The sequence below is a fragment of the Bactrocera latifrons genome, unplaced genomic scaffold, assembly GCF_001853355.1.
Source record: "Bactrocera latifrons isolate USDA-ARS-PBARC rearing strain unplaced genomic scaffold, ASM185335v1 scaffold_122, whole genome shotgun sequence".
Lineage (NCBI taxonomy): Eukaryota > Metazoa > Arthropoda > Insecta > Diptera > Tephritidae > Bactrocera > Bactrocera latifrons.
Window position 1 is genome coordinate 847,840 of NW_017534653.1, and position 143,271 is coordinate 991,110.

At 36.3% G+C, this 143,271-nt stretch overlaps 14 protein-coding genes and 1 long non-coding RNA gene across 26 annotated transcripts; 9 read left to right on the forward strand and 6 right to left on the reverse strand.

Annotated features, from left to right (window-relative positions):
• The first annotated feature begins 737 nt into the window (after positions 1-737).
• Positions 738-1,187, forward strand: LOC108978462 (acyl-CoA-binding protein). Its single transcript, XM_018948766.1, has 2 exons — positions 738-818; positions 908-1,187. The coding sequence occupies exons 1-2, from the start codon at positions 810-812 to the stop codon at positions 1,061-1,063; spliced, it is 165 nt and encodes a 54-aa protein (XP_018804311.1). The 5' UTR covers positions 738-809; the 3' UTR covers positions 1,064-1,187.
• Positions 1,188-10,672: 9,485 nt separating this feature from the next.
• Positions 10,673-11,224, forward strand: LOC108978459 (acyl-CoA-binding protein-like). The gene is made up of 2 exons (XM_018948762.1): positions 10,673-10,767; positions 10,835-11,224. Exons 1-2 carry the CDS (start codon positions 10,759-10,761, stop codon positions 11,078-11,080), a joined length of 255 nt encoding a protein of 84 aa, XP_018804307.1. The 5' UTR covers positions 10,673-10,758; the 3' UTR covers positions 11,081-11,224.
• Positions 11,225-13,213: 1,989 nt separating this feature from the next.
• LOC108978452 (acyl-CoA-binding protein homolog) lies at positions 13,214-20,205 on the forward strand. Its single transcript, XM_018948752.1, has 3 exons — positions 13,214-13,270; positions 19,763-19,803; positions 19,869-20,205. Exons 2-3 carry the CDS (start codon positions 19,789-19,791, stop codon positions 20,115-20,117), a joined length of 264 nt encoding a protein of 87 aa, XP_018804297.1. The 5' UTR covers positions 13,214-13,270; positions 19,763-19,788; the 3' UTR covers positions 20,118-20,205.
• Positions 20,206-24,560: 4,355 nt separating this feature from the next.
• On the forward strand, positions 24,561-47,082 carry LOC108978472 (protein melted). Of its 7 annotated transcripts, none has more exons than XM_018948790.1 (16): positions 24,561-24,688; positions 26,848-27,510; positions 35,995-36,385; positions 36,495-36,746; positions 39,204-39,378; positions 39,444-39,607; positions 39,691-39,900; positions 39,971-40,134; positions 40,201-40,565; positions 40,621-41,256; positions 43,332-43,444; positions 43,525-43,777; positions 44,267-44,418; positions 46,214-46,342; positions 46,444-46,725; positions 46,804-47,082. In XM_018948790.1, exons 3-16 carry the CDS (start codon positions 36,116-36,118, stop codon positions 47,059-47,061), a joined length of 3,423 nt encoding a protein of 1,140 aa, XP_018804335.1. In that variant the 5' UTR covers positions 24,561-24,688; positions 26,848-27,510; positions 35,995-36,115; the 3' UTR covers positions 47,062-47,082. The 7 variants fall into 7 exon arrangements, with proteins under 7 accessions (XP_018804335.1, XP_018804334.1, XP_018804330.1 ...); XM_018948789.1 differs by having other exon boundaries at positions 40,627-41,256; positions 44,249-44,418; XM_018948785.1 differs by having other exon boundaries at positions 24,562-25,712; positions 26,939-27,510; positions 44,249-44,418.
• A 3,971-nt stretch (positions 47,083-51,053) lies between these two features.
• On the reverse strand, positions 51,054-52,871 carry LOC108978461 (glycerol kinase-like). The gene is made up of 2 exons (XM_018948764.1): positions 52,267-52,871; positions 51,054-52,204 (listed from the first exon to the last, which is right to left on the reverse strand). The coding sequence occupies exons 1-2, from the start codon at positions 52,496-52,498 to the stop codon at positions 51,099-51,101; spliced, it is 1,338 nt and encodes a 445-aa protein (XP_018804309.1). The 5' UTR covers positions 52,499-52,871; the 3' UTR covers positions 51,054-51,098.
• A 5,641-nt stretch (positions 52,872-58,512) lies between these two features.
• On the reverse strand, positions 58,513-76,144 carry LOC108978476 (glycerol kinase-like). 2 transcript variants are annotated; one of them, XM_018948796.1, is made up of 3 exons: positions 75,657-76,144; positions 60,188-60,878; positions 58,513-60,129 (listed from the first exon to the last, which is right to left on the reverse strand). In XM_018948796.1, the coding sequence occupies exons 2-3, from the start codon at positions 60,801-60,803 to the stop codon at positions 59,030-59,032; spliced, it is 1,716 nt and encodes a 571-aa protein (XP_018804341.1). In that variant the 5' UTR covers positions 60,804-60,878; positions 75,657-76,144; the 3' UTR covers positions 58,513-59,029. The 2 variants fall into 2 exon arrangements, with proteins under 2 accessions (XP_018804341.1, XP_018804340.1); XM_018948795.1 differs by lacking the exon at positions 75,657-76,144 and adding an exon at positions 66,923-67,220.
• Positions 76,145-76,673: 529 nt separating this feature from the next.
• On the forward strand, positions 76,674-82,332 carry LOC108978475 (calcium homeostasis endoplasmic reticulum protein). Its single transcript, XM_018948794.1, has 13 exons — positions 76,674-76,826; positions 76,979-77,149; positions 77,244-77,584; positions 78,550-78,712; positions 78,916-78,988; positions 79,452-79,526; positions 79,772-79,848; positions 79,934-80,132; positions 80,233-81,315; positions 81,401-81,568; positions 81,661-81,894; positions 81,965-82,136; positions 82,196-82,332. Exons 1-13 carry the CDS (start codon positions 76,799-76,801, stop codon positions 82,292-82,294), a joined length of 2,883 nt encoding a protein of 960 aa, XP_018804339.1. The 5' UTR covers positions 76,674-76,798; the 3' UTR covers positions 82,295-82,332.
• Positions 82,333-83,105: 773 nt separating this feature from the next.
• Positions 83,106-84,477, reverse strand: LOC108978458 (probable malonyl-CoA-acyl carrier protein transacylase, mitochondrial). Its single transcript, XM_018948761.1, has 2 exons — positions 83,425-84,477; positions 83,106-83,364 (listed from the first exon to the last, which is right to left on the reverse strand). The coding sequence occupies exons 1-2, from the start codon at positions 84,436-84,438 to the stop codon at positions 83,197-83,199; spliced, it is 1,182 nt and encodes a 393-aa protein (XP_018804306.1). The 5' UTR covers positions 84,439-84,477; the 3' UTR covers positions 83,106-83,196.
• Positions 84,478-85,131: 654 nt separating this feature from the next.
• Positions 85,132-87,731, forward strand: LOC108978454. The gene is made up of 8 exons (XM_018948755.1): positions 85,132-85,499; positions 85,561-85,685; positions 85,764-85,895; positions 85,980-86,134; positions 86,234-86,593; positions 86,647-86,736; positions 86,799-86,953; positions 87,008-87,731. The coding sequence occupies exons 1-8, from the start codon at positions 85,420-85,422 to the stop codon at positions 87,618-87,620; spliced, it is 1,710 nt and encodes a 569-aa protein (XP_018804300.1). The 5' UTR covers positions 85,132-85,419; the 3' UTR covers positions 87,621-87,731.
• Positions 87,712-88,390, reverse strand: LOC108978455. Its single transcript, XR_001994114.1, has 2 exons — positions 88,004-88,390; positions 87,712-87,942 (listed from the first exon to the last, which is right to left on the reverse strand). It is a non-coding gene; the product is annotated as an uncharacterized LOC108978455 (long non-coding RNA).
• A 131-nt stretch (positions 88,391-88,521) lies between these two features.
• LOC108978453 (ankyrin-3) lies at positions 88,522-91,603 on the forward strand. Of its 2 annotated transcripts, none has more exons than XM_018948754.1 (7): positions 88,522-88,661; positions 88,781-89,138; positions 89,213-89,632; positions 89,687-89,921; positions 90,037-90,190; positions 90,261-90,543; positions 90,605-91,603. In XM_018948754.1, exons 2-7 carry the CDS (start codon positions 88,974-88,976, stop codon positions 91,445-91,447), a joined length of 2,100 nt encoding a protein of 699 aa, XP_018804299.1. In that variant the 5' UTR covers positions 88,522-88,661; positions 88,781-88,973; the 3' UTR covers positions 91,448-91,603. The 2 variants fall into 2 exon arrangements, with proteins under 2 accessions (XP_018804299.1, XP_018804298.1); XM_018948753.1 differs by having other exon boundaries at positions 88,522-88,647.
• Positions 91,604-93,695: 2,092 nt separating this feature from the next.
• On the forward strand, positions 93,696-112,197 carry LOC108978469 (dynein heavy chain 12, axonemal). The gene is made up of 14 exons (XM_018948779.1): positions 93,696-95,770; positions 97,455-97,635; positions 97,704-100,370; positions 100,427-100,741; positions 100,806-101,048; positions 101,288-101,512; positions 102,865-103,029; positions 104,065-108,541; positions 108,599-108,760; positions 108,987-109,144; positions 109,214-109,959; positions 110,025-110,174; positions 110,227-110,365; positions 112,003-112,197. Exons 1-14 carry the CDS (start codon positions 93,711-93,713, stop codon positions 112,195-112,197), a joined length of 11,883 nt encoding a protein of 3,960 aa, XP_018804324.1. The 5' UTR covers positions 93,696-93,710.
• An 84-nt stretch (positions 112,198-112,281) lies between these two features.
• Positions 112,282-116,135, reverse strand: LOC108978470 (DDB1- and CUL4-associated factor 8). The gene is made up of 9 exons (XM_018948780.1): positions 115,745-116,135; positions 115,503-115,673; positions 114,708-115,176; positions 114,562-114,648; positions 113,529-114,491; positions 113,308-113,450; positions 113,099-113,243; positions 112,877-112,969; positions 112,282-112,811 (listed from the first exon to the last, which is right to left on the reverse strand). The coding sequence occupies exons 2-9, from the start codon at positions 115,670-115,672 to the stop codon at positions 112,566-112,568; spliced, it is 2,316 nt and encodes a 771-aa protein (XP_018804325.1). The 5' UTR covers position 115,673; positions 115,745-116,135; the 3' UTR covers positions 112,282-112,565.
• Positions 116,136-118,659: 2,524 nt separating this feature from the next.
• Positions 118,660-126,628, forward strand: LOC108978467 (probable chitinase 2). Of its 3 annotated transcripts, none has more exons than XM_018948775.1 (5): positions 118,660-118,852; positions 124,633-124,723; positions 124,844-125,008; positions 125,082-125,587; positions 125,662-126,627. In XM_018948775.1, exons 2-5 carry the CDS (start codon positions 124,633-124,635, stop codon positions 126,349-126,351), a joined length of 1,452 nt encoding a protein of 483 aa, XP_018804320.1. In that variant the 5' UTR covers positions 118,660-118,852; the 3' UTR covers positions 126,352-126,627. The 3 variants fall into 3 exon arrangements, with proteins under 3 accessions (XP_018804320.1, XP_018804321.1, XP_018804318.1); XM_018948776.1 differs by lacking the exon at positions 118,660-118,852 and adding an exon at positions 119,501-119,771 and having other exon boundaries at positions 125,662-126,628; XM_018948773.1 differs by lacking the exon at positions 118,660-118,852 and adding an exon at positions 122,569-122,604 and having other exon boundaries at positions 125,662-126,628.
• Positions 126,629-130,509: 3,881 nt separating this feature from the next.
• LOC108978468 lies at positions 130,510-140,532 on the reverse strand. Of its 2 annotated transcripts, none has more exons than XM_018948778.1 (8): positions 140,082-140,532; positions 139,007-140,015; positions 138,742-138,947; positions 135,992-136,164; positions 135,865-135,927; positions 134,250-134,433; positions 134,026-134,170; positions 130,510-133,965 (listed from the first exon to the last, which is right to left on the reverse strand). In XM_018948778.1, the coding sequence occupies exons 2-8, from the start codon at positions 139,933-139,935 to the stop codon at positions 131,733-131,735; spliced, it is 3,933 nt and encodes a 1,310-aa protein (XP_018804323.1). In that variant the 5' UTR covers positions 139,936-140,015; positions 140,082-140,532; the 3' UTR covers positions 130,510-131,732. The 2 variants fall into 2 exon arrangements, with proteins under 2 accessions (XP_018804323.1, XP_018804322.1); XM_018948777.1 differs by having other exon boundaries at positions 134,026-134,173.
• Positions 140,533-143,271: the final 2,739 nt, after the last annotated feature.

Sequence of the window (143,271 nt, forward strand, 5' to 3'; positions counted from 1 at the left end):
CCCTCGACGAACAAAGACTAAATTCTACAAGTCACTTATCATTTCCGTCCTGCTATATGGTGCAGAGACATGGACTATGACAACAGCAACGGCGAATACCGATGGAACGATGATGAGCTGTATGATCAGCTGCGCTGGGCAAGTCACGTCGTCCGAAACACCCCAGCTCTGAGAGTATTCGATGCAGTACCTGCCGGCGGAAACAGAGGAGGAGGAAGATCTCCACTCCATTGGAGAGTCAGGTAGAATAGCACCTGGCTACACTTGAAATCCCCAATTGGCGCCAAGCAGCAAAAAGGAAGAGCAACTAGCGCGCTGTTGTGAACTCGGCTATAATCTCGTAAGGGGCGGAAATAATAAATTATGGGTTACCTCAAATTTAATGAATATCTCACTAAACTCTCTGTTATGGCGTTACTCTGAACGGGGTTTTTGTGCTCCTCCAATTTTTCCTCATTTCACAGACGAAAACACTTAAGAAGTCCAAATCTCGCTTGCAACAACCGATGATTTATTATATTAAAAAGATAACATGGGTGATAATTGAAGTCACAAAGCCAGAAAAAGCAAATCCAAAAGCGTATTAGTATTTATATTATATATATGTACGTAATTCAAACAACCTGGCAGATAAAGCAATCACGCAATAAATATACTGCATTGATTAGGAAAAAATTCTGATTATTCGCACAATATTTGCAATAGTATTTTTGTAAAAACATTTGTTATACATATAAGTATGAGCCAAGTAGAGCATTCACCTCACTACTTAACTGTCTTAAGCAAAGAAAACATTAATTTGTAACAACATGGTCACGGTATATTTACTTCATTTCATTTAATTTTCAATATTTCAGAAGTTCAGAGTTGGTGAAATGGCTGAGATATTTTTATTTTTATCTTGCAGTTTGAGGAAATCATTGAGAAAGCCCGCAACTTCACCAAGAAACCCACACAGGAAGAGTTCTTGGAATTTTACGGCTATTATAAGCAGGCTACAGTTGGTGATTGCAATACCGACGAGCCAGAGGATCCAGTCCGTAAAGCCTTGTGGAACTCTTGAAAGGAGAAGGCCGGTTTGTCCGTCGAAGATGCGAAAGCTCACTATATAGAAGTATACAAGAAATACGCACCCAAATATGAATAAATTTATTTTTTAATTAAAAGCTAACCGCTTTCTTTATTTATTTTTAACCTTTAATAACCTTGTTAATAAAAAATAGTATTGTGGCATAAGAATACGATATGCCCAAAGCAGTTGACGAAAGATATAATTAACTCAATCAAAATATAAAAAAGCGTTCATGGTTAACATATAGGATATGGAATTATCCCAGTAATAACAACTAACGTATGGCTAATTTCGGAATTAGCCGAATATTTTCTATTTTCGCAATTTTAAAGGAAAAATTACAGGGATTGTAGTATACAAGGTGTAGATGAAACTTTATTTTAAAGAAAGTTGCATAAAAAACAGCGTTCATTATTCCTGGAAATTAAAATATTTGCTCCTTTCTTCATGTTCCAGATATTTATATTTAATTTGTTGGCTAAGTTTAATATATTTGATATATGATATTAGAAATAACAAGTGTAGACCGTGGTCTTTTCGTTCCTATTCGGCGCTATATTGGTGAAGCTAGAAGGGAAATAGTGGCCGAACGTTTAGCAGATATATTAGCACTTGGGCAGAAAGTGTAAACTGATGCGCGATTTCTCGGTTTCTCATTTTTACGATATTTCTTAATTGGCGGGAAGGATAGAAAAAGAACTAAACGTCGTATGAAATCTTCTATTTAAACTAAAAAACTAATTAAAGTCAAGTTTGAACATATTTTTAAACAACATAAAGTACAAATTTTTTGGTCAAAAACCACTTTATTTCAATTTTTAAAAAATTTGTAGAATTTCAATGTGGAATTTAACTAGAAGATAAATTATTAAAAAATATGAATCTTTTTGAATTTATTATCATCAAGCAGCGTATATTAAATAAGAGATCTGACATAAAACTTTTTCAAGCGCGACTTGAGTCCAATATTAATCTCAACATGGAGATTAACTCAACAAGAGATTTAGATGATGCTGTGGAAATATTTGCCAACAAAATACACGAAGCCGCCTTTTTAGCGTCAACGAACAGTTGTAAAAAACCTTGTCGAACACAAAGAAATAGGCAACCATATTCTGATGAAGTCTCTGAATTGGTTAAATACAAGAGGCGACTTCGAAGGATTTGGCACAACAGCAGGAATCCAAATGACAAAACAGCCCTTAACAAAGCAATCAAGGAGCTTAAAACTAAGTTGGCTGAACTTAAAGAAGAATCGATAGGAGAATACCTCAAAAATGTTGATCCAAACAAGGACGGGGACTATAGTATATGGAAGGCCACCAAATACCTAAAACGGCCCACCGTAAGACACGTTCCGGTAAAAGATGCCAACACAAACAAAGCTCATGCTTTTGCCAACCATCTTAAAGCTTCATTTGAGCCATTTAACTTCAACAGTACCAGCCAACGCCGGGACGTTGAAGAATACATCGATAGTCCATGCCCAATGGATAAACCTCTAACAAGCGTAAGACTCTCAGAAGTTCAGTCAGAAATTTCGCGGATAAAAAATTCAAAGTCTCCGGGTCACGACAATATCGACGCATGGACAATCAAAAATCTTCCCAAGAAATGCCTGTTATTTTTAGTGTTGCTTTTTAACTGTAGCTTCAGGCTGAGTCATTTCCCTACGCAGGGAAATGTGCTGAAATAACTATGATACCAAAGCCAAACAAGCCGGAAAATGAGTTATCTTCAAATAGACCAAAAAGCCTGCTGACAATATTCTCGAAAATACTCGAAAGAATATTTCTTCGAAGATTACTGCCAGAGCTGTAAAGGCAATCGATCATCCCAGATCATCAATTTGGATTCAGACAAATGCAAGGTACACCGGAACAATGCCATCGTATTGTGAAATCTATACTTTGTAGCCTGGAAGAGAAGAAGTATTGTTGTGCGATTTTCCTAGACATTCAGCAGGCATTTGACAGAGTGTGGCACTCAGGCCTACTGTACAAAATTAAAAAGATACTWCCTACCCCGCTCTATCTCTTCCTCAGATCCTATCTGAGTTTCAGGCATTTCTACGTTAAAATTCAAGATGAAATCTCGGACATACACGAGATAAAAGCTGGAKTCCCCCAAGGTAGTGTTCTGGGACCAACGCTCTACACAGTTTTTACCRCAGACATGCCAATACTAGAAGACGATAAATTAATAGTTGCCACCTACGCAGACGACACTGCTATACTTTCATCCTCCTACTCGGCTAGTGAAGCTGCTGAAACCGCACAAGCACAGCTAGATCAATTGCAATCCTGGCTTAGAAACTGGAGCATCTCTGTAAACGAATCAAAATCTGCTCAAATCACCTTCACATTGAGAAAAGAAGAGTGCCCCAGCGTAAATCTTAATAGAGTCATAATTCCTACATCCAATAGTGTAAGATACCTCGGATTACATTTAGATAAAAGACTTACTTGGCGTGAACATATCAGAGCCAAGAGAACACAGCTCAAAATTAAAACAAGAAAAATCTATTGGTTGCTTGGCCCCAAGTCTAAACTTAGTCTGTGTTAAAGCCTGTGTGGTCTTATGGCATTCAAATTTGGGGTACTGCAAATAAATCCAATATAAATATTATTCAAAGATACCAGTCAAAAACTCTTTGACTGATTGCTAACGCTCCGTAATATATCAAAAATATCCATCTCCATAAGGATCTGAACACATCTACGGTGATTGACGAAATAAAAAGATACAGCTCTAAATACATCACAAGACTAAATTTCCATCCCAACACACACGCCATAAACTTATTAGACAACAGTGAAGACACACGAAAGACTGCATCCTCTAGACCTGCCCTTTAGATCGTAAGATGCAAAAATAATCATACGATACATTACTGATCACCCTTACTTTAAACCAAATTGCACTTAATGCATCAATGTGAATTATATCGTTCAATTGCATTTACTTATTGTTTTACGACAGATTGTAAATAAAGATATGCAATATAAAAAAAAAAAAAAAAATTATTTTCGAGTTAAATTGCGACCCGCATCCTGCCTGTCGTCCGACAAATGCACATGCAAGATTCTGTAGAGCAATTGCTTCTCAAAGGCTGAATATAAAAGATTTCGTATTCAAAAAAAATTATTTCGTTCCCTTCCAAAAAAGTCCTCGAAAAAATCGATTTTTGGGGCCTAATTGATTGATTAAATTCGTCGAAGATTTACTCATCAAGAGTACATAGATGAACTTAATTAACTTTTGACCTAATCCCTGTTAGTATGTTAAGAATTAGATAATTTGTTATCGAGGTCATCCAATAGCTCGTGCTGTTTTTACGTGTTGGTCTATAGGGAGAAAGGTGTCAGATGTTGGTCATGCGGGGACTCATTGTACGGTAGACATATGTTTCATATGTCAAGGACAGAATAAAGCTGAGCAAGGTTGACTCCAAGTACGCCATTCACTGTTAGGGAATCGGTGAAGGTGTTAATGACTCCACTGTCAGACGGTCAGTGCATGAATTAATTATTCTGATCGGATCTAGTTTAAGGTTATAGGATCAAAGAACAGTGTTTATCGACAATATGGTGAATTCAATCGAGGTCATGGATTAACCCAAGACGTATACTAACTATACCACTAAACAACTCATAACAGTAAAATTTGAGAAATGCAAAACCATCCATTTTCTAGCTGTCTTTCAGGAAATCAGAAAACCCAACCGCCGAAGACGGATCACTCTCCACCACGATAATGCGAGCTCTTAAAAATCGATTGAAGCAATTTCACTTTTCAGCACTCAAACTTTGAATTTAATGAGTCATCCCTCGTATAGTCTTGACTTGGAAGTTAGAAATAATTATATTATATACTAGGACGGAAGTATAATGACCTTTAAGTTTCATTAACCCTTTTTTTTTTAAAGAAGATTCTTTCATATAAGATAACATATATTAAGAATATGGGCTCTGCGGAATATAATGATCTAATTTTATCCATTCTTTGGGTGCACGACACATGATTACCAGAAAATGTCTTTATATATGTTTCAGTGATATATCTCACATACAGTCCGCTAATTTTGGTAAAAAAAAAGCGTAACACACATTCGATATATAGGAGGATTGATAAGTTATTGTCCGAATTTGTCTATTTTTATATGTGTGAGTTATGCGCTCAAACTCTTTGTGCAGAGCACAATATCTTTATTAGTGCTTAATTTATTTCCTGTGGGGTGAAAGAATTAGATGGACTTCAAAAGTGTATTTTATGTGTGATGTACCGAATTCGATTAAAACTGGTCCAGGATTTCCTGAGTTATAGGATTTCAGCCAAAGGCAGGAAGTGCTCAATTTTTACACTAACTCCTTTGAAGTCACTTCGTACCATCTTACTGTTGACATTTTATGCTTCTTTATTTAGTGAGTACTAAACTACACACATTGTAGTTTTCAATACAACCTTTACATAGGGAGTGGGCGTGGTTACTACTAATTTCACCCATGATTATCACCGTCTTTGAAGGTACCGAAATTGTTCCTAATGAGCAATTAAGGAAGAAGTACTTCTACTACTTTTAAACATTTTTCAAACTAAAGATGCTGCCCTCTACTGTTCCAGTACCAAATAACTTTATAGGTTTTGCAACACCAACCTTTCGTTTATGCCAAAGATACTGGTACGATATCTCAATGTTTGCTCATGTTATCACTTGCACAGACAGTCGATTATTCAGCTTTTTTGAACTTGGCACAGTCTCTCAAAATTAGTATATAGAAAAAATCGGCCCGCTCTAATCTATGGCATATAGTAGGTATAAAATAATTGTTTCTGGTAATCCAATGAAGATTAAAACTCCTTCTATGTTTAAACTTCTATAAAATGTATTTGTGTACATATATTTCAAGTTTATAAATTACATGTAATGTATTAATGTAAAAACTATTAAATTCGTTCATGTCTGAAACTAGAAATATTAGATTATTGTACTATAAAAAACTATAACCTGCGGAAGTGAGTTAGCGTGATTGATAAGCGAACACCGACAAAATTTCTAGCTATTTTGCCCAGCTGCATGAATAAACTCTATCGATTAATCAAATCTAAATTCTTATCAGCGATTGATAAGCCAATTTTTAACAATATGGAATTGACCTACGGAAATTTATTGTACCGGCGGGAAATGCATAGTTCTTGCACCATTAATCTTGCAACACTAATCTGAATTATGATATTCAATAAAGTATAAAAATAGCAAGTAGGGAAACAGTGAGGTCGGGTGCAAACCAACAATAAGTATTCGCGCAATTTGTAGGAACTGATACTCTGTAAAACCTTACTTTATATAAATTCAATATATGCATTACTGGACGATTACTTTTGATTTTTTTTGGCTATCTCTCAATTAGACACTGACTTTCCAGCACACAATTACTAATCATACAATCATGGCCAGTTTAAGGATCCCCTTATACTCTTCAAAACATTTCTGTCACTCGGTTTAATTATTACTTTATACACAAATTGTTGTATTTCAATCATTTAAGTCTTGCAATAGACCCGCGAAAGAATATCGACCTCTTAGCCGATTTTAAAGCCGACTTCAACAGCACGAAAAGGAATTGCATCTACTATGTCCGAACTTGGTTTCCGCACAAAGCTAATAGGGCTGTCTAAGCTGACGTTGAGTAGCACCAAAAGCTCCGTCAGTCCATTCGAGATTTCAGGCAAGGAGAAAATAATACACACTATTATAAATAAAAAAGGTACAATCTTTTAAAGAGTGTACAGCTGCCGGCGTACAAACAAACACTCGTTGCATTCACGACTTGGGCCCCACGTCACTGTTGACAGTCTTAACTTCGAAGTCGTAGATAATTTCGTTTATCTTGGAACCAGCCAACAACTCCAACAACTATATGCGCCTTGAAATCGAACACAAAATCCCTATTGCCAACAGATACTACTTTTAACTCAGTAAACAATTAAAAAGTAAAGACCTCTCTCGACGAACAAAGACCAAATTCTGCAAGTTCCTCATCATTCATGGCCGATAGCAATATCTGATGAGTTGGCCGTAGAGTATTCGGCTCCGCTGTCTATGTCATGTTGTCCGGATGGGAAAGAATACTCCAGCCATTGAAGAACTCAGGTAGAGAAGGACCTGGCTGCACTTGCGAATTGGCAGTAAATATTAAAAAGAATAAACGAAACACAACCGAGTAAGCGGTATCTACGCCAGTAATGAAGAAGAACATTATTCGAAATAATGTTATGGTAATTTTGGATAATAATTTTACGATTTCACTCGCCCTGACTTCTTACTAATTGTGAATTCGATCCATAAACAGTTTCGTTTGACTTTAGTCTCTCCTTACTAATCAGTTGATGCATTCGATTTTCTCTAATATTTTAGGCTTCCTGCACCAACTTTACATATTATTATATAACAAGCCTAAGAGTTTAGAGAAAAAAATGTTAACTCCGTGAAATGGGATGTTAACCACGCGCACTCCTACTAATATTCTCCTATAACTAGACATAAAAAGTCAGAAGCTTTGAATTTTAGAGTAACTTTCAATTGGTATAAATTTTGAACAATGGGCCTGGTTCCCCTTAGTTTTAGGTAAAATGCCGTACTTCAACTGTTCAACGAATTTGAATAAAATTTGATGAGTAACATATGGAAAACTTAGTGTATAACGGCTTTTATATCAAAAACGTAGACCAAACAAATAAGAAAAAACAAATGTAAGTCTCCATACTTGAACTTGATCCGTTTGTAGGTATGTGGTATGCCATTTTAGTCCAATTTCAACATTGCCTATGGCTGACCGGTCAATTTGTGACATATCTTATTAAAATTCACAGGTCATATTCTCCTCATATAAATTATTTTAAGTTAATGTGAATCTTGATCTAGAAAATCGTTAAAAATGCAGCAGAAGCATTTTGGGAAAAATCACAAAGTGATTCACTGAAAGTCGTGAAGTCATCGAAAACTTCAAAAAAGTCACCTATTCACCTCTATTAATGACAATAAGACCGAAAAGGAAAAAAATGTCCAAAAGTCGTCCCGTTGACAATAGAGATTTAGCAGTAGATCTCAATATCTCGTACAGATCGGTTCCACTTATTTGCATCAATGACTTCCGTATGACGCTTGTCAATGCTAAATTCGTACCAAAGACTCGTGCCCTTTGCAAAACCGACGTCGAGTAGAGGTCACAAAAGAGATGTTTAACAATATAGTAAAAACCAATTTAGCGAATGGAACTTCAAAAATGAGTCGAAATCGAAAAAATTGTTGTATCGCCTCAAATCAATACGATGAGCTATTTATACGAAATTGAAATTGAATTAAAATGTATAATTAATTATTAAAAGTATGTATTAAAATTCTTGAGAATCTTATTTTTCTGGCAACAAAATTTGATCCGCAGTTATACCTAATTTTGAGATTTAAAATAATCCTGTTGACATTATGTCATTATTACTTATGTCAACTAAAAATAATCGATATATAGAGTTTATATACTTTATAGTATTTATGTAAATGATCATGATGAAAAGACAAGTAGAATTTGTCCGTCCGACCGTCCATGCGTAAAAATATTACTTCATACTAGAGTTAAGACTAACATATATAAAAATAAATATATAAAAATGTTTTTGCTCCGCCCATTTTAATTCGGCATGAGAGGGTTAATGAGGAGCGCTTATGATTTAAAAAATATTTAATAAGTGGGCGTGGCCCTCCTCTTGATGACTTAATATATAAATTTCTCTCAAACCATTCAAAGCCTCTTGACACTTCTTACCACAAAGTGTTAAACTCTAACTTAAAGTGCAATAAATCAATAACTAAATGCGTCATATACATATATTAAATATTACTTTCGGGATGATATAAGAGGGCTTTATGGGAGTCAGTTTAGGAGAAATTACATATCTCTGGATCTACTCCACCAATTTCAACCAAATTCGATAGAAATCTTATTATCTTTACATTCTCATGTCACAGTGTGAAAAAGGATGAATTAGGTATAAAGTTCCCATATAACATAATTTTAAATTCCATTTTACTTTACAGTACATTTGGTCAAAATGTGTGATGTACGAGGTGACCAAGCCGCAAGAGTATAAAATGTTCGGTTACAAGCGAACTTAGCCCTTCTTTAGTTGTTTCATATAATGTTTTACAAATATTAAAAATAATTCCCTCTAATCTTTTACTTCCTTTGGAACATCAAGGAAATTTCTAAGATCTCTTTGCAACTGAAACCAAAACAAGAAAAATCGTTAACTTCGGTTGCACCGAAGCTAAATACCCTTCACAGGTGCATTTCTGTTAGTAACTATGTGTTCAGTTTGTATGGAAGCTATGTATTAGCTATAGTAATCCGTTCTGAACAATTTTTTTGGAGATTATATTGTTACATTAAGCAGTAATCCATGCCAAATTTCATGACGATACGACGTCAAATGCGAAACTTTTCTATACAAGCCCTTGATTCCGATCGTTCAGCTTCTATGGCAGCTATATGCTATAGTGAGCCGATCTGAACAATTTCTTTTGATATTACACATTTCTATAAACAATAACTCATAACCAAGATGAAGATATATTGTCAAATGAGAAAGTTTCCCATGCAAGCATTTGATTCCGATCATTCAGTTTGTATGGCAGCTATATACTATAGTTAACCGATCTGAACAATTTCTTCGGAGATTACATTGTTGCCTTAGAAAATAATCTATACCGAATTTTGTGAAAATACATTGTCAAATCTGAAATCCATACAAGAACTTGATTCCGATCGTTCAGTTTGTATGGCAGCTATAATATAATGGTCCGATATCGGCAGTTCCGACAAATGAGCAGCTTCTTGAAAAGAAAATGACGTTTGCAAAATTTCAAAACGATATCTTAAAAACGGAGGGACTAGTTCGTGTATATACAGACARACGGACATGGCTAAATCGACTCAGCTCGACATACTGATCATTTATATATATACTTTATATGGTCTCCGACCCTTCCTTCTGGGTGTTACAAACTTCGTGACAAACTTAATATACCCCGTTCAGAGTATAATAAATCAATAGCATAGTGCAGACGAGCGGTAAATAGTTAAATATTACGAAAAACTAAGCGTCAGTGTAAAATTGTAACGCATCAAGCTGTAGAAATTTTTTGCTGACGCCTAATTGTATGCAACACATGAATGTGTGTTCATCATGATATTGTATTATTTATCTGATTGTATATAAAGAAAGCACGTCAGTATTTTAACGCTGTGCAGGGTAGTGATTTACCACACCGCTTAAAACTGGTAGGATTTCATATCAGCCGAAATTCCTTCCCTGCTAGATTAAGAGTTAACACCAAACTCTTAGAAATTTCTTTACCATAAAATAGTATTGACTTTCTCAACGTCAACTAATCAATTTCCATAGATTTTGCCGCAGACTGTCATATAATATATCTTCATTTTATGCTTATTCATTGTTATTTTATTTATTTCTAGTTTAAACAAATAGCGTAATCTAGCGATTAGTAGCATTAACTAAGAAAGCTGTGATATATTCGTAATTTTCGGAGTATAAAAATGCTCGCGAGACTAGTTTGGAGTTAGTTGATTTCTACAACAGTTACGTGAACAACAAACAGTAGCTACAAAATGGTGTCTGTAAGTGGACGCACATAACTCTAAATATGTTTGAAGTGTTTTCTTATAAAATGTTTCTCCACTTTAGTTCGCAGAAGCAACCGAAAAAGCAAAGAACTTCTCAAAGAAGCCCACTGACGCCGAATTCTTGGAATTCTACGGTCTCTTCAAGCAGGCTACTGTTGGTGATGTGAACATTGAGAAGCCAGGCGCTTTGGACTTGAAGAGGAAAGCCATGTGGGACGCATGGAACTCACGCAAGGGGCTGTCAAAGGCTGCCGCCGAGGAGGCCTACGTCCAGGTCTACGAGAAATACGCACCCATTTACGCTTAAACTTTTCGTATATTATAGTTAAATTTCACTCTTCCAAAGACTATTCATATTAATTTATAAATATTGTTAAATTTGATTATCATGTTATGTGTTTAATTGTGAATAAATTTCATGTAAAATAAAAAGTTGCAAATTATTATATTAGTGAAAGCTATTTTAAGCGTTATATAGGAAGTTCTAGCGTTGTAACTGCAATTATATTAACAGCATCAAAACGAGTTGAGCATGAGTAACTAAAAATCAGCAAAAGTTTCACTTCCTTTTCTCAGCTGAAATTTGTATCAAATTTTGAAAACATTTCCAGGTAAGTTTTTCCTAACCAATCAGGTTTTCTTCAAAGCTCTAATTCTTTATCAGTTACCGTATAAGTGAAGCTACAAATATACTCTCTTAATTTCTGCCTTGCGGAGTTTGGCGAAATTTTCTTTCAGATGTACAAAACTCTTTTGAGATTTGGGTACAGCCAATTCGGCAATTTGTAAGATGGGTTTGTTAGCCGTAGACAAGTTTGGGTACTGGGTAGGATATTTGTTTTCAAATATCTCCCTTCCGCTTTTTTGCTCTTTATTCAATGCTCTATAAAAAGTGTTATAGTGATCGGATTTAGTTCAAATATGCGTCGTTTCGTTCATAATACACCCCTCGTAGAAGTCCCCCTCCATATTAACGAAGAACTCGGACAGCCAATTTTCACCGTGGACAGGAACAGTCTGCTGTCTGGACAATATGGTGGATGTGATAAAACCGCCCATTCGAGCTGCCGTAGCTTCTGACGAGTCATCAACGAAGTGTGTAGTCTGGCGTTGTCCTGATGAAACACTACACCCTTCATGTTCGCCAATTCTGAACGCTTTTGATTGATCGGCTGCTTCAAGCGGTCCAGTTGTTCGGAGTAGACCACCAAATACACAGCAAAACCTTCCTGGTGGTCAATCCCGGCTTGGCTTGTTTGGGGCGATTCACCGGCCTTCGATCACGACAGTATTCGCTTGATATTGACGTCGCCAGTCACCATCCGCTTAAAAAAATGGATCAAGGTTACAGGCGTTAAATTGGTCGAGAAGGTTTTTTTGCTTCAAATCATGCGGCACCCAAACATCAAGCTTATTTGTGTATCCAGCCTTCTGGTCACAGGTCTTCCGCCACTCTGAATCGTCGAAACCATTAATCGGCAGTTCGAAATGATAGAGTACCAGTACCATCCCCAAAACATCATTAATCTCACGAAACGTTTCTCTAGCAGATTTGCGGACGGAAACCTTTAAAATAGCGCCAGTTTCGGCTTTAATACACTCTATGCTTTCACGTGTATAACTGTTGAACGCAATATATACATAGGTTATGTCAAGACCTTTCAAAGATAATACATAGCCGCGAAATTCAAAAGACAAGAGGGTATAACAAAATAAACAAAAAGCATGACAAAGCAAATCCGTATTTATAACTAATACCTTTTAGTATGTGGCACGATAATAGTTAATAGATAAAACCGGTTCGAAACTACCCCGACTTCCATATCCTGCGTATAATGACTTTTGCTTCTCTAACAAATCGTATGCCGAATATGTCGGTGAATATATGTACTATATAAGTTATACTATATAGGATGTATGTACACACATATATAGTATATAAAACTGCTTAGAGGTCGATTCTTTGCTTGACGTTTTACATCTTAAGATATGTAAACTGTTCGGATACACCCGATTTGTGTTTTATGTAGTTTGTTAATATGTGCGCATTGCCACGGGCTACTTGAACTTTATGAACTATTTACCACCTTAGCACTTCAACTCCACTAAATGCATTAGAAAAATAGATTAAACTGAAAATGTTTATTGCACGAAACGCTGACATCCATACAAATGTATAAAAGTATTTACAAATACAACTAAATAGTTGGGTATAATTGTGTGAGCTACCTGCCGGCAAAACAAACGTAATCGTCGAAAAATTCACCAGATCAAGCGATCAAAAGCTCAAAATGAATCGTAAACTACGTAAACACATGCCTACTCTACCATTGGCGCACGTAACTGATTATGTGGCCCCCAAAAGCGAGCTTTCGAGTGCGTCAATCGTGAAGCTTTCAGCGCAGCTGATCGCGCCAACCAATTGTTGTTAAATTCAACGAATGCTTGCGCTTCGAATTCAGACTGCAATTCGCCATTCCCGTGGAACGTTGATCGTGTAAGTTTGTTGCAATTAAGTTATAATAAATACAATTGTACTTTTCCGAAATCATACGAGCATAAGAGTCAACGGCGCAAAAGATACGCTGAGAACTCTTGATTCCAGTGCAGGTGTGACTTCTGGGTTTGTTTGCTTGTACGGTCGCAATCTTGCGGATGCAATGAAGTGGTTTAAATTGTATTAGTTAAATATATACACAGACGTAAATTAAGTAGTGTGACTAATAACTATTTTTCTGGACTTTTATGAGAGGTTTCATTTACAAATACAATATGTGCAACAGTCGAAATTCAACGCACCTTAAATGAATTGACTAATTCTAACATGTACCGCAGCTATTTTGTATTCGAACGTTTAGTAAATATTTAAATTTGAGCGCTTCGTCTACTTGCTAATGCGCTCAGCGATGGTTTATTTTAAAGGCACGAACCTTCGAACCCAAACTTCACGCGACATTTTAATGTGGTTTGCTGTGCACAAGTACGAATTTATATGTGTATGTGTGATTGTAAAATATTTGTGCTTAATAAGCTTGCTTATCCGTGTTTACCTCCTCTAATTATTCCTGTTTCACATGAACTATGTACTCTGTACTCACGTTCGTTTTCTGCATAGGTTTCAAATGCGCACGAGTCTACGATTCAACTCAATTAACACAATTAAAATAAAAATTAATGTAAAAATAAAAATTAATTTCTAATTTTGACAAGTCTGCATTGTAATGAAAGTATCCAATTAAACAATTATAATCGCAGAAATAAAGTTTACATTATTGAAATTTTAGCTTCAATTTTAACTTAAATTTTGAAAAAATTGAAACTGAAACTTTAACTGAAATACAATTTTAATAATTTGTAAAATGCTTATGTTTCAAACTTCCAACATTTCAACTGAAGCTGTTGGTAATGCATATGCATGTAGCTGTGTCTTAATCTTGTTTACCGATTTAATTATTTAAGTGCGAAAATGTTTAATTCCAGATATTATTTACGTGCAATTGCCGGGGCTACTATAAAGTCTCTAAATACTATTATGAAATAATAAAATGAAATATGTATGTGATAAAATCAGAAACTACGTAATGAAGTAAGCGCGGAATACTCCGACCTTGTTGATGACATTATCTTATAATAACTTTGTTCGGTTTATACTAAAGGTCATGCGACATTACTATTTTCAGGTCGCATAAAATTTATTTTAGTGAAAAATTTTTATACCTTGAAATTAATATACCCTAAATTTGCCATGAAGTTTGTAACACGCTGAACATCGGAGACCTTGTAAGACATATATTTATATAACCGAGCGGGTTGATATGCGGAAAATAGTCCTAGGATATTTCTGAATAACTTTGCCTAAGAGAATATGGATCAAAACCCGGTTTCAAGTCAAGATAAGATTTAATACATGGGTGCATTTTGAAATTATGTTGATCATTTGTCAATATCGGCCAGATCGGATTCTTCACGCATGGACTATTTCTTAAATCAACGTAACAATCTCTGATCATATTGTTTACAGCATATGTAGTTGTCATACAAAATGAATGATCAAATTCAAATTCTTGTATGGAAATATCTTTTTTTTTGCAGGTTATCATTTAATAGACAATTGTTTTGTTGAAGAAAATACAATGAAATTCGTCATAATTGGACATCCATCGTCACAGTGGTTTTGTCCGGCTATGGAAGCTGTTCACGTATGTGGGCATGGCAAAAACTTATAATAAATTTTTATGTGCAATAAAATTTACTTTTGTGGACTAACTAATACAGAGTACCGAGTAATCTTTCCTGATTCTATGAATGAGTTTCTACCCCAACATACATTTTGATTTTGATTTTAATTTTAGTTTTAATTTTGATTTTGTTTTTGGTTTTAATTTTGATTTTTATTTTAATTTTGATTTCCATTTTGTTTTTGATTTTTATTTTTATTTAATTTAAATTAATTTTATTTTATTTTCATTTCTTCAGATAATTTAATTTAACTTAACCAACCCTTTCGCAATTTCTGTCATAATATAAACCCAATACTCGTTCTTTTTACTTAGCCCCATTTTCTCTGGCATCATATACTGTTGTTTAGATTGTATTCGTTTGTTAAGGCTCTACAAATTGTTCAGATTTAATTGTTGCCAAGATATTACATATGCATATGTTATTTATGTTCTTTCTTCTTCAAACACTTGATCTATCATCAAGTACATATTACAAACTCCGAAAACCGGTGCCCTAAAAAAGGCGCTATTGTACCTATTGTTGCTTTAACGAAAGGTTTGGACAAACCCCGCTTAACAATGAATAACAAAACTTGCAAAATTGTTTTCCATTGGCTCCCAATCCATGCCGGCTGGAAGCAACTATTGCTTGTCATGTAGCCGTAATAAAAATTACAACAAATACAATAACGCAATAAGGCATTAGCACGCCGGTCAGAGTTTTGTTTTCAATTTAATTACACACGTTGCACAGTGTTTGGCTGCTAATGAAAAGTGGAACATCTTATTTTGTAACCGTGAAATTCGCTATAAAGCTTTTAAATTTCACTTCCGTATTGATGTTTGGTGAAAAAGTTATTTTAAATATGAAATTTATCAAATTTCCTATAATTATATGTTTCATGTAAAAATTTAAATTATTTTCTTGTTTGCTTTATATTTATATTATTCTCCTGGCGTGTATAGTACTATACTTTAATTATATTAAAACTCTTTATTTATGTGAAAGTCCAGTAATCATTGGATGCAAAAAATTCAAACTTCCGGCAATTAGTTACATATGAGTTCAAAATATGAAATGCTCAAAGGGGCATACTTCAACAATTAGAATCAGCAGCAAAAGTATTAAAAGCAGTTTTTCGTTTTATAAAACTCATTTAAAAGTGCTTATTAAAAACTTTACATATTAAAGCTTACTTTTTTTTTCATTACATTTCAATGAAGGCGCATCACATGATAAGAAAGCAAGAAAGTAGAAAGACCTGCATAAGACCGAAAATTTATTTCGGCTGCACTGAAGCTATAACACCCTGCACATATACATTTCTCTTTAGCATAAAACGATATACTATATAGTAAAGTATAGATCTCTGCCTTGATTTTTATCAGTCTCTGAGCTATGATGTCTCGTTCCGAACAATTTTCTCGAATATTGCAACATTGCCTTTAACAGCAATCTACGTCAAACTTCGAAAAGGTATCTTGTCAAATAAAAAATCTTTTCATACAAAGATTTGTTTTTGATCGGTCAGTTTATATGAGACCTATATAATATAGGTAGTAATCCGATATGGGCGCTTCCGAAAAATGAGCAGCTTATTGCGGAGAAAAGAACGTTTCATGTCGATGCCTCACAAACTGAGAAACTAGGCGGGCATTCAAAACTTATAACTTGTAACCGGAAATAATACATTTTGTTTAGCTGCATTATTTCCATTGTATTCAATTATTTTTTTCGCTATCGACACACAGTGCCACAAAAAACAACTATAAAGCGCGCTTTACAATTGGACATTTGAATGCCGCACATGAGTAATCAAATTGAATTACTACTTGGAGAAAGTTTTACCGTAACATATGGTTACAAACATTTACATAAACATATGTGTATGCGTGCCTATTTATGCTTACATATTTATGTTTTACTGTTGGTTTCAAGACAATAGACTTTGAATTAATGGGAATTGCAATGATTTAATAAAAGACAGTCTGTTACCTGCAGACGAAAGTGAAACTAAGAAATGAAGAGCTAACCAAAAGAAGCAAAATAATTTAATTTTTAGTGCAAACTCAGTTTTAAAATTTATGCAAATGCGTTCTTTGTAATGCTTATTTTATATAACCTTGAAATTTTCCAATAAATTTTTCGAAGAAAACCAAGAACCTGCACCTTGATTTAAATTTGAGATGTTCACTCGATTAAAAATTAATATATTGCGCTTCAAAAATCATGGTATGACGACCTGGCAGACCTGTTATAGGTCGAAAATTAATTACCTTCCAATTCACACAAAAGCAAAGCAAATATTATATTATATATTATATTATATGTTATATGTTTGAACAAAGACCTCCTCTGATACACTCATAAAATCCTTTTTTAGAGTATTTCTAATTATATATAAATTAACTTTCCACAAATACACTCATAAAATCCTTTTTTAGAGTATTTCTAATTATATATAAATTAACTTTCCACAAATGTCTTCCATTTAATCTGGTTTAACTTAAAATAATGTCAGAATGTCTGGAACTAAAAAAAGTTTGAAAACAATTTATTCACGAAATGGTAATTGACTGAAAAGAATAACACACTTTTGTACCACTTTTTCATAGTTTTACAGACATAGGTAAGTCTATCGAGAAAGACGCATATAAAATTTCAGTTCCGGTCGGAAAATATTGATATCTCCGAAAATAATTTGAATTTTAAAAATTTATCCATTAGACATACCTTGAATAGTTGAAGTTCTGAAAACGGTTCGTATAGTTTCGGCTGCCATTCTCCTCCTTGTTAGAGTTGGTAACCTTCATCACGTTCCAATCTTCCGTCGGCATTTTATCTCCGAAGAAGCCGCAGTGCATCCTCCTTACGATGTATCACTTAATCTTTCAAAGAACGCTACTAGCAAGTTCTTCTCTACCGCTTTCCATTTCTCCTCAGTGATCTGTCCAAAGGGGTTGCTTGATTCCCAAGGCTAGATGGCTCATATCTATCTTGCTCGCCATCGCTTTCGCTCTGGACGTTGAGCGTTTCTCTTGATCGAGTCTAACGTTGGGCCCTTTTTGTCAGCCGTTTCACTGGCACCGTTACTTGACTTTCATCGGATCGCTGCCTTTCCTTCCTCGATCGGGTTTGCGAAGCTCAGTCCGAGAATGTGAATATAATATGCTCGGGCTTTCTTCTTTTCTTGCAGTAGCCCAAGCCAATCCCTCCTCTTCGTTTTTCATCCTTCGAATTGGGTCTAAGTCTTTCCTTGACTTTCGCCGTTTTTTGTAGGTCGCTTTGCTTTCAAACCCTCCTTATTGGGTTTTGCCTTTCACCTAGTCTTTATCGCCGACATAGCACCTTTGGCATATCCCGGAGAGCGTAGCGTAGCGAAGCATATCCATTGTGTTTACGTTGCAAAGCGGATTTGGCAGTAGTACTGAAACTACTATGAACGGCTCGTTGCACCAGCCGGTGGAAGAAGCCACTTTTTCGACCGACGTTTCCGCTGATGTCCCAGCTCGTTTTTCATAATTTTGGTCTTCAATTTTAGTTTTATTTTTCGGAGAACCTCTACCCCTAGCGTCTTATACCTACCGCGAGGTGTCTCATTAGCAATGGCAGAAATATGTAGATATATAGTACACAATTCCTCTAGTTTTATAAGCAAAGCATTTTATCAGGAAGGAGAATATAACTAGAAACTAGCCCTGTTGCCAAAATGGTGGACTCGCTAGGAGGATAAAGCCAAAAGAATTTTCGCCGACCCAAATGAGATACACATAAAACACCTAGAATTCCATTAAATTTCTTGAAGGACAACTGGTTCAAACGTAAAAAAAGTTGTTTTACTGTCAAATATTTATGTAATATTTAATGTATACTTGTCTCACTAATGTGTATAACTGTCACAATCTCACTATAGATCACAAGGTCCTCATGTAATATCAGTTTGTACACACTTTCAATAGATTCCAGAGCAATGACTGAGTTTGGACGATCTTCACGAAATTCGTCGTATACGATTCCGATTGTACTCACCATACCTTCGATAAAGGACCTTTCATCGCCAAAAATTTATTTATGTTCATGTAAAAAATTCGCTCGAGAATGTTCGCAACTTTATTCTATTTTTTGGCCGAAATGAATATTTCAAGTTACTGTTAAGAACACACGTACAAATAGCGCTCATATGCCAAAACATTCTGATAATATGTTAAATTAAAAATGTCAAACTTTACAATAAAATCGTGAACGGCCAAATGTCCACACTAGAGTTGCTAAATCCCGAAACATAAAAGACTACCTACGTATGATCTTGACCTCCTTGTTTACTAGTATAAACTATAAACAGAATAAATGAAGTAAATAATGTATTGAATAGCAAGGCATAACCACGCTACGAAGTCGAGAGGAACATTCCAAGCCAATACTGTATGCAAATATACTATATACAAATATATATATATATATATATGTCCTTGTACACATACATACAAGTCTGGCCTTGAGAAGTTTACACGAAAGTGAATGAGTCGTTTCCCGTAAAAAAACAGGCTTCATTTGTAGGTCAAGCTTCATCACGGGCAAGGCTACAAACTGCTCTTGCTAGGTGTTAAGCCAAGTGTGTGTGTGCATGAACGGATTGTTGCTCCGCTACTATCATAATCCATATCATTCAATTTATTATTACCAATTCAAGGTGATATTTTAGCGATCCCTCCATTTATTCCATATAAAATATGCAATATTAATTATCTCTTATTTTTTCTTCTTTCAGCAAATTAATTTAAAGATTACCAAAAAATGTCGCTTGATGAGGTAATTACATAGTTTCATACATTTATTTTTGAAATATTAAAATTATATTGTTGTCTTTATTACAGAAATTCAATGCCGCTGCTGAAAAGGCAAAAGCCTTCACGAAACGTCCCACCGACGAGGAACTGCTGGAATTATATGCGCTCTTCAAACAGGCCACGGTCGGCGATAATAACACATCTAAGCCCGGTATGCTCGATCTAAAGGGCAAAGCCAAATGGGAGTTCTGGAATAAGCAGAAGGGTAAATCACAAGACGCCGCCAAGCAGGAATACATAGAATTTGTAGAGAAATTGTCAGCTTCTTATCTTTAATGTAGAGAGTCATACTTGTAAATATAAAATGGACAAGTGAAATTTAAATTTTTTTTTTTGGAAATATAAAATGAATGAACAGAAAATATTTTAATCGGGACTATTTTAATCCCTGTTGAAGTTTCTTGTAACCAGAAAAATATTCTTCAAACAATTTAACTTTACTGTAAGGAAAACATTATGAGCATTACGCACCCCTTCACTCAACTCGCAAGTTCTCATTGCCCTCGATGCCTTTGCCACCCAACACTCAGTAGTAGTGTACCCACTTTGTTCTGGCGCCACTCTGCACTGCTGCCTCGCTTTCCAAGCCGATATGTGACATGAGGTTAATGCGTTGATTCCTGCTTGGCTGTCCATACAGATGTCAACTCCGAAGTTGTCTGTTGAATCATTAGAGGCTAGATCCGCAGTAGCAAAAATCTCTATCTGAAATATACTGCAGTAATCTGACTGCTTAAAAGGGTGTCTTTTTCTGTACTCACCTGGAAAATTGTTTCCCAATTGATAATTGGAATCATGCAGTCGATGCTTGCCAGATCATCGTTACCATCGAGCTACTATATGTCTGAACATTCTATATGCCACCGCGCCGATTTTGCCGCGCAGCTTTCAGCGATTAAATAAAAGAAGTCGTCGGTGCACATGACGGTCGTGCACGATTATTATAAATATTTAGATTGCTCAAGAGTTAAAAATAAAACAATAGCTTTTATGTAAGGGTGCCACAAAACACACAAAAAAAACTTCATAGATAGAATTTCCATTTCCTAAACGCAACGAAGCCGATCCATTTCTAAAGCGGTTGTTACTGGTGATAAAAAGTAGGCCTTATATTTCGTGTTGACTAACAGGTTAACAGTCCGCTCTATATGGAATAATTTGAAACAAAAGACTTAAGCAGCAAACTTCAGTAACATCTGAGTGAAAAGAATTTCAACTTTACAAATTTAAATTTGTGAAATTGCAGCGATACAATTTTATAATTGCAAATTAGTAAAATCACAGTCAAGCATCCAGAATTAAGAAAGTATACGTTATGCTCAGGGCAAAAAGAGTTGAAACAAAAAATTCAATATTTTTAATTAATTTTCTGTATCATGACACACATATTTAACATTAGTTACATATATTTAAGATAACGTTTTGCTCGGTTATATAAGAAGAGAAATATTTGATAAAAAAAAAAAAAAAAAATATCGCCCCTAACCTCAAATTATGAACTCTTGATTCAATAGAAGTGTTAGAGAGATTATTATAAACATTTCTGTATCTATTTTTAATTAAATAATCAATACATTTAAGAATCAAAGTCTTTAAGAAACGGTCAGGAACAAGATTGAATGAAGATACCCGCTCATAGCTTTGACTTCACTTGCTGAGGTTAGATTTTCCAGTTTTAAATTTAGAATTTTTTGAGATTTGATACTTTCGGCCGAAGTACCTCTTCTGTAACCAATGCGAATAAGATAAATGTTAAGTATAATAATCAAAACTCGGTTAACATTTGTTTGAACATGGAATGCGTGCCCTTCTGCCTACTAGTTAAATGTTAAATTTTACCATCTAACAAAAGCATTGACACTGATTTGACAAATTGGAATCTTTTTTTCCTTTATTTATTCTTTTTAAAATACAGTTAGTGTATTTAGATATTTATCTTTTTTGATTAATTACTTTAAGGGAATATTTCCGATACTTATATTAATATATTTAATCGTAATTCTGCTATTTAAATCGAAAATTTAGTCGATTTGGAGTTACAATTACCAAACCGAGTACAATAATGCTTACATTTCTAATAAGTATTCGTATTAATTCAGTGCTTTCAAAACTCATCAACTGTTGGTTTCTCAACAAATGTTGCTAAACAAATCAACAGGTGAGACGAAAAATCCAGAACTGTGTGCAGTTTTATCGCTCGCTGGCCAACACATTTAGCTCGGTACTATAAAGTTCGCCCCTAAGAGACGACAATAAAACGAGCTGCAGGCATAATTCAAGGTACACCAAATGTTTATCTCTTTTCATGTACATCTATTGCAGAGTTTTCATGAATGAATGGCAAACGGCCAGCATGAATTCAATGTACATAGGTGCAGTGCCATAAACACACAGGAATGAATGAGAGTGTACCCACTCACATGGTATGCATGTGTTTGTGGGTACTAAGAGATAACAGGTATAATGAATGATATATCCAAATTGCCACCGGCGCTTATTGGTAATTGTACAAGAATACATATATAAAGGAACGCTGCTGCAATATGCTCTTTGATTCAGTGAGAGCGTGAGAGATTGCTGGTGAGTGAATGTTGCGTTTACTTATCAGACACCAGCTTTTTTCACATTTTATATGAGCATAAAAACCCTCGATGGAAAGTATCAACGTACGAAAGAGTCCATTAAAGAAAAATATTAATTTTTTCTGAAATCCTTCTGAATGTGAATTCAAAGCGATAGTCTTAACCTTGACTAGATAGAATTTAGCATTTGCAAGATGTGTAATATAATCACTTTCTAACTCTCTTCGAGCTATTTATAAGCATTTTGGATATGGCCCACATATTTAATAATATGTAATAAAGAAGTTTTCACTTGTTCTCTGATAGGTTTAACTAATGACTAGAGAAAATCCTTTAATTGTTTTTCATAATATTCTCTATCAAGATCTGTAAATTTTTGCCTGCGTTTGAACTAATCGTTGAAGCACTTTTGTCACTCTCATTGAGGTATTTCCAAAATATGCGTTCTGTACGCAACAACCCACTCTTCAGACGTCGTAAAGTTCAAGACTTTACCGTGGATTACTTATGAAATCAATGTATTCAAAGTTGTTTCAGTCAATATGTGAGAGTTTCGCAATGTCGGGATAAGTTTTCCTGATTTCTTGAAAGATTCCTGAAAAAAACGGTAATGTGCCACACAAAATTTACTGGTCTACATTACACTAGTGGTATGGTTATGACATCTTCAGTATTTCCAAGACTATACCATTTGATTATACGTGTTTTGAAGCAACGCTTTCATATTTTTTAACACTTCTCAAGCGATCGAAAAAATGTGTGGGATCTAACATGATTTTCTTCTTTGCAGTCAAATTTTTTTGGAATATTGAATGTATTCTGATGCTACTAATGTCTGTAATTTCAATCTCACGATGGTTCACACAACCATCCTGAAACAAGAGTTTGCGCACAGCATCAATAGTTTCCGGAACTACATTTGATTTTGAACGAGCTAGACGAAATTCATCTTGGAGTGACCTACAACTTCGATTGAACTCACTGGTCTTTGATAGAGCTTCATCGCCAAAAATTTAGTTAAGTTCATGGATACTTTGTCGCTGAGATAATCCACTCGGCTCGGGCTCGTGAGTCGATGTGATCCTTATTTGGAAACGTGGATCCAAGGGCCTTTATCCTGGGGCTGCAGACTGCTATGCGATCAAATACCAGGTGTTCTGGAGTTTCAGGCTTTCTGAAGCTGGGCCCATGTTATATAAGTGCTTCTTATATATACGGGAACTAGTCCCTCAGTTATTGAAATATGGATCTGAAAATTTGCTCATATCCTTTTTTCTCTAAGAAGCTGATCCTTTGTGAGAACCGGCGTTATCGAACTAATATAACATTTAGCTGTCATACAAACCTTTTCTACTTGACAGTATATTATCAATAAATTCGACATAGATTATTGCCCAAGACATGACTACAATATCCAAGGAAATTTTCCAGATCGGACTACCTTATGATATAGATGCCATGAAACTGAGGGATCAAAATAAGTTCTTGTATGGAAACCTCTTTATTTTGTAAGAGTTACTCTTGTTTTAATATTCATTAGAGTAGATATAAAAATCAAAATATGTCATCTCTGAGGCAACTGAGGTAGGGCAAATTTTTTTGGTATTCAAGTTCTACCGCTTCAACTATCTATCTTAAACTAATAGTGGTTTAAAATAGCAAGAGGATGAATGCACCTGACTGAAATATCCGAATTTTATCGCAAATATACTAAAATAAAATTCCAACAGGGTTGTATATTGTGAATAAACACATGTGTACATGTGTGTGTGTGTTTGGAAGTGAGAGGTACAAAACAAACTGGTAGCAAACGTTTGGCCCTGATCTCTATTTATCTGCTCCCACCTCTACATATACGCTGTCTCTTATACACATCTAGATGTGTATAAGAGACAGGTGTACATGTGTGTGTGTGTTTGGAAGTGAGAGGTACAAAACAAACTGGTAGCAAACGTTTGGCCCTGATCTCTATTTATCTGCTCCCACCTCTACATATACGAATGCATGCTACCATAAGAGTCCACCGCTTGCTTGACGCTGAGTATTTGTCAATTGTCGAGGCACGAGTGGTGGTTGAGCAGAGTGCCGACGACGACAATGACAAATGAACAAGTTAGTGAGGTGCGATCTGCGCTGAGCGGTCGGTTTCTGCCATTTACGATGCGGCGCTTCAAATCAGTCTACAAGTTGGCTTATTCGCGTTTGTTCGATCGTTGGGCGATAAGCGGATGTCTGCAAACAACCAGGCAGGCAGTGAAAACACAAGTAAGTTGTTGTTAGTGACCAAACAAGTGAGTGTGAGTGAGCAATAAAAAAGTTGTCGCCGCCGCCGGGCCAGAACCAGCCACCAGACAAAGGTGGTGAATAAAACAAGTGGGGAAAAGAGTAAATAAAACAACAACGATAACAAATGTGAAGTGAAACAAAACGCAAAACAACAAGTAAGCGAAGAATAATGAACTTGTTTGTATTGCTGATGCGTTACCAGCGCCGTCGATGGCTGGCTTGTTCTTGTTTTTAAGTATTTTGGCCACCATCATCAAAGTTGGCAGATAAATGCGCCGCAATTGAAAAAAAAAATACCTATAAGTACTATATATACCACAAGAGTTGCAGAAATTAAAGAATCTTAAGTTTAATAAAAAATACTACACAAAAAAGTGATAAAGAGCAAAATACGTGAGTGACTGAGCGAGTAAAGGCATTAAATTTTATGGCACTAGGTACTAAACCAGCAAGTAAAACACAAAAAAAGTTGTAAAAAAAAGAAACCAACTGAACAAAACTGGTACAACAGCGCTAACCGGACTGGGTGGTGCCGTGAAAAAAACCGCAAACGAATAACTACGCGCATATTTTAATCATTTCCTTATTATAACTTACGGCTTGTATCCTTTGTTGTTGTTTCATGTGTGGAATAACGATACAGCGGTGATATTTTTTGAGCAATTTAAAGAAGAGTGTTGTTGTTCATTTATGCACGTCTATCTTGTTGCTGATTTGTTACACAAATAATAACAAAAATTCGCAATATCAGCGCAAATGACAAAGTTGCCCCTGCAGCAAAACAAATGAAGTGCAACTGCAGTTATCGTTGCTTTTGTTGTGTACATGCGTTTAAGCTTGGGTGTGTGTGTTTTTCGTTTTCGTGCATTCTGTTGTACTGTGAGTGTTTTTGGCTAAAATAAAAATTTGTTTACGCTTTGAAATTCGAGCTAGCAGAAATGCGCTGAACACAAAATTATGCATTTTTATGGTGAAGATCGCAAAAAGCAGTGGAAGTGATAAGGTATAACGCTGTATAAAATATTTGTGATAACAGTTATAAATAAAATATATATATATCTAATAATATTTTTAATAAATATATAGATAAAAAAGCAAAACAAATACAAAAATGCAATGCAAAACAACGTATCATCAAAAAAATCGAAAATGAATTTCTTATTGGTTTCGATTCACTACAACATGTTACATATATGTACATATGTAGCATTAATTCTTTAGCTTGCGCTGTCAGTTGTAACCACCATATAACCTATATATAACCAATATATAACCATTTTATAACCAAAACTCAAATTTTATTTTCGTTTTATATTGTTTTGCCTTCGCCTATCAACTTTCGAAAAGTGATGTTACGTTATTTTATATTTAAGGTGATTATGTGTATCAATAATACAACATAAATAAACATTAATAAATATATACATACGCAATTTTAAATTAATATATATTTTAATAGAAACGTGCAAACATATACATATCTATGTATGGATATCAATGTATATAAGTTACCTACAGAAATGACAAATAAAACAAAATTTATCGTCGTCATCAACCGCGCACAACAGCTACAACAAACAGTCGTCATGCTCAAGATATAAATCGCCGCTTCCTAGTGTGTTAATACATACAAACATATGTTAAATGTGTGTTTTTCGTATATGTATGTGCGTGCTTATGTGTATATTTCCATATATCACGTTTGTGTGAGTAGGTGTACATACATATATACATGTATATGCATGCCTTGATAACTCAAATCAGATTTTGCTAAAAAAAACGTGAATATCGCACAGCAAAACAACAAAAAAAATCAATTGTTAATAAATAGTTGGCGAGAAGAGGTCACCGCATATACATACATATCTACATATTTATGCATATAAAGCATAAAAGTAAATATTTTTAAAGAAATGCATGTAAGTTTATAGCAATTGCTGCATAGTTTGGCATATACGCACTTAAAACCACATTTCTACATATAGTCACCTAAAATGCAAAACAACATATCATCAAAACAAAAAAATCGAACATTGCTGTCTTATATACCAATACATAACCAATATATAACCATTTTATAACCAAAACTCAAATTTTGTTTCAATATGAGTGGTTTCTATTATATCGTTTTTCCTTAGCCTGTAAACTTATGAAATGTGATGTTACGTTATTTTGCATTTCAAATGACGATATATACATACATGTGTGCCTATATAAGCGTAATTTCAGTACATACGTATCTACATGATCAACTATTTATCGACACGCTGCATTTACGTTGCAGCAATAAACCCCAACTCAACTAAAAACCAACTATTTAACTACCAATAACAGAAAACCAACAAATACAAGTAGAGCACTTGCGCATGTGCACGTATAACCAACGTTCGCGCAGACTAACAAGTGAACGCACATATTTATACAGCGTACAAACATTTGCCATACAAGCGCGCCACTATAGTGTCCGTCAAAAGTCAGCCAACCGGTCCGCAGCGCACAATCCAACGCATCAAATCTTAACTCGTTCCATTCAATCACCACTTCAAACCAACTAAACCAGCGTCCAACTGCTAACCTCACTAACCGCTACAAATCAGCATTTCCCTCACACAACACACACACACTTTATACAGCACTGCTGCTTTGACCACCAGTTCACTGATCGCACAGTGTACGCGCGTTCTGCAAAGCGAACGTTTGGCGGCCCAAACAGCTGTTGGCCTTTTTGAGGCAACCACCAACACGCTTCAGTCGCCAGCATGTAAGCAATAGCTTATGTGCTGGTGCTGCTTACATATGTGGTAAGTAACAAATTACCGTTATGCACTGTTGCATTGTCAAACAAAAACAAATGCACTCGTCCACAATGTACAATATTAATGTGCAATATATTTTGAAATGCAAATTCCATCAACTGCAACTATTGCACAAAAAAAAATTAAGAAAACTATAAAATATTATATTTTTAATTTGTGCAGAAATTTTATAATTTTAATATTTTGCTCTACATAAATCAGTCCAATTTGCCACTTAACACTTTGGCATTTTCACATAATCAGTTTAATTGAGCTTTTACTAATCACTGCCATCGAAGGTATACAAATTTGTTAATTCAACCAGCCGCTTCCTCACCTCATTTGTATATGTACGTACGTATTTATATAAATATGTGTACATATGTATGTTTATTGTATACAGGGTTGGTATCGCAACTACTTGCTTTAAACGCTTTTCTCATCCCACTCGCTCACTCAAATGTAGCTGCACACGCATACTCCTATTTGCACACAAACTCACAGACGCAATATGTGAGGTGACAGGTAAGCAAATTCTTTCAGGTGTCTGCATTACCACTGAATATTAGTAACTGCCGAATGTTGCGTTAGTATTGGTGAGATGTGTTTGCACTCTGCAGGAAAATTTTGCGTAAAACATGATATTTTATTTGTGTTGACTGTTTTACAAGATCGGTGTCGCTGGTGACAATTTCGATGCGAGAAACTTCAAATTTTATAAGGAATGTTTATTATCATTCGAAAGAATGCGGCTATGTCTTAGATGGTCCATCAGTTGACTTCAATTTTCGATGACTCATTCGATCATTTTGCTCCAAGACTTAAATCGAAGGAGAATTGTGAGAATATAAAAACTCTATCATATGCTCTCAGGAAAAAGTCCAACGGTGTGATATCACACGATCTTTGAGATCAATCGGTCGGTGAATTTATCTGCTCAACGAAGTCTTCTCTCAATAAATTATTTGATTGTGAGAAGTGACGTCATCTTGTTGAAACCAAATGTCGTCGAGATCATGAGCTTCAATTTTAGGTATCACTGGACACATTTGTGAAGAAATATGGACCAATGATTGCACTATCTCACAAACTACACCAAACCTTTTTTTCTGTATGAAATGACAGTTCCTGAATTTCTTCAGGTTGCTCTACGTCCCAAGTGTGACATATTTTTTTGTTTACATACCTTTTAAACCAGAAATGGGCCTCTTCGCTAAACAAAATTTAGCAATTCAAAATTAGCTAGAAATAGCTCTAACATCATATTCGCAGAATGACTGAAAAATGTTACGGTTACTAGACCTTTGATTACGTTAGGGCAGGTTTACCGAAACGCTTATGAAATCATCCTTACTTCAGATTGCCAATAGAAAAATGTTTATTGTTAATTTCTCAAAAATAACATTTTAAGTTGCGTTCACAAGAACAGCTACTTTACTTAACAAAGTATATTTTGCCTAAAGTGGATGTTTATACGTGTACTCAAACCGAGTTTCATTTAGGAAAGGAAGACGAGGTAAGACGCTCCGTCTCGGGGGCGCCATTAGTACTCTTTTTTCAAGGAGCTCACTGTTACTAAAAATACCGTTTAAAAACAATCACTTCAAAAATCATAGAATTTCCTACAGACTATATTTCCAGAAGAGTAAACAATACATGTTTTATATGTACATACATACATTTATGCATTTGTTGTACATGGTATATACAACGCTATTCTTAAATATTGGCATTGTCTGCCAGTAGAATGTCTCTCAACAGCCTTACTGCTTACTGTAACTTTTCGAATGAGATATTCTTTGACTACTCTAGTTACTCTTTTGTTCCAAAATTTTTGCTCGATAAAATTAATTATTATTGTTTATTTCTTATGTTGTTTTTATTTTTTCACTGAACCTATACAAGTATAACTCTCACATTTACCTGCCGTTTTTTCCGGAATCAGTTTGAATATATGCATAAGAGCACAAATGGAGCTATACATATTTGGGAATATGTGTGGAGTGACAGATTTATACACGCTTCGCTGCAATATTTAGCTTTGCATTTATTGTTACTGCCATATTTTGGTATTCTACACATTAAGAGCGAACTTTTACTTTCCGGCTCTGCTGTTTTATTTATTTATTTATTTATTATTATTTTTTTTTTTTTTGGTAATTTAATTTAGTTATTGTTTTGATTCTATTCTTAAATTCATAAATTATTCTCTGCCATCCGTTCCAGCCAATACTGGTATTGCTTTCACGATCTTGTGTTCACAAGCCGATTCATCTTCTTTTACTGCAGCGTTAAATTTAAATAATAAATGTGTTCCCACCAATTCGTCGCGTGTAAATCAGTATTAATTAAAACGTACTTATCTCTAAATTGAGTTTCTTCGATTTGTTACGCCAAACCGTTTATTAATTAATTCAACTTGTCATGGGAAAATCCACTCCTAAGCTTTAAAGTTTAAGACCTATGTATGTATGTGCCTTATCTACTTACATATAAGGTGTCACCAGAAAAATATTTTTCTTTGCAACTGTACTATACGTTCTGTGGAAAGCAGAAAAGGTGAAGCCTAAATGATTATAAAGTGACGGTGTATTTTAGAGTAATTTTTTTTTTTTTAATATTTTKAAGCATTTACATAAATGGGTTAAGTTTGGTTATACTGGCTGAATGTCATGCCATATATAACCCTATAGATGCTATGCCATGCCAGATGAAGATTCAGTTTAATACGAGCTGAAATTTACATTGTTCATGACTGGATATTTAATTCTGATATTTTTATCCAGTCCCTTGAACTATGAAGCTTCTAAACATCTAAGCCGAGTTATAAATAAGGCCGGATAGCAGTAGAAGAGGTATTTTTCAGCTTCTCTCTCATGCTTCTTGCCAGCACTTTCTACATGTATCATCGTTAATAATTCCGTTCAACCAAGTCCTTCGAAAATTGATTTGAACGCATGCAAAAGTTTATAGAAGTTTTAGTTCATTAATAAAGGATCTTCTTCTTCTTTATTTGCCCATTCGTATTCGAATATTGATGACATATAACATTTATCAACCGTAGATTAAAGGATCGCTATTCCCAAAATATAAAAGGCAACCTACATATAGGATTTACAAAGAAGTTTTGACAATATTATTAACCCATTAATATCCGTTATAATACAAGTTAACAGTGATTTTGAAATCGATGAAAAGGTGGTGTGTGTCGATTCTCTTTTTACGAGTCTTTTCCACGATTTGGCTAATAGTGAATATCTGGTCAATTGTAGATTTTCCAGGCCTGAAGCCACACTGATAAGGTTCAATTAGTTTGCTGACAGTGGGCTTTGATTTTTTACACAATACGCACGATAGAACCTTATATGCGATTTTAAGGAGGCTTATCCCACGGTAGTTGACGCAGATTGTGGGGTCTCCCTGTTTGTGGATTGGGCAAAGCACACTATATTCCAATCCTCGGGCATGATTTCATCCGACCATATTCTACAAAGAAGCTGATGCATGCTCCTTAACAGTTCTTCGCTGCCGCGTTTGAATAACTCGGCCGGCAATCCATCCGCCCCGCCGCTTTGTTGTTCTTCAGACGCGTAATTGCTATTCGAACTTCTTCATGGTCGGGCAAAGGAACGTCCGCTCTTACGCATGCTCAGTATGCTCTGGGCTCTCAACTGTCGGTATCTATATTATGCTGCACGTGTTATAGTCGATTATGACGCTAAGAGATAGATCTGTTTTCACTCCACTGCGATATAACACGCCTCATTATATTAGATATTCTTTTGCCTTTTTCGAAAACCAATGGTTTCGTTTGCAGCTATGCGTAGGGAGCTTGAAACGCCGTCCCACAGTTTCCTTATACCGGCTTTCTTAAAACCATATTGAAAGCCTTGTCACAATTGTTACGTTTACATATTCGGGTCGTATGATATTTTCCTCCTTTTACTATATTATAAATGGTCTGTGAATAAGAGACTTAGGGCCGCTTTCTCAATGTCTGATTAGCATACATCTGCCAGTTCAGTTCTGGTTAAAAAACGGCTGTTTATCGAAAAAATAAGTCTTGCTAAAATTAAGCACATTAATGTTAACCATAATTAATAGACCATATTTTTTAGTTTTTTCTGGAGCAGCATTTCGCAAAATAAATTTGTAAAAGTTAGCCAAAACGTTTCCAGCCGATAAAGCTAAAAAGCAGTTATAATTTTACAATTACAACTCTGTGTGAGCTGTTAGTTCATAACTGAAATTGCCGTTTGTATAAAATATTTATGTGCAGCTGTTGCTTGCCTCTCTTTCGCCGCAAGCGTGATTAGTAGCAACAAAAACAGCCATTTATTACTTGCAGCAAGGGTGTGCATGTGTGTTGCACATTAACATCTACGCAACAAATGTGCAACAAGACGGCCGACTGGCATGCCACTAAGCAGGAAGCATTGTTGCGTCTCCGCGTCTGGTTACGAAGCTGGTTTTCCCGCCTGTCCGATTACCAACCTGACTGACTCTCAATCGATCCGGTTATTTCTGCAATACGAACCCAGGCCGTTCGATTTGTTTGTATTATAAGATTGCAGACGTGAAAAAGAGTTTGTGTATATGTCCCTTGCATGTATGTTTCACGTTTAACTCCTTTGTATCGTATTACGTCGACTAATAAATTGAATGCATTTTGTTCATGAAGCGTTGATCGCCGAGTTCATACAGCGACTCTGGCACTGATATCGCCAATATTATGTAACTCTGTTTGCACTAACACACACGCAAACCCAATTTGCGAATTGCTTTATGAACATATGCCACTTTTAATTTAATAAGCAGATTTGAGGTTAAGTTAGGTGGTCCATAGTAAATTTCAGATTCTTTTTTATTCCTTTCTATTCCTATACCTATTTTAAAAAGGGAAGAGTGTTAATTCATGTAAAAAATAGGCATGTTTTTGTGAATTTCTTTGGGAGGACATAGTCGAGATCTCTATTAAAACAAATGGTCCATTAATATTAATGACATTCGATGAATTATGTAAAATTTTACGAATAAATATTCGAAATACAACACTGACAGTAATTATTCAAACGTGTCCCGATAAAAAAGAAACGGTTCCCCTCAATAATTGTGTGTATCATATGAAATCAAATAGGTTAGGTTAGATTGCTGATCAAAGACCGCACGTGGACTGCTATATTTAGTTCTTTGTGAAGCCATAGAAAAGAAGAACTCCTGCGTTCGATTTAATAAATTAGCTTAGTAGCAAAAACAAATTTGCACAGGAGTTCCGTTCCCGCCAGTTCGGTAAGTTGACTTCTCAAACTCATTACAATCACGAAGACAGTGTTAATTTTTTTCCGTCTCAACTTCATCCATACAAGTTCTGCAGATGACGACGGGCAAAAAGCTTTTGTGATAGCGCATGTACCGTTGGTGGCCCAGCACTGGCCAAGCGTCCGCGAATCCCACCTATCTAGTAGTAGAATACAAGAGAATACTCCGACCCACTCCCATTCTACCGATAGCGGTTCTAAGGTACTTTGCTAGCTTATTAGCTTTACAGTTTCCTGCGATTCCGCTGTGCCCTGGCACCTATACCAGCTTTATCACAAAGTTACTCGATGCTATTGATAGTGAGGTTGGGCACTTCGAGCCAACTTGACGAGCCGTGAACCCACTGTTAATGAGATAAGGGCTAGTCAGAAGTTGGAGTTGTTACAGAGGTCCTGTCAGTAAACCCCTCCACCAATCTTCTCCCCAAGCTTTGACTCATCCGTAAAGAAGCTCACTACCTCTCCAACACCTTTTTCCCATCCAAAACTCCCTCGCCGGTATATGGGCAGAGAAAGGGACGACAGAGTTTGGTTTGGCGACTCCATGATCCAAGTGATCCAGTATGAGATCAAAGTGTGTCAGGATATCCGAGTGCTCTTACACGTGTTCTTTAAGGAGTCCAGATTCTCTGAGTCTGATGGCGTTGAGTGTCATGGTTGGAGTGGACCTTAGTGCACCACACATGCTCTCATCAGAAAACTGAACAAACAAAAAGCGGATGGAAAACCCTAAACACATCATATTGCCCCTCTTTTTGAATCAATACTATGCAAATATTATTCGAACTTGCTTATAATAGATTATTATGGCAAAGATCATTTTTTTAGAATAATCCAATAATATACCTGATCGAAACTTGGATATACTTTTGTACCCCAAAATTGTATATTCAGTTTGAGTAAATTGAAGACATTAAACGTGAACCGCTAGGCGCATTGAAAGTTTTTTCGGGAACAACGTAGATTTTTAAGAATAAATAAAAAATTTGAGAATTTTGAAGAAAGTCTTACTATTTTTCGCTCACAGTAGTACTTTATGTAAAGGCCTAAACATCTTATGTACACATAACATTTCTCATTGTCACAGTCACCTCATTTATGTAATTCAGTATGTACTAACTAAAGCAAAGCAATTAAATCCACTTCCAGTATATGTTAATCCCTCAAGGTATTTTGCTAATCTAAAGCAAGTTGTAAGCACTGAAAAAAATTCGTGAGTGTATTCCAATTTATTTTATTTATTTAGCTTGCTATATTTCATTTTACGGATTCTTCATTCGTTTTATTTTTTCAATCTTTCGTTCACAATAAAGTGGAAACAATTTAGAAATAAACCAATCATCCCATTCATCGTTCTCGTTGAAGGTCCACACCTCAAATTGGAAGAGAAGTCTGGACAAATCAGACTTTCTCGAATGTTTAGCTATTCCTATCGATCTGTTATATTTTTCTAAGCCTTAATTTTTTTACTCTTGCAACATATTGGTACAGAGTTTAATAACTGTGTTCACTTAACGGTTGTACGTATCACCCAAAACTAAGCGTTAGAGATATAGGGTTATATATATATAAAACTGATCAGGATTACGAGAAAAGTCGAAATCTATATCTATCCGTCCGTCCGTGCAAACTGTAACTTGAGTAAAAAGATTGGTAAACATGTCCCTTGGAAAAAAGTAAGGCCGAGTTCGTAGATTGGAGTGCCACAACTTCTTAAAACACGATAAATCAATAACGAAATACGCCAGAGACATTAAATCTTAACCTCGAGATTGCATAGACAGCTTTATAAGCACCAGAGCTGAAATTGGACAATGGGCGTGGCACCGCTGAGTTTTTACCACAAAATCGGTGAATATATGAGACATATAATTGAAATTCAGGAATAATCTTTTCCTGACAATGATATATCTGTGTGTGATTTTTGAACTTCCGGATGACCGTATATATCGATATATCGGTTAACATGTGAGTTATCTCTATGAAAATGAGAGAGAGTGTTTTACTGAAATGGATAAAATTGCCCTAGCCCCGAATCCGCGTGACTTTACTCCATATGATTGGTGATTGTACTTTAATGACCTTTAGACAACATTTTATTAGTATGTCTGTGGCAAAACAAAAGCATGTAATATTGCCAAAAATAGGTAAAGTTGGTTTTCTGACATTTACAGAGCGATTTGTAAAACGTATCTTAAAGTAGGTTTCACTATGAAACATCAGGTTGTTATAAAAAAAAAACATGTACGACTATAGTTTAAATGAAGAGATTGTCATATACCTTATCTCATATTAAATCGACTTATCCAACTTTCTCTACTACCCCACCGACGGTAAAAAGACGTTAAGCGCCAGTAAGTTCACTAGAGCTTATCTAAACTTCATATCACTAGACCCAACGGAATACCAGAGCACATATAATTTTTTATTTTAATCAATTAACTTTTCAACATGTACCAGTTGTGGGGAACCCCCAATACTGGGTGCAGAAAGTACTATTTACACAAGAATTTCATTACCTCAGCGAAAAAAATTGCAAGTGTTGCAAATATCAACAAAGTGAAGAGAAGAAAATAAATTAAAGTAACAACAACAAATGTGTAGTTGAGGAGAACATCCATCGAATATGCTTATTCTTGAGTACCCATTTCGAACCTAATTAATTGAGGTATGTGGCAAGAGTGTGACGGGCGGCGGAGAGTGAGCTGTTGGCGGCCAGTTACAATATACCTTTCACCTGAAAAGCGAATGTGAACTTGCTTGTAGAAACGAAGTTAGATGGTTTACATATTGTTGTAACGTCACATTCGACCATTGCTGTTGTGCTGCAGAGGAGCCGTGAAATTGTGGACCTGTTGAACTCGAAGCAAAGTAATGACACAAATAACTATAAAGGCTTGAAGTTAGTGAATTGATATAGATTTCACACGCATTTGAAGAAAAAGAAGACACAAGCATTTGCAATATCGAAATTGTGCGCGAATGCAGAAACTCATTGAAAAACTATTTTCAGACGAAATCTATTTAAAATTCGTCTGTGGACATTAAAAAGTTCTGTGCAAGTGATTTTGTTGTTATTGTTTTTTTGTTTTTTTTTTTTTTTTTTTTTTTTTTTTTTTTTTTTTTTTTTTTTTTTTTTTGCTAAATGTATTATTCTTTTTTCCCATTGCAGTCCCATCGCAGAGGGGATTAAAGAGTGCTAAATGTGCTCATCGCCGTTTCGGTGATCGCTGCCTAATAATGTATAGACTGAACTAACTAAGGCCACCATACACTTACTTACATTCATACATATGCACATAAATAGGACTCTTGAAAGTTGTGTATATGCGCATGTATATGTTTGCGCACATGAGAGCAAACCATTACCATTTTCACAAGCATTGTGTTCATTTCAAAAGCAAAAAAGACACTTCTTGAATACGCAGACTCAAAAGGAAAAAAACTACAACAGAAAAATGCACGAGCTCTTCACAAAAGTACTCTCCAAACGTGATCTATCCCGTGCTGGCGATCTTTTTTCGGTACCAGATTCGGAAATCGTCAACGACATCAGCGAAGTGGTAAGCTACTAATAATATCAATTTACTAAGACTACATATATGCATATATTTATTTATGGTATTCGTAGAAACCTTATACAAAAACTACTTTCTTTTATATCCCAAAAAGCTTTCCGACATCAGTCCGATTATTTCACATCCGGACTACCTCAAAAACAATAATGATCAGTCAGTAGTGGAGATTTGTGTTACTCGTGTGCTCTCTTGCATACGCGAGACAAAGACTGCAGAACGTTATTGTGCCGCATTGGTTGATTTATTGAAGACATGCTTGTTGTGGAACCTCCAGCCGGCTGGAACGGCTAAAGAGGATCCACCACATGCCAAAATCGCCGCCGATATTATCTCGAGTATATTTTTGGTAAGTTAAAAGCATTATAACAAGCAAGCTGAAATTGTATTTTTTAAAGAAAAATATATTTTTACTACTATGAGCAAAAAATAGTAAGACTTTGTTTACAATTTTAGAATTTTTAATTTACTATTAAAAACTATGTCGTCCGCCCCAAAATAATCTACTTTGTTCCCAGTTGTTAAAGTATCTCCGGATTAGCCTTCAATGCGCGATTCACGTTTAATGTTTTCAATTTTCCAAAACGGTTTCCTCGTCGGTCGCCTGAGTTTTCCCTATAGCCAGAAGTCCTACGTAGCTAAATCACGCGAATACGGTTGTTGCGGCACGATATTGGATGAAAATATGTCGAAAAACTCACGAAAAATCAATGCAGTCTTCGACGGGAATTATCGTGGTACAAAATATTTCCAGCCTCTTTTTACGAATAGCTACGCGCAAACGACGCATAACACTCAAATAGTCCTTGGTAACAGTTTGGCCGGTCGAAAGGGAATCATAGTGCTCCACACCTCGATAATCCAAGAAAACTGTCAATATATGTTTGATTTTTGACCTACTTTGACGTGCTTTTTTCAGCTTCGGCTAACCTTTGCCACGATATTCAGCTGATAGATTGTCTGTTTCCGGATCGTAAGCATAGATCCAAGACTCTTCGCCAACAGTAATACGTTCCATGGTTTCTTGGTAGGAATAAAGCATTCTTTCACATACGTTAACGTGACGCTATTTTTTCCAAAAAATTTATTGATTTTAGAGCCAACCATATTTTTACTTTTCTTAAACGCAAATGATCCTTACGATATTCCAACGATGCCAGTAAGATCTTTGATTATTAATCCTTGATTCTCTGGCTCCGTTTTCTTTATTTTATTGACGTGTTGATCATCAGTTAATGTTGATAGCCGTCCTGGACGTGGTTCGTTGTCAACGCCCCCTCTACCCTCTTTGAATAATTTCTATCAATCAAGACACTTGCTCGCGAAAAAACATTATAACAACCTGAATGTTTCGGCACCTGAAATTTGATTCCTTTGTTGAATAATTTCACTCATCATAAAAATTACCGAATGTACTTTATGAACTTCGAAATACAATAATATACTAAACACTAATGATTATTTTGATTTGATATTTAGCACATCTTTCCAACTTGGAAAAACATATTTCGGCGAATGGGCTTTCGCGAAAAATTTAAATTAAAAAGAAATCATAGTAATGAAACCCATTGAAAACGAAAGATAAAATCACAATTAAAAGATGTAGTGTCATTAGGGACGTAGTTTAATTTTAAAGGGTTAAAAACGGTTGAACTCGATTTCCAACAAATATAGAAAAAAGTTATATAGCGCAGTTGTAGGTAACGAAAAGATCTAGAACTTTTGCGTCAACACCTTTTCCACATAACCTTCTTATGTCCCAAACACAATGTATTTTTTTAATAAAATATTAAGGGGTTTGCATGGGTTTCCTCGAGTAAAAAACAGCATATAAAAAATTAAATATTTATTTACAAAGAAATTCTGAAGTTTTTGGAAAAAAAATATTTTAAACTTGGGTATTGCGACGCCATTTCCGGTGACCGTCCGGAAAAAAAGTAGGCGCCAAACAATAATAATAAATTTCAGTGAAAATTTCGAGAATTTTTTTGTTTTCAAATAGTTGTAATCGAAAAAAAAATCCTTCATCCAAGTCTTTAAGTATTGTATCTCATAGACTTGTGCAAAACTTCATGAAGGTCGGTTGAGTAGTTCCTGAGAAATCATGCTAATTGACTTCAAAAACACAGATTCGAGGGAAACGCGTTAAAAGACGGCGCGCTTAGCCTAGCTAGCCTCGAGCGCACAAGTTCTGAATGCTTCATCTCTGAAACTATTACTCGGATCAACCTGAAAATTTAAGAAAATATAATAAGACAATAAAAAAAATCGATTTTTTGGAAAACGTAAACCTATGTAATCCCTTAAAGAAAAAACGTTATTTTGACTTAAAATCAAAAAAGCCTTATTTTTCAATCAAAAATTCTCACGTCAGTACATCAGATTTTGTTAAAGCCAGTAGCAGCTATCTTCTATGAAAACTCTAAGTGCTGACATTTCTGTTTTGATGGTAAAATGCACGAGAAGACCCCACGAAACTATTCTAACCTACTTTAGAATGATAGCTATTTCGATCTCCTTCATTTTACGGTTCTTTTACCGGGTTTTGAAGCAAGCGAAGCATAAATCAACGCTCAACAACCATAAAAAGGCAAATTTTAATAACAAATATCTCTTTCATTAAGTAGAAGTGATTACTAAATATGAATTAATAAAATGATTTTCTATTCTTATTTCATTTCGTTGTTGGTCACTAATAATACTACATTAAATAAATATTAAACAATAAAAAAATTGTTCTTCACTTAGAAATAATCCTTATAATAGAAACATTACTTTATTAATTTATCTCCTCACCGAGTTGCAGAACTATGACAAAAAGGAGCTGATGAAAATCTCGCTACCAGTCGCCGTGCAATTTCTGCCGAAAGGTAACCGTGAATTGTCCCGAAACTTGGCAAGTTATCTCTCCTTAGCAGCCATCGATTATGCCTACTTGCTAAGCCCACATGTAACTTCCATTATGGACTCCATTATGTCTGGTAAGTTATATCATACACTTCATTTAATACACTGTACAAAATATTATACTATGTAATCTTTATAGGTAATTTCGGTTTATTGCGCGTGCTTTCACAAATTTACGAAGTTTCGCCAGATGAAGTGTCGCCTCACGCACCAGTACTGATTGCGCTGCTGCCACAGTGTGACTCACAGGAAAAACTAGCTGTTTTGCAATTATATTTGCTTATTGCGCAAAAGACACCTGCGGTGAGTGAAAGAGAACCCCATTACCAGTAGGAAATTTGCAATATAAAATAAATTTCATTATATGCTTGTATAATTCTAATTAGGTACTTGAAAACTGCGTGCCACGTCTGTGCGAATTGTTGTACGACAACGAAACTGCCACAATAACAATGCAGATTTTACTGAAAATTTCAGAGCAGCGCCCGCTTTTGATAGTTGAACATTGCGAAAAAATCAAAGCGGCCAGCAAAGCAAATCCGAATACCGTTTCCTTGGCAGCTCAAATACTCGCTTCCGCCGGACGCACGAATAAGGTGATGATTAGACAGTAAATACCATAAATATTGTGAAAGTTAATAGTTTCCTACTTTTTCATGCTTAAAGGAACACGCCCAGTACGCACTTGATTTTGTGTTAGAACACTTGCCACATGCAGATCGCACATCACAAACGAATTTACTGCAGGAGGCCACCAAGCTATGCTCATCATTTCCCATATTGTTCACCGATAAGGTGCTCGCTTGTGTACGTCAAAAGAACGCACTAAGGTGAGCCAAACTAATATAAATTATATTAAGACAATCAAAAGCAATAAACGCAACTTCTTTTAACAGTCAGCAGAAACTCTCCACGTCCGACATTAATATGGATGTAAGCAATAAGACTTCAGGTGGCGTGACAATTGTGAATTTGAATAGCCCAACAGAGCCGCCACCGCCAACACCAACTGCAGCTGCAGCAGTGGTGGCCACAGTGCTGAATACAGTAGCCACGGCCAATCATAATAATGTGCCCAACACCTCAGCCACATCGATACCAATCACTGCCGATCCAGTCACCAGCCCAACAACCGTCTCGGTGGCGGCAACCACTGCCACCACAGGTCGCATGCACAAGAGCAAAAATAAGAGTCGCAGCAGCCCCAGCAGTCCAAAGGATGGCAGTCGCAAGGCTTTACTAAGCGCACATTTAAAAATTCGTAAGTTACAAAAAAGTCTAAGTGACACTTTGACTTACAAATCTCTTCTTTTTAGCAACAGCTCAACCAACTCAACCAACTGCCGTGAACACAAACACAACGTTTATACAACAGAGTCATAACGCTGCCGTGACAGGTGCACCGCCGCTTGTGCCACCCACTCCGCCACATACTGGTTATACGCGACGCGTCAAGCTGGGAGACTCGCGCAGCACTGGTCGTCTGCACCCGACTGGCAATACGCACCGCAGCATGACGCGTCTCAATGTCGCCGGTGGCTCGGTGGGCGGCCTGCACAAGAGTATGACGCGACTCAGCTCATCACAGCATATTAACCAAAATGGTGGTTCAAGCTCGAACAATGCAAATAATTCGCAATCTAGCGGCAATGTAGTGGTACAAACGCCTACAGGCGCCAGCACCACAACTGTAGGCGCTGGTGCGTTGCCCAAAACTCCGACCAGCCCCAGCAGTCCAGGATATGTGACACCTGTGCCACCGCTGAGTAACAATGTCATTATTACTGGTCACAATAAATGGGGTATTCCTTCGACACAGGTGACATCTGGTGGTGTCACAGTGACGACGTCACCCACTAAAGTCAGACCGCACTCACAGGGCCCTACTACATTGCTGAACTCAAGCACGGCGATGTTAAAATATAGTACTGATGCATTAAATCAGTCAATTGGTGAGTGAAAAATGTAGGATTTGGATAGAGAGAGCAACTGGGTGGCCAGTCATACATTTTTTGATATTCTATCTCTTTTTACACTATACAGCAATCTCAAGCTGAATTTTTTTTAGTAGATAGTTAGTAAATAATACTTAGTTAGTGTAGGATAGTCTGGTAAGCCAATAAACCACACCGGTTTTGGTTCTTTGAGATACCATATGAGGTTCATATGACAGGTCTACGATACTCCATTGTTTCCCTGGTGCTCGACTTTAGACATTTCCTTGCAGCCTTCTCGATCTGTCATCCCCATTCTGCGGTCGTATGTCGTTACTAGACACTGACCAGTTAATATACCCATCATGTTCATACAGTATTTTCTATCGAGTGCCAAGAAAAATTTTGTGTACTTCCGGTCGAGATCGTCGTATAGACAAAGCAGAGGTTTCCCAATGTTGATCACATTTTCGAATGTTAACCGCACAAGATTTTTGGCAATATCATCCTCTATTGCATTGCTCTCAATGCCTTTGTGGCCTGCCACCTAGTAGAAATGAAGTTTCCACTGCCATGCTGCTTCCCAAGACACTTCTGGCTTATAAGCGATACGAAGTTACTGTCTTGATCGCTACTTGGATGTCTACGTATGATGTTGACTCCGCAATTGCCCGCAAGTGCATTAGCAAAGACTGCACCTTGAAATATACTCCAGTAGTCCGGCAAATTAAAAAGTTGAATTATGCCTAACTATGATGGCCAGTATATTCCCGCACCAACTCTATCGTCCATCTTCGAGCCATCAATATAGATATTTAGAGTATTGCGCTTTACTAACATACCTTTACGCAGCCATCTTTCTCCATGTTTACATTCAACTTTATTTCCCAGTTGAAAAAAGATCATGTAGTCGGTGTTTAGCCAACCCCACTTATCCCCCGAGTTATGCCCGAATGTTCTAAATGTAAATTCTCCTGCAGCCAGTAGTCGTCCCGCCTATTTTGCTGCGCAGTTTTCTGCGAAGAATTCTATAGGTGGCAGGTTTAGTATAAGTTTAAGAGCAGCCGGTGGAGTTGTTCTTAAAGTTTTAGTAAATAATATACTCCATACTAAGATATTTAACGATAAGAAATCCAGTACAATCACTATGAGCATACAAATTAACTCAAATCTACTTAACCTAATGATTTCTACGAATTATTGTACAATTATTAAACGTTGGTTCTATCCAATGACAATCGATATACGGTTATAGTACTTGCAACCAGTAGCCATACGCAACCCATTAAACTTATGAAAACGAAACGTTAGGGTTTCAACGCGAAAATATCAACATAAATTATGGGCTCAGTATCCCAATGAAGGTTCGCGAACTCATATTAGCAATTCGCAATATCTTACAATAAGTCATCCACGTAACATTGACAGCGGATTCCTTTGTCAGTTAGCAAAACTAGTAGGTCGTTCACGACAAGACTCCATAACATGGGGGTTACCACTCTACCCTGAGGGTGCCTTGTAGTACCGAAACGAATCCTTCTGCTATTCTGGTAGCTGGTACAATTGATTGAGTCCATAGTAATAATCTAAGCGAAATGGTTTGTGTTCGACTTCGTGTAGACACTGGTCGTCCTGAATTGTTTCCGGAAAATGCGTCTGCAGAAGTGCCATAGCTCTTCTTCCGCGCTGGTCGTATACGTCCCATCGCATCTCTAGTACTGTCTCAGTCTTGCTTCTGGCCAGAGCCTTCTGCAGCCTTCTTACACAGAATCTCAAAAGCTTGGAGAGAGCACTTCTTTAAGAGACACCCAGGGAAATGTGGTCTCAATGGTGGAATTTTCAACATTTTTGTATCGATATTTCAGGAGATATTGTTCGAACATATACCTTTGATATAACATATTATATTTTTCAAATATATGATTGCTTGTATTAAAAAATATCGTAAAAATACCTTTTTTTTGTACCTCTGAAACCCACCTAACCCCTTAAGCTCGCTCTTCTCTCACTGATGCAACAAAAAAACCGCCACTAAAAATCCAGTTTAAACCATGGAATTGCAAAATGATCACAATAAAATTTCAATTCTGCAGGTTCAATTTCCATACCACAGAATGCAGTTTCAGTGCATCACGCCTCGCCAGCACTGCCTCAACAAAACAATGGCAATCAGAAGTCTGTGATGAAATTACCCGTAAATGGAAATGTAAGCACTCGAAACCTAGTACGCCACGACGTATGAGTTATACATGCTACCAACAAACTAACCAAAATTTTTTTGCGCAGAGTACACATGAAGTGATCGTCTCCGGACCCACAACCAATATGACACCACGGCGAAACAACAACAACACTAGTCGTACACTACTCAATGCAAACAATAGCTGTATTTTGGATCAACGTATGAGCACTTTTGAACCCTATCAGATAATGCGCGATCCGGTGCAGCAATTCTGCGAGAAACATTTCGGTTCAATTAAGTCGTACATGGACGATGTATCACAGTCGCTGCCGCCGCCAACGCGTTGCAGCATTGAAGGTTAGCATACGTGTGTTTATTATACATAATGCAGAGAAAAAACATCAAAACAGAGAGCAGAAGTCAAAAACCCAGGAACTAATTTTATAAATTAACCGCTAGTATGTAGCTCTGTGTCTCAATGTTACCTCAGTACTAAATAACAACAACAATATCATAATTTGTCATATTACACGTATGCGTTAAACTAATTGTATTTTCGTCAATTTTGGTCTACTCCTTTCTTAATTTCACTGCAAAATGCTTACTAATTCATTTGCGTTTTGATTTTTCCATTATACTTTAATTAATTCAAACTTTATCTCTTCATTCTCGTCTCGTTCCCGTTGTACTGCTGTTACATTTATCCTACATATGTATTTATATACCATACGTATATATGTATGTCTACTTGTCTGTCATCGTCGTCTGCCATCAAACTATCGCTGTATGCTTCCACTTCCCCCCACATCTGGTACTTACATCAAAAAGTTTCGAATGAATTTGCAGAGCGTCGCACGAAAAAGGTTGCCAAACTGCACTTCGCCTGTCAGATACGCGGCCCCCACTGTATGTACTCGAAGGCCTGCTTTACGATGCGCACGCGCAACCCCAAAACCTGGATACATTTAATGTTTTTGGATTTCCAAGTGCGACATTATGTAAGTAATTTATTTAAATATTTACTTGACAAACCATTTGTGGAAATATTTTTTATATATGAAGATGTTCATAACCTTAAATTGAAATAACATGGCAACTGAATTCATTTAGGCATGTTAATACTTGTGGTCATACGGATTCTCGATTCTTTAGTATGTGCCTTTTTAATGATTTCGCAAAAATTTGGTCCGAACTATAAGAAATAGTTTTTAGCTAGGGCTTAGTGGGCATGCGAAAGCTCGTTGCGAACACACCAGGATTAAATCGTTTTATAGCGGATTTAGATGTTTTTGCCCCTAGAACAGCTACTCCATTGATATTAAGACACTTTGTCAACGATATTATGTATACTACGAAGTTTGTAAGACCCAGAAGAAAACGTTGAAGACCCTATGGAATGTGTCTACATATATACATTGTAATCAGCCTGACAAGCAGAGCCGATTTAGCTATGTCCTCTGTCTGTATATATGGAAACTAGTCCCTCAGTTTTTGTGATATCGATCGGGTATTTTGCACACGTCCTTTTTTCTCCAAGAGCTGCTCATTTTTTCATACCGCAGATATCGGATCAATATAAACCAGTAAATCGGCATACAGTTTCCATGCCAATAAAACGCTTAAAATCAGGTCCTTGTATGAATACTTTTTTTATTTGACGAAATATATTGACGACATCAAAAGGAAACCTCTCATTCGAGATTGTTACGTACTTTTCATTGTTCAGATCGAACCGCAATATAATAATTCTGGCATAGAAACTGATTAATCAAAATTTAGTCCTTGTGTGGACAATTTTTTTAATTGTGAAGAGTATCTTAAAGGGTTTGTCCGCAAAGTAATAGGACTGATTTTCTACCACCGCGACTGTACTTCGGAGCGTGCGCGCACCGACTGGATTCGGTAGAGGGCGTTTCAAACTAACGAACAAGCGGCTGGTCAGTTGTCTCCTAACACCTGAAGAGTCACGACAAACATTTTCGCGCGAAGTCTTTCTATGATATGTTAGATCAGAGAAACGCGATTAAACTTGGTGTGTGCAACTCGGTATATCTGCGACAGAGACGTTTGATATGATCAGATGTTGCTTTAGCAAGAAGTGTATATTTCGGTGGCAGCAGGCTTTTGGAGGGCCGAGAAGAGGTCGCAGGTGAATGAGCAAATCCAAAGTGAAAATAATACTCATTGTCTTTTCTAACGTTAAAGGTATTGTCCACCATGAATATTTTCCACCTGGATAAACTGTCAACGTCAAGTTTTACGGTGGAAGTTGTCAAGAGACTCAAATGGGTTAATCGGGTCCGACAAGACATCGCAGCCGATTGGAACTTGCACTACGACAACGCCCCAGCTCACACCGCCTTTCTTGTGAGCAGCTACCTAACCAAGGCCGGCATCCCAACGCTTCCGTAACCGCCCTACAGCCCAGATGTAGATTGCTTCAATCATTTTTTTAGATCCACTCAGTCCTGTTACTTTCCGAATAGACCCTGTAGCTTCAGTGCAATCGAAGTTAACGTTCTTCCGTGTTTTCTTATATACAATATATCAAACAAAGGTCTACCATACAAAGACAGTTAATCCGTCGACCATCCACCTCATTTGAATCTGAAAAATTTCTACTTAGACATATTTTGCCTTTTTGAGTATTGTGTTTTATTTCTATATTTACATATATATATATATTTTTTTTTTTTCTTTTTTTTTTTTGAGAAACCTGTAGATATATTTAAGTTTTAAGCTTGAGACCTTTCGTCAATATTTAATATATTTTACTTAATATACCTCAACTAGGTGAAAGAAAAAACCGTTCTTAGTACTCGTGAGCCCGGTATCAGCAATTTGAAGAACATTTGGCAAATACTCAAGTGCGAGAACCGCAGTTTCACCGAATTGGTCACCAGCCAGTTTCCCAATGCAAAGGTTTGTATTTATCTTTACTAAATAGGTATATTAAAAATAATTACATATCTTTATTTTGCTAATATTTTTTCCGGAATACGAAAAATATTTTTTGATTGAAGGATCGTGAGATTCTCGTTAACGAATTACGCCACTCTGGCTTCTTGGATGTGTTCGAAGTCTCCAAGACGGACACGTCCAACCCAAATTGCAATGAATTAGAATACCAATGGGGTTGTCTGCTGTGTAATCATCCCGATAAAGCCGTTGGCTTTCTCAATGGTAGCAATCAGCCAATGATCGAGGGTCAGCTGAAGGAAAAGAAAGGCAAATGGCGTCTATTTCGACGTTGGCGCACAAGATATTTTACGCTCTCTGGCGCACATTTATCATGTAAAGGATCGGTAAGCTAAAGTGACTTCACCAAAAGTTTTTTTTTTTTATCTAACCAACAATTTTTCTTTAACCTGTAATCCTTACAGAGTGGCGGCGAAAGCATAGACGTAAATCAAATACGCTCCGTCAAGGTATCGCGCGGCGCTCGCAACATACCGAAAGCATTCGAAATATTCACCGCCGATCAGACATTAATACTCAAACCCAAGGACGGCAAAAATGCCGAGGAATGGGTGCAATGCCTAAGCATTGTGGTGGCGCATTCGCAGGCCCGTGATAATCCCACTGCGAAAACAAATAGTCTGCCCGCACGTGGCATGGGCAGCAGCAAGCCATCGTTTTAGTAAAACATACATTAATAATATATACATATAATCGGTGAACCAAGTAATGGNAAATTATACTATGCAAATTAACGAAAGTAAATTAAAAGAACACAAAGCTAAAAAAATATATGCACATATGTACATACATATTATATATATTTACAATAAGAAAATACAAGAAAATACAAAACTCCACTGAAAGAAAAAAGACGCTCAAAAAGAATTTAAGGACTACAAATGTGTAATACACATACATATACGTACATAATTCGTCTCCAATAAATTATATAATACAAATTACAGATTTTATATTTAATCGGCAACCTGACATACAAACATGTACATATGTATGTATACGTATGAACTGTGTATGAGTACTTAATTTTTGAATAATTATATGGCAACTACTTAAAAGGTTTTGTTTGTTTTAAATAATATATTAAGTAACTAAAATATTTATTATAAATAATTAATCGAATAAATGTTGATATACAATATTTTTTATACATAATAAATGCTATAATACATACATATCTAAATACGCCTCTGTAAATTGGAGAACTGAGCTTTACCTCCCAGCGGCTATAGTCTACATTTTAAAAATTAATTTTGTCGTCTTCAAAATTGTTCCTATTAGATATTATGCACTCGAAACACTCTGCAGGCACCCTTCTTCAATTTACATTAGTTTATGCGTTCTGATATGCGTTTCTTTAAATAAAGAGCGATCCCTTTTGGCATTCCCTACATAGTTAAAAAAAAAGCACAAAAGCTTCAAACTTAATTTGGAATATTTATTATCATTCGAAATATCATTTCTTGACACTTAGTTTTAGTGAAGACCAGCTCTTTCAAATGTTGGCGGCGCCTACATCTAAATGGTCTATCCGTGGAGTATAATTTTCGATGAAATGTTCGAACACATTTCGACTGGTAACTGGCAAATGACGCGCGTGATGTTTTGCTCCAAGGCCTAAATCGAAGCGCGCATTGACTTAAGGCTTTACATTTATCTACTGGAAAAAGTCTAACGGTGTGATTTCACATGATCTTGGTGGCCAATCGACCGGCCCAAAACGTGAAATTATCTGCTCACCGAAATGTTCTCACAATAAATCCATTGATTGACACGATTTATTACATATGAACCGATGATTCCACCGAGCAACATACCACACAAATCATTGTTTTTTCTGGATGAAATGACAGCATTTGATTCTCTTCAGGTTGTTCTTTGTCCCAAATACGACAGTTTTGCTTCTTTACATACCCATTGAGTTATAAATGGGCCTTATCGCTAAACAAAATTTAGCTCGTCGGATCTTTTTGGAACTTTTCAAGAGCCCATAGAGAGAAGTGATGCCGCTTGAGAAGATCGAGCGACTTAATTGTTTGCTCAAGCTGTATTTTCTACGCTTTCAATTTAAGGTCTCGATGTAAAATACGCCAAGTTGTTCCATATGTCAGTTCGAGTTGCTGCGAACGATATCGAATCGGCTCTCCACTTTCTTCGTGTACACTCTCAGCTACGTCTGCTATATTTTCTTCACTGCGTACTGGACGTGATCTATTCGGTCGAATATTCTCCAGTAATGAGTCTTGGGTCTCAAGATGGGTTTAGATTAGTAGACCGATTATGTTGACCATAAGTTGAGCGAAGTGCGCGAAACACCTTCTTAACAGAACGTGAATTTCGCTAATAAAGTTTAACGATTTATAAACGTTGCCATGATGAATGCCAAACAATACTACACAAAAATAATATGACTTGACTTGATACGGTCAAAAAACAGGTCACTGAAACCAGTACCTCTACTTGGAGCACCCTATATATCTATATATATTAAAGGTGTTATAAGCAATCATTAAGCGAACTATTACACTTTTCAATATGTTTCCAAGTTAAGGGGGGTAAGGTTTTTCATGGTAAAAAAAATTTTTTTTTTGCGAATTTATTTAGATATGGATTGAGTAGCTTTATTCGGACCTTTTGTACATTATTGAGCATACCCGTCCTTAACGCAGTTTTGATATAATTCATTAATATTTCTTATCAAATTGATGAAAATAAGTGAGAAAGTATGTGTGAATTATTTTTGGTAATTTCAGTGCCGCTGACGTACTTTTAGATAGATAACTCGCGTATACTTTATCTACATACATATATGCTTAGCGTTAATCGCAAAAAAATTCCTCTTTAGCCGACTTTGAACTTTTCTGATGATCAAATATAGCAAAAGGAAATCAGTTTAATCATGGACGACATTTCTATGAAGTATTTAATTTAATATTAAAATTATAAATTTAGCAAGAGCGAAGCATTTGCTTTGATAAACTAAGATCGACTGATATTTGAAAGGCCTTGAAAACGATTTTATTATTTCTACTCAAGAGGGAGTCCAAAACAGTATTGGACCCATGAGGTTTACAGAAAATTTGCAACTCGAAAACTTCGAAAACCTTGATAATAGGTATATGGGGGCTAAGAGAAGTACGGACCGGATTCAAGTCATTTTGGCACACAGACATTAAATTATCAGGAAAGGATTCACTCGAAATTTCAATTAAATACTTCACACATTATAAACACATATTCAGAACCAAGGGGCAACAAGTTTGATGAGATTTACAAAATTTTTAGTCGTAAGATGGCATACCTCGAAGGCACTATTCGCGCAAAGTTTTATCGTGATATTTATAGTTATTCTTCATTTGTATTCTGGAAACTGAAATAATAAAATTGAATTTATTGCATTATTTAGGTAGTGGGCGTTGTCCGATTTCACCCATTTTTACACCTAAACTAGAAATATAAAAATCGGTACAGAAGGTCCCCAGATATGGGATTTTACCTAAAATTGGGCGGCTCCAAGCCCATGAATGCGCTCCTTTAAAGTCTTCTCAAACCAATCAAAAAAGTATCATTCATTCAAATCTCCCGCTTATATGGAAGACAGGTAACTTTTTTTCTAGGTTAGTACAACTGTCCTTAATTATGATGCCAAAAATTAGCGCAATCTGTCGACCAATGTGTTTACAGCAGCTGTTTATGTCAATCGACCTCAGTAGTGTAATATTGATCAGCATATTTGTGTTAAATTTTCCGAACGAATTTTCATGTGCCGATACATTGAAAATATTGCAAAAGGCTTTAAGTGAGTTTGCTCTATCAAAAACTCGCACTTACGAGTAGTACAGAGCATTCAAGAAGAGTCGGGAGACCGTCGATGACATGCCTCAATCTGGACGACCTTCAACGAGTGCGACCGATGATAACGTTGAAAAAGTGAAGGAAATTGTTGCCGAAAATAGCCATGTGAGCTTGAGAGAGATTGCCCATAAATTGGAGATGTCACACGAGATCGAACGTACCATTATGCATGAAAAATTGGGCATATAACGCGTTGCTGCAAGACTTGTTCCGATAGAGCTGAATTTCCTTCAAAAAAGGTATCGAGATCAGGTCGCTGCAGACATGCTGGATCGAGCAAAGTCGGATCATACCTTCATGGAACGCATAATTACTGGTTACCAGAATTTGGCCAAGCCGAAAAAACCACGCCAAAGCCGATCGAAAGTGATGGTAATGCTCATTGTTTTCTTCTATATTCGTGGTGTCGTCCACTATAAATACATTCCAACTGGCGCTTACGAGACGCTATCCGTCGTAAACGTCCGAGTTTGTGGGCCAACAATTCGTGGATTCTTTATCATGATCATGAGCATCGCACAAAGCCATCTAAGTTATAGTACTTTATATGTTTTCGGTTAATGGCGTTTTGTGGACGTGATAGTGGTCCGATTACGACATAAATATAAGCTATTCTTCCTGAACAAGTTCACCAAAAAAAAAAAAAACAACAAATCCAGATATAGTTAATATTTTTATCATATGCTACTTGCATACTTGGTTCCACATTTTGTACAAAAATTACCGTAAAAGAAAGATAGACATATAACGAATAGATTAAATGAAACTACTGGATTATATTTACCAATTCACACTCGCAAAGAATAATATCTTAAATGCTTCATAATCATATTTCTTATAGATTTTATTTTTTCTTACCCCAACCAGCAAGTAAAATCATAAATAGAGTACCAAGAATGAACCCTGCAGCTGGTATGCAAGCCAACAATCTATAAGTTGAATCGGTAAGATCACTGCCCGGTCTCTTCGAGGCCCAACCTTTGCTACGCTCCACAGCAAGTTTCCACTTTCTATAACGTTGAACGCGATCATTTTCCGTATTTGTTGGTAAAAATAAATCTCTCTTCAAGTCATCTTCATAGGACCTATTCGGGTCCAAAGTAAATAAATCAATACCCTCCGCCTGCGCTGCACATAGCGCTGCACCCAAAGAGATAGTGTCCACCTCAACGCGATACACTGCCAACCCCGAAGTGTCGGCCTGCAGCTGCATCAACATATCATTCTCGGAGAACACACCATCAACATACACTTTGTTTATCTGCCTACCACTCGCCTCGTACATGCACTCAATAATGTCACGTGTTTGAAAGCAAATCGATTCGAGTGCCGCACGTATAACGTGTTTCTTCGTAGAGTACTGTGTCAGTCCAATGATTAGACCACGAGCAGACTGCTCCCAGTGCGGCGCATAGAGACCGGTAAAAGCGGGTACAAAGTACACATCGCCAGTAGTTTCCACAGATTCGGCAAATAGCTGTGCTTCATCTTCGTTTTTTATAAAATTTAAACGTGTCTCTAGCCAGGTCAAACATGCTCCTCCCACGGGAACAGAACCTTCTAACGCGTATATCGTTTTTTTTCGTGGCCCAAATTTGTATGCAACCGTCGTGATTAGACCGCGATCTGTAATAACACAACGTTCGCCGGTATTGCAAAGCAAAAACAATCCATATCGATAACTATTTTTTGCTTGGCCTGGCTTTACACAATACTGTCCAAGCAAACCCGCTTGATGATTACCAATAATGCCGGTTATCGCCTTGCCCAACAAGCCTTTGCAATGTTCACTTTTGATATGACCGAACATTTCAGATGAACTTCGTATGTCGGGTAACATTTTTCGATCCACACGAAACGTTCGCAATAAAAGTGGATCCCATTGCAATGTTTGAATGTTCATGAGAAAAGTGCGCGAAGCATTTGTCACATCTGTCACATGCAGTTCACCTGAAAATTTACATATATACGGTATGTTAGCTTCATATTAATGTTGGAACACATTATTTTACCGTTAGTGAGATTCCATACGATCCAACTATCGATCGTACCAAACTTACAATGCCCTTCCAAGCATGCGGTTCGTACTTTAGGTACATAATTCTTCAACCATCGTATTTTCAGCGCCGAAAAGTATGGTGATATCGGTAAACCTGATGTGAACTTAAAATGGTTGATATGCTGTGAATCTACCTCCGCTACAAGACGGTTCGCTATCTGATCAGTGCGTATATCCTTCCACATAATTGCATTATAAAACGGTTTTCCCGTTCGTGGATCCCACAAAATTGTAGTCTCACGCTAATTGGTAATACCAACAGCTACAATGTCATTAACCGTAAAATCTGTCGTCGTTAACAATTTACCCATCTCATCACAACATTTGTAAACTGCTGAAATAATCTCCATTGGATCCTGTTCGAACCAGCCTGCTTGTGGCTGCAACACCCTAATATTTTGTTGTGTCCTCACGATTTCGTTGAAATGAGGAGGTTGATGAATGGTTAACGAAACATAGACTGTATCGCACTTAATGACTCCAATTAAATTTTTGTGCTTTGTCATTCTGTAAGTCTATATATCTAATGAAAAAATAAATAATGGTTCACCATAATAAATTGATTTTGATGTATAAAAATATAAATAAATATATGGAAATATTTCCATGACATTCTTCCTAAGCTTTGAAATTTCAACGGTGTGTAGAACAGTAAATGATGGCCAAAATCGTCGTGCCCATAACAGGTTCAAATAGTCAACATCGATGGATCTAAAAAACTAACTGAATTATCTATTTCGTTTTAACATGTTCGCAGATTTGTGATACACATTCATACACATGATATCTGAGAATAAGTTCAAATTAAAATAATTTAATAATACTGGGTTTGTCCGGAAAGTAATAGGACTGATTTTCTTTTGCCGCGACTATACTTCGGAGCTTGCGCCCACCAAATCCATTCCAAGCTAACGAACGAGCGGCTCGTCAGTTATCTCCGACCACCTGGAGAGTCAGGACAGACATTTTCGTGGTGCAAGCTGAAAATGCAACGTTCGTTAAATCTACGACAGAGTCGTTTGATATGATCAAGCAAGCTTTCGCAAGAAGTGGTGTGTTTCGGTGTCAACAGGCCGCTGATGAAGACCCGAAGAATGAGCAAATCCAAAGTGAGAATGATGCTCATTATATTTTTTGACATCAAGGGCATTGTCCACCATAAATTTTTTTTCTCCTGGACAAACCATCAACGAACTAAGGCCAAACCGTGGAAGTTCTCAAGAGACTAAAACAAAAGGTCAATCGGGTCCAACAAGGCATCGCAGCCGATTGGAAGTTGCACCACGACAACTCCCCGGCTTACACCGCCTTACTTGTGAACATCTACCCAACCAAGACCGGCATTCCAACGCTTTGCCGGACTTTTTTTGCGACGACAGAGGGGCTCCAAGCATCATGCACCTCGGCATTAGGAAAAATACTTAGCGAACAACTTATACAGTTATGTGAAACAAGATGGGTTCAACGGGACGCTACAGTTATCCAATTTGCCGCAAATTTGTCGTTGATCGTCAAAGCTCTGACAAAAATTAGTAAAAAAAAAGCGGGAAGAGCAACAATATATGTATATCGCAGTCGTTTGCGAATTTCAATTTATAATTGTGATTTTTTGACTATGTGATATTCTATCTCTAACTCATTCACTCAACGTGATTCTTCAGAAAGAGTCCATCGATCTGACAAAGGCATCAGACATAATAGTTACGCTACTTGTAACGTTCCGAAAAGGAAGACAAAAAGCGGAGGAACATTTTCGTTCAATTTATTTAGACACGAAAAAATAGCGACAGGACTGGAATTTGGCGAAAAAACGCAGAATTCGTCGTATGTATTGGGTGTATTTCACCTTAGTTTGCTGCTTCCTGAAAAAGCTTTGAAAACCAAAGAAAAGGAAAATCTTAATGGCTGCTTGATATATTTATTCCGAGACCTTTGGGATAATGACAACACCATGCGACGTTTGAAACTCAAACGTCAACTTGATCTCTGGCAGCGCCATTGATGGCAAAAGCAAAAGTCGAATGATAACAAGTTACCGACAACTGCATTGGAAACGTTGAAGAACAGCGATGTAAACATACACCCCATAATTCATAGGTTTCTTCTAATATTCTGCACATTTTCTTTGATGAATGCGAGCTCTGAAGGCTCTTTTTCGACACATCGCCGCATGAAAAGGTGACTAAAGATGAACATGCTTCAAGATAGATTGATCGGCCTGGCGTTGCTGCACACGCATCATGACATTGAAGACAACGCAGCAGAAGTTCTCGAAAGATTCTCAAAACTTGATATTAAATGGTCGATTTGAAAATTTTATTAGGCTGTACTAAATATAATATGAATCCAGGGAAGTTGTGGTTACGTGAGTCCTAGTGAGTTTGCAAGTTTTTGATTAAATTTGATATTATAGTACAGAATCTACCCATCGAGATGACGTGATTTTGACAGCTCGTGGCGTCTACGTTTGTTTACGAATTTGTGTCAAATTTTGTGAGTGTATTCGGTAAGGTTGTCTCCGAAAAATTCGCAAATTCAGGTTCACCGATAAATCATAAATCATCACAATGAGGCTCATTTCTGGCTTAATGGCTTCGTCAACAAACAAAATTGTCGCTATTGGGGTGTAGTTCAGGAAACGTAACTGCATCCCGATTTTCCGATTTTGGTTTGGTAGCATCGTCGGTTATTATTTCTTCCAAAACACACATGATATAAAAATATCCTTACCATCAATAGCAGGCGTAATAAGACGATGTTGACCAGCTTTTTCCCTCGGAATCTGTTGAAATCGACGCACACGATTTATATTTCCAGCAAGACGGTGTGTCGCTTCTTGTTTCACCGCTAAACATGGGCACATTGTCTGCAAAGTTTGACGACTTGCTATTTTCGGGAAATGGTCGTGTCAACTAGCCACGATCATGCGATTTAGATTATTTTCTCAATACTGAAATGCACCGGTTCATCCAAATTTTTAGTAAACGGATGAATATATGCAAACGGACCCGTGGTATCCATTTGGGATCTATTTGATTGAATAAATATTATTATTTTAATTATGATGTTTTAGTGTGGCACTCGGACATCACATCGTATTTTGAGACATGCTAAAGCTGCTATAGTTTCTCTCGGCTGTGTGGAGTATATTTTGAGTTATATTTATACTAGCAGCTTGTAGGATGGCACGCTTAATAACGGCTTTTTGATTTTATCTTAATCGCGCTTATAATACCGAAAAAAGTGAAAAAGTGGAGGCTGTGAAAAGTTACTACAAGTATTTATGGATTGCTGACTGTCAGACTTTTAGCTCAAGGGAGCTAGGTGCAGATTGCACAGCCAGCCTCTCCGGCTAATTCCCCAGTAGTGCGTTGGCAGCATTGGGCCACGTAACTCGTGGTACAGTCCCTAGATCTCCGAAATAACAGCGTTTGACCGGATAAAATTCGAGTAAATTCCGGTAACGTAAAACCGGCTGTTGTGGGAATTGTAGTCGATGACATCTTATCTAATCCTTACCATCCTAACGGGGAATAGGTACCCCTTACAACAACAACAACTACGGACTACATTAAGTGGGATGGTTTCATGGAGTACACCTACTGAAAATGCCTTAGGAATACATATATACTTGTACATCTTAAGTATACATATGAGCAAGTGGAGTCCCACCTATCTCCAACAATTTGTACAAAGTATGTACAATTAAATCAGGAATATCGACAAAATGAGCCAACAAGCTTTCATATTAATTTTAAGCCCTATTACCGTTTTCAACTCAAATGTATTTTGGTTGAAGTTTTGAAATACTGCATTGAACTGTTTTGATTTTTTTTTTTTAAATTTTCACCATTTAGTCATCTGTCGAATTTTTTTGTGAAGTGGATTGCAAAAAAATAATGCGATGAAACTCTCGTTATCTTAATTTGGAAAATTAGAAATCTTAAATGGAACTCATTCTAACACATTTAATAATGCTACAGATAGATCATATTCTTTAGCTTGTCCAACACCTATTTCCACTTTAAAAAACCATCATAAAAAGTTATGGGGTTTTCTTCTTCTTAAAAGCACAAGTTAAGGTGGTCATCCCGTGTAACCACCGATTTTTGAAGATTTTTTTAGAATTTATTATCGTGAAATGAAAAAACTTAAATTTAAAATTTTTTCTGTACATTAGCTAATCCTTATGAACTTTTTTAAGTAAACAAATTTTGTAATTTAAGGTAAAAAATAAAAGTCATGCCCAGCTCTTGACCGATGCTACGGCTGCTATTATGCCGGTCTCTTTCGACCAATTCAGCGATGTTATCGCAATTTTCGACGACAGRCCTTCCGGAGCATGGCGCATCTTCGACCACCTCTACACCAGAACGAAAACGTTGAAACCATCGTTGTGCGGTGGAAATGGAAAATGTATCGGGTTCATAAACTGCACAAATTTTATTGGCGGCTTGACATTCATTTTTGCCTTTATCGTAGTACTACTATAAAATATGCCGTATTTTCTCCTTATTTTGCTCCATGCTTGCGACGCTATAACTCACGAACGACTTAAAAGAAACGACAATCAATCAAACACGTGTTATCGCGTGAAATGATCTTTCCAAAAAGGTATAGCATGACCCGATGCGATGAATCGAGAAAAATTAAATGTTTTATAAGAATTTTTTAATGTTGCAAACATACACTATTAACAAGGAAATTCTGAAGTTTTTGGAAAAAAAATATTATAAACCGGGCATTGCGACGCCGTTTCCGGTAACTCCTCGGAAAAAAGATGCGCCCGTGTTGGCAGGATAACTCCTTATAGGACCATCTAAATTAAAAAAAAAAAAAAAAACAAGTAAGGAAGGGCTAAGTTCGGGTGTCACCGAACATTTTATACTCTCGCATCAAATACCGTATTTGTGTAAAGTTTTATTCCGCTATCATCATTGGTTCCTAATGGACATATTATACAGAGAAGGCATTGGATGGAGTTTTTTGTTAGTCGGTTAACGCACTTTTAGTGATTTTCAACATAACCTTTGTATGGGAGGTGGGCGTGGTTATTATCCGATTTCTTCCATTTTTGAACTGTATATGGAAATGCCTAAAAGAAACGACTCTATACAGTTTGGTTGACATAGCTATAGTAGTTTTCGAGATATGTACAAAAAACTTAGTAGGGGCGGGACCACGCCCACTTTTCCAAAAAAATTACCTCCAAATATGCCACTCCCTAATGCGATCCTTTGTGCCAAATTTAACTTTAATATCTTTATTTATGGCTTAGTTATGACACTTTATAGGTTTTCGGATTTCGCCATTTTGTGGACGTGGCAGTTGGCCGATTTTGCCCATCTTCGAACTTAACCTTCTTATGAAGCCAAAAAATACGTGTACCAAGTTTCATCATGATATCTCAATTTTTACTCAAGTTACAGCTTGCACGGACGGACAGACAGACATCCGGATTTCAACTGTACTCGTCACCCTGATCACTTTTGTATATATAACCCTATATCTAACTCTTTTAGTTTTAGGACTTACAAACAACCGTTATGTGAACAAAACTATAATACTCTCTTTATCAACTTTGTTGCGAGAGTACAAATATGTTGCTAGCCTCGAGCGCACAAGATCTCTATTGTGTGTTTCCGAAACTATAACTCGGATCAACCTAAAAATGTATGACAATATTATAGAGGTGTTTTTTAAATTGAATAAGCCAATAAAAAAAAGTCGATTTTTTGAGACCCGTAAACCCATGTAACCCCTTAAAGGTAGGCAAACGCCGGCCTTGAGTCCAGCACACTGGCTTACCTACAATCAAAAAGACAAATTGCATGTTAACCCGAAGGGATTTGGCTATCACCGGAATTAGAATCATTTACAAATCTTAAAAATTAAATTTTTTGAATGCTTTTCAACGTTAAAGCCCAAAATTTCATGATTTTTTGCGACTACTTTTTTATGAAAACAAAAACGGTTCAATATTTTTCAAAAGTCTTAGTTCGCGCGATCAATCAATATAACTGTTTTTGAAAAACCAGTTTAAAAAATGTAGTTTTGAGAATAACCAATTTGAAAATTTTGTGTGTGAGCCACGCATCACTTCTCTAACTTTCCAACTACATACTTTGAATTTCGGAAGATTACTTAACCAGCACATTATATGTATGCTCTAGTTGTGATTGATGCAAAACAACAGAAGTCGATTTTCGAAATCGTTACACGCCTCAGTGTTTATTAAATTCATTTGGTATACGTATCGTAACGCTTACAATTTCTAAGTTGTAAATACCTACATAAATAAATATTATGTTTATACAATGGTGTATAAAAATATAATTTAGCTAATCTAAGTATATACAAGTTGATAGCACTCTCGGCCCACAAAGCCGTCTGAAAAGATTTACAACATATAAAATATTTTGTCATTTAAGCATTTTATCACAACCAAAACTTAATAAGTACTAAGACTAACCGACTAAGAGGTTTTCATTGAACATAATTTAAAAATGGCAAACTAATTAAGTACTTAAGTACTTTGATATGCTTAAATATTAATTATGAAATATCTTATGAAATATTCAACAACAAATGTTTAAAAAAAAAAAAGCTTCCGATCGTCATGGCAATTATGGTAAATTAAGTAAAACTTTTAGCTTCATCAGTACTCAATATATTAAAATTGTATATACTATATGCGAAATAGTTCATTCTATAAACTATTTGTTCGCTGTCGCGTGTATGAACATAGCAAAACTGGTTATAAGAAATATTGCCGGCGGTATGGATGACAGCAGCTTATACGTCTCATCAGTTATTTGGCGTGTAGGTTTCTTAATTACCCAATCCATGCTGCGTTCCACTGCACGTTTCCACTTACCGTAGCGATGATGGCGTTCATCGTCCGTACTCGTGGGTAGAAAAGTGTCATAGTCCATAACATCATACTGTAACTCATCCGGATGAAAGTTGAACAAATCTATACCTTCCGCCTGTGCTGCACACAGCGCTGCACCAAAGGTGGTAGTATCAGTCACTTGCGAGCGAAAAACTGTTAACCCAGCCGTATCGGCCTGCAATTGCATTAGTAAATTATTCATACTAATGGAGCCATCGGCATGCAATTTATTAAGCTGGAAACCGCTCTCCTGATGCATGCACTCCAATATGTCGCGCGTTTGAAAACAGATCGCCTCCAGGGCGGCACGCACTATATGATGTTTAGTGGAATATTGCGTGAGGCCAATAATTAAGCCACGCGCTTCCTTACGCCAATAGGGTGCATAGAGACCCGTAAAGGCAGGCACGAAGTATACATCGCCCGTTGTCGCCACCTCCTCTGCGCATTTTTCCGCTTGCGTGAAGTCTTTCAAGAGACGTACACGATTCTCTAGCCAGCGTAAGGCGTGACCGCCTACCGCTACAGAACCTTCCAATGCATAGATGGCTGGTTTATTTGGCCCCAGTTTATAGGCGACTGTGGTGATGAGGCCATGCGCTGAAATAACTGGACGCTCTCCCATATTACAGAGTAGAAAACAACCAGAACGATAGGTGTTCTTAGCTTGGCCGGGCTTGACGCACATTTGACCCAAGAGTGAGGCATGTTGATTACCAATTATACCACTAATTGGTACGCCAGTGAGCACACATCGATCACTAGTAATGGGTCCATAGATTTCTGAACTACTACGTATTTCGGGGAGGATATTTCGATCTATTTTGAAAGTACGCAGCAACTGTGGATGCCAATGCAAGGTTTCGATGTCCATCAGGAGTGTGCGCGAGGCATTTGTGACATCAGTGATGTGTAGTGCGCCTGCAAAAATTTATTAAGTAAGAATTAGAATTTGGATATGGGAATATTAACTGTTTACCTTTAGTAAGATTCCACACAATCCAAGTATCTATGGTTCCGACCTTACAAAATCCCTCACGATGCACCTTTCTCACCTCGGCGACATTATCGAAAAGCCATCGCAACTTCAGCGCGGTAAAATAAGGTGAAACGGGTAAACCAGAAATGTGTTTGAAATGATTTTTGTCTTGATTGTCCAATTTGGAGAGCACACGATCGACACTCTGCTCACTGCGTATATCCTTCCAAACGAGCGCATTGTACAGCGGTTGCCCAGTTCGTGAATCCCACACAACAGTCGTTTCTCGTTGGTTCGTAACGCCAACACAGCTTATATCAGCTACGCTGTAACCTAGCGCGGGCAGCTGGGCGCACGCCTTTTCACAGCACTCATATACAGCGTCCATCAGTTCCAATGGGTTCTGTTCAAACCAGCCATCCTGCGGTGTTATCATTTTCAAATCGATTTGATAGTTAGCCACTTCCTTAAAGTAAGGCACAGAATATAGTGAGAACTGCACGCTACTGGTACCCTCATCGATGACGCCTACAAGACTCTTGCTTGTGGTAGATGGTGTTTCGGAGGTAATTATACGGCGCTTAGGCCCATTCAGCAAGCGTTTGCCTTCCGTCATATTTAGCACTCTCCGTGACTAATGGTTTAGCTGCCTTGTAATGCAAATAGTAATTTTCCTGTCACAATGCACCAGCTGAAATTTAGAGGTATTGGTTTACATATTACATGCCTTTAGTTACTTATGCAAACATTTGCACATACCTACATACATAAATGTCTGCTAATATAAAACTTATGCAAAATGTAAATGAAAACGAGCAGAGTTCATTGAATTTATTTTCAAAACACAGTAGAAATCGGATAGACTAAACAAATTCAAATGTATACATATGCCTATATTTATAAATTATAAACTGATAATTCCTCCTATCATAACAAAGAATTACTCACACTCCAATCTCCCACTGATGCAATCAAAACTCATGCCGAAAAACATGACAAATATGCTCAAAATGTCATCAATATTATATGAGTATGTTTTTTTTTTCATCAATATTATATGTTTTTTATCATAAAACAACTCTCCCTTCAAAAGTAAATGCATTAGTTTACATCCACACTTAGGTAGACAATTTTTCGAAAAATTTAAAGATTTTTCCAGTGTTCTACGGTGTTCCAAATCCAAATATATATTAGCATTTTATTTACAGCGTGGAGATAAATTGAAGTGACCATTTGCCTTTTCCTCTTTCTTTGATAAAAGATATACAACAAAAAACTCAAAGTTTTATAACGGGTGAACAAAGTAGAGATGTTTTTTTCTAGTAGAATTTCTTTCTTTGACAGATCACGCGTGAGCCGTCATATTAATTTTGATCAATATTGGTTGGCATTTCATAATGGAAAAACTTACGTCTGAACAACGTTTACAAATCGTTCAACTTTATTACGAAGATTCACGTTCTGTAAAGAAGGTGTTTCGCCCGCTTCGCTCAACTTATGGCTAACATAATCAGCCTACAGAACGTACTATTCGCAAGACCATAAGCCATCTCGACTCCCAGCATTCACTATAAGATAATATTCAACACAATAGACCACGTCCAGCACGCACAGTGAAGAAAATATAGCAGTCGCAGCTGAGAGTGTATAGGAAGACCGTGGAAAGTCGATTCGGCTCCGCATCAACTCGGACTGATGCATGGAGCAGCTTGTACAAGAACTGAAGCCGGTCGACCTTCCAAATCAACAATTCTTCGCTCTATGGGCTCTTGAAAAGTTCTAGGAAGGTTCGACGTTTTCGAGCCAAATTTCGTTTCGCGATGAGGGCCATTTCTAACTCAATAGGTATGTAAAGAAGCAAAATTGCAGCATTTGGGACGAAGAGCAACTAGAAGAGATTCAAGAGCGGATAAAGCAAAAAAAATCTCGCGTCAATTCACAACTCAGAGCAAAGCATCACGGGTTTCATTCGCCAGTTAATAGAAATGCTTGAACGAGTCATCAAAAATTGGACTCAATGAATGGACCATTTGAGACGTATCTGCGGCCAACATTTGAAAGAGATAATCTTCAAAAAATGTATGTCAAAGAATGTTCTTTTGAATGATAATAAACATTCTCCATCAAACTTAAAGTTTATGTGTGTTTTCTTTAAAAAAGTAAGGAACATCATATTGGATTGCCCTTTATAAACAGAGTTATCAATACTCAAAGTACACTCTTAAGGGGGTATTCTAGTCTAGAAATTTGAAAAAATCGAAAAACTGTTTTTTCATAATTCGATAGTTTTGATATTCAAAAATATCTCCCTAAAAGGATTTCTCAAATTATTTTCAAAGTAATAGTCATTTTTGTGACGTTGCAAGTAGACCGGTTGAGCGAACTATCTATCTATCTATTACGCTGCCCGAAACTTAAAGTAAAACTTTAAACGCGTTTTTCTCAAAACTCCTTTTTTATGCGTTAGCCACAATATCTATATTTCTAATCAGTCTATTTATTTGAAATTTAGCATGGATATTCTTTAAATGTATCTCTATCATTAGAAGCAACAAAAAATAAAAATTTGAAATTCATAATATTTAAAAAAAAATTGACAAAATTGAAAAATTAATGAAAAAATCGACCTTTTTTTTTGAGTAGCCGCCATTCGCCATTTTATGAATTTTTTTTTTTTTAGTTTTGCTGCTTCATGACATAGCGACATTCGTACTCATTAAGAATCTGTCATTGTTTTATTTTTCAGATGGCAAAGGTAGAAATCATGGTGATGAGAACACTACCTCTTTTTCCCCCCTTTTATTCAAGGACGCATAACTCGATGAAAAAAAAAATTTTATTTATTTTGTGTACTCTTCGAAGTTTAATAAACAAATGATAAAAAAAACGGATAATAAAAATATCTAGTGCTTCTTTTTTTTATTAACTGTTGAAAAAAGCTCGAGATTCGAGTCTCTAGACTAATACCCCCTTAAGTACTTCAATCTAACTTCCCAGCAAGCCTTCAAAATGGCAATAATATTATCTTCGTCAAACATTATCCATAAAGTCATAAAATTTTATACACAACACCATAAAACGCGCGCCTTGCATAACTTGACCACTTATAGCTCTTTTATACCATATAATACACATATCGAATCGGCACTGTAACGTATATAAATGTGTATATAATACATATATAGATGTATATATGTAAAACGTGGTATTTGCACACATACATACGTAAGCAAATATTTATATGTTCTTCGTATGTTGATAAACTACCAAGCGATGATATTCAAACATAAACATGGGAGTGACTCGGTCGAGCCCCTTATGTCGAGAGCGGAAACAAGTGTGCACGTCATAAGAGCGAATAAACAAAATATTTTGTGCACTATGTATATGTATATATAAAGAGTTGTATAAACATAAGACAAAACTCGTTTATTTGGCCTACGTGCACTGCAGTCCGCTCTGGACCACCTAATTACATTTTAACGTTACTAAAATCGTTGACGTTATTAGCCTATCATATTTTAACCATTTTATTATTAACTGTTGGAACGATAGGTTATAACTGATTCTGGGAAAATACATACTATTATTTGTATGCAAGTCTACGGATAAATAAACCGGCATACTTTTCGCTCGAACGAAAACACATTAGTACAGAGTGCAGTTTAAATTCATGTGCTTTTATACTCCAGCAACATGTTTCACAAGGTAGAATATTTTTGTTCAAACGATTGTTGTTTGCAAACTTAAAAACAGGATATACGTATTACATAATTGATTTCGATGTTGAGCAGATGGACCGCCTCAAAAAGTTATAAATCGTAAAAAATGTTAAATTTAGAATTTTGCAATCTAAGCACAAAGCTAATAATGACAAATGGTGCGTCAGATTTCGTAACTATGTGAATTGAACCATTTTCCCACCCACAAAATATTTACAAACTCATTAGCCAATTAAGCTGCGAAATTTAGTACAAGGGGTAATTGTGGAAAGTGGCCTGCATCGAAGGTGGGTGTGAATAGTGAAGAAGAAGAAGAAGATAGGTTTCACACAAACAGTTAACTGTCTGAGTAAAACTTTGTAGAAAGTCAAAATAAAATCTAGAACAAGGATATTTTTACATGAAAAGTCCATCATATAAACTACTCCACCACATTAGGCTTTTTAAATGTACAATAAACTTAAAATTTCCTAAAGTATACTCTGATACTCCAATTGACGAAATCCAACTATAACTTTAAATAATATATAAGATACCAAATACGTTGTGACAAAAAAGTACTCGGAAATTGGAAATAAAACGCAAAATATTTAATTATTCAACGATATTTATTATGGTGACTTCACTGTAATCCCCGCCAGATGTAATACACTTATGCCAACGATTTTTTCAGTCCTTGAAACATTTTTCATAAGCACTTTTTTCAGCTCCTTCAGCGAATTTTAGTTTATCTCTTCGATCGACTGAAAACGGGATTCGCGAAGCGGCAATTTCAGTTTTAGGAACAAGAAAAATCACACGAAGTCAAATCTGTTGAATACGGTGGTTAGAATCAGAATTTTCACGGTAATTGCGATACACTTTTTGAAAAAAATTCAGCTTTATCGAGACGCGTCCAGCAAGAACACGTTTCATACGCCAAATATTCACCAAAATCATTCGAACGGACTCGCAACAGCTGTCGAGTCATGTCGAACATGTCTCTTGCCATCTCTCTAACACTTGCCTGACTATTTTCAAGTACCATATCCTTCACTTTTTTAATCTTTTAAGCAGTTCAAGAGGTCGAAGTTCGTCCAGAATTACTGAATCGTGTTCAATGGTCTCTCGACCGTCTTGGAAGGCTGCATAACACTCGTAGGCTTGTGATTTTTATAAAACTGAAGCCTTTCGAAAATTCACAACGATTCCGCACACGAATTTTTTTTTATCCATTGTAAAAATTACAACGGACTACTAAGGTGTACCGACTTAAGCAGCTGCTGTAAACAAACTGGTTGACAGATCGCGTTCATAGTAATTAAGGATAGTCCTACCAACTTAGCAAAATACATTTTTTTGAAATATTATTTATTTGGAGAATTTTACTATAATTTCAGGCTGCTTTTTTTCACAATGCGTTTTTCTTATCTAATCAAGGTTTCGACGAATATTGAGTGTTGGTATCAATTGCAACATTTTTAATGGAAAATTTGGCAACATCTGAAAATGTATCGCCGCCTTTTATCTACGAGATAAATCAAATCGCGAGAGTATCAAATATTAGGTTTCCTCCGAACTTTGCTTTGCCTTACGTGTGTTTTTACAAATGGCCAAATATCGAATGTTCGCCCGCGTTCGAACATAGCATAGCCTGACTAGTTCAATTTATGTACAGACATATGTAGGTCTGTACTCGTAGAGCGAAACGTGAATTTGCAAAGTTGTTTACAAACAGCAGTGACAATAACCAAATTTTTGTTTTCTTCTATTTCATTTAATATTTTATTTATTATTTAAATTTAACAGAAATAAATGAGAAACTAAATCATACTAAACAACAAATTTCTTGTTTCACCATAGGAAATAGATTTTTTCTTTCACTGCTATCTTAACTTGCCTTCTTATGTAATAACCCTTGATAATATTGTATTATACATATATAGGCTTATTAAGTCAGTATAAAAATTAATGAATAGTGAAGCTTTTTGTAACTGAATTCACGCAAAGGAGAAACGAGTTTTTTAAAATTCATACGACAGCTAAATAATGAAGGAATAGAGAGGCCATCCAGGCTTTATTGAGTACTAACATGCGTTCTTACTTGACCTGTCACCATAAAGCTGAATTAAAAAAAAAGACATGCTTGGTCGTGCGAATTCAGATCCCAAATTTATGGAGAGCATTATAACTGGCGATGAGACATGGTTTTATGAGTTTGATGCTAATTTTTTTTTTTTGATAATCGTGGTTTTGTGCATCATGATTTTGTTCCGGAGCGACAGACGGTCAGTAAGCTGTTCCATTTAACCGGATTGAGGCGTTTGAAAACTTTTGGAATTTCACCATCGCATTGGTTGTAACCAAATTTAAAGTCAAAAACATAATGAATATCATCGATCAACTACCGTTTCATCAGATTTGGCTCCGTGTAATCTTTTCTTGTTCCCCAAACTGAAACTACCGCTCGGTGGAACCCGTTTACAGTCAATCGAAGAGATAAAGAAAAATTCGTTGAAGGAGCTGAAGACCATACCAAAAAGTGCTTATGAAAAGTGTTTCGAGGACTGGAAAAATCTTTGGCATAAGTGCATTACATCTTGTGGGGATTACTTTGAAGGCGACAAAGTAAATATGGTTGAATAATTAAACACTTTGCATTTTATTTAAGATTTCCGGGAAATTTAGTACCAAAGGAGCTTCAGTGCGGGGTTTTTCTTGTTTATGAGAAGCGTTTCGCACTTTACTCCCAACTTATTGGAATGTTAGTAGAGTAAATATTATGTAATCAGTTATAGCACCTTGCGTTCCACTTTAATATTTTTTCTTTTAATTTTTTATCACAACTTCCTCTATTAATGACTTTATCACAAAAACTTCGTAAAAAGTTAACATGTCACACACTTAAAAATTAGCGTATTGTTTTATAAGTCGGCAAATGTTTACGATTATTGAATTTACTCTTTAATTGCCGCAGTAAACATTCACAGCGGCAAATATGTTAACAACAACAATACGAAACTAATACACTTACTAATCCGCCTCAACTGTGTCTACTTCAGAGGGTAAAGTACAAACTGCGTCTAATTACATGCAACTCTGGAAGTTCTGAAGTCGGCGGTACAGCTGCACTTAAAGCTCGCACTTTGACGATCGCTTGCTGATTTTCAATGTGCAAAGATGATGATGACTATAACTCCAAATTGTTTGCGTTAGATATGCAGATGCGTATGTAGTAAGTGTGCGAGTATTTACTTTACTAATGCAATAAGCTTTCGAGCGCAAAACACGTCTGTACACCAGCTATACGCAATACAAACTGCCGGTCGTATTTAAGTGACAAACGTGGACACAGCCAATTTCGAAAGCATTGGCGATTGACCAAATGATCGCCGAACGAACTGGTAGGAGCAAAACGATGGAACTTTTATGTGCGATAACGACAGTAGAACAGTGTTTGACTGTATAAATTTATGTGTAAATGTAGGTACACATACTAACTTACATATAAAAAATATTTTACGAGAGTTGTGATAAGGAAAATCGATTTCAATTGCTTTTGTTGAGGCCAAGGGTCCCAATGACGACAGTGATGACAATGTCAATGACAAATCAGAAAATATTGAGATGTACGTCCAATCGTGCCAACAAAATAAGAGAGAGAGAGATCATGCGATCGTTCGGCAGCAAGGAACATAGCGACACCCTTGCCTGGATAACGAAGTATAACGTGAAGGAAGCTAAACTAGCTGTGGTTAAAACAACACATGCATGTGTGTGTGTGTGTGTGTGTTAGAAGTGTTCGACAATGATAACAACAATGATAACAAAGGCGCGTGTCATATAAATGTGATAATATTTGATAGATATATTGCATATTATTTTGGGGCTCGCCCTTGCGATAGAACACAGTTAGAACTATTTGCAATTTCAAGTACTCGCCAGCTATATCAATAGAGATTTACGAGAGGTCAAATAATCATATCGTAAAACACTCGTTTCGCGAATACTTAAGTGCAATCGCAATTTGCATAAGCGCTGTTTTGTTGTTCTTATTACACACACCCAAATACATATATATGTACATTATGGCAGAAAAAGTATCCGAAAACTGTAATTAAATTCCCCGGGTGAATGATATTTAAAAAAATGTATTTTGCTAAGTTGGTAGAACTGTCTTTAATGACTATGCCAAATATGACCGCGCTCTGTCAACCAGTTTATTTACAGCAGCTGCTTAAGTCGGTACACCTTAGTAGTGCGTGGCGATTTTTACAATGGTAAAAATATCGAGCAAAGAATTTGTCTCAAATTTTGCATTTCTAAGCAAATTTCGTGTGCGGAATCGGTACAAATGTGGAAAAAGGCTTATGGGTGATTCAATTTTATCAAAAACACTAGTCTACGAGTGATAAAAGTCAAGCTTTTCTTCGCTCTGAACGACCTTCGACTTCTTCAACTGATAAAACTATTAAAAAAGTGAAAGATATGGTGTTTGAAAATCGTAAGGAAAATATTAGAGATATGGCATGAGAGCCTGATATCTCTCGCGAGTAAATTCGAATGATTTTGGGTATGAAACGCGTTCTTGCTATTGATCGTGAGAATTCCAGTGCCACATTCATGGAGTACATTATAACTGCCTGTGAGACGAGAAAATAACGAACCGAAACCATAAAAAACCACACCAAAGGCGCTCAAATACAAAGGTGATGATCATTGTTTTTTTCGTGGGTTGGTACAACATGAACCGATGAAACACGGTATTACCAGATTTGGAGCAGTGTGATTTTTTCTTGTTCCCCAAACTGAAATTTTCGCTCAGTGGAACCCGTTTCCAGTCGATCGAAAATATAAAAAATTCCGCGGAAGGCCATCCCAAAAAGTGTTTCGAGGACTGTAAAAATCGTTGGCATAAGTGTATTACATATAGTGAGGACTACTTTGAAGACGATCAAGTATTTATTGATAAATACAAGGTGCGTTCTTTTTCAAGCCCAGTTTTTCATCTATATATCGACTGGTACGTTAGAATCTGCTATCTTTATCGATTGTCCAGTGAGAAGTTCATGACATTTCATTGATTGGAAGTGAAGTTATTGCGTTTTAAGTGTCAGTATGTTTGTGTTATCGATGCGAAAATGAGCTTCGAACAAAGAGCAGAGTGCTCGAGTGGTTTCAACGCCGTTCCCACGACAGTCGGGTCTACGAAAACCGGAACGGACCCGGATTTTTATCCGGCCAAGGACTGTCAACTCGGCAGAATTCTGCCGTTACAACAACAACAACAACAACAATGGTTTCAACGTTTTGAAAGTGGTCGTGAGGATATAAATGAGGATCAACATGTGGGCCAATTGAAATCCGAGATCACCGGAAATTCCATCGAAACTGTGCGTGACTACATCAAAAATCAGCCGAAATCATCACTGAAATTCATGGAAATGGAATTGAACATCTCCAGAACACCGACTGACGACCAAAAATTGCTCAGAATCCTATATTCGATCGACGCTTGTGACCGATTATTTGACCAAAAATCACATTTTAACCATTAATTATTGCTTTTCGAAAAAATGCATTTGCCCATGAAAGGAAAGCGTTATGCAGACGTAGAGGCCGTTCAAAAGGCTTGCACCGGCATACTGAACCGTGCTGTTGAACCGTGCAAAAAGCTGTATTAAGGCAGAAGGAGACTATTTTGAATAAAATAAATTGATTTCGCCGAAAAAACAATTTGTTCTGTTTTTTTTTTTTTTTAAGTTAAGTTAAGTTAGCAATATAGCCAATAAAGAAAATGATGTGATTTTTGATAAATTTTGTGGGCTGCTTATTGACCTCATAGCATACATACAAGTACAATATAAAATTCGGTTGAGTGGCTGAGTCATATGGACGAAAGAAAAAAAATAATGGACGCCAGCTGATATCGATAAATATAATATGATACATGGTCATAATTCGCTATAAATAGGAATTTTTATTATCTTCTCTCATAAGGTATGGAATCACTACAAAACTGAGAGAGGATCTCGACGAAGAATTACGGTAAAAGTGTACAAGATAAATAAAGAATTAGATACATATATATAAGTGATCAATATGACGAGAAGAGTGAAAATTTGGGTGAGTGTCCGTTCCTAGAGTCCAATTTTCGTTTACTCGTTCGATCATCTCGACGGGTAATTGGCGACTGACAGGCGTGATGTTTTGCTTCAAGGCATGAATTGAAGCGACATTGGCCGCATAGAATTTACATATACGCACAGGAAAATGTCGAATAGTGTGATTTCACACGATCTTGGTGGCCAATCGACCGGGCCAAAACGTGAAATTATCTGCTCACCGAGTATTCTCTCAATAAATCCATTGATTGATGCGATGTTTGGGAAGTGGCGCCGTATTGTTGAAATCAAATGTCGATAAGATCACGAGCTTCAATTTTAGGTATCAAATTGTCGGTTAACATGGCGCGATAACGGTCGCCACTGACGGTTACGTTCTTATCGACATCATTTTTGAAGAAATATGAATCGATGATTCCATCGGCTCACAAACCACACCAAACCGTTTTTTTTTTTTTTTTTTTTTTTTTTATAGCATCTTTTTTTTTTTTTTTTTTTTTTTTTTTTCCCAAATGCGGTAATTTTTTTTTGTTTACATACCAATTGAGACAGAAAAAGGCCTCATCGCTGAACAAAATTTGGCTCGAAAACGTCGGATTTTCTTGGAACCTTACAAGAGCCCGCCAGAGGAAGCAGAGAAAGAAGAAGACTTCCACTACATTAGAAAGACCAGGTGGAGACGGACCTGGTTTCCCTTGGGATCATCAATTGGCGCCAAGCAGCGAAAAGGAAAAACGACTGGCGCGCTGTTCTTAATTCGGCTGTAACCGCGTAAGCGTTGTCTACGCCAGAAAAGAAGAAGAAGAATTATTTCAAACACATGCTATTATTCTGCTGCCTCTTAAAATAGGCATTTTTAATTTTTAAGTCACGTTTATACCGAAATGCTCATACTTTGCTGTTCAAAGTGTTTAGCATTAAAGATAAATACTCTAATCAGTCGTTGGCGTGAAGTGTCATGTATATATGTACACACCCCTTTTCATTACCCCAATGCCACATTTTTAATTATATTTGCAAATATAAATGAGATATTCACATTAACATATTGATGTTTTAAACGCGCGGGCTTTCGACTTGTTATCTTCTATAGCTGCATAGATAGATGAATATATATTGCGCTTACATACTATATATACATACTTACAACAGCAGGTATAAAATTAATTGTGCGACGGAACATATTTTTGTCATTAAATACAAATACATTTATACATGCCTCAGCATGTGTAAATGCGTTTCAATGCAATTTATTTAAGCAATTCTGGTGCCAAAATATACGGCATCACACTGTGTACACAATTAGTTATTCACACAGACACAAAGCAAGTTCAATGATACAGAATAATAAAGAGCTTTTACAAAAAGTTCAGAGATTGGCGTGCACAAGTGTAGATACGAACGGATGATTGATTTCCGGTCTGAAAGTCTGCTTTCATTTTATGATTTCCTAATCCAGCATTATTGGACTAACCAAATTGCAATAAAGCTTATTGAAAAATTTTCTAATTTTTTTAACTTTATAACTATTTTTGTAATAGCATTTTAGTAATATTTTGTAAGTTTTTCGAATGCAATCTTTGAAAATTCAGCCATTGGCAGCAGGTTTTCGGAGATACCGCTCAAAAATATGTCCTCGCAGTAGTCAACATAACAGACGAAGGATTCATCTAAAATCAAAAATTCAAATTTCATCGGTTAGTAGATGATTATAGGTTTTGAACGAGTGGACTTGAAGCATTTGGAAAAAATGCATTTTTCGCAAAGTTGCAAACAAAACAGTTTGATTTGAGGATTAATTTTTACCATAAATTGTCTCGAAATTAGTTGTAATCATACTTTTTAGAAGAACTGAAAATTTTCAATAAGATCACTGCATTAGTTTCTGAGAAATCATGACCACCGACATTGAAAACGATATAGCACCACGAGAAAAAAACAATCACACCTTGAAGTAGCCGAACGGTATAGTCTAGCCTATCCTTTCACAATAGGTGTTTAAGTGGAAAACAAGAAAAAAAAAAACGTTAACTTCGGTTGCACCGAAGCTAAATACCCTTCACAGGTGCCGTTCCCACGACAGTCGGGTCTACGAAAACCGGAACGGACCCGGATTTTTATAGTGAGTTCCAAGCCGGCCGTGAACGTGTCGAAGACGAAGAGCGTCCAGGGCGACCATCAACCGCAACCGACGAAGCTCACATTCAACAAATCAAAGATTTGGTGTTGAAAAACCGTCGATTAAAATTTAGAGACCTTGCTGATGAAGTTGCCATATCGAAAGGCTCAGCTAATACCATTTTGAAGGATGTTTTGGGCCACAAGCGTGTCAAATCTCGACTAGTACCGAAACGTTGAAACGATGCTTTCCGACTACCAGGGTGTCATAAAACGCATTATAACTGGCGATGAGACTTTGATCTATGCTTACGACCCCGAAACAACCGATCAATCGAGCGAATATCGTGGCAAAAGAGAGCCGAGACCAAAATAAACGCGCCAAAGTCGCTCAAGGTCATGTTGACAGTTTTCTTCGATTGTCGTGGTGTTGTGGATTGTGAATTACTTCCAACCGGTCAAACAGTCAACAAGGAATATTATTTGAACGTTATGCGTCGTTTGCGTAACGCTATCCGCCGAAAAAGACCGGAATTGTGGAAAGACAATTCTTGGTTTTTACACCACGATAATGCACCATCCCATACTGCCCTCGTAATTCGTGATCATTTCGCCAAAAACTCAACAACTATCCGCAACCACCGTATTCACCTGATCTGGCGCCGTGCGACTTCTTGCTATTCACCAAGCTTAAGAGACCACTCCGGGGACACCGTTTTTATACGATAGAGGAGATTTAAGCCGCAGCGAAAACGGAACTGAAGGACATCCCGGAAAGTGACTACAACCAGTGTTTCGAGGATTGGAAAATCCGTTGGCATAAGTGCATTGCATCGGGAGGGGATTACTTTGAAGGGGATGAAATTGATTTGGAAGAATAAATAAAGAAATATTGAAGAATTAATACAATGTCACCTTATTTTTTTTTTTTTTTTGTACAGTAGTATATATAGATTAATAAGAAACGCATTGAAAAAATTCAAAATTTTACATTTATTTATTTTTATTGTCTGAAAACAACTAAATTCGAGCTAAACCATAATAGGGATTTGCTTTAGTCTTGTCCAATACTACTATGTAGTGAATGGGAATTAAGGTAGTATCGTTTTAACCATTTACTATTATCATGCCATATACTAAAAAGATCTTCCCTATATTTCATTAAAGTACCTCGCATACAATCACCAAGCATATGGAGTAAATTCAGCCGAAGATACGAAATTTCTAAGTTTAGTTATAAATATGTATGTCCAGTTTTATCTATTTTAGGCCCAAAGTTACACTGTTATGAGTAAAACGTGTTCTTTAATTTTCAATGAGATAACTCATATATTGCCCGATGTATGTAGACAGAATAAAGTCACAAAGGGCTCAGGGAAGTATTGATACACAAACACACACATTGTCAGGAAAGGATTCTGTCTGAATTTCACTTTAGGTACTGCAGTCAATATATTCGGTTCATACGGCTTATACAATTTTAGTTGGATTTATACAAAGCTACGTAATAAATTTAGTCGAAATCGATCGGTCGGGTACGGAGATAAGGATTTACTCCGATACTTACATGAATGAAATCGAACAATTTTTACCACACAGATGTATGTATTTGTACTAGTATATAAGTAGATACATATATGACCGTTGCAATCACAATAAATAAAACTTAAGATACGAGTACGGTATATGTACATATGTATGAATGTATGTTGGTTTTGGATCTGTTATCAATGTTATATTTATAATAAACCATTTATTGGAAATATTTTTGGAAAAATAGGCAAGTATAGTAGAAGTTTTGAGATAAGAAATTTGTGCTAGAATTGGACGAAACCCGATATTCCATTCATTGGCCTTTTTTTAGTTCTTTAAGGGAAATATTGTACGCACTTCACGAACGCCAGTAGTTCCCTCAGAGTTGCACAATAATTTATCTCAGGCTTGCTAATTGTTTCACTATAATACGGTACCACTTTTTTAATGACTTGTGAAAGAACACCTCCTACTGCAAATCTTCCTCAAGACGTATTTAGCAATTTAACTTGGCCTAATTTTCCTGCCACTGTCCCAATATAGCTTACTGAACTTATTTAATATTCTTACTGCAACACGTTTATCTTGCCCTGGTTCCGCCCACAAGTAAGTTTAGTGTAAATAACTGGTTCTGATTTTGATGTAATGTGCTGACTCTCTGTTGTGATACTCGTCCAACATTGTATAATATTTGTTATCACATTTGAACATAAATCGCACTTCCACATTTGCATAAGTCATGATTGTGTTCTCCATGTCGATTTTGATTCCCTGGTCTACTGCAAAAAATTGTGTAAGACGGCTGCCTTTTCCAATTATGATCTCGTACTTTACTTCTCCGAGAACTTGAGTAACTTCTACAGTTGAAGTAGGCAGCTTTGCCTCAGCTACCGGACTTTATTTCCTTATTAAAAGGTTTTCATCGAATTTTGGGTTTTGGCGCGCCCGTATCTAGTTATAGTATCTGAGTTCCCGATGAACTTCATGGATGTATGCGCATAAGCTAAGTGAGCTAACCTCAATCTCTGTATAACACTTGCTGAAACTTATTGGGTTTCTGGCGCCGATTTTTGCCTCGCGGTCTGAAATGATTTGTAATATCTACGCTGCAGATCCCTTTAAAGCAACGAACAATGTAACTACTTGATCTTCAATCTTCCAGTTATTTAAGGTGCTGTCTTTTCGAATTGAAACTTAAAAACATGGAACGGAACTGTGCCATCAAAGAATGGATGTTTTACATTGGCAGAGGCTGTTGACATAATTGCCTATTTAAATGTAGCTCGCGAAGACGATCTTTCAATTCATCTGAGCTTCCAACCGCGTTTCTAACCATGGGATCTCGTATTTGCGTTGACCGAATATTTGAAGTTAAAATTTTCAAACAAAATTAAATTTATTTATTCCGAAATAGGTATTAAAAAATGTAGAAATTTAATTTAATGTTAATTCCTAAACATTTTTTCAATTTTTAATTATAAGCTCGAGATTTAAGTTTTTTTAATACTTGCTTATTATCATATGGCAGCGCTCCATTTCCTCATAATTGTTAGCACATAAATGATGCTCACTACGAATGTAAAAAGTAGTTTTAAAAGTATAAGTTGACGTTAAATTGTTGAGGAAGGTCAATTTTAAATAGATTTTATAATTTCTATTTAAATTACAAAAATTTGTTACAGTTTTTTTGTTAAGAATGAATGCACAAGGTGCGCGAATTCACAATAGCCATGAACAATAGTCATTTACAATAAATTGACCGAATCAGCCCTTCATATATCACTAAATTCTGCAATGGGTGTTTTAAATCAGTCAGCAATCTTGCAATAGCAAGAGAATCCCCCTAATGATTATTTCAATTACTTTTAAAGTGTATTGTTTACAACCCGATTAAGTCCTCACGTCAATTTTGGAAAATAAATTCATTGATCAATGACTCAAAACAATAATTTCAAAACATTAAAAACAAATCCAATAATTAAATCAACTCACATAATTGACGCCTTAAAAGGCTCGGCCCGATAGCATTGTTACCAGTTTATTTTCTTTTTACCACCTCATTTTACATGACAAGCCCTCGACGAGCCCACCTGGTGCTAAAATGTGATTGGTTTACCTTTAATTACATTTATACATACGTATAGAACGTAAATACATAACATGTTAGTTTTGAGGTATAAACACTTTCCTTTTTAATTTATTGCAAAGTTAGTTTTACGAAGTTTCTGTCATCATTGATTAGTTTTATTTCTTTATTTTACACTCTGACTTTTGCAATTGCATTATGCATTACCGATGCATCAACAAAACATTGAATATGTAATATAAATATGTATTTATATCAATTTATAACTTTTAGCACAACGCAATTATTATTTAATTTTCACGTTTAGCACAGTTACCCTTGGATTTGATTTTCGGTAAATAGGCAAACCCAATTTAATAATTAAATTATTTTTAACTCAACACATGACGAGCCCACTTTTCACTAATTCCAATTTGACACCCTTTTAAATAAAACCTTTTCGACTGAACGTATGCTTCTTATTATAGGCTGCCCTCATCTGAAAGAAATTTAGCTCGCTTAACGTTGCAAGCTAGTTCTCGTTCACTAGGCCTCGAAAAAATAAATGTATCTGTTCGCGCATATATTTCTTTCAACTGTTACTTTGATAGAAAATTTCACACATTTAAAAAATAAACAGAATAACAACATATAAGTTAAAATTTAACCAAACTCTCTCACATTATAAGCAATAATTACAAGCAAACGCTAGAAAAACAAGCAAATACTTTCCTATTTTATTTTTATGATAAATTCAAAAGAAAAATCTAAAAAAAATTTAAAATTAATGTAAATAATAAATATGTTTTTTTTTTTAAATCTATAAAAAGTTATATAAAACAGTGGTTGATTGTAATTGTAAAAAATTAAATAGCTCAAACACCCTTTGTTCAATTACATGCAATTGTTTCCTTTTCATTTTGTTCCGATTCGATAAAAAAAATAATGCAAATGTTGCCGAACATGGCGTCAAATGAAAAATTTTTGTGAACATGAGAACTATAAAAGATATTCAGTAAAAGTGAATTATATCTAATACAAAGTTAAAATATATAATTAAGAATCCATAATGATGGATGTACCACCTCCACCAAGAGGTAAGCATAATTAGTGATATTAGCAATGTACTTTGTGTACCGCGAGTTCGTGACCACAGCATAACCCCATTTAAACCACCTATAGGGTTCATTAAAAACTAAAATACATTGGAATATGCAAATTTTATTACAAGAAAATTTTGTTTACACAGATTCCAGTCTTCGCAACATAATCGACAAATTGGCAGAATTTGTTGCACGAAATGGGCCCGAATTTGAAATGATCACCAAACAAAAGCAGCACGGCAATCCAAAATTTGATTTTCTTTATGGAGGCGAATACGCTGGTTATTACCAATATAGAGTGGTCGCAGAACAAGCGTGTAAGCCACCTCGGTGTATTTTCAGTTATTTTTCTAATAATACACTTTATTAAGCTAAATATTATACAAATGTAAAATTTTTATCAAATTGCAGTTTTGAAGCAACAAAGCGGACTGCCACAATCCTCTCAACATACTTCAGTTCATCATATGCCGCATAATCAAAATCAACAAACACTATCGCCAGCTCTGCCTCATCATTTCACACAAGGTCCGCCAAATCAAATGCACATGGCACAAACATCGGGATTAACTCAAAATTCACATGAGGGAAATAATTTTAGTATGAACTTACAACAACCTCCACCAACTTCGGCAAATAGTGCGAGCATAGCACTAAATATAACGGGGCAAATAGAAGCTATTAATATGCAACAAAACACTTTACGGGAACAAATTCATCAGTCCGAGTCGAATCTCTCCGCACAACATTCGGTAATTCTTACTTAAATAAATTGTTTATAATTTATTTTTTTTGGGGAAAAGTCTTTGTAAGCTAAAGCTCAACATTAGAAGCAGCGATGAATATGAAATTCTATAGATTTGGTATTTTACGCGTTTTTGAAAAAAAAAAAAATATTTTTGATGTTATTGGAGTTATTTGATCATGCTTATAGCAGTTGACACCTAATTATTTATAGTGAATAGTGATTAAAAAAAATCGAAAAGTGAGTACAATGTATTTTATAACGTTAATTATTCCTAATATACCACAAAACAATTTTTTAACTTTCAGCTAACTATTTGAGGAAAAATAAATAAAAAAGTACCAAAAAGTGCGGTAGCTGTAATCAGTACGACTACGACGGACACATGTAGTGTTAACGTTTATTTATAATCTTTGGAATTTTAATAATTAAACTTTGGTGTTTTAACTAAGTTTTACTACAATTGTGTTTACTTTTCCTTGGGCCGCTATAGATATATATATAAATATTTGTGTATATTTCGAAATATACCTTTAACATAGAAAGCTTTTAACTTCGTGGGAAATTAGTTGCGATTTGATTCATTTAAATGGGCTTTCAATAAGCATTTGTTTGGCATCTGCTACAATTTTCAGGTGTATATTTATATAACCCTTGCATTCTAATTTGCGCTTACAAAATTATAACGTGTTTTTTTTTTTTTTTTGAAAACAATAGATATTAAGTTATTTTTTACATACTATAGTATGAATGATAATTAATATGCAAATGCACATATGTACATTTATTACGCCTTCAAGCCTATATTTAAATGTTTGCTTTACTTATATATTTTTAAAACCTCCATATGACACAAACAAACCTCAAAACAAAAAAACAAACAAAACCTATTTCGCCTTGAAATTGTTGTGGTTCGAATTCGCTCAATCCTTCGTCTTTGCACTACGTTCAAAAAAATACTAAAAACTTTAGGCAATGATGGCACAACAATCTAAGCAAGTCGATGAGGCCATTGAAACGGCGCAAAATACGCATTTGGAAAAACAGGCCGAGGAGAATAGCATAGCGTTGCGAGAATTCGATGGTATACTGCAGCCAATTATTGAGTCCTGTACCAAGGATAGCATCTCTGCAGGTAAATATGCGCAAATCCATAAAGACGTTGAATAGTTTGTAAAATTCTTGAGCTCGTATTAACTATTAAGAAAAAAAAATATAGAAGTAAAATATAGTTTTTTATAAAAAATAGTTAGTCCTTATGTTATTATATGTAATACTCTTTAAAACTTGCAAAAATGTTAACAATATAAAGTAACATTTTTGGTATTGCAATTTTAGGCAAAAACTGGATATTACAGCATTCATCCGACAGCGCAAAAAGCAATGTTGTTTTACAATATCTTTTAAAAAAGTATGCGTCAGTTAATCAATTACTTTATTTAACTAATTTATTAACTCATAACCAAAATTTCTCTTCCACTCGAGGTGACCAAGATATGCAATAGGAGCGACATTTTGCCTGACCCATATTAACTTTCTTTTGAATATAAATTTATTTATTTAATTTCTTGCTCCCTCACTCGTTTAATTGAATACGCAAAGAAGCGAAAGAAAGCTAGATATTTAAACTATATTTCCAATGGTCAGTATTGCAGGGAATACATTTTTCGATTGAAATGTACACTCTGAAATACTTACTTTTGTGTAGACTTAAAAAGCCTCTTTCCTAATTAAAAAATAAAATAAAAAAAACGAAAACAAATTTGCAAATTGAAGTAGAACGAATATTTCGCGTAAAAATTAGACTTTATAGAGAACAATAAATTTACAGTGGGCAAGAGACACGGAAAATATCTTTGTGAATTTATTTTTAGGGCTTTGGTCAATGGTTCAACGTTTCAACAAAAATTGCATCTTATATATTTAGTAAATGATATACTCCATCACTGGTAAGTTGGGCCAACATATTTCTTTACTTAATACTTTTAATTGAAATAAAATACAAAACCAAAATTGGTAAAACAATAAAATTGGCTTAAAAATGAAAATCCGTTAGTAAATTTATTTATGTCCAAAAATTAATTTAATAGAAGTCAATTCATAAAATATAAATCACACATTAAAAAAAAATTAATTCAGCCAATTTATGCATCTTTAACTGATTTGCATCTAAAATAATATTTCGGTTTTGCAGCGTACGCAAGAATTCTCATGATCTGAAGAACAATTTGGAAAATGTGGTTATACCGATGTTTTGCAGTGCAGATTTAAGTAAGTTGCACCAAATAATTTATAAAAATATATGCGCTATTCTATAGTAAATGAAAATGAAAAAAATTATTTTATTTCTTTAAAGTCGCAAACGCAGATCAGCGTGCCAAACTCACTAAACTTTTATCACTTTGGGAGTCAAAAGCAAAATTTTTCGATGCATGCGTTATATCGAAGCTGCAATCGCCCGATTCTTCAATGCAGGAATACAAAACGAATTTGCAGAATATGCATCAAGATATCGTCACAAAATTTGCGCAAAGCACAAAGGCCACACTAGAAAAGTATGTAAAATTTACACTTATTTTGACATATAGTATACTCCATTATAAATAAGATTAAATTGCATTTTTTGTCGCCTCGTCAAACCCACAATCAATTTAGCTACCAGAAACAGCATCAAATCTTCATTCAGCATGCAACACAACAAATCACACAATTGGAGCAACAAAAGCAACAGTTAGAACAACAAATGTTGGCGTCTGTATTGCCGAATGCAGCTGCGATTTTGCCCGCAGCCGCATCATTACCTCCGCAGCAACAGCAACAACAACAACAGCCAGTTATTCCGAAGATTCCTCCACTAATGGCGCAAAAGGTTTCTATGCCAGATGATGACGAAATTATGAAACCGCCGGGTGTTGATGACAGTAATTATAGTGGTGGTGGTGTTGGTGGAGGGCCCGTTGATTTTGGCAATGCCAACAGAAATCATCACTATCAACAACAACAACAACCACAAAAGCAAAAATATGATAACAACATAAATTATGGACAAACAAGTGGTCCACAGCAAAATAATTTCACGCTAGATAACATGACTCAGCCAAACAGTGCGGGGAATTTCTTCATACCGGACCTGTCAAAACCGCCTCCAGGTTTTTCTGGTGGAGCTAATGCCGCCGTCAATCCATTGCCACTAGGTTTACAACAACCATTTGCTCAAATAAACAACATTCCGCATACTGGCAATAATAGCAGCGGTGTAGGCGCTGGCAATATCGATGGAGCTAATCTTAAAGCCGCAGGTTCCAACATAGACGTGCTGGCACTCAATGCTGCCATACAATTAGTTTTAAAACAACAAAACCAACAATTACAAAATTCTCAGCAAAATGTAGAGGGAACCGTACAGCATCTAGCACATACAGATTTGTCGACAAATGTGCCACCATTGACGCAAGCACAAATGCCGCCACAACATATGCTAGACAATGAAGAAGTCACAACTGGACAAATGGCCGTTATGACGCCACAAACTGAAGCAGAGGAAACGAAACCATCAGCGCCTTACTACGATTTGCCTGCTGGATTGATGGTACCATTGATACGTCTAGATGATTATAACTACAAGCCGCTTGATCCCGCGGATATTCGCTTGCCACCACCTGCGCCTCAAAGTGAGCGGCTAACTAACGCATTAGCGGCATTTTACGCGCCACCGACGCATGATCGACCACGTGATACGTATGCATTCATTCTTATTTTTCACATATGTATATGTATAGTTTAAATTATATGTTCTATATATACACCTTTTGTTTTAAAACAGTGAAGGCTGGGAAAAGCTGGGACTGTACGAGTACTATAAGGTGAAAAATGTGGCGAAAAAGCAGAAGGAGGAGGAAATACAAAAGGGTGAACGCGAGAAAACACGCTCACCCTCGCCGATTGTTTTGGAAAAGCCAAAATCGAAAAAACTCAATAAACGTTGCTATCGGTAAGTAAATATGCTAAAGTGATAACAATTTCGTTACATATAAAGCGGTAATTTTCCTCTATTAACATATATGTATGTATGTTAATTTATAGTTCCAAAAGTCGCAGCCGGTCTAAGTCACGCTCACCATATCGATCACCACCTCCAGCTCGTTCATCCTCCAATCGGCGCAATAATCGTTATAGCCAACGTAGCCGATCACCAAGACGTTCACCACAACGAGAACGAAATGATCGAGAACGCGATTCTTCTAGCAGTAGCCGTGAAAATAGACCAGAACGTGCCAATCCACGACGTGAGCGGTCTGTTACACCGCCAAGTTTCTTGTAAGTAAACCAAAACTTCTATCAAATATGAATAAGCTTAAAAATTATAAAATAATTATAATTTTCACAGTGGTGGAAATTTTCCGAAACCCAATGAATTTATCGAAGAAACGAATAAGGGGCATCAAATGCTAAAGAAAATGGGTTGGGCTGGCTCAGGTACTGGCCTTGGCTCGAAGCAACAGGGTATTGAACAACCCATCTCAGGAGGTGAAGTGCGCGATAGAAAAGACATGTTTAAGGTAATAAAAATGGAGCAAATCACTTCCACAATGCCGCTAGTTACTGATCTTTTTTGTAGGGTGTTGGAATTAATATGAATGATCCCTTTGAAAATTTTCGCAAAAACAAGGGTGCAGCTTTTGTGCATAGGATGCGAGCACGAGATGACAAAAGTTAAATCTTTTTTTTTTTTTTTTTTTTTTTGTTATTTTTTCAAATTTTTTTTTTTTTTTTTTATATATAAATTAAAAGGCTAAAAATATAAATAAAGTTCAATTATTATAACAGTGTCTTCAGATTTATTCTTGAAAAATAATCTATGTTCGATAGCTCTATTTAATTTGTATACCCTGAACACAGTGTATAATGATTACCACGAAATTTGTATCATCCAGATGAAAACGGCGGAGAAACGAGGAGATCTTAAACTCACCGATCCAATCAGCGTTAAATCGCCAAAAAAAAAAAACAGTCCTTTATCGGATAAAATCCAGGTAAATTCTGTTAACGTAGAACCGGCTGTTGTCGGAATTGGTCAGGCGACGAGTTCAAGTTGCCGCGAGAAAGTAGTGGTAGAAAGTGACCTTTGTGTAGTATCGGTCTGGATACTGGAGCAGGCTAAACATCTACTTATCCAAAATCGACCCGAACATATCAAACATATGTCCAGCATGCAACAAGTCCCCGCATGAATTTAACCCTAAACATCGTAACACCCTTCCCTATGGTTCGACCTGGTCGAAACGGCTCGTTTTCTAGATCAACCGTTGGATGACCTCGATGACAACTTATCTAAACCTTACACCTCAAACGTCTTAACGTTTTTTTGATAAATCGAGTATAACCCCCAAATTTTCTAAAAGAGGTATTTTAGGTCACAAAAACAAAAACTATTAACTCATTTAGATCGGGCTTTAGCTATTTTATAATTTACTTTATTATAAGCAACGTGTCCGTTTATAAGGTTTAAGTAAAGAAAACGAAATAGATTATCTTACTATAAACAACTTTAACGTTTTATTGCAAACAACCGCCTAAAAGTAAAATTTCACTCATATTTAAATAAGTTTTTTTTAGCTACTACGCTTCAACATTGAATGCAGTATTCGCGGCCTTCGCATTAACTTTATCGAGTATTTGTTTCAATCCTTTGCCTGGTCCGCACTCAAATGTTCGAGGGAAATCAACTCCTTGCCGACGCTCATACATTAAATGCATCGTTTGTTCCCATTTTACTGGCTTTACAATCTGAAAAGTCGACAGGTTTATCAATTTCTAAAATTGTGGTTTTCGTTTATCACTACTCACTTGTTTTGGTAGTTGACGTAATATATGCGTCGCATTTCGGTAGGGTTTGCCGTCCACATTTGAAAACACTCGAATTAGTGGTTCCTTTATAAAAATGTTTTTTAGTGCCTTTTCAAAGGGTTCAACGGCGGATTGCATAATCGGCGTATGGAAAGCACCATTTACTTGTAGACGTTTCATTCGTTTTATTTTTAGAGCCTTCGCATTTACTTCAATATATTGCAATGCGTCCATATGTCCAGCTAGTACCTTGCAATGTGGATACATATAATTTGCTATGCCGCAATACGGAGCTTCTATGCCACGTTCCAAGCACCATTGTTGAGCTTGTGTGCAAATAGTTCCAAGCTGTGTGTCGGGTCCGTACAATATTAGCGCCATTCCGCTGGGCACAGCATCGCACGCCGCTTGCATTGCGTTAGCGCGTACTTGTACTAATCGCAACGCTTTGTCGAATGGTAATGCGCCAGCAAACACTAATGCAGTAATCTCCCCTAGACTAAATCCCGCTGTTGCTACACAATTCTCAATAGCACGCGGTCTCTCTTCGCGTAATTGCTCCAATGCGGCCAATGAGGATACCATCACAGCCAGTTGAGCATGTTCAGTACGATTAAGTTTTTCGCGTGGACCTTCAAGGCACACTTTGAGTAAATCATAACCCAATACTTCATTTGCTAATTCGAATATAGATCGCGCTGAGGGAAATCGCATTAGTTGCGCTGCCATACCAACGTATTGTGCTCCCTGTCCAGGAAATAATATAATAGACGTTTCTTTTGGGTCAATTGCACGCCGTTCGTTTACATCATTTTCCAAAGCATTTACCAAATGCATTTGTGATCTCTTTTGTAAATTTGATGGTGGCGAATCTCTTGCGGATGTTTGCGGAATTGTATCGGGATTATTATCCTCGGCATTCTGGCTTATAAGGCGTAATTGAACCCTTTCAAGAATACTTTTGATTGGAGCTTTTATAGCCCATTTTGTTAAAATACCCCGTTGAAGCAGCATTTCTTTTGCAATGTTTAACTGTGATAATAGACCGGCCAAAAAACAGCTGATAGCCAAAATCAGTGTTATAAGGCTGGGCTTACACATAGAAACATTTGTTGCTAACTATTGGGACACTGTCATTTAATGTTGCTCATTGGAAATTCAAAATTCCAAATAATCGCGTACAAGTTCACTGTTATATCGTTTTGTTTAAAATGCTAGCAACATCGCCAGAAAGAACAAATTTTATTATATTTTATTATATGATCATTATAATTAATTTTTCCTATTTCTTCATACAAAAATTTATATAGTTGATAATCATATACTAAACTTAGTTTACTACTTTTTTAATGCTATCCACCTGTAAATCGTATGTGCAGAAAAATATTTTATGTATACAAGAGTATCGGTTAGATTTTTATTTCCGTCTTAGGGAACCCATACAATCTTTAACGTAAATCTTTGGTATCGCTGTCAAGTAATTCATCTTGGTTTTAAACTATATTATTCCAGGGTTTAATTTCCCTAATTATGCTGAGTCAACAAAATATTCAGAGACTCAACTTCTGTCACAAAGGACTAATAATAAAATATAGAAGATGTTGTTGTGATCGAAAAAAGTTATATCGATAGTTCCACCCAGTTTATGATCTTTTCGAATGCAACCCTAATTAGTTTGATCTATAATCTCTATTTGAAGGGGAAATACAGATATTTTTCTTTCAATATTCCAAAGTTGAGAATTTTCTATATATTCATGATTAACGGATCGTTAAGAAAACTTCTGAAAAATTTATGAGGAATGTATGTGTAAATTTGAAGAAATATATAAAAGATGCTTGTTGTCATTGCAATAACTGCTTGGTTACTATAGAGATCGAGAGTTATTTATTTTATATTTGGTGAATTGTCCTTTTTGTACTGTTTTGAGTTGTGTTTTGTGCAAATTAATTGCAATAACTTCTAAATATAAAATATATACTTACTTTACTAAAAATGATACATCGCACGATATTTGAGGTACAAAATGACTTGGCTCGAAATAGTGGTCATGGTATGGAAATTGTTTGGGATTCGTAAGTAATACATGCTTTGAATACATTTACCTGATTAATTTTCAAAAATTAATTATTGTAGCCTATCTAGTGAACAATCAGATATTTTAAGGGAAAAGATCAAAAGCATTTTACCTGATGATGATCAACGTCAAAATGAAATACAAAAAGCGCGCAAAAATTTATTTCAAAATGTTTGGTCACAACGTAATTATAAATTGTTTATGAAAAATTTAGTTTTCTGCTGGTTTTGGTAAAGTTTGTTTCATCCTTTGCTATTTTTAGGTAAGCATACTAATCGTGTCCTGCTCTCATCTATTATTTATGTAATGGTTACTGAAGAGAGAGATCACGAAGTTGCTAAACACTCGATAAACTTTTCCTTTCATCCCGTCGTACGAACTCGCAAATGCTTATGTAAGTGGTAAATGATATGTTTGAATGAGAAATAAATGTATTCTAAAACGCAGCCGAATATAATATGAGGATGATTTTTTTTAGCTTTAAATAATAGTTCTGGCTGTTGTATGATATTTATTGATGAACACTCTCGAATCTATCAGAATTGGCAGCAGTATTTAAAAAATAATATACTTCCTAGTGGAACCATGATAGCTCCATCAAATGGAGTTTATACTTTAAATGAAAATGATGAGGTAATTATATATACCGCAACATGCATCTCATACCTGTATACAAGATTAATTACTAAATACATAAAAACTGGAATGAAAACCGAACTTTTTCAACCATAGGTCGACCTAGAAATATGCCCAACACCTAATTCAACTTCTATGAGAAAGCTTGAGACAGCAATAGGTGTGGGTGGATTAATATCAGGAACAGCCCCAATTGCTCTCTCAATGGTCATGCCGATAGCGGCACCTGTCATGTTAGCTGCAACAGCAGTTTCATTAACAACGAGTGCTTATACAGCCGTGCGGTCGGCAACGTTTTTAAAAGATCGCCATAAGCATGGTCAGTCCACATCACTTGCCGATCGGGAAGCTAGGAGTAAGTGGTTAGGAGTAGCCGGCGGCGTCGCTGGTCTGGGAGCAACTGGTGCTATGAATGCGCTAGCTTATGCCAATTCGGCTGGTAAAGGTGTACCATTGGTATGTATATAATACTTAGATATGTGAATATATATAATTTGTATTGATTTAAGATGGCAAAGGTAGCAGTTGGTGGAGTAAATGTAACATCGCTTGTACTCTCTGGCTCTGACATAGTAAATACTGTTTATGATTTGTATTTGGTAAGGAATTTAATAAAATTGTATTCGATATTTAATGACATAATTTAACTTATTCTTGGCAGAGCTATGACGATGGGCCAAGCAGCTTAGATATTTTACAGCTTGCGTCGTCGTTGTTGGTTTTTACACATTCAATTAATAATCTAGCACTTGTTACGAAAATTCCAACTCGAGGCGGCAGTGCATCGCTTCGAAGAGCAATTCAAAAGCAGACCAGGTGAGCGAATAAAATCAGTAGGTGGTAATTTATTAATTATGTTTAAATTTCTAGAAATTCATATGATAAAATTTCAAGTGAGTGCATGAGAATGGGCAAAAAATTTAATAAAATGGATCTTATTCGGGTTGTAAATAATATACCATCAAGAGAGGCTTTTATACAACAAATTGGTACATTATTAGCACAAGCTACAGCAGGGACGGTGGTTGGTAATGCTATTAGTGAACTCCCACTGTTAATTAACTATACTTTGGATAGTGAATTAAATCCCATACAACTCCTCGCTGCAGCTGGCTTTAAATTTGTTCGCAACATATTAGATTCAAATAGTTTCATTGATCTACTAGACACAATGGCGAATTTTATGTGCGAAAGAAGCTTTTACCTGTTGATGAATTTGGCACGAACATTTATGGACGAATTCGGTGATACCATTAATGATATCCTTCGTACATTTATACCCACTGAGAAGGTGCTATATGAAATGTTTATGTTGTGCGTCACAAAATATTCTAATCTTACATATGACTTCCTCGAAAATAGGCAAGTCGAAATTCTTAGCGAACTTGAGAAATACTTTTATTCTTTGAATCCAATTGATGACAATAATAAATCTATAAGTTGCAAGATTTGTAAGGGCTATTATTATGAATGTGCTCTATAACGTGTTTTTAATGTATTGTGCACAATCGTTTTTGGAAGACTAGAAAAAAAATTGTGAACTGATCTATTAAAATTATTGGACAAATATATATAGTATATTACGACATTTTAATCTAATTTATTATTTATATGTTTAAGTTAAAAAACATAATAACGTTTATTTCTGACATGCTGAAGAGGGGAAATATGCTTCATCATGCAGTGGGTCGTTTTCTCTACGCTATATACTTTCGACAAATATCTATTAGTTCTCGGCATTGCGCCACCTCGGCGTCTGCTTCATCCTGAAGAGTTGGTATTTCGGTTACTCCCCGAAGAGATAGCTTTGGGAGTCGACAAAGTTTTAGTATGTTTTAATTCTCTGAGCTTTAGACAAATATCTACCAGGTTGTGGTAACGGCTGGCTGTCAACCGTTGGTAGATTTGTGCGAACATTTGTACTCGGCATTGCGCCACTTCGGCGTCTGCCTCTTCCTGAAGAGTTGGTATTTCTGTTGCTCACCGAAAGGAGCCAACGTTGTTGTGTGTCGTTCTTCTCCACGGGACATTCGGGTCTACGTAACCGGAACGGACCCGGATTTTTATCCGGCAAAGGACTGTCAACTCGGCAAAATTCTGCCGCTACAACAACAACAACATGTTCTTCTCTACGCTAATTATTTTCGATTAATATCTACAATCTATCTAGGTTGTTGTAACGTTAAAATCGGTTAACATTTAAATTGATTGCTGAATCCACTTTCGATTCAAAATTATTAGAGTTCAAACTTGTTTTGGTTTATGTTTTTATATTGTCATTCTTTTTAACATTTGTTGTATTATTCAATTTCGCTATTTATAGTTTGTTTTCAACAAGCATTCTATAATTGTAGTTTGGCAACACTGAATTTATTTGCGTCAAAAGTGTGTATTGCGTGAAAAAGTGTTTGATTTGCTGCAAAATGTTTCGATTCTAATAATAAAATTAAATAACATCATGAAATTTAGTGTTTTTTGATAAAACTAGTTAAAATACAAGATAAACGAAAGTAAACAGACAAGTGTAAATTCTTTATAAAGCCAACCAAATAGAAATTTCTCAAACCCTATTTCCTCACATCAGTTCCTAATAGCAAAGGCGTAACCACTCACAATAAATACAATATCGTTCTATATTTGCAGGATTCAGCTTATTTTCTTGAAATCATTTACGTTAATATTGGTAAAAATGAAGTAGTTGGCACGTATGTTGTTTAAACAAATTTCATCCCATTATCCTTAAACGTGCTCTCACTTGGCCTTTATCGTCGTACATTAAACAAAAGCTGGCCTTGTTTTAACATTTGTGTACTTGCTTGGTTTGCATTGAAAAAAGATGGGTCAGGTGTTTCGATCAGGGTCAGCATTGCTTTCACATCGCGACGGCCATAAAGTATCCAAGGCTACCGAGGCACGTATTCAAACGCTCTTTGAAATTTTACGGGCCAATCCGAAGGTGTCTATCCAAACATTGGAAAGTCTTCTGTTGCAAATTCCGAAGGTGTGAATTAATTAATATTTTTCTTAAGTTATAATATTATTTGATAATGTGCATATTTGGATCATATTATTTAGAATGAAAACATTCTTGTAATACATGATGATTGCGGTTATAACATACTTCAACGAAGTGTGGGTCTTAATCACATCGACCTCACCAAGTGGTTGCTACATCGACATAGGCCAGACGTTAATCGTAGTCCTTGTTCACTGCCATTGCATATAGCCTGTTTGAAAGGATATGAAGAGTGCGTCGAATTGCTTTTAAAGCACGGGGCTCGAATCGATACAGATTCACGGATGTGCTTTCCAGGTGTACATTCACACAACTGTGAGGAAAGTGGCAAGTACCATGGCAATTATGATGATGTTGGTACTGCGCCAAATGTATGCGAACGTGCAAATACGAAGTTACAAAACGCCGTTTGCTATGCTATTGATGGTGATCAAATTAATGTACTAAATATATTAGCACAAAAAATGGAAGATCCTTGGGTAAATTTGGTAACTTTTTCAAAAATAAAACATCACTGAATCATTTCGTTTTAGGTACCCTTTCGGGTTAAGAAGCCATTGCTACATTTGGCTTGTGAACGTGGTGCTTGGAATTGTGTGCAGCAATTAGTTATTACACGTTCGGAAGAGATTAATTTAATTAAAGATGAATATTATCCCATTCATCAGGCTGTGTTGCATGAAGGACGTTTTTTGGAGCTTCTGATACAACATGGTGCCGTGACAACTGTACGCACCTGTACCCAACAAATGACACTCCTGCATGTTGGTAAGTAACGAAAGTGTTTTTGGAATGTTAGTTAAGGCATTCTATCATCTTGCAATGACAAAAATAGATTATTCTTATTCAGTATCAGATATAAATAAATTATTATTATTTTTAGTTATTTTTGCAGCGCGCAAATCGGCTGAAGATACCTTAAGTACCTTAAGAATTTTATTAGAGCGAGGATGTAAAGAACTCATCAATGAACCGGACTCTCTAGGGAATACGCCACTTCATGCGCTAATAGTACGCTATGCTTTAGAAGAAGCGCGGTAACTATTGCATCCTAAAATACATGAATTTATTAAACTATATATATAAATTTTGTATGTTTTTGAAAAGCTATGGTTACGACAAGTGGAGCAAATGGGATGTGCTACATCTGGTTCGTTTTCTATTACAAAACGGTGCTAAGAGTTCAATTAACCAAACGGGCAATAGTGCATTGGCATGTGTATTTCGACATGTGCGTGATTGGGAAGTATGCTTTGAATTGCTTAACATGCTGATCAAAGAAGACGGCGACCCAAATATTGTGGGACGTGATGGTTCAGTACCAATAATGGTATTGCTTGTTCCATTGATTAATAAGGATCAACTGCATCATTTTACCCACTCAATGAAGGTATGTATATATTAAGTGAAATGAAGCAATGAGCTATTAATTGAATGCCGTTATTTTCCAGGTTTGTTATTTGAATTGCATTCGCATTTTACTGCAATATGGGGCCAATCCGAATTGCTCATATCGCTCAAATTTGACGCCACTTCATGTATTGGTATTTACTGTTAGTGAAAATTTTACGCTTAATTGTGATGCACAAAAACGAACAAACTTCGATTTTATTAAGAATATATTGTTATTATTATTGCAACATGGACTTGATTGCAATCAAACGTATCCGCATATACTGCAAGCCGTATGCGATATGGTACAAAATGTGCGCAACTGCTCAGACATGCAATGTATCTACGAATTAACACTTACACTAATACAGTATGGCGCTGATCCCAACATCGTACTGAGTAGTCAGGCGACAACCGGCAGCGCAATATTTTCCAACGAAATTGCCAGCTTTGGTGAAACGCTGTGCACTGGTGGCAGTAGCAATGGCGCAGGCGCCGGCACAAACAATGGTGGAGAAGGCACATTTCGCAACTCGTTTCGTACACACTCCCGTTACTTGCTTTTTTATTATATAATTTTGATAACCAAAAAGGAATTCATACTAAATGATCCAGCACTGACATTCACACGAATCATACACCTGTTTTTCTTAACAATGCAACATGGACCGTTATATAATTGCCTTAAATCGTTGCACAATTTCTACGTGGCGCAGGTGCCAAATAAAAAGACCGAACAATTGATATCTCTGATCACTTCATTGTATCGTAAACCGCGTAGTCTCAAGCAAATGGCTCGTATTGCCATCTATGAGGCGGTTAATCGCAAACTTGCTCAGAATGTCAACCGCCTCAATTTACCAGTTCCACTAAAAGAATATGTGCTGCAGTTCGAGAGATAACAAGTGCAGTTCGCCATGGAGTGGTGCAGCAATGCATTAGTAGTCGATACAACTCCCCTATACCCCCTTGATACCCTTACCCCCCTTTTCATTACAAAAAAACAATCATTTATTCCAGCAACGATCTACACAAATCAATTGACTAAATATTAGTTGTTAAAGAAAATATAATTATTTAAGGCTTAATGTACCTAAAAGTTAATGTGAGCGTGAAATGTAGATTTTTTCGAGGGTTGCGTTTTGAAGAGAATAATCAGCAAATGTTCAAAAATATACACACATACATACATATATACAAATAAGTTAATATGTCGAACCTGTTCTAAAAAGTTGTGATAAGTTTTATTATTATTTCATAATGCATATGTGCGCATATATTATCAAATATATTAACATGTACATATGCATATGTTTTTGGAGGTATCGAATAAATTCAATTTAATAAAACTATTGTTCATATATGAAATTATATAAAATTTATTTAATAAATATTAGCACCGTTAAATAAAAATAAAGCTGCCAATTCCATTAAACATTAAATTTGGTTGACGAATTGCTGACTAATCTATTTATGAGAGAAAATTCCATGGGATGCCTTATTTTTCACAAGTTATTGAAGCCCATATGCCTATTTATTTCTAATAATTTGAAATAATGCCGGATAATTATAATTATAGCGGCTTTTGTCGGCATGGCATTATTTTCGTTCTTATTAACTAAAACTGCTGCTTCGGCTCAGATATTAGGGCGGAGCTTCGCGATTCTTCAAGCCGGTATAAAGCAAATAGTGGCAGCAGCGATTACCTTGCTAAATTGTCGGTGAAGGTGCTTTCGATAAATTCTATAAAGACGACCCAGTTAGCACTCGATCGCGATTATTGGGATGTAGATATTGAATATTTCGAGCTTGACATCGCCTGACCGGATATCTATACCCGGACATTCGTGGGTAATATCACTGTGGTCGATGTCGAAGACAATAAGGTGATACTGCATGGAGTAGTGCACAATGAAGGTTAGGTCACCACAACTATCTCGCTATCGATTTTTACACAGAATGTTGAAACCTGCGCATCTCTGGAGTTTTTAGCGGATGTTTAGCTTGGTTCCTTCGACCACAGACATCGAAATGGCTCATAAATTCAACTATTTCTTTGATCTTGCTCGCAGTCAAATTTCGCTTGTCCATTGCAGTTCGTTTTGTAGTAGGGGGTTTTATCACGGTAAGTTTCGTGAGTTCGTAGTGATCCTGGGAGTGAGGGAGGCGGTTGTCGCACTTGGATGTGGGTAGACTCCTGCAGCAAGGGAAAACTGATGTTCCGACAACCGGACACGAATTGTCTTGTGGCCCTCGCACTGTGATCGGAGAGGGTGGAAGGTTGTGAAGGGAATTGATCAGGCTGGAAGTCATGCTGCCTAGTTAAGCTTCATGGGACCGTAGACGTTCCTTGTTGGCCACACAGCTGGAGTGGCGGCGCATTGTGCCAACTGGTTGCGATTTGCATAGCCGCTTTGGCTATTGTCAGCATGGTGTCAAATAATGCGTGGACTGCTCCCTATGAGTCTTAAAGTCTGAAAAAATTTTTAGATGGTTTCAACCTTTGCATGAATTACATCTAAGCAGAATGGTGGAGTATTTTCGCGCAAACCCAAAAGAAAATTTATGCGGAACCCACGTTTGGACTCAAGACMGGCACGAATCAGGAGGATGCGGAGAAACCCAGCTGCTAGGGGTTTCTCTGATGATGAAGAGTGTTAAAATATTACTTACGGATCCAAACAGGGTTAGATCGTCGAAATGACAGCCTTTGGCCAGATAAAATGCAATTCCGGTATTCTAGAACCGATTATCTTGAGAATTGAATACATATCTATAATATATATATTAAATGACTTTGACGACAACTAATTTCCTTTTATGTAAATCATATTTGGATTAACACTAAAGTAAAAGCAACAATTAAATCTATAAACTCTTCAAATTCGAATTACATAAACCGCTAAGTAACGTCCCGGATATCTGTTCTTTTAAATATAACAAAATATTTATAAACATTTTAACACCAAATAGTCACTCTGTAACTTTCCTGGCAACAAAATCGATTTACGCGTACTGGCGTATGTTCATATATCGTTTCTAAGCAAACTTTCGAACCCAACAACGTCTATCAAACGGAAAATACTTTGTCGCTTGCATCAAGAATTTTTTAATTTTTTCACTTGATCTCAACGCAATCACATCGCATACAGAGATTTAAACAAGATGTTTACGAAAAAACTGGAACGGATGTATCAACCACCCTCGGACCTTAAGAGATATGACAATGAGGGATACATACAAAATCCATTACTTAAATTCCGACTTGCCGATATCCAGCGCCAGCGACATTCACGCTTTCTCAAATATCGCGCCGCTCTGGAGAAAGTAAATTTATGCCGCAAGCCGCTGCCACCTGAACCGGACATGCGTCTACTACCCGAAAACGATTACATTGACAATTTGCGTCGGGAAGTACGTAAAATAGAAGTACCAAAAATGTTGCGGAAAACGGAAAAGAAAATTCTCAGCTATGCGCCAACCCGTTTAAAAACCAAATATCCCGAGTTGGTCGACAATTATATGAAAGATGTACACGAAGAATTCGATCGTCTCATGAAGATTTACAGCATGAATTGCATACTGGTGCATCCAGAGTTTGCTGATGAGGATCCCGCACAATTTGTACTGCCACGCAAAGACTTTCACTTCAAGTTACCTGGACGCACAGCGAATTATCCGAAATTTCTTGAGAATAAACGAAAAATCAGCAAAAAGTTACTTATTGTGTATCCACAGGTGCGTATGATTTTAAATACCTCCGAGTTGGAGTTTCCGAAAACAATGGTTGTTTTGGATCCAATAACCCTCGGTTCGAGTCATGTACAAGCGACAATGGGACTCGGCGGCCGAGAAGCACTATTTTACAAGACGTTTATAAAATATGTGGAAAACAATTTGGGCGATGTAAGTAACTTTTTACGCTGGTCATGGTATCCGAAAATGGTCTCACTTATACGTCGTCAATTCCGCCGACGTATAATGCCTAATTGGCTCAAGGCGCATATGTTCAAATGCTTGGAGGCGCTTATGAATAGACAAATAAATATGCTGAAAATAAATACACTGGATGAGTTCTTGCGTGTTGGCGGCTTGGAACGTAAAATTCCTACGCTCAAAATTAATATGATCTATCAGGAAGATGAGAACACAATAGAACTAGATCCGAGTTTAGAAACAATTTACGACATGTATATGCATCTCACCGATGCGACGGCACAGGTGGCAACTGGTATAGAGCCCTTAGAGCCGCAAATCGATTCAGCACTGGTTAATAATGCAGCCGACTATCTGCGTATATCCATGAACGAGTATTGGCTTAATGAATATAAAGTTAAATTAAAAAATGTATTGAGACGTACATATGCGCCTATAAAAGACTATATTATTGGATATAAAAGGAAATATTACAATCTTTATGCGGATGATGTGCGGCGTGGTCTTGACGAGTTTTTGAGAGAATCCCGTGAGTTTGACGAGTACTTCAAACGTATTGAGACTTACTTCGAGTTTATACGTATGTTACAAGGGGAGCCGGAAAACGATTACTTCGAAATGTGTGTAGTCTGCAATAAGGCTGCGTTTGTGACACTAAGACGAATTGCCGACGATTTAATTGCTCGCATAACTGAACAAATGGTTAAGGAGCATATAAAAGCCGAGGAGGAAATCTGTGCTGCATTCGAAGACATTAAAACTAAAGCATTGACGGTACCAAGATCAACTGAAGAATTACTCGCGAGCGCTGAGTACATGATAAGTGTGAAAAAAGAACTTATATTCGCATTAAGGGATCGTATACAATATTGCCTTCAAGTTGGCACGAATCTGGTTGAGTTAACCGAAATGTCACCATACCATTTCGATCTTACCATCCGCACCATTAACTGGCTACAAGACATTAATGAAATCTGTGATTACAATGCTTCACAGCAAGAGCATTATAAATTTCTTTTTGAGGAACATCTGCAGGATGTCATTAAGAAGCTGAATGAGGATATTGATGCTATGTTGCCAAATTTAGCCATTATCGACGATATGAGTGAACCAGAACAGTTTCGTCATAACTATATATTGTTGAGAAATTTCATGGGTCAACTGAAGACATTCGATGACTATGTTGCATGGATTAATAAGGAGGAGAAACTCTTTAAGATGGCGCAAACATCATATCCCAAATTAGAAGTTATGAAGGGTTTCATTATTCCATTTGCAGAACTAATGAAGTATGTATAAATAATAGCTTTATTCATCTTACGGTAGTTTTGAGCAGTGGATACAATCAAATTAGTTTCGCGTTAGTTAGTTGATCGCGATGATTAGTTGAATGGATATTCAGGCGTCTGTTTGTCTGTCCGTCTGTGGGTGTATGCTAAAAGAACAAAGCAAATGTTGAGGCATCTTAATAGAATTTCACACTCAATAGTTTCCTCTCATCAGAGTTAAAATTCGCACTATCAATACGCCTGTTACTTCGATTATAGCATTTTGAGTAGTAACGAGTTTTTCAATAAAAGCTCTACCAAAACCGTTTGGGATATCAACGAAATTCTTTATTCTTGTGAAAGTACCTCCGATGCCATTATGTATGTATTTTGCATGGCCACCATGAGCACGCTTGCAGAAGTTCAGACGGTTTTCAAACATAAATTGGCCGATACTACTGCATGAGATAACACGTTCACCAAACTTGATTTTCAATAAACCGATTGCGACATTCGCTGTGTTGCTTGTGGCGCCAACCTGTTTTAACCACATATTGCCAAAATCCATATGATCCATCGGACTAAAAATATTCGGTTATCATTAAGCGGTAGCAATTCCCATGCACAGTAAAGTGCCGGTTTTTGGAAAAAGTACGCCTCAATGACGCCGCCGGCTCATAAACCGCACCAAACCGTCATTTTTCCGGCACATAATGAGCATTCATGGAGTATGTGTGGATTGCTGAATGACCAATAACGTATATTTTGTTTATTAGCGAAGCCATTCAGCCAGAAATGAGCCTCATCGCTTAAGATGATTTTTGATGAAAATCCGAATCATTTTCAAGTTGTTGCTCAACCCAATTCAAGAACATACGACGATTCTTATGGTCAAGCGGCTTCAGTTTGTGTGTCAATTTGATCTTGTAAGGATGCAGGACAAGATTTTTTGTAAAATTCCCCACAAAGACATTACAGAGATGTCCAACGCTTGAGAACGACGTGTGAGAGACTGATTTGGATCTTATTCAATTGATCGGTTAACGGCAGCAATGTTCTCTACAGTACGGACACTTCTTTGTCTCGCTGGCATGGAATAATTTTGTACTGTGCCTGTGTTGTTGATCTGACAGGTCTTTATGACGACCATAAATTAGACGTAGTGCTCTTAAAGTTGAGGCCACCGACTCCGAATTGCGGTAGTAAATTTTAATAATTTCGACTAGTTGTTGGATCTATATCTTTCCATATTGAAATGGCAAACGGTATTGCTGTCCCCATCGGCTACTTTCGTATGACCCTATTGAGAAGCCTGTTATTTTGTTACTATAAAAATAATAAAGGTTATTTGCTATCTTCCATATTCAGAACATGATAATCTATTATGTACCTCTTTCGAATTCATACCGTAACATCGGTCAGAAGCATTCATACTATATAAGTCCAAAAAACATTGATATCAGTCCATAAATGGGGTATATGTATGTAGTATCTTCGTCTAGCGTAACTAGATAATATATTTATTTCAGAAGTTCCTCTAGCTCCTACACATCTCATAATGTTCTCCATATACAACGATCAGTATTAATTTTCTCAAATAACATAAGAACATAGTCCTATTGACTTTAAAGACTTTGTATATAAGTATAATTTAAAATATAAGTTATTATTATATTTAATGTATATTCTCGTGTTATTAACAAAGATCTTGCATCGAATGGATGCGTTACTTGAATGTCTGGATGTACGGACCTTTTGAGTATCTAGAACCGAAATTCGTTGAAGAAACAACTGATAACTTTCTAAAAGAGTTTCAGAAAAACCAAAAATACTATCGCGTAAAAATCAGACAAGACCAAATTGAAACTCCAATATGCATGTTTCGGGTGAGTACAACAACATAGACAACGCAATTGTTAAATGCACAACTAAATATCTTTACATATCATTACAGGGACAAACTGAAGACCCCGATCCTGAAAAGCATCCTGTGCCTATTCGACTCTGCACAAAAATGATTAAAACTATAAAGGACTTCACCACGGGCGTTTTTATCGTTAATATAATGTGCAATCCGGCATTGCGTAAACGACATTGGAAGGAAATGTCCGAGATTGCTGGTTTCGATATAACACCCGATGCCGGTACAACCCTCAAGAAAATAATTGATATGAATCTTGACACTAAGCTAGATCAATTCGAGATTATCAGTGTTGGTGCTAATAAAGAACTACAGCTGCAGAATAACTTGCACGCAATGATACGAGAATGGGATTCACGATTCTTTCCCACCGGTCCATATAAAGACACAGGTGTTATGATTCTCTCGAATTTGGATGACATACAGGCACTCTTGGATGATCATATTTTGAAAACGCTTACCATGCGCGGATCAGCTTTTATGAAGCCGTGTGAGGATGAAGTGTTGGCGTGGTACGATAAAATAATGCGTGTAAATGCTACTCTCGATCAGTGGGGTAAAGTTCAGTCGAACTTTTTATACCTGCTACCGATATTTTCCTCCAAAGATATCGTGGCACAAATGCCAGAAGAAGGTCGTCTCTTTCAAGTTGTAGAGCAGACATTTACGCGCAATATGGCTATGGTGCTGCGTCAGCCACTTGTAATGGAAACTGCGCCGCAAGCTGGTCTGCTCGAATCACTGATAAAGGCAAATGAACTGCTCGACGACATCACTACCGGTGTGAGTAATTATTTGGAAAAGAAGCGCTTGTACTTTCCACGTTTCTTCTTTTTATCCAATGACGAAATGCTAGAAATATTATCCGAAACAAAAGATCCACTCCGTGTGCAACCGCATTTGAGCAAATGTTTCGAAGGTATAAATCTGCTCGAATTCGATGCCGAAAAGAATGTGCTTGCAATGATAAGTAGTGATCAAGAAAAGATAAATTTTGTCGAGCAAGTGTCGACCGCTGCCGCTGGTGGTAGTGTGGAAAAATGGTTGGTTGGTGTTGAAGCCGAGATGCTGAGAGCTGTGCGTAATGAAATGGATCGTTCCTATGGACACTATCCAACTGTACAACGCTTCGATTGGGTCTTACATTGGCCGCAAATGATCGTACTGTGTATTTCTCAGGTGTACTGGGCATCCATGGTGCACATGAATTTACGTCGGTCTGCTCTAAATCAAATTGCTATGACTGATTTTTTCGGCAGTCTCAATAAGGATTTGAATGATATTGTCGCTTTAATACGATCCACACATATCAATAACCTAAATCGCATAACTATCAAGTCGCTTATTGTAATTGATGTACATGCAAAGGATGTTGTCGAAGATTTGATTCGCATGAAGATTAGCAGTGAGTTCGATTTTCAATGGATGGCTCAATTACGCTATTACTGGGAGAATGGTGACAGTCTTGTGCGTATTATAAATGCAACCGTGCCGTATGCTAATGAGTATTTGGGGAACTCAGATCGTTTGGTAATCACTCCATTAACTGATCGTTGTTATCGCACTTTGGTTGGTGCCTATCAGCTGCATTTGAATGGTGCGCCAGAAGGGCCTGCTGGCACAGGAAAAACCGAAACAACTAAGGATTTAGCCAAAGCACTGGCCGTACAATGTAAAGTCTTCAATTGTTCCGATGGTTTAGACTACAAGGCAATGGGAAAGTTTTTCAAAGGACTCGCCTCTTGTGGTGCCTGGGCTTGCTTCGATGAGTTCAATCGCATTGAGTTGGAGGTACTTTCCGTGGTGGCTCAACAGATCTTACTTATCATACAAGCGGTGCGTGCCAAAGCGGTCAAGTTTAACTTCGAGGGTACAGAGCTAACACTAAATCCAGCCTGTTATGTCTGTATAACCATGAATCCCGGCTACGCAGGCCGCTCTGAGTTACCGGATAACCTTAAAGTACTCTTCCGTTCGGTTGCAATGATGGTGCCCGACTATGCAATGATTGGCGAAATATCGTTGTACTCCTACGGTTTTGTAGATGCGCGGAAGTTGTCGGTAAAAATCGTCACCACCTATCGACTATGTTCAGAGCAATTGTCTATGCAAAACCACTATGATTACGGCATGCGCGCCGTCAAGACCGTGCTCTCAGCGTGCGGTAATCTGAAGAAGAAATTCCCAGATGAAGTGGAAGACATATTATTGTTACGTTCACTGCTCGATGTTAATCTGCCGAAATTTATGTCTTTCGACATACCTCTTTTCGAGGGTATCATTTCGGATATATTTCCAGGTGTAGTATTGCCCGAAACCGACTATACCTTGATTGAGACTGAATTCAAACGAATTTGTGATGAAATGATACTAGAACCGACCGACAGTTTTCTTACTAAAGTAATACAAACTTATGAAATGATTATCGTTCGACATGGTTTTATGTTGGTAGGAGAGCCACTGGCTGGTAAAAGTAAAACACTTCAAGTACTTGCCAAAGTACTTTCCGCTCTTAAAATCAAAGCTCCAAGCAAAAGTTCCTACTTCCAGCATGTACAAATGGGTATAATGAACCCAAAGTCGATAACAATGAATCAGTTATACGGCTCATTCGATCCCGTCTCGTATGAATGGAACGATGGTATAATAGCCAAAATATTTCGCGAGTTTGCAATGACGCCCACGCCAGACAGGAAATGGGTGTGTACCTATGTGAATGATTTCTATAAATAATACCTAATACTTTTAACTTTTAGGTTATCTTTGATGGCCCTGTAGATGCAGTTTGGATAGAAAATATGAATACAGTATTGGATGATAACAAAAAGTTGTGCCTCAACTCCGGCGAAGTTATAACCATGAGCAATGAAATGTCCATGATTTTCGAAGTAATGGATCTGGCGCAGGCATCACCAGCTACAGTGTCACGTTGCGGCATGATTTATATGGAGACTGCTTCATTGGGTTGGCGTTCCTTTGCGCATTGTTGGCTAAAGAAATGCAATCCCATTTGGGCAGATGATGAAATTAAAGATTACATAATGACATTTTTTAAGTGGTTGCTGGAACCGGTACTATAATTTCATATACTTCTTTCTATCAATTATATATTTAATACTTTTCACCTCGGCTCAGTGTCAAGCATTTGTACGCAAACATTGCAAGGAGCACATAAAACCGGGCGAATTCAATTGCTTAACCACAACATTTGATATTATCGAAATGCTGTTAGATGATGCGGTTGTCGAGAATCCCGATGAATATCAGCGACATATGCAGATTTATGTGCAAGCATCCATACTTTATTCATTTGTTTGGGGCATAGGTGGTGTACTGGACACAGGATCTAGAGAGAAGTTTGACGCATTTCTAAAAGGTGTAAGTATCACGAGCCAAGCGAAGAAATATGTATTGTTATGGACGGAAGAAGTGCAAATATGAATATGCGGTAAATCCCTTCATCCGACCCATTTATGGCTTCAATCAGGAATGCAGAATTTTTCTGTTCCAAAATTTAGTACATTAGAGAACTTGGCTTGGCTTGTTTGGGCTTGATACTTGTTTTGTTGTTGATGTAATACCTTAATCGCTCATTTCTTCCATTCTTACTTAAGTAGATGTGGCTGGGCGATGAAATACCCGACAATATTGGGAAATTGGAGATTTCTGTGCCCGTGGAAGGGCTGCTAGTGGATTATGTATATGTGTTCAAGCAGCGTGGTGCGTGGAAGTCGTGGACAGAATTGGCGAAGCGTATGGATATCGAAGAAAATTCAATGGGCGTACAAGTGCCAACTTTAGATACAGCTAGATATATACATCTACTCGAATTGCATATTAAAGTGAGTAGCAAATTCCAGGTTTAAAAATAACTCATTTAAAGTTGTGATTCTTAAAAATAATAATTGTAAAAAAATCCGTGTGATATTAAGGATAATAATTTAGTGATAAAATATTTTTTGGCTTTTAGTGATTAATATAAGTCCATTTTGAAATTCCCTACTTTTTTAAGAGAAAAAAAAACACAGATGCTTCAAATTTATTAGAGAAAGCTTTTTATCATTCGAAACAACATTATTTGGCATTTATTCTTTGAAGATTATCTTTTTGAAATGCTGGTCATGGCTACGTTTAGATGAGCCACCCGTTGAGTCAAACTTTCGGTGACTCATTCGAGAATTTCGATTTGTAACCGGCGAATGACATGCATGAGGTTTTGCTACAGGGCCTGAATCGAAGCGGAATTGTCCTCACAGACTTTAGACTTTACATATGCCCACAAGAAAAAGTGTAACGGTATATTACACGATCTTGGTGGCCATAAATAAAAGAGGTACTTACCGACATCATTTTTTAAGGAATATGGACCGATGATTCCCCTGGTCCACGAACCACACTAAACTGTTTTTTTTTTCTGAATAAAATTGCAGCTCTTGAATGTCTTCAGGTTGCTCTTCATCTCAAGTGCGGCAATTTTGCTTATTTACATACCCAATGACCCAGAAATAGGTCTCATCGCCGAACAAAATGTGGCTCGAAAACTTCGAATCTTCTTAGAACTTTTCAAGAGCCCACAGAGCGAAGTGATGTCGCTTGGGAAAACCGAGCAGCTTCAGTTTTTGCACAAGGTGTATTTTGTACGCTTTGAATTTAATATCTTGTCATAAAATGCCCCAAGTCGTCCGAGTTGCTGCTAATAAAATCACTCTGCTGTATATAGGTTAACATATACCACTATTTTACAGTCCTTTTGCGAATGTGATGTCGGAGGCTGTTTCTTGCGAATTTTGAGCTGCTAAAACCGAAATTCATAGTAAAAATTTCATAACTATTTTAAAATAAAGAATTTTTTGTGTTGTAGTCAAGGGTCAAAAGTCAAAAAACCAACCTTTACTAAAATAACAAAAATAGCTGTGCGTGATGGACATTTTTGAATTAAAATTGGTATTCGGTACACCTCAAATACCCTACACATCAGTCGCAAACCTTCGGATTTGTTGAGTAGTGAAATTTATCCTTTATTAACTGATAGAGATGTGCCAAAAAGATTACGTTTTTTATCTGAAGTTAGTAATATATTTTTAGTACATATAAACCAATATCACACTGATTAAAAATAATCATATTCAAAAAGTATTTTTATTCGTCCATCGTAAATTTTAACAATTGCATGTATGGATGTTATATTTTTCAGAACAAACGGAAGATGATGCTTGTGGGACCCACTGGAACTGGCAAAAGCGCATACATTCAAAATTACCTCATGAATAAAATTGATCGAGACACCATCGAATCAGCATTTATAACATTTACCGTTATGATAACAGCAAATCAAACACAAGAACTGCTTATCTCAAAGGTTTGTTCTGCGTACAACTTAGAAGTTCCGTTTTAGTTTCTTAAAAAATTTTCAAACCTCTTCATCTCTAGCTAGCAACTACTGGTTAGTTTTCTACTCAGAAACAATGTTTTGTGGGTGGACTTATTCTATTTCATTTATTTCAGAGGTGTGATAATCCAATTTTGAAAAAGCAATAGGAAAGGAATTATTTTCTAGTAATCCTTACACAAAAAGTATATTGAAATTAAGTGGCTTCAGTCTTTCAGTCCGAAATTAGGGGCATAACAGAAGGTGCCAAGTGGGTTTCTGCTCTAACCTCCGAGTCTTTTAGGTGATAGCCCAGAGGCAATTAAGACTTTGTTAGCTTCGGCAAGCAGACAATAATTAGACTCTTGTTTGGTATCTCGGTTAATATCACTTGGGGCCTAATCATATGAATCTATTGCCATAGAAATGAAGAGGAAGACGGGTCAATTGAAAATACAATGAGCAATGAATCCTAGAGGAGCACCTCAGGCCTTAGAATACTTGTAACACGTTGCATACTACAATGTTACTTTAGGGTGGTGTTGATGGTGGACAGCTTTTGCTTCTAGACATCTATTGTACTAAGTTCGAGAAAAAGGTTTTATTTGGTTATCACCCGTGAGAACAATGGATCTAACGTTGATTAAGTTAATATATATTGATATAATCTAAAATAAGCTTTACTTATGTGACATTGGGGAACCAAATCCATTTATACACATCATAGAACGCAAGAAATTTTGTCTCTGAAATATGGCGCTAATTGAACGTTCATCTAATGGTACTATAACGGCAATAGTGCATAACATCCAGCAGTTGTAAGGGTGGAAGAATAATAATCATAATCTTGGTGCTTGAATATGCTTTATCCACTCGTAAAATTTGCTACATTCACTAGATCGGCAATTGTTTTAAATCGTACTACTACAAACTTATTGCCTGAGGTTCATATTATACAATGACATATAGTATAGAAGATCAATTGTGTCTATCTAATTAATGTATACATTTACTGTTTATCCACAGCTCGTTAAGTGGAAACGCGGCATTTACGGCCCACCAAAGGGCATGAAAACTGTACTTTTCGTTGACGATATGAATATGCCGGTGAAAGAGGTATATGGTGCACAACCGCCGTTAGAATTACTACGGCAATATTTTGATTATGGTCACGTATATGACTTGAAGGATACCTCGAAGATATTCATCAACGATCTTTTGGTCATAACTGCCTGCGGGTTGCCTGGTGGTAGTCGGCAGGATGTGTATGCTCGTTTTCTCAACCATTTTAATGTTTTCTCGATCAACACATTCGGCGATGATACTATGAATCGCATATTTGTGAATGTACTGATGAATGGTTTCAAACGATCCGGTCATGGTAATGATGTTTTCCTTCCCTCAAACCAAATCGTCAATGCCACACAACAGATTTATAAAAGTGTACAGGCTGAATTGCGGGCGACACCGGCAAAATCGCACTACATTTTCAATTTACGTGACATTGCGCGTGTCGTCTCTGCTTGTGCTTTATTTAAAAAGGAATCGGCTAATGATAAAAAGATGTTTCCACGCCTATGGTATCACGAAGCGATGCGAGTGTTTTACGATCGTCTTGTCGATGAGTCGGATCGCCAGTGGATGTTTCAGAAATTAAATGACTGTGTCAAGAATAATTTTAGAGAGAAATTGGAATCGGTCTTTGAGAACTACTGCACAAATGTTGGTGGCGAAATGACGTTCACAATCGAGGGCGCTCATCGGATATTCTTCGGTGCTTACATGGATGAAGACAATGTACCTGATGAAAGACGTTACGAAGAACTACCGTCAATGGAAGTATTCTTCAAATTCGCTTCTGCTAGTTTAGAGGACTATAATTCTACGCGACGTTCTAAGATGGATATAACACTATTCACATTTGCGTTAGAGCATCTGAATCGTATTTGTCGTATTATTGCCATTAATGGTGCTAGCGCTCTTTTGATAGGTATGGGAGGATCTGGCAGACAATCACTTACCAAATTGGCATCCAACATGGTGCAGACATCATTTTTTCAACCAGAGATCACTAAGAACTATGGACCAAATGATTGGCATGATGACATAAAGAGCATAATGAAGGAATCTGGTGGCTTAAACAAACACACGGTATTTCTTATGACTGAGAATCAGATTAAAATGGAGTTGTTCCTACAAGACATTGACTGTTTATTGAATCAGGGTGAAGTGCCCAATGTATATGCTATCGATGAGAAGCAAGAGATATTGGAATTAGTGCGCTTGGCGGCTCAAGGTGGCAACAGAAATATAGACATTTCGCCGTTACAAGTATTTTCTTTCTTTGTTAATCGTTGTAAACAAAAGTTACATATTGTACTATGTCTTTCCCCGATCGGTGATGCACTGCGTACCCGCGTACGCTTATATCCATCGCTGGTGAACTGCTGCACAATTGACTGGTACCAGAGTTGGCCCGAGGAAGCTTTAACTATGATTGCAAAAATATCGTTGGAAGACGTTAAAGTGCCCTCGACTAGTATTAAAGATTCCATTGTTCAGATTTGTCAGTATTTTCATATAAGTGCGGCTAAGGTGTGTCGAGAATTCTGCGAACTTACAGGACGACACATTTACCAGACAAATGCATCGTTTCTTGAGCTAATTAAATCGTTTCAAACATTAATTGGACGGAAGCAAAAGGAAATTATGGAGGCTAAAATGCGCTACATTGGTGGCTTGGACACGTTAGCGAATGCCGCTGCAGCTATTGCTCTTATGCAGAAAGAGTTGAATGCCTTACAACCCCAACTGGTGGCACTTGCTGAAAAGTCACGACAAATGTTAATTGAAATCAATAAAGAAACTATAGCTGCTAGTGCGGCCGCAGAGCAAGTTAAGAAGGACGAAGTGATAGCTGCCGTGCAGGCCGAAGCCGCGCAAGCGCTAAAAGATGAATGTGAAAAGGATTTAGCACAAGCTATACCCGTACTTGAGGAAGCCATACAGGCGCTTAACACTTTGAAACCCGCTGATATTACCTTGGTCAAGTCAATGAAAAATCCACCACCCGTAATTAAATTGGTTATGGCTGCGGTTTGTGTTATTAAAGGAGTGCCGCCCGAAAGGATACCTGATCCCAGTACGGGAAAAATGGTGAACGACTATTGGGGGCCTAGCAAACGTATATTGGGTGAGATGAATTTTCTACAACAGCTTAAAGACTTTGACAAGGACAATATAAAACCAGAGATTATGGCGCGCATACGCAAAGAGTTCATACCGAATAAAGACTTCCAACCGCGTATCGTTGCTAAAGCATCTAGCGCTGCCGAAGGTCTCTGCAAATGGATAATAGCTATGGATCTGTATGACAATGTAGCGAAAGTGGTGGCGCCCAAAAAGGCAAAATTAGCTGCTGCCGAAAAAGAATATTCAGACACAATGAAATTTTTAACAGAAAAACGTGAGCTAGCAGCGGCATTAGAAGCTAAGGTAGCAAAACTCAATGAAGAATTGGACAAAGCCAATGCGGAAATGAAGCGTACGCAAGACGAAGCAGACTTTTGTCAAAGCAAATTAGAAAGAGCTACCGCTCTAATTGACGGTTTAGGTGGAGAAAAGTCTCGTTGGACTCAAGCAGCTGAAAATTTACAAAGCATATACGATCATTTACCTGGAGATATTCTGCTCTCATGTGGTATCATTGCATATTTGTCTGCCGTGAATCTCTTTTATAGAACACAATGCACATTGGACTGGTTTAAACGTTGTGTGCAGGCTGGGATACCGACATCGAAAGAATATAATATCACCACAACACTCGGTTTGGAAATCACCATACAGAATTGGAATATTAATGGACTGCCAAAAGATGTATTTTCTACTGAAAATGCAATCATAGCTGACAGTTCTAGTCGCTATAGTTTATTTATAGATCCACAGGGTCAGGCAAACAGTTGGATCAAAAATATGGAAAGAAAAAATCGTCTAAGCAGCGTCAAATTCAATCAGGCTAATTATATGAAAGTTATTGCCGAGTGTATGGAATATGGCTCGCCAGTGATTATAGAAAATGTACTTGAAGAATTGGAGGTTCCACTGGATCCGATACTGATGCGTAAAACTTTCAAGCAAGGCGGACAGAACTTCATAAGTTTAGGTGATAATATAGTGCCATTGCATGATAACTTCCGACTCTACATGACATGCAATTTGAGAAATCCACATTTTTTGCCAGAAACCTTCAATAAAGTAACTATTATAAACTTTGCGCTAACACAGAACGCTCTAGAGGATCAACTTTTGAGCATTGTGGTTGCGAAAGAACGACCTGATTTACAAGAGTTGCGTATGATGTTGATAAATGAAGCAGCTAAAAATAAAGCCGCCCTAAGAGATGCTGAAAATATGATTCTAAAAACTCTATCTGCCGCCGAGGGTGATATTTTGGAAAATGAGAGTGCAATACAAATCCTAAACGAGTCTAAGGAGCTATCACTAGATATTGTTGCAAAGCAGGCTGCTTCGCGTGAGACTGAAATGAAAATAGAAGCATTTAGATTGAATTATAAGCCTGTTGCTGTGCATTCATCCGTGCTTTACTATTCGATCACCGATTTGCCGAACATAGACCCCATGTATCAATTTTCGCTCAATTGGTATATAAATCTCTATGAGTATTCTATTGAATCTGCAAATAAATCTAAAGATCTACCACGTCGCATTAAGTTCTTGGTAGATGGTGTGACGAGAAATCTCTACAACAATGTTTGTCGTTCGATATTTGAGAAGGATAAGTTACTGTTCTCTTTTATACTGACTTGCCGAATCTTGTTGGGTACTGGCCAACTAAAGATGGTCCAACTATCACATTTACTCACAGATGCCAAGGAAGCTGATAAAATCATACCCAATCCCGATCCCTCATGGATTACGGATATAATATGGTTAAATATGGTGCGTTTGGAAGATCTACCCGAATTGCGTGGTTTTGCAGTTAGCTTTGCTAAAGGTTTACATGATTGGAAGCGTATCTATGATCATATTGAGCCCGAAAATCAGACAATACCATCACCATGGCATGATAAATTATCGCGATTCGAAAAGATACTTGTTTTAAAAGCGCTACGTCCAGATAAGGTATTTATAGCTATTCGCAATTTTATTGCTGCAGAAATGGGTACACAATTTGTGACACCGCCTGAGTTCGACATTGGTATGTCATATAAAGAGTCAAATGCATTGACGCCACTCATATTTATACTATCACCTGGTGCCGATCCACTTGGTTCACTGTTGACATATGCTGAGAAAGCAGGCTTTATGGATACTTTCCAAAGTATTTCACTGGGTCAAGGCCAAGGTCCTATTGCGCTGGGGCTTATTAAGGATGCACAAGATCTAGGTTACTGGGTTTGCTTGCAAAATTGTCATTTGGCTGCTTCATGGATGCCAACATTGGAATACGTCTGGGAAAATATGGATACCTTCAACACTTCACGTAAGTAAACTACAGTGTACTACATCTCTATACTATTTGAACCGACCATCAATGCAGCTAACTTCCGGTTGTGGCTCACAAGTTACCCTACGCCAAGATTTCCGGTAGCTTTACTACAAAATGGAGTTAAGATGACGAATGAACCACCTACCGGTCTCAAGGAGAATATCATGCGGTCATACAACTCTGAACCAATTAACGATCCTACCTTCTATTTAGGTGAGCCCGATATATCATTTAGATAGTTGAATAAATTAATATAATAGTATACTAAATCAATATAAAAGTATTTTCGGGTCTCGATAATGTATAATGAGATACAACTACTCTTATCGCAAAGCTAAGTTTCTGAGGTTAAACATTATTGTTTTTCCTTAAATAGCCTCTCTACAGCTTCTAATTTTGAGAATAACGTAATATATGTTTTCTCTACTTCCATTCGAAGGATGCCCCAAACAAGATCGAGCTTTTACTCGTCTGCTCTTCGGCATATGTTTTTTTCATGCCGTCGTTCAAGAGCGTCGCAAATATGGACCTTTAGGTTGGAATATCGCTTATGGCTTCAATGAATCTGATCTTCAAATATCTGTATTGCAATTAAATGTAAGTAAATCCGAACTGAATTCATAAAATACTGGTTTGGTTAGTGGTTTCAACATTTTTTCCCACTAGATGTTACTTAATCAGTACGATCATGTTCCTTATGATGCCCTATCTTATCTGACGGCCGAGTGTAATTATGGTGGTCGCGTAACAGACTATTGGGATCGTCGAGCCATTGTCACCATACTTGCGGATTACCTAAATCCTGATGCTGTTAATGATAATCGATATCGATTCGCCACTGATGATCGTTTTATTTTGCCACGCAAAACGGAACACCGTGAAATATTACGTTATGTGGATGAAAATTATCCGTCATTAGCTGCACCAGAAGTTTACGGCCTACACGGCAACTCAGGCATTACACGTGATCTACAAACTACCAAAACTCTGCTCGACTCTATGATTGCGATTGTTGGTAGTGAAATGGCTTCGACTGGAGCCGGCACACAAAGTCTGGACGAAACTTTATTACATACCATTGCCCATATAGTCAATACAATGCCTGTCGATATGGATATTGATAGCGCCAAAACTAAGTATCCAGTTAATTACAATGAATCTATGAACACTGTGTTAGTACAGGAAATGGAACGTTTTCTAAAGTTACAAAAAGAGATACGTGCCTCTTGTCGTGATCTTGATATGGCTATAAAAGGAATTGTTGTCATGACTCCTGATTTAGAGAATGTTTTGAATGCCATTAAATTAAATCGAATACCCGCTAAATGGTTGTCAAAGTCATATCCAAGTCTAAAAACTTTGAGCTCCTACATCCAAGACCTATATAGACGGCTCGAATGGCTGCAGCACTGGTTGGCATCAGTAGTACCTCATTTAAAGGCAACTTACTTTGTATAATATTAATTTCTACATGTAGGTATGCGCACGGAAAGCCCCCTACTTTTTGGTTATCGGGCTTTTTCTTCACTCAAGCCTTTCTAACTGGAGCCATGCAGAACTTTGCTCGAAAATACAAAATTCCAATCGATACCCTAACATTTGACTTTGATGTCCTATATGAGGATAGGTATAGACATGTATATCTCTTAGGCTTTATAAAATATATTTATAATTGATAGCATGAAATCTGCACCTGTGGATGGCGTTTACATAAACGGACTCTTTCTTGAGGGGGCTCGTTGGAATTTGAAAGACAACATCATAGACGAACAACTACCGAAAATACTAATTTATGCGGTGCCTGCTATATATTTTAAAGTAAGTATATATGAGTAGTTGTGGGGGCGAATATCAATTTTTCTGAAACGATTTGATTCAAAAGAATATTTATGACCTTTAATTTATGTGTTGAGGAGGTAGACGATAAACTATTCTCCTTTTTTATTATAAGAAAATGCCGTGTTTAGGTTTTATAGGGTCAAAAAACATTTTTTCAAGGATTTGTTGGATAAAACGATTCAAATGCAGATAAACTCCACTCATTGGTTAATATGTGCTTTGATCCATATTTTCTTATATACTTTATTTTAAATTATCAATATACGACAGAAGATGAGATAAATGATTTGAAGATAAATTGTTTGCTCAGCCTTCATTATTGCGATATTTGTGACACTCTAATCTGGTTATTTTAAGTTTATCACGAAGTTTATAACACCCAGAAGGAAATGAAATATTTATTGTTTATAGGGTCAACAATAAATATTAATGATCAGTGTATGACAGATGCGGCCACTAAAACGGTTTCAAGACCGGAGCATACTTTTGTAGGACCCCCAGAGGTGGTCTAGTGAGTGATGTCCAGAGCATACTAAAATTTTGGGAAGAATACTTTTGCTGCCTATCGAATGGTAGTGAAAGCATAACACCTGGAAAAGGCCAACCCGATTCCACAATCGATGACGATGGACCAGATGTTCCATTACCCGACCATGAAGCAATTTGAATAGCAATTACCCGCCTGCAGAGCAACACGAAGGTATTCAAACACTGCGCCGAAGGGCTAATAAGAAGCAGCTTTTTGTAGGATATGCTCGGACGAAAGTATCTCCGACGATTGGAATTTAAGTGTGCTCTGCCCAATCCGCAAAAAGGGAGACCCCATAATCTGCGCTAACTACAACATCGCATATAAGCTTCTATCGAGCAGATTGTGTGAAAAATTCAAGACCACCGTCAAAAACCGTCAGGACCTTGTCAGTGTGGCTTTAGGTCTGGAAAATCAACAACTGAGCAGATATTCACAGCTACGTCTGAATTTGCTATCTCCGCAAAACTAACTACGGCTATGTAAACTGAAGTTGAGCACTATCAAAAGCTCTGTCAGGATCGGAATGGACCTCTCCGAGCAGTTGTATACCAAAGGAGGTTTCAGACAAGGCGACTGCCTATCGCTACTGGCGTATGCCTATGATATTAATATCATTGGCCTCAACACTGACGCCAAATTGCGAAAAGAAAAAACGACTGGCGCGCTGGCGCTAGGCAGTAAAGAAGATTTTTGAGATTTTGTCCTGACGTGTCTGCATCCTTTTCTCTCTAAGAAGCTTCACATTGAGCGGAATCGCCGATATTGGGCAAACTAAACGATCAGATTAAAATTATTGCAGGGAAACTTTTTTATATGTTAAGGGTATACTTGCTGTGCAATCGAAATGTGTTTTCTTGTTTCTTTCTTAGAACGAATTCCGTTATTTTTATAACTGTGACTCACAAATTCATGTTTGTCCCTCTTCCCTTGGAAGATGTATCAGTGTGTTCAGAATCAGACTCCGAGTTTTTATTCGACTGATTGTAGCATGTTTAGGATAATATTTTTAGATCTCACTCCAATACAACTATTTTCATTAAATAATGGATAAACTCATATGTTTTATTAATTTTTCTTTTCGCAGCCCGTGGAGATTTTAAAACTTATAGAAGGGACTCGCTACAAATGCCCTTTATATAAAACATCAGAACGCAAAGGTGTACTTTCGACTACCGGTCACTCGACAAATTATGTGATCCCGATATTACTGAAAACGAAAGTAAAAGCCACGCATTGGGTTAAACGCAGCGCCGCTTTACTATGCCAAAAAACTGATTAATAATAATTATTTTATTTTTTAGTTATATTTTTACTCTTCATGCGTATAAGCATATTTTTTATTAATATTTTTTGTATTCAATGGTTTCAATATTTAATTCAAACATTATACGAAATATATATGTATATTTTGATAACCAACAAACATTTTTTGGCACGATAATTCTAATTTGGTCTAACAAGCAATAAACTCTTTGACGCATTATATCATCGTGCAAATATGTATATACAATGTTACAAGAAAGGGTGTAAAACAGTAGGCAACAGATTAAAAAGAAAGAAAGAAAAATTCCAGCAGGAAACCTAAAGATTATATTGACTATTCCGCCACTTTTCGTAAATATACATAATTGTTGTTAGAATTCCAGTTTATTGGGTTTGGCATTGTATACCTTCCATTTGTGGACAATCGAAGCCGTCACTATCACCGTCACTACTGCTGTTGCTATGTTCGTCATCACCTGAAGGATATGTACCGCGACGAGGTGGAGTACGAAGAAATTGGCGTATAAAGTTGTGAAATTCACGATCATTAAACCCACAGCCGTCGCCCAATACCGAATGTCTGAGGTTACGTTTAACACATGTTTCGAGTTTGGATAAATCAGGAGGATACTACCAGAAAAATTGTGACGAAATTATAAAAATAAAAAAAATTTCAAAATACCGAGGCCACCTACCACGTCACTACTTGGAGTCCATATTTTTATGCTGCTATCTAGTCCAGATGTAGCCAGTACCGGAATTGATGGATGCGGCTCCAAACAATTTACCTATAAGGCGAGTGAAATAGTTCTTTTAGTTTGGTGGACTGACACTAGTACGAGAATTAAGCGATTTGACATTTAAATTTACTACTTTAAACACAAATTTGTTTAAGATAAGCACTACACTTTACTCACCACACCCATGGTATCGCCAGGCATAAAGTTTAAGATTGCTTCAGTATTTTTATCCCAGTAAAATATATTACCACAATCACTTCCACTGATGACATACTCTGAATTGGGTCCGAAAAAGTTTACCCCTTTAATCGTTTTGTGATTGCTGTGTGAAAACAAAATTTTAATAAACTATATTCAATAGGGATTGATGTGATATTTGAGCTTACTAATGACCACGGTAACGATGCAGATATTCGCCTGTTTTGTATTTGTTATTATTAAATAAGTAGATGAAATCATCGCTATAAGATGCGAGCACTTCACTACCTGTATTGTTGTAGACAGCGCAAGTGACTTGAGGCATACCACTCTGAAAATTAATATTTTAATAATTTTAATTATACATACAAATTCATAAATATTCAATTCGTTTTCACCACAAACTTACTTTAACTAAATGTTCGGGACACATTTGATGCACTGGTTTGGCCATATGGCGCTTATCGAAGACACGAACGAAGTTATCACAGCCACAGACGCATATTTCCGGAGCGTAAGGGTGATGAGCAATGCTGAAAAGACGTATTTTGCGTTTCTTTCTGCTGCTCTGCACTTTACAAAGGCTAGTTGAGCTCTCATCGCTACGCAAATCTTTAAGACGTATATGAGCATCCTCGCCGGCACTTATAATTTCAAAGGGGTTATTTGGGCTCATCACAAGTTTATGTACGGACCCATTATGACGATATAACAATGATGTTTGTGGTTTTCCGCCCGATGACGGTAGAATTGAACGGCGTACTTGACCATCCCGACCAGCGGATACAATATCTAAAACACCTGCACTATTAATAAATTTCGTTTGAAATATATTCTGAGTATGTCCAGATTTAAAAACGCATTTTGGCTTCTTTAGCGCCCAATCCCATACTATTATGCGTGTGTCATCTGAACCAGAGCAGAGTAAGTCACCGTTGCGATTAAAATTTAAGCAATTTACACAGCCACTATGCTTTGTTAGGCAATGGGAGATCTTCATACGTTCGATAACATGTCGCGCTCCATAAAAACGTGCATTGAAACCTGCAGATAATCCTCCACTCAATGATCTGCGGCCATCGCCACTCAGTCCATGTTCACGACGCATCAACTCATACGTTGAACACCAGGTATATGCTGGTTTAGGTTTATTCATAATTTCAGCTAAATTGCTCGCATGCTCTATGGAGTCAGCATCATCTTCATCATCTTCATCATCATCATCAGTGTCATCCTCGTCGTCATCGTCATCATCATCGTCGTCATCATCATCATCGTCATCATCTTCATCAATGTCATCATCGTCGTCGCTGAAAATTGGACTGCTGCTTATATACGGCAACCTGTTCACAGTGGCGGAATTGGCAGGCAGCTGAAGGTAAAGTCATATAATTATTACAGAAATTTGTACTTATATTTGTGTATATAATATTATAACTCACATCCTCAGCTTCGCTCGGCATTGATGTATCAATATTATTAACAGCTTCCGCGTTTGTTGATTGTGTTGTTGATTCCGACAGTAGCGGCTAAGATGCATATTATTTATTTACAAATTTTTAGTGATATTTTTTTCAAAGAAACCAACCATTTGCTCTTCTTCAGTTGCATTAACAATGACTCCTTCCCTATCACTTTCGTCTTCATCGTCTTGGGTACTATGTCGGTAATTACGACCACCACGGCGTGTATGACGAGGCCAAGCGGGTAACTCAATTGTATCATTGCTACCACAATGGTGTTCCACCTCTTTACCATTGCTGCCTGATTGTTGCTCCGTTTCTTTTTCAGCATCGGGTTGTAATGACGTTTTCGTTTTTTGGTCAATGTGAACTTGAGTTACTGAATTCTCATTGAGGGTGGAGCTATGTACTAAATTGTCTCCTGGAAGGATGGGGGACGTATTCAGGTTATCAGTACTGTTTACATCAGTAGAATTCATGTCTATATCTGGATTTAGGTCCGTATTATTGGTAGTTGATTGTTCCTCAATGTTTATGCAAACTCCGCTGTCACTGCTGCTTTTATCTGTCTTTGTTGGAGTTGAGCGGGAGTCACTAAAAACAATATATATATGTTGTGGTATATATTATAATTTACAATGCACATTGGATGATAAGGTAGCCATATTTCCAAATGTTAATTAAATTAGAGTACAAATGAAAAATCTTCAAATTGAAAAAAGAGGAATAGTATTTTAGTTGGCTTATAAAATCATAAATCATTTCACAACAATCGCTTGTTTTTAACAGGATAGTTAGATATGAGTCCGGTATTTAAAACCGGTCAAGTTTTGTCACTTTCTTTAGAATAACGATTTGGGAAATGTGTAGTGCGGCTTCAATAATATTAAAAACATTTTTAATTGAAGAACTCCTCTCACCTTTCACTATAATTATCATCCGTCTGTTCTGTGACCACTGCCTCCAAAAGTGCCTCCACAGTTTCCATTGCTATTTCCTTACCTTCGTCGTCGTCTGAAGAGCTCTCAGCTGATATCAGTTTATTATTCGACAAATTTTTGTCAGACGATGATTGCTCGATTTTGTCCATACTTTAATCGAAGTACAAATATTTTCTTAGTTAAAAATACAAAAGAAAATGTTTGACAGTTATATTTCTTACTTTTCACATTAGTTTGATGAGCTACTGCCGTTGGCACCTCTATATATTCGTTATTGTTATGTTTGGCTTTTATCGCACCGAGTTGTTTGCGTAGAACAATTTTTACAAGTCAAACGTATAGGTAAATACCCAAATTACTGTCTCAATTGCTTAAATATGAAAAATTATGTGGAGTTGATATCAATATAACAATTTTATGAAGTATTATCCAGATTATCCAGAAAATGAAACTTTTAATCTTCGCAGCCAAAACTTAATTAAGAGAGTCAGGCCGATATTATAAATATTCAACGTCGTCGTAATTGTGCCGTCTAGCAAAATCCAAAATGAAACTATATTTACAAAAAATATACATATATTAAATTCAAGAATGATAGAATCTCATCTTGTATTAAACTCGTTGCTTGCTATTACAAATCTGTATGCAAATAATGTTTTAATATTTTTAAGATGTGTTGAAAATGGGCCAAAAGTTTAGACAAATTTGGTTGCGTTTTACAACACTTATACAGTTCGACCCAAATAAATAACACAGGCAATGTAAACATGCTCTAAAACAGGTCAATTGAAAAGTACCCAGCATCACAAATATACTCAAATCCATTTAATTTTTAATTAGCGTTAACCGTCAAAATAATCTTGTCAAAATTTGACAGCTGTTAGATTATTAGTTTATGTATTATATTTACATATATTATGATTATTAGGTTATGTATTATATTTTGAGTGACACAACTTTTGTTATTGTGAAAAATTAACAAAAAGGGAATTTGCTTGAAGGTACATATACATACATACTTTTAAAGCAAAAGCTTGTCTTAATGACGATTTTCCGGACACTGTATGGTAAGTTTTGACGCGGTGAACTGACGACTGAAGACTGAGACCGCAGTGAACCCCCAAAAGAGATTGTACATATCTTCATATCATTCACGAATATTTGGGTAGGAAAAAGTTCCGTGCAAAGTGGGTGCCACGCGAGGTCACTTTGGACCAAAAACCAACGAGTTGATTCGGAGCAGTGCTCGGAGAGTTTGGAGTGTAATAAACCAGAGTGTTTGCGACGATATGTACCAATGGATGAACCTGGTTCCGCATTTCACCTCGAAGTCCAATCTACAGTCATCCGAGTAGGGATGGGTAGATTGTTTACAGAATCGATTCTCGAGTCCGATTATTTTTTTTTATATTTTTTGATTCTAATAATCGATTAATCGAGCGCAACATGTTGCTACAGAGTATACTAGCTATGTTTGTTAATCGAACGTTCGTTTGTATCACCTAAAACTAACCGAAATAGATATAGGATTCTGTAAATATAACTGATAAGGATGTCGAATTTCAAATGTCTGTCTGTCTGTCCGTCTGCCTGTCTGTGCAAAATGTAGCTTGAGTAAAAATTGAGATGATGAAGGTTAGTACAGGTGTTCCTTGGCAAAAATCGGGACGTAGATGGGAGTTATCGGACCACTGCCACGCCCTTAAAACGGGATTAAGCGAAAGCGTAATTCCGTGACATAATTAAGCGCTAAATTAATGTGTATAATTGTATAACCGCCTACTTTAAAGTGAAAACTGATATCTCGGGACCTGCTTGAGAGATTTCGACCAAATTTCGTACATTATATTATCATGATATTCTCATATTCGTCGTAAATAGAAGAAATCAGACTATAACCACGAATACTTCTCGTATAATGTAATTTTAAATTCCAGCAATTCTTTCATTTTCCAGTGTACAAATTAAGCACCAATAAATGTATCGGGATTTTTTTTTTTTGCGCGAATACTTCCTTTAAGATGTGTCATCTAATGACTAAAATTTATTTAAATCAGACCAAAACTGTTCAAGCCCCCTTGTGCCGAATATATGGAGTGCACTTCCTATTTCGATCTCGATGAAACGTTCGGTTAAACCCTAACTTAGCTTTTCCTTGCTTGTTTAATAATTGGGTATTTATAATCAAACTTAAAATATTTTTTTTTATATTTATACTAATAAATAAATTAACAAATATATACTATTTTGGTTGACCACTTTTTGTCATGTTTAGAGACATTATTTCATCAGTGTAAATCGATATTTCGAAATTTTCATTCTTTCCCTTTTTTTTATAAAAAAAAAATTCCAAATAAAGCGAAATTCTTCACACAGTTGTAACTGAACAGTTGTAACTTTTTTTTAGCTTCCCCGATTTTAATTTTTTTTTTTTTTTTTATTACATGAAGCTCTCACCTTTCCAACACTATATGGTAGGATACAATATGATTGGTAGCACTTGAGATATACGACTGCAACCACATATATTGACAAAATACGAAAAGACTTTTTCGACTACCCAATATAAAGTTTTTACATCACTTGAAGGAATTTCCAATACTTCTAAATTTTTTAAATTATTATTTATTGCTAATATCATTAGTTAACTGTTTTCTTTACGCCCTATGATAATCACCGTATTCTCTGCATTACGACCAATATTTTGTTAACAATTAAATTTTTTTCCCATAATTGGGGTTAGACGAATTTTGGTAGAAGCTTAAAAGTATTAATAAATGCCACCAAATTTTCAGTTACATGTATGAGAATTATTTGGCGCACTTCATCAGTTCGGTCATCATCAAGGGCAGACCAATACGAAATAATGCGAATTAAACTTTTGAGCACTCAAAGAGATATTTATGGTAAGGAGCGACATATGGACAAAGCTCTCAATTGAAAGTTTTTTAGAAATACCTGCATACGATATACATACATATTATATATATGCAGAGGTATACTTACATATGTACACATATACATATAAATAGCACAAAGTCAATATTGTCTTCGTCTGTGACTAAGGAGAGGGTATTTCGTTTTCTTTTAAACCAATTTCATTTTACAAGCTAGCAAGATTGAGTCAAAGTTAGTAAACGGCAGCCCAAACCCATCACCCAATCTTGCGGACATTCAGTTTTCGAAGCGAGCGCGACAAACGCGGTAGATATCGTGTCGGTGTGCGGTTTTGTTGCGGTGTTTTTGTCACATTTAATTGGCGTTAAAGTTTAACTCCAAAAACAAATTAAAAAAAGGAAAAAAGAATCACAATAAATATACAACTGAAGGTATTTAGTATATGAATACATGTTTGGAATTTTAATGTTTTGTGATGTTACTTTCGGTTGTTTTTTTCACTAATTCGATGAAAATAATTCTTAACAAAATAGTTGATTGTGCTATAAATTAGTAGTTTTGACCACAAATGCGAGAATACTTATACATATGTGCTGATGGGCATTTATTACATATACTTATGTAGTATGTGTATAAGTAAATAATATTCGTTACAAATATGTATATATGTTAAAAATGAACATAAGTGGACGCTTTTGTATGCGCAAGTACTGACATAAGTACTCATTCGTGTTATGTTACGATTGTTTTTTTTTTTTTTTTAGCCACTGCGCCACGCAATCACCTGCTAGCGGCGGCGCATGCGCATGCGCAACGCTTCAACGAAGTTTCTGATGTACATAGCTGGCCACAATATTGAAGCATTTCTCGACTTATTAGACTTCCTCATTGCAATTTTTTGCTTTTACGGCCACTTAAATTGAACCAAAAAACATTATTAGCATCAAAAATTTCCGTTGTATTTTTCGCGTAGCTCTTATATTAATAGATTTCAGTATTTGTTTTCAATATTTTTCGCGGAAGGCAGCGTGACTGCCGCCCTAACAAAGTTACCAATCAAGATGTTATAATTCCGGTTTTTTAAGCATAAGTCTGATTTGTTTTGTTAAGGCTGCTCTGAATAAGAAATTTAGTTCATTAATATATGAATTTGCATTTATCGAAGTGTATCGGCTTTGTTATATACGATTCGTGTCAACATCAAAATATTTTACTATGTGGGTCGCGTTTTCCTAGTGAACACTTTATTTGCTTAGTAATAGAAAAGAATTCAGAAGTCGTAAGAAGTTTAAGATTAAACAACACAGCAATTTTCATAAAATGTGGCAAAATGAAAACTAAGTAACTAGAGTAAGTTAATGCCATTAATACTACAACTAAGATATTATGATTTAAGGGGTTGCATGGGTTTCCTCGAGTAAAATATAACAGTTTTTTATTATTTTCTCATATAAAAAAATAAATATTTTATTACAATATTTTATTGTTACAATACACTATTGCTTACACTATTAACAAAGAAATTCCGAAATTTTTGGGCCCGCATTGGCAGGATAACTACTTAGAGGATCAACTACAGTTAAAAAAAAAAAACTGAAAATTGAATTTTTGGCAGACATTTTTACAAAAAAATTAAAATTTCAGTGAGAATTTTGCAATTTTTTTTAATTGTTGCACTCGAAAAATAAACATTCTTTAAGAATTGTATCTCAAAGACCTCCGTTCAATCCCAACTTTCATGAAGATCGGTTGAGTAGTTCTCGAGAAATCTTGCAGTTTCGAGAAAAGCGCGTTTAAAGACGGCGCAATTAGCTTAGCTAGCCTCTAGCGCTCAAGTTCTCACGGCTGTATCTCCAAAACTATTACTCGGATTAACTTGAAAATATAGGATAAACTTTCAGAGGTGTGGGGAATTTCAAAAGACAATAAAAAAAATATATTTTTTGAAACCCGTAAACTCATATAAGAAGTAATATAACTACACTATAAATTTAGTGTAAAGCAGAGTTTAGGAGAGGAAGTCAGGATCGCTAGAGTTGACTTAGTTTATGGTAGAGTTGCTTATAAAAACACAAAAAAATCTTCTGAAAGTTAAAAAACAATGTACCAAGTATGTAGCTTCAAATCGGATGATAGGTTTGCAAAATGAAATGCGATTGTACATATAATAATAATAACTGTCATGTTTTTGTTATCTGAAGAATTTAAAAGTATATGAATTTCTAGCTCCTAGTAATGGACGACACTTGCAATCAACTACTTTGCTATGAGTTGCTTGCGATAGTCTTTTTTGTTCTTCATTTACAACATACATGTATAAAATAATGCGAAAAAATTCTTCGAAACTTGTATGCGTTGTCTTTTATGATTTTGCCATACTCAACTTACTCAAGTTTATATGAGAGAACCTCTTTCACTTTTAATTCAATTGATTATTCATCACATAATCTATATGCAATGTGTGGGTCTTTGTTGCCTTTACATATTGCTACAAATACACGCAGAACCTAAGAGACAATCAAGAATTTCGCAATTAATTTCAATTTATTTAGTAACAACTTGACCGACTACAAACGCTTTTGAACCAGTTTGGTTACATATCATCACGCATTAGGATGGCTCAAGCTGCTCAAAAATATGAAATAAAATGAAAAAAGTACAATGACATTACTCCTTTATTATTTAAAAACTTGAAGTTGGTCGAAAACGTACAATAGAAAATTCTTTGAGAATCTATTACATAAGTATACAAATTTTAAATTAAAAATTATAATTTATTAAGAAATTTATTTATAGTATATAATATAATTTTATTATTATATAAAGTCCAACAAATAACCCAACACTCAACGAGATTTGCTAAGAATTCGGTTTTCAAATCTGTTTTAGATTTTACAATTATTGATCAACTTTCTTGGCAATAATAACGACCACACTTTTCCTTGAAATCTTTGAAATGGTTTAGGGTATATCCAACATACAGCGGCTTAGGAATATGTGTCAATATTAGATAACTTTGATATGCTCTAATCATTTGAATTCATTATATTTTTTAACCTAAAATTTGAACGCTTCACATCGATTCGATCTGGAGAGGAACACACTTTACTTAGAAAGTACTAATTGTTTTAACTCAACAACGAAAATATTGATGCCAACAGAGACCGTTTGATATTACTATTCTTAGTTTGGTTTAGTCAAATAGAACTCTAGATTTCCCACCCATGTCAAATTTTGTTTCGTTATTTGATTGGCAATATGAATTACAGCTATTTTGTAGACAATCAGACGTCCATATTCCTCGCATAACTACTTTATTTTGGTTATTCGAACCGCAATGAATGAACTATTCTGGAATCATTGACGATTTTCATATTTTACGATAATGTATCCCTTTAGTTCGGAAGTATTGTTCAAATAAAACAAAATATCGAGTCACTGAAATAAATGTAACTTAGCTTTTCTCAGTAACTTAAACCGAAATCAACTACTTTAACATATTGCCTCAGAACCTTGTTTAATGTCTTGATGAAATTACAAACAATACCGAATAAAAATAAGATGACAGCTTGACACGACTCACGGGTGATCTGCCAAAAAAGGCTATTGAAAAAAGCTATCACTTAGAACACCTATTAGGGATTAATCATGATGCAAATTACCGTTATTAGGCACTATTAGTCAAATAAATGATGAATAATTTACTGCATTGAAATACTTGGATGTCTGGCGTTATTTAGAATTAGATTTATTTTTTAGAAGGGTCCGCATTTCAATTCTGCAGTAAATGTGGTTGTATGGTTTATAGGACGATGAGAAGGAGATTTAATATCTGATATTAAGTCACAAAGACTTATCTCATGTAATGTAGGACTACCCTATTTCATATACTTTCATTTCTGCTTTTATATTACTTGCATATAAATATTTTTATATCAGTTGACCATATACATATATTTTTAAATTATTTCCCAAGTGTTGCAATGCGCGAAGTGTTAATTGACTTTTTCTGAACCAGTTTCATTGATATTTGTAAATGCATACCTATGTACATATATACTCACATATATGTATATATTATATATTGAAGATACACATATGTGATAATACAAACTTAGAGAGTTACTGCGGATATCCAGCAGACACGAAGGAAGTTGGGAACATGGTGGGAAAGGAAGCACTAGTAAGGCTCATTTCAATAAATTTGTATAATTACAGCCAAATAGTGAGTTATATTCTTATAGTGACCACAGCTTGAGTCATAAGCTTTGTTTAGTTATCTATTTAAGAGATAACTTCTCTATGACCACATTTACCTAATATTAATAATTGTTTCAAAATTCGGAAGATAATTAATTCATGTTGTTGCATATTTGCTGTGACAAGTCCGGAATGAGTTCGCGATTTGCCGTAAACTAATATGTGAATAATGGATTTTTTGATCTTAATATAAACTAAAAACACTCAAAAGATATTTGTTTGGGACTAATTATATATAATTACATCTTAAACGTATGCCTTGGAGACTAAATCATTCCGAACAGCAACTTATAGAGAGTGCTGTTTTTAAAGAGTATATAGTATGTACAATTATACCAGGAAATATTAAAAAGAAATTTAAATACAGATTTAATTTATTGCACTTCACTGGTATTTTATATACATTGTATGTACTGCTAAAATGTGGCAAAGAGTACGAACCTCACATTTTTACAATCAATCATGAGCAAATCATGTCAGTAAAGTTATCGCATATCAGAATTTTATCAGCAGATATTGCTGTTTTTTTACTTTTTATGTATGTATGTATGTATACACATGCATGTATTCACAAATTTTTGAGTGTTTGTATGGCAGCTATATGTAAAAGTGATCCGATCTGAAACATTTCTTCGGGATTGAAGACGTTGAACAATTCTGCCAATCAATCTGCCAAACTTGTTGAAGAGATATCGTCAAATTGTTTTGACTGATTGTGATCTTTCGGTTTGTATGATGGGTATATGCAATAGTGGCCCGATGTCGCCGGTTTTGACAAATGGGCAGTTTATTTCCGAAGAAAACGGCGTGGGAAATATTTTAGTCCGACATCTTAAAATCTGAGGAAATAGTTCGCGTATATGCAGGCAGACCGACGTACATACGGATATGGCTAAACCAACTGAGGGCGTCATGTTTATCATTTATGTATGGTATATAAAGAGTGATTCATTTCGAAATTCCCTACTTTTTTAAAGAATAAACACAGACATTTCAAATTTAAGGGAGAATGTTTATTATCATTTTCAGATACCAAATAGTCGGTTATCATTGCGCGATAACAGTTGCATTGACGGTTACGTTCTCAACGGCATCAATTTTGAAGAAATATGAAAGATTCCACGGGCTCACAATCCACACCAAACCTTTGTTTTTTCTGGATGAAATGGCAGCTCTCGAATCTCTTCGGGTTGCTCTACGTCCCAAATATGGAAATTATGCCTTTTTACATACCCATTGAGCCGGAAATAGGCCCCACCGTTGAACAAAATTTGGCTCGAAAACGTCGGATCTTCTTGGAACTTTTCAAGAGTCCATAGAGCGAAGCCATGTCGCTTTGGAATATCGAGCGAGCGATACTTCTCCCACCACATATGATAACTTAACTCCACCTAATTCACTTCATTAGAGTTTTTTCTTGAGGGATCATATGCTCAAAGGATGTGTAAAGCCGTATTGAAGACGGACCGCTAAGAGAATAAGAAACACATAAGTACATTTAAATTTTATTGAGAGATAGATAAAAATCATATAACCAAGTTTTAAAAATTAATTTTTCATAAACCATTAAATGGAAAATGGAATAGAATCATGTACAATTAACACAAATAATGTTATTATTTACCAAATTATCCAAAGATCAAATAATGTTACTGCATTCAACTTTCTGAAGAAATGCCCCGGTTAACCTGCTTTTTTTTATATGTATAAATCTCTCTGATAGTCTCAGAAGTATATTTTCTAATCGTCTGCGGACGATGGTAGTTGCCTCTCCGCAGTACGTTGCCATGTTAAAAGAGAAACAGTTGAAAGCATTGCATCGGCATAGATCAAGAACCTGCATCGCTTTCTAATCAGATAGCTTTGAACTATTTTGATTTACTTCAGGTTATTTATCACAAATAAATCATAAAAAAGCTATAGTTTTTTTATTTGAAACTTTTCTTTGCAGATGGCTTGTTCTTACATAAAATCCGGAAACAAGCTGTTACTTACACTCTTAGTCATCGCTTCCATTGCGTGCTCAGTGAAAGCGAAGACAGGTAATAATTTGTAATCAAATATCTTTGCATGCATATACATACAAATTTGCAATCTTTTTTAACCATATTTGAAATATAATATAATACGATATTTTTTATGCTAAATAAAACCAAATGCAGGACCAACACATGGCAAATTGGTGGTGTGTTATATTTCGACGTGGGCAGTATACCGGCCAGGTAATGGCGCATATGCGATTGAAAACTTCGATCCAAACTTGTGCACACACGTAATTTATGCTTTTGCTGGTCTTGATATCACACAGTCGGCCATTAAATCGCTGGGTAAATATGATTTCTTGTAATTTTGCTAACAAAATGTTTCAATGTCATAAGGAATTCCACTTCCGTTTTGCAGATCCATGGCAAGACTTAAAGGAAGATTACGGCAAGGGTGGTTATGAACACTTGACGGGTTTCAAAATCACACATCCGCATTTGAAGGTCAGCTTGGCTATTGGTGGATGGAATGAGGGTTCGAAAAATTACTCATTACTAGTAGCTGATCCGGAACAACGACGTCGTTTCGTGAAACAAGTGACCACATTCATACGTAAATATAATTTCGATGGCCTCGATCTAGATTGGGAGTACCCGACGCAACGTGGTGGCCGCCCACAAGATCGTGAAAATTTCGTACAACTTACTAAGGAATTGAGAGATGAGTTCGATAATTATGGTTTATTGCTGACGTCAGCAATCGGAGCGGCCAAGAATGTGATTGATCAAGCATATGATGTGCGACAAATTTCACGGTATCTCGATTATTTACACATTATGTGTTATGATTATCATGGCAGTTGGGATAAGCTGGTTGGTTACAATGCACCGCTCAGAGCACCCGAAGGTGATGTACTCAGCGTGGTGAGTAAGATTATTGCTTTTAACACAATTTTATAGTATGCATATATACTCACACAAAAAATGTTCAATTGCAGGAGTTTACCATCGATTATCTGCTGAAAATGGGGGCGCCCCCAAATAAAATTGTAATTGGTTTACCCTTTTATGGCCGCACCTTTAGGACACCGCGAGACGGCAATGCCGGCGATGTTACGGACGGCACCGCTTTTCAAGGTCCCTTTACTCGTGAGGATGGTTTCCTTGGTTACAATGAAATCTGCAACATTCTAAGCAATAAAACTTCAGGCTGGACCACAACTTGGGATGCAAAAACTTCCCAAATGTTAGCACGCTCCGAACGTGATGTCTTCAGTGGCCTAGTCCAAGTAGTCACATACGATAGCGCACGCTCAATTGCAAATAAAGTCAAGTTTGCTGTCGAGAAAAAACTTGCTGGTACGATGATATGGTCCATAGACACTGATGATTTCCGCGGCAGCTGCGCGCCTGAAGATGATATCTACGCGGATTACAAGTATCTACAAAGCAATGGTCATGCCATTCTGCCGAAGCGCATCAATTCAAACTATCCGTTATTGCGCACCATTAATGAAGCCACCACATTGGCATTGGACGAGGTGGAGCAAACTATAGAAGACAATGAGATTCCACATGGCAGCATAGAAGATCGAAAGAACAGCAATGCATCTGGAAATGTATTGCTGCAACGAAGTCTTCTTGGTCTTATTGCATTTGTATTTTTCACATGTCAATTAATGTTTTAAATTTGTGTTTAAGTCGCTTTTACCTTGTACTGATTAAGCATTGAGGTCTTACTTACTTTTGTGTAATTAATTTAGTATTTTTCTGTATGTCTCGTATCATGTCATGGCTAGTTAAACATACTTACATACATACCATAAAAAGGTGTACTTAAAAAATTTATAAAGTACTTAATATATAAAATGTTTGATAATTAGATTTAGTTGTGAAATAAATGTAAAAAAGTAGCTAGAAGTAGTTAATCAAGCATTTATATACATTTTAATAAAGTAAAAAACAAAAAACAGATAATATTGTCCTATAAAGAGTTAAAGTTTCATATTATTTTTCCGCTTTCGCCAATTTCATATAACACAATTTCAAATTCCATGTGATTCTTTCATTTTCCGACTACATACAAATCAAGAAGAAACTAATATCTATATACACAAAAAAAAAACTTTTTTGTTAGTAACACCATTTATAACTCAAGAACGGATGAACCGAATTGGTGGGGAGGTAGCTTTGAACCAGGGTAAGAATATATAATACTATTTATCTCTTTACGTTAAAATTCTATACATCTCATAAATACAAAAATTATTATTATAAATCTATTATAATTTGAGAAATACAGAAATCTTTTCGAAGTATTGCACAGAGCAGTGTAATATTTAAACGTGGGACGAAGGCYAAAGCAGCCAGTTCCTTTTTTTTCTAGTATGTCTGTAAATTTATTTACAGATCATATTAAAACAAATAAATAAATAATATTTCAACGGGAACGATGAAGTACATGCTTACAATTTCGAAATGTTCCTTCCTAAAAAATAATAAAATTGCAAAATATTGGGAACGGTCGAATAGAACTGCAACCAATTATTGTACGTAGTGCAATGGACGAAAACTGGCTCAGTAACCATTCGATGAATAATATACCACGTGCATTCCAAAAGACTGATGCCATAACCTTGCCAACCGATTTTTTGTCTTTCCACGCATGAGAACCGTTTCTTAATATGCAGTCCACTCGGCTGACGGTCGATTGGAGTCGGTTGATTTCACTAGTGTACAGTCCCATTTCAACAGTATTTATCCCCCTAAAACCAATGCTTTATTAATGCACAAAATACTTTTTGATTAATTTTTTTTTTTAAACTAACACAAGTTGCTTCACCAAAAATGCTATATCTCCTTAACTAATAGGTATAATCTAACTCATAGAAATCATATAGATGGTATTAGTAGTACTATCTCTGTATAAGTCGCAGTAAAACGTGGATGGATCCTCTAGTAATTATTAATTAATAATTGTCCAAATCTTATAAAACTGTTCAAGCACCTTGGTGCCGAATATTTGGATCCGAGTACCTATGGTTGACTTTTTACCGCAAATATCGGCCAATGTGTGATATATATAATTGAAATTCAGATATAATACTCTCCTGGCAATCGTATGTCTGCGTAACAAAACTGGGTTGAATAAGCTGGCATATACCAATAATAAAGATTTTCGAACTTCCGGATCATATTATATCGCGCATATCGGCCAATATGTGATTTATCACAATGAAAATGAGAAAACGTGTTTTACTCATAATAGCATGCCTCTGGGTCAAGAATGGATAAAATTCGGCGAAAAATCGACCCAGCTGCCATATAACTAATATCAGGATTTTCGAGAATCCGGCTAACTCTACTCTATATATGTATGTTATCTAAGGTACCGTAATGAAATCCTGAGAGCATTAATTAGAATGTGGATATTAACAGCATTTAGTGTTGACTAAAATAGTTAAAATCAATTGAGGCTGTGGTCCTTGCAATTTTCAAAGGCATATAGTATTTGGTTACATCAAAACTTGGCTCTTTCTTCGTTGTTCTGAATGTGTTTTGTTAATATTGGCAATACATTTAGATTTTCAGAAACCGAATTAATAATTTTTTCACAAAGATAATTTTTTTCAAACAAATCATGGATAGCGTTTATTGCTATGTAAATCAGTAGATCTTTAAAAGCATCGATATGAAAACAACGTTCTCAAACTTTTTGCCATAGAATTTATTATAATATATGAGATCTTTGCATACATATATGGTATTTATTTTGGAACCTAATGGATCTTAAAAAAACTTTTTGAACAAAAACTTTGCATGTATTCCCTTTTTTCCGGGATATTTCTGGAGAACGGTTACGCGGATAAGGGATTCCGAAATTATTGAAAATTAACCGCCGATTATTAAAGAATTCGATAAATGTACTTGTGAATTACCTCAAGAAAATTCCAAATTTTTTGCCAACCTGCCAATATTGTTTGCATAAGAACTAAAACACACCAATATGAATTGATAAAAACCGTTAACTTCGGTTGAACCGTAACTACATACACTTCATACAAGAATGTTATTTTGATCGGTCAGTTTATATGTCAGTTATATGCTATAAAGATCCGATCTGAATATTTCCTTCGGCGGTCGTATCATGGTCTTAAGCAATATTCGAGCCAAATCTCATAAAGATATTTTCTGAAATTAAAAACACATCCATCAAAGCACTTGTTTCCGATTGTTGAGTATCGGTGATTCGACAAACGAGCAGCTTCTTTGTAAAAAATGGATGTATGCAACATTTCAGATCGATTCTCAAAGACTGACGAACTAGTTGTACATGGATCTGGACATGGGTAAATCAATTATATATATTTTATAAGGTTACCGATGTTTATTTCTATTTTAAGAAATTATTATGAGAATTTAATTTTTAATGACAAGATCGCTGTTAAAAAAAAATAATAATTTTATTGCAAATTTTTTGATTAAAAATATACTGTGAGTAATTCGAATAGCTAAAGCGGTGCAAATATGCGACAAGGTACCCGCCGGAGGAAGCAGAAAATGAAGCAGACCTCCACTCCGTTGAAAGACCAGGTGGAGAGAACCTGTCTACACTTCTGGTCTCCAATTGGTGCCAGACAGTGGAAAGGAAGAACGATTGATGCGCCGTTGTATACTCGAATGCGGTGTTAGGTTCTCCAGTAAAGGAGAAGACAAAGCGGTGCTAAAAATGTATAAAAACATAATAATACAAACCTTATTTATTGGTTTCTTCCGAATTCTAAATAAAATTTTATATTTTTCGCATTGATTTATAGTATTTGGATTTTTATTTATTGTTAATGTATTTTTTAGACATACTCTCAGCAGTATATTTTACTTTAGCTATAGTAGATATAATATGTATAACAAATTCAAATGCTAACAGTCTACATATGTACATACATTTATTTATATGCATTTAACTACATACTTAGAGTAAGATAATTGTAATTTGTTACAAACAACAATTCATAATTAGAATCAAAAATCTTTATACTTTCATATTTAATATTTATCAGATATTAATTTTATTTAATGCATGTATGTATAATATTTATGCACCGGCATTTATTAGTTATGAATACAGCTTCTTGTAGTAAAACTTAAACTTATGGGTCACCTTAAGTAAATTAACAAATTAAACTTAATTATATAAACATATAAAAGCGCTAATTTTGCTAAAAGATAATCGAACCAACACCTTTACATGGACAAGTATGTTGTTATTTATTTAATTTTATTTATTTATTTATATTATATTTATATGTTATGAATACCATTTTTAACATTATATATGTATATGTATGTATGTAAATGTGTTAGTGTGTGAGTTTGTATATTTTCTAATTCAATAAAATCAAATCTTGTGTACACAACTAATACGTACACACACAAATATATATAACTTTATATATTGTCTATGAATAACTCTAAATAATTATCAGTTATATTCGATACATACTTAACGCTAACAACAGATGCATACATACATACATATGTTATGTATATATGTATCTATTTATTATAAATTGAGTATGCGTAAAATCAGTTCTGCAAGTTTTACTAATTTAAATTTATAGACACCGAAGTTATTTCTTGAAACATATAGTACATCAATGAGAGTAGAGTAAATTGTTTATTTGATAAATAATAAATTTGTATATTCGTGTGTATGTGGCTTGGCGAACTTATATAAAATCGTAGATAAATAGGTATGTATATACAAGTATATAGTCAGTGAGCTCTAAATATATCGTCACCTAAAATCCGAAATGACGTAGCATCACTTTTCATAAGTTTACAAGTGAAGGAAAAACGATATAATATAAACCAGTAATGTTGAAACCAAATGTGTATTTTGGTTATAAAATGGTGATATATTGGGCAGCGGAAGCATAAAAGTTGAATCGTAAAAAATAAAAATATTAATTTCAAAAATTCTGATGAGACTTTGTTTTGCGTTGTAAGTGACGATATGTGTATATACTTATGTATATATGCGAGTATAGATTTATCGAAAATCAAAAATGAAATAAATTTTAATATGTTTTGTGGCTGGTATATAATTATTATGTATAGCATATGGTATGTGTTAATAAGTTTAGATATGAGCATTTTAGACCATTAAACAATTATCTTTATATGGCAAGTTGGGTGCTGATGGACGGCTGAAGTGATCGTGTAATGGACGCCAACAACGAACGGGAGAGTTAACAAAATAATGCTCCACTTGGAAGTGCGCGTGTTTTAAAAAATTAATTTAAAGTGTTTCATATATTTAAATGTCATGACAAAATCTGAATGATGTGTCTTCTAGAAAATCATCAGGGTTCCTTTATTAAAATACATTTTTACTGACTTATAAAATCAATTATTTAAATCCAATGGAATTTTCGATTTTTTCATTCGTTGTCTCGGGTATGAATTCACTATTTAAAAAAAAAAAAACAATCAGTATATAGTATGTAGACAACGAGAAAATGTTCAATACAATAGCATAATTCTGGCTGACAGATCTTTAAATTTTCCATTTTCAGCTTACGAAAGGAATAGCTGAACAACTTACAACTTCTTATGCAACATGTAAGTGTGGTTGACTCTTGGTAATTGAAATTTTTAACATGAACACTCAACACTTAATGGAAAAATCCCTTTTATGATCGAAAATCGAACATTTCCTAATCAAATAATAAAAATATACGTATTTCCTTGGCAATTATTTAAAAAATAATCACAAATCGATTGTTTAAGTAAAGAAACCCCGCTCCTTTCACAATTTTTAGCTTTTATCTCACATGGACTGCTCTTCATACAGTAAATAATGGATAATTTTAAAGCTGTAGAGCAGATGAGTTTCAAAAATGGTATGTGTACATATGTATATTCTGTATCATTCTCTGAAGTATATATAATAGCAATTACATGCACCTTTTGTTCTCACAAAATTGAAGAAACATTTTCAGCTTTCAGATCTAATCGTATTATACATATACTTTTCCTAAACCTCGTTTTATACGAAAACTTCTTCTCACAAGCATTTCCGTTCGTTATTGCCACAACCACCGCCACCTAAACCTGGGCCCTTACTCCAATCTCGTTCACTTGGCAGCACATTTACTTCTATGCGGTCGCGTGTTTTGATGCCATGTTTCGTTTTTGTTTTGCTAGCCGAAAGATTTGTTGGACGCTGTGCCTGCGGTTTGTTAATGCGCGTATTTTGTTGTTGTGCAGTGAATTGACAAGGCAGCGTCGGTTGCGGATTGTCGTTAATCACCTCGTAGTGTGCCTCCGATGAGAGTATCAGATCGTGTATGTCTTTTGTAGAGCGTCGATGTGCTTCCAAACTTTGTGATTCCGAAGAGTAAGGAAACTTCGCTACGAAGTTGGGCAACGATACACCTGGTGTGCGTGGTTGCAGCGCATTCTCACTACAATCATTAGTAGGTTTGTTTTTACCGCCTTCGAAATTAGTTTGACCAAACTTATTGCTACACGGTGTGGCCGGCGATAAGTCAGTGCATTCAGTCTGTGCCTCAGACTCAACGGAACACATGCTTTGGCGTGAAATTTCTTTTTGCATTTGGTTAACTGGTGTAACATTGCCGCTAATGTCTGTCGTATTGTGTGTATTTAAGTTTTCCTCGTAGTCGTTGCTACGCGCCTGTGGAAATGGAAGACGACTCCGTATCGAATTTTCTCGTTGACCAAAACGTTGTGCCAGATAATCCTCATTAGTACTACTACTATTTTGACTACAATTGCTGTTCTGATGTTGATGCTGATGGTGATGGGTAGTCTGGTGAGCCTCATCATAGTAGTTATCGTTTTTTAGCGACATATTGCAACAACTGCTAACATCGGCAAAGTACACTTCTGACTCGGCGGGATCACCGGTAGCATGCATATCTGCAGCTATCACAAGTGCATCAGACTCTCCAGCGGCCATGGGTTGGGTTACAGCGCCCACCTCACTATTCGATTGGAAACCATTGTTTTCGATTCCACAATTACGACGAAGAGTTGCTCTGGTACTGACACGTGTGGAGGTACGACCACCTGGCGTAGCCATTTTGATCTCTTCATTACACAAAGTGGCATTGATCTCCTCCATGCATTCATTATCGCCAAGAGTTGACTCTGATACCTCGTTAGCACAGCTTGTGTCGTTATTAGAGTTGGCCTGTTGCAAGGCAAGTCGTGGAGCTGGCTGAGGATTTGCATTACCAATGATGTTGGCCTTGGCATTATTGTCGTTTCGTTTTTTGACCTTTCGTGTGGGCAAAGTATTGGAGAAGCGATCTCGCATGTTGCATCCGTCACTTTCTGAAGGGGTATTCTCATATTCACCACCACCTGACTTCGACTTCATATTATCTTCAGCACCGCTGCCACTACCGCCACCGGCACCGCCGGTTGTACGACGTTTGGCTAAATTACGACGCATACTGGCGGATGGACAGCAATTGTTGACATTGTTAACTTGATGTGGTTGTTGTTCCAAGAAAACTGAACGATGATTTAGGCAAGGCATGCGCTGTTCAGTAGGCTCGCCAACGATATTTTCAGCGGACATATTACTATTACTGTGATTGATATTGTTGGCTATAGATATATTATTGCCACACGGATTCGGTTGTATGTATTGATAGTAACCACGACGTGCGGGACTATTGGGATCACTGTATGGCGGTGGTGGACCCCAAACTCCGTAAGGCAATGCCCCACCAACAACATTAAATGCTGGTGCCGTTGTATTATGCGCCACTCCTTGCGTAGCATCGGATTCAGTCATCATATTATCCGTGACCACGGGTGCATTATTTGTGAAACCATATTGTGAATCTGGGCTTGACGGTGTTTGACGAAACTGTCTTGCATTGGGCACAGGAGAATTTCTTTGCCAAGGCATACGCGGCCAACTCCAACCAGTCGTGCGACTGCGTGCGCCAGAGGCACCGCCATGACCCCGGCATGTTGTGCCTGAATTGCCCATATGCAAATCATCGCCACCCGGATTTGGTGAGTAAAAGTTGCCTGGCGGTTGTCCTGTCCAAAACCGTGGTTCGCCATTATCATCCCAAGGATATGCTGTTGCTGGTAGCGGTACTTGCCGATGCAGATGACATTGTTCACAACAACGACAAACCGGTCCGCGACCACCGCCCATAGCGGCCATATTTGGCGGTGGACCTTGCTGACTGGTATATAAAGAGCGGCAACGCAACTCCAATTGCTCCCAATACATTTTTTTCCGCTCGTGACTGCACATAAAAATATATTTTAGTTTCAGAGGAAAGTCATTGAGTTTTTTAAGTACTAACCTAAGTAGCTGATAGACGAGCATACAGCTAAATACGGCAACCAAGACGCCTGCCACAGAAAGTCCAAATATAGCGCGTAAACAAGAGTAGAGAGAGCCATGTACTACTCCACAATCGGACAGCGAATCAAACACTAGGCGAACACCTTCTAGCGATAAAAGGGGCAATAAATTGAATTAGTATTGCGTATATTTAAAATAGACAATTTAAGAACGATGCTTTACCTTTGTCTACACGATCCACTTGGGACTCGATCATATCGGAATAACAAGTGCAAGTTCGTGTCTTTTGTGCATATTCACACTCACGCAGAGCCTGTAAACGGCTCATGTGCAGCACGGTTGTTGTAACGGTCACAAGCGCACATGTCAATGCGGATATTAGCCCACAAACACCAGAAAGTTTAATCTGAGAGGAAATATTTTTAGTTAGTATTTATTTGGTTAAGAAGTTAAAGCTAACGATTTTAAATAAATATATGTAATATATTCAGGATGATGGGAACAGAACCATATATAGTAAGGTTCAAAGATATGATCAACCCCTTCCGAGGCATTGCAGGCTCAATAAACAACTGTCACCTATGCAAATTGCCGTTTTTGCGACATGGTACCGGAAACTCAAGACGCCTTATTCTAGAGACTCAAGAGCCTTGGTGAATCCATTTATGTGGACAGGAATCTTATAACCTTAATAACGCCCAGCAAGTTCCTGGAATTGGTCGGAGTACGTGGCCTTTGGGAAAACATGTTATGGAGGAGAGGGCACAATAGACGCTATTAGTGCTTAACTAAAAAACTGAGTCGATCAAGTTAGGGATTTGGTATTGTTTACGAACGGCGCTGAAACTTAAACAATTTTTTTCTACAACCCTTTCCTATAACATTTTTAATTTAGCTAGTCTGTTGATTAAAACTGAAGTCAAACTCATAAGCTACAGAAATAATTATAGTTAACAATTTAAATCACATTGGATGAAAAGTGGTTGGGACTGACATCCAATCAATCCAACAGTACTATTATAAATAATTATTTTCCATGTTCGCGGTAATCGATCAAAATAATTACTTGTGAATCCCAAAAAAACTGATCGTCTACAACTTCGACAAGGGTAAGCTTTGTTCGAAGAGATAACATATTTTGTCAAACTAAAGATCATTCAACCCAGAGTTTTAGTATATTGGTAAAAAAAAAACAAATTTTTGAGAGTTTTGCAAAGTTTTTTAGAAATAACCCAGATCAATCTACAGTTATATTTTTATAGCACAAAAAGGTATGAAAGAGCTTTATCTGATTTTGATCGGTCAGTTTGTATGGCAACTATATGCTATAGTTGCCCGATTTAAGCAGTATATGCGGAGAGTATAGCGCTACCTTGGATGAAAAAACGAAATGCCATGAAGATACCATAACAAAAATTTTTTGGAGATTGTGGCGATGTTTTGGATAATAAACAAGAATGTCTTGAAGACACTGAGTTCAGTTTATATGGCAACTATAGCATAGTTTTCGATATCTGCGATTCCGAGAAATAAGAAACTAGTTGGGAAGAAAGGGACCTGTGAAAATTTTCACATAATGATCTCAAAAACTGAGGGACTAGTTCGAATATACGAGAATGCAGACAGACAGTCCATGGCCAAATCGAGACAGCTCGTCACGCCTATCACTTATTTATGTATGTACTATATGTATATAATTGATAGGGTCTCCGACATTTCTTTTTAGGTGTTACAAAAATTGTGGCAAACTTAATATGTATACCCTGTTTAGAGAATAAAACTAGATCAACACTTCTGGAAGCTGTTTGATAGATGCATAAATGTGTGAACGTCTTACCAAATAACTGTATCGATTTCGCCGGCGCGCCAAACATATTATGCAGACTCCAGTTAAGATCAACTAAAATAAAATAACAAAAATTTATATTTGCATTGTATTACACTAAACTATATAATTTACTTACCATTGTTGCTGGCACAAAAGTGGGTACCGTTTCGAAATTTCCAACGGTAATAGTGTACGAGTGCAATAGAAAGTAAACACCCAGAAATAAAATGCCTAGTAGGCACGAAAAACCGCCGCAGATGAGGCACCACACAACGTATTTCTTTATACCTGGACCATGACGATGAGGACCTATATAAAAATTACAACATAAAAATAAAAAATTTAGCAACAAAATTAAAAAAAGAAGCAAAAGTAGAGCATTAGTAAATCATTAAATAATAATTAAATAAATTGAGCTAACCCAACGTAGGCGCAGGAGCGACGCTGCGTAATGGATCAGGCTGTGGTATCCAGCCACAAGGTGGCGGCACACTATACTGTACAAACTGCATTACAGGATAACCGTGCATACTGCTATGCGTTTAGCTGTGTAGAATGCAACACGACCACGACGAACACCAAAGGAATTTATGCAACTTAAATTATTTTTTTTTTTTTTTGGATTGCTGCTGCCATATAAAGCAGAGAACGCAGCTGGAAGCACCTGTACAAATTTACATTTATTCACGTCAATTTAATACACATGAATAGCTCGTCGATTTGGTTAATACAAAAATTCTCAACTAACTAATAATTAACTATTTCGCACATTATTTTTTTGGCACAATACGAACACATCATTCACATTTTCATCGTTAAGTAAGTGAAAGAGAGACTTTTAAATATTTTTTAGAAGTTAAGAAAAAATGTTTGTGTAAAATTTCGTTGGCTCCAATTTTCAGTATCTATACACAATTTTAATGAGTATCGTAGCGAATATCCTTTCGCACTTTCAACTATCCGTTGCCATACTTTTTCTTAAACGTTCTGCCCACATACTGAATGCCTAAACCTAACCGAGTTGGCGCAAATACAGCGAAAGCTTTCTTCGTTAGCAAAACAAAAAGCTTTCCTCTGTCAGACACTTGTTCGTTGTGTCCTGTGCTTTGGACCACGCGTCACATCCTTCCTTAACATGTACACTTGAGGAATTTTCTCTTAACGCCTTCGATAATATTCATAAACAAATGTGTTTACGTTGCCTGTCTATATACACAAGCCCGTTGGGAAATTGAATACGCAGCGAGCAATGAATATACGAAAGTGGTAAATGAAAATGTGGAGGAAAATTGTCAAATACAGATAATAATAATAAAATGATGTCTTAGAGCTTAATTAATCGTAGCGTGAATACTAACAGACATGAACATGAAGAACATAAGTAAGTTTCTTAAGGATTGTGAAGATATTATTCATTCTGGCAAACTTATTAAACATGATTACTTTCAAGGAAATATTACTTATTTTCACTCACAAATCAGTGAATTTTACAGCATGCAATTTCTAACACTTATCCATATTTTCCTAAGAGGTAAATTACATATATGACTTAAGCGCATGTGCAGATCATAAATGTGTAGGCTTGTCTAACTGCAAGCAGAGTCAATGCATTGAGTACCCATATGCACACAGCCACAAATACATATGTATGTTTATGTACACCAATGGCTAATTGAGCATAATGCCTATAGGAATTGCAACTCACAGACATCTTAAACACTAATTTAGTAACGGTTGATGGTCTTAATTGGTCAAAAAGTGTTATTATCTTGTTTACATTATATTATTTATGATTAAATTATATGTGGATTAAAAAAATGCTCCCGCAAGTTTTGGAACTGAATAAAAGTTTTATGGTACATTGCATCAAAGAAGAAGCAGTGATCTATTATAACTCTTAAAGTTGACGCAACTGACTCTGAATCTCGATAGTAAATTTTAATAATTTCGACTCGTTGTTGAATCGTATATCTTTCCATGATGAATTGGCAAACCTTACGTAAGACAAAAGAACGGGAAAAAATTATTCGTCGTTTGGTGTCCCTATTAGTCTACTTTTATAGCGTACCTATTGAAAAACTCTATATATGTTATACTGAGGCATAACCATGATGAAAAATACTCTTCTTGCACAAGTTAAAGCTAGCATCTCCTTTTATTTTTGAAAAATGAAAGAAGAGCAAAATCAATAGGTGATACGATTCCTAGTTTTTGAAGAGAAATCAAGAAGCAAATGCGCTTAGATGATTGAAAGATGAATTTAGTCCATTTCATCTCACAAACACACGAAGTATAAATTAAAATTCATCTTTAAATCTCAGTAGTATTTGGAATATACATATGTAATATGGAATACCGAGACATAATCATGATAAAAAGCATGCCTTGTTCACTTGTGAAAGCTGGCGTCCCCGGGGACTTTCGAGCAATATCAGTCAGTCATTCGATTCCTAGTTTTAAAGAGAAATCACTAAGCGAAGTCAGAGAGCCTTGAATGAGCCTAGACTCTAATATCGACCGGAAGTGCTAACATATTGTGGACGGTCTCTACATCTATGGGATAGATTAGATTACATTATGTTAATCTGGTAGGCCAATAAGTCACGCATAGACCAGTTTGGTTCTTTGTGATACCAGATGGAGTTTAGATGCTATATTCAAGCAGAAATATACATAATTATATTAATAATAACTGAATATATATTCTACGCTACGGCCTAAACGAAAACCACGAACCCATGACTAAACATTTTATAGTTCGCCTTTCCTGCCCAAGTCGAGAATACGTTAGCATAATCATTTTAATCTAAAAAAAAGTTTTTAGATTGTCCTCAAGTTTGCTGAAAAATGAAATAGAAATTTTGTAAAACTAATTTTTTCACCTACCATTTCCCGTTACTGTTGCATTACGCAATCGAGGAGGAGGCGGTGGACGCGGCGGCAGTGGTGGCCGCTGATCATCAATAGAGTCGTGGCCCATTTTGCTATCGCCATCGTTGTAGATTTCTATATGGCTAGAATTGTAATGGCAATCACAGCTTTTATCAGTCGCCAGCGCTGAATTCTGGTCTTGCATATGGCACCAAGAGTTACTGAAATGCATCTGTATGATAAAATATATATATTGAACTAAAATATTATAGAACATTACATCTCGTTGTTGGCGTGCTTGCAAGCACCACCCGGTTTCTTTTTCTTCTTAATCATAGTACTATTGTTATCCGACTCACTGACTGTGATTTCATCAGCACCTAGCATGGCTTCCAACTGGCATTGCTTTAGGGTTTTTAATGGCGATGGATTATCTAAAACATCTGTGTCCAAATTGTCATCGCTCGCAGCCGTTTTAGTATGCATGGCGTCCGCTTCGCCGGCGGTCCCCCGCAGCCTTTCCGCGCCACAAGTACATTCCAAATCACAATCACAGCTGATATTTAACTGGGAGTTATGCAGCACATTCAATGGTTTCTCTTCCGTACCCGATTGCAGTTGCAATGTTTGATATGAGTGATTTAATAATGATTGCTCCGACTGCGCTTTGGTGGGTGGCTGCGTGTTGCGTTCGCGTTCACAATCCGCGTCATCATTTGATTGACAGTGCACCTGCACCACAATTTTACTGGAGTCCTCCTCATTTTGCCGCTGGGCGATCGTAGCCGTGGAAGCCGAAATATTTTGCTGCTGATATTGTCTTTGATTCCACAATTGTTGGTGTTGCTGCTGGGCACCGCACGAGCAGTGACAGTGACAGGTGACTTCCGGCAGTCCAGTCAGTTGTTGCGCATGCAAAAATTGTGCCTGTTGTTGTTGCTGTTGCTGCTGCGATCGATACGCCTGTCCACCTATGTGATAGTAATACGGCGGATACTGTATGTAATGGTATTGATGCTGCTGCGTGCCCACTGAGGATGCGCTATTTTCTGCCAAGCTGCCACTGGAGAGGTGATGATTGGATGCGTTTACGAAATTCGACGGATAAGAATGACTGGTGGATGCATGTTGTCGCAACTCCAAATCCAATTCATCGATTGGTCGGTGTTGTTGATTCGCTGAGCTTGTATTTAAATCATTAGAAGCCATGTTTTGTACTATAGGTGATTTTGGTTATCACACTCATATCCTATAATTAGCGACCGAATATCTCGCTTCAATTGACAAAGCTAAAAGAAACACACTTATGTATTCACCACATAACTTTCATAAGAACACAAATTCACAATTCTTACATATGCGTTGTGTACACGTAATTATAATTTCATTGCACTCCTGCACTCAATACTCCAATTCTGAAATGTTTGTTGATCTTACGTTGCTCCCACACGGTTGTTTGCGTCCATTGTGGCATTAAACCGGTTTGACCCTTTCATTAAAACCACACAACAATTTATTTTACTGGCTTTCGAACGTGTTCCCAAGTCGTAACAATGACTCTATGGGAGCAGCCGTGACGAACCAGACACGCACAAGTATTATTGAAGTTGAACTCTTGCGAAAAATTCCACGAAATGCCAGGTGCAACGGTGCAGGCACTCACACAATAAAAAATTGCACAACTTTTGTAAATAAATTAATGAAATTCTACTCCAATTATGATAAATATTAACAAAGAAAAGCGCAATTTCCACTTGAAATGTAATTTCTTTGCCAAACACGGCCATATAATATGAGCCTTGCTCACCGACGACTTAAAGTAGACTGCTACTCAGTAGATCTGGTGATACTCGTCATACATACTAGCATAGTCTGTGGGGAGCATAATGTATAAGAAGTTAGAAGCCAGCCCGCTCCTACTCATTTCCATTGACTTCTTTACACAACTCTTACTCTCGCTGCTCTTTGACATCTCTTCGCTGCGTTCAAGACACCAATTGTTTGACTATCTTCCAATACATGGTGCGTTTACTTTGCTCGCTGCCTGCTTAGCATCGTGACAAAAGCAGTGATTTTTCTTATTTTAATCAGCACCTAAAGGTACCTGGACAATGAGAGAGGTAGTTCAACAATAGCTTACTGTGCAACATTGAATGCATCAAAGGTAGGCAGGTATGAATGAGTATGTACAACAACAATTAGTTTGGACTTTACAATACGATCTTATAGTAGAAACGTGAAAGCAAACCAATTTGATTATAGAAACGGAAAACCCTACTGACTATGAACTAATGTTTTAGTAACTGAGTTACCCTCACCACTTTCATCGTAGCCCATGTGAAGTTTGAGCTGTATATATACATACTAACATACCTACCAACATATAAATTAAATTCGTTTTGTTAATTAATTTCTATTCACGACGAATCAATTTCTTCTAATCACCGTAGAGGGATTATAATTTTAGCCTCCCCTGTTTAAAAGACTCAATAATATTTTCACTAGGTATGGGTTGGTATATCGCAGCGTCTGAACCGAGTTCCGGCTACTTGTGAAATTTTCGACTTAACACTGTAGGCTCGGGAAGCCTACATGGGTATAGCCTCTTGCGCAAACTGCCGGTTCAGGGACAAGAAGCCGGAAACTCCTGAGTTCCTGATACCAGACTGTACAGCAGTCTGTAGATCGAGGATAATGGCACTCGGATCAAATCGCTCCAATTCCCAGCAGGATACAGGAATTTATTACTGTGCTGGGCCTATGTGATTCGTTGTGGCAGAGGGGAGGTCACAATTGAACTTTGTCGTATTTATTATAAAGCTGATTCAATGTGTTTAGATAGAAAATACTAAATATTTACATAATATCTTCTATCAGTACTCTTAATTAAATTTGACGTATGAATTCCGATCGTTCTTGCACATCTTCATACGGTTTGAAAAAAAAAAAAAAAGATGAATGCTTTGAATCATAATTAACAAAAATATATATATTTTTTTAAAGTTCAGTTTATAAACGTTAACTATTTCAATATTCTCTACTTTTTTAAAGAAAAAATTTATAGACTTCAAATTTAATGGGGAATGTCTATTATCATTCGAAAGAGCATTATTTGGCAGTTATTTTTTGAAGATTATCACTTTCAAATGTTGGCCGTGGCTACAACTCAGATGGTCCTTCCGTTGAACATAATTTTCGATGACTCGTTCGAGCATTTCGACAGATAACTGCCGAATGATATGCGTGATATTTTGCTCCAAGGTATGAACCGAAGCGGGATTGGCCGAATAGACTTTTGACTTTGCATATCTCCACACAAGAAAGTCTACGTCTTACATTCTCACCGGCATACTTTTTGAAGAAATATAGACCGATGATTCTACCACTACACCAAACCTTTTTTTTGCGGGATGAAATGACAGCTACTGAGTTTTTTTCAGGTTTCTCTTGGTTACAAATTCGAAATTTTTGCTTGTTTACATACCAATTGAGACAAAAATAGGCCTCATCGTTGAACAAAATTTGTCCCGAAAATGTTGAGCGGCTTCAGTTCTCGCACAAGTCGTTCCATCCACTCTCCACGGTCTTCGTGTACACTCTCAGTTACGGCTCCTTTATTTTCTTCACTGCGTGCTAGAAGTGATATATTTGGCCGAATATTATCCAATGATGAATGCTGGGTCTAAAGATGGGTCATAGTGTTGCTAATAGTATGTTCAGTAGGCCGATTATGTAGACCGCAAGTTGAACGAATAGAACTTGAATTTTCGTAATGAAGTTGAACGACTTAAAAACGATTTCAGACGTATGTAAGTCTTAACGTGACTGCTTGACACGATTCATGCATGATCTATCCAAAAAAGGTTATTAAATAAAGTACCCCTACTGTATTGCCCATTATTATTAGAAAACGACTCCGTCCAAATTTCTTTCTTTAATATACATATCTCACAGGTTGTCCGATATTTGCGATAAAAAACTTGTCGGACTTGAAAAGTGTATTCATCGGTGCTTGATTTGCACTCTGGAAAATGAAAGATTCAGATGGAACTTCCCAAGTGACATCACTTCGCTCTATAGGCTCTAGAAAAGCTATAAAAAGACACTATTTTTTTTCAGCGATGAGGTCGATTTCTAGCTCAAAGGGTATGTGTAGAGCACGACAACTAACTATTTGATGCCTGTAATTAAATTTTCGGCGACATTTGATTTCAACAACATCAATTGATGGATTTATTGAGAAAACACTTTGGAGAGAAGAGGATTTCATGTTTTGGGCCTGTAGATTGGCACCAAGTTCGTGTGATATCACACCGTTAGACTTTTTCCTGTAGGAATATCTAACGTCTAAAGTCTCGATAATCCCGCTTTAATAAATATACAAGGTCGTTCCAAAGTAAACAGGACTTTTGGAATCTTTTCGTCGACTGATTCGTTAGAATCTGCTATCTTTATCGATTGTCCAATGAGAATTTCTTGACATTTCATAGATTGAAAGTGAAGTTATTGCGTTTTAAGTGTCAGTATGTTTGTGTTACGAGCTTC

Coding starts and splice junctions, on each gene's coding strand:
- LOC108978472 (XM_018948785.1), top strand. CDS start 36,116: ATGCACATAAATAGGACTCTTGAAAGTTGTGTATATGCGCATGTATAT. Junction 40,135..40,200: donor CGTCAAAAGAACGCACTAAG/GTGAGCCAAACT, acceptor TTCTTTTAACAG/TCAGCAGAAACTCTCCACGT. Junction 40,566..40,620: donor AAGCGCACATTTAAAAATTC/GTAAGTTACAAA, acceptor TCTTCTTTTTAG/CAACAGCTCAACCAACTCAA.
- LOC108978461 (XM_018948764.1), bottom strand. CDS start 52,498: ATGTGGAAGGATATACGCACTGATCAGATAGCGAACCGTCTTGTAGCG. Junction 52,205..52,266: donor CGTATGGAATCTCACTAACG/GTAAAATAATGT, acceptor GTAAATTTTCAG/GTGAACTGCATGTGACAGAT.
- LOC108978476 (XM_018948796.1), bottom strand. CDS start 60,803: ATGACGGAAGGCAAACGCTTGCTGAATGGGCCTAAGCGCCGTATAATT. Junction 60,130..60,187: donor TGTGTGGAATCTTACTAAAG/GTAAACAGTTAA, acceptor AAATTTTTGCAG/GCGCACTACACATCACTGAT.
- LOC108978475 (XM_018948794.1), top strand. CDS start 76,799: ATGATGGATGTACCACCTCCACCAAGAG. Junction 77,150..77,243: donor AGTGGTCGCAGAACAAGCGT/GTAAGCCACCTC, acceptor ATCAAATTGCAG/TTTTGAAGCAACAAAGCGGA. Junction 81,895..81,964: donor GTTACACCGCCAAGTTTCTT/GTAAGTAAACCA, acceptor TAATTTTCACAG/TGGTGGAAATTTTCCGAAAC.
- LOC108978458 (XM_018948761.1), bottom strand. CDS start 84,438: ATGCTGCTTCAACGGGGTATTTTAACAAAATGGGCTATAAAAGCTCCA. Junction 83,365..83,424: donor TACGTCAACTACCAAAACAA/GTGAGTAGTGAT, acceptor TCGACTTTTCAG/ATTGTAAAGCCAGTAAAATG.
- LOC108978454 (XM_018948755.1), top strand. CDS start 85,420: ATGATACATCGCACGATATTTGAGGTACAAAATGACTTGGCTCGAAAT. Junction 86,135..86,233: donor CTTTAAATGAAAATGATGAG/GTAATTATATAT, acceptor TTTCAACCATAG/GTCGACCTAGAAATATGCCC. Junction 86,954..87,007: donor GCAATTCAAAAGCAGACCAG/GTGAGCGAATAA, acceptor TTAAATTTCTAG/AAATTCATATGATAAAATTT.
- LOC108978453 (XM_018948754.1), top strand. CDS start 88,974: ATGGGTCAGGTGTTTCGATCAGGGTCAGCATTGCTTTCACATCGCGAC. Junction 89,633..89,686: donor AAAAAATGGAAGATCCTTGG/GTAAATTTGGTA, acceptor ATTTCGTTTTAG/GTACCCTTTCGGGTTAAGAA. Junction 90,544..90,604: donor ATTTTACCCACTCAATGAAG/GTATGTATATAT, acceptor GTTATTTTCCAG/GTTTGTTATTTGAATTGCAT.
- LOC108978469 (XM_018948779.1), top strand. CDS start 93,711: ATGTTTACGAAAAAACTGGAACGGATGTATCAACCACCCTCGGACCTT. Junction 109,145..109,213: donor TATCTGTATTGCAATTAAAT/GTAAGTAAATCC, acceptor TTTTCCCACTAG/ATGTTACTTAATCAGTACGA. Junction 110,175..110,226: donor GATGTCCTATATGAGGATAG/GTATAGACATGT, acceptor TATAATTGATAG/CATGAAATCTGCACCTGTGG.
- LOC108978470 (XM_018948780.1), bottom strand. CDS start 115,672: ATGGACAAAATCGAGCAATCATCGTCTGACAAAAATTTGTCGAATAAT. Junction 115,177..115,502: donor GATGATAATTATAGTGAAAG/GTGAGAGGAGTT, acceptor TATTGTTTTTAG/TGACTCCCGCTCAACTCCAA. Junction 112,970..113,098: donor CTGGCGATACCATGGGTGTG/GTGAGTAAAGTG, acceptor CTCGCCTTATAG/GTAAATTGTTTGGAGCCGCA.
- LOC108978467 (XM_018948773.1), top strand. CDS start 122,584: ATGGTGGGAAAGGAAGCACTA. Junction 122,605..124,632: donor TGGTGGGAAAGGAAGCACTA/GTAAGGCTCATT, acceptor TTTTCTTTGCAG/ATGGCTTGTTCTTACATAAA. Junction 125,009..125,081: donor GTCGGCCATTAAATCGCTGG/GTAAATATGATT, acceptor TCCGTTTTGCAG/ATCCATGGCAAGACTTAAAG.
- LOC108978468 (XM_018948777.1), bottom strand. CDS start 139,935: ATGGCTTCTAATGATTTAAATACAAGCTCAGCGAATCAACAACACCGA. Junction 136,165..138,741: donor TGCAACAGTAACGGGAAATG/GTAGGTGAAAAA, acceptor ATTTTTATATAG/GTCCTCATCGTCATGGTCCA. Junction 134,174..134,249: donor AGTGGATCGTGTAGACAAAG/GTAAAGCATCGT, acceptor TTTTATCGCTAG/AAGGTGTTCGCCTAGTGTTT.